This window comes from Monodelphis domestica, chromosome 6, assembly GCF_027887165.1.
Source record: "Monodelphis domestica isolate mMonDom1 chromosome 6, mMonDom1.pri, whole genome shotgun sequence".
NCBI classification, from domain to species: Eukaryota; Metazoa; Chordata; class Mammalia; order Didelphimorphia; family Didelphidae; genus Monodelphis; species Monodelphis domestica.
In genome coordinates, this window is record NC_077232.1 from 243,116,834 (window position 1) to 243,261,012 (window position 144,179).

Sequence of the window (144,179 nt, forward strand, 5' to 3'; positions counted from 1 at the left end):
TTATAACAAAAACCTCTGAGCTAAATCAATTGTAAAAAAAAAAATATCAATCCATTCCCCAATTGATAAATGGACAAGGGACATGAATAGGCAATCTTCACATAAAGAAATCAAAACTATTAATAAGCACATGAAAAAGTGTTCTAAATCTCTTATAACCAGAGAGATGCAAATCAAAACAACTCTGAGGTATCACCTCATGCCTAGCAGATTGGCTACCATGACAGCAAAGGAAAGTAATGAATGTTGGAGGGGATGTGGCAAAGTGGGGACATTTAATGCATTGCTCGTAGAGTTGTGAATTGATCCAACCATTCTGGATGGCAATTTAGAACTATGCCCAAAAGGCTATAAAAGATTGTCTGCCCTTTGATCCAGCCATAGCACTGCTGGGTTTGTACCCCAAAGAGATCATAAAGAAAGACTTGTACAAAAATATTTATAGTCACGCTCTTTGTGGTGGCCAAAAATTTGGAAAATGAAAGGATGGCCTTCAATTGGGGAATGGCTGAACACATTGTGGTTGTCTGTTGGTGATGGAATACTATTGTGCTCAAAGGAATAATAAACTGGAGGAATTCCATGGGGACTGAAACAACCTCCAGGAAGTGATGCAGAGCGAGAGGAGCAGAACTAGGAGAACATTATACATAGAGACTGATACACTGTGGTACAATCAAACATAATAGACTTCTCTACTAGCAGCAATGCAATGACCCAGGGCAATTCTGGGAGACTTTTGAGAAAGAACACTATCTACATTCAGAGGAAAAACTGTGGGAGTAGAAACACAGAAGAAAAACAACTGCTTTATCACATGGTTTGATGGGGATATGATTGGTGATATAGACTCTAAATGATCACCTCAGTGCAAATATTAATAATATGGAAATAGGTCTTGATCAATGTCACATATAAAACCCAGTGGAATTGTGCATCAGCCACAGGAGCGTGTTGAGGGGAGAAAAGGGAAAGAACATGAATCATGTGACCATGGAAAAATTGTCTTCATTAATCAATTAAATGAAATTTAAAAATATATATTGGCACTTCTGGCTCCACAAGTCACTTGATAACTATTTTGTCTTAATGAAAGGCAGCATAATTTGAATTTTTTTTAATGCTATGTGCCAAGTATTGGAGATATAAAATTAAATTAAAATAAAATCATTCTCTGACTTCTATAGACATGATGGGTGTGGGTGGAAGGAGGAAGAACAAAACATATAAGGGAGTAGTTGCCAAGAATGAGTAAAAAAGGTATGTTGCATAATTGCTTTGGACTCATAAAATTTATAAACTGTCTTTGACATAGACAGAATGTGTAGCCTTGAGTAAATCATGTAATATCTCAGTACCTCAGTTCAAAGGCTAAAAGTAGCAAAACACATGGTGTAGACTTACATTAGAAAAAGAAGTTCCTCATTCTAATTTTTTTTCATTTTCATTTTAAATTAAATGGATACTACTTGATTCATTAGCCAAGACCTAATATCTTCCTGCTTTTGATAACCAAAGGGAGCAAGCAAGTAGACACCCCTGACCAAGAACTCTCTCCCTATAAAATAAATAACCCCCATGAAAATTACCTTCAATTATGTTAAAGTAAATTTTTATTTGCCTTTTTATCCCAAGGTTCTTGGCATTTATAATAATTGATTAATAAATTACTTGTTGATTTGAATTAAATTAAAAGTCACTACTTGAGTATCTCTCAAATAGTGAGTGAATTACTAATGAATGAACTTCAAAATGGTCCAATGCTGCTACTGCCACCATTATATATCAGTAGGTCAATAAATTCTGGTTCTGACTTGATAATGAATATGGCTATTCATGAATCAGATACCTCCATATGAAAAATAGTGACATTTTATTTTATTTCATTTTATTGGATATGCTGCTTATTTAATTAATGCTATTACCTGAAGAATGTCTTTGATTTCAAGTCACCTATAAAATTTTAACATATAGAAGAATTCACATAGAACCCTTGCATTTAAAAATATTATATTTTTCCCTTTTTACATGTAAGGTAGTTTTTTAACATTCATTTTAATTTAAGTTATGAATTCCAAATGTTCATTTTTCTTCTGACACTTCCTCCTTGCCATACCCATTCCCTCAGGCAGTTAGTAAGCTGATAGATTTTACAAGTATAATCACGTAAAACATTTTTTCAATATTTGTCATTTTCTGAAAGAGAGCTCAAGTGAAAAAATAGATGGAAGAAAATGAAATATACTATGTTTCAGTCTGTATTCAGATTCCATCAGTTCTTTCTCAGAGGGCAGATGGCATTTTTCATCTTGAGTCTCTGGAATTGTTTTGGATTATTGCATTGTTGAGAATCACTAGATAATTCACAGTTGTTCATAAAAAAATGCTGCTGCCACTTTTTTCAATGTTTTTGTCTTTTGGTTCTGCTCACTTCACTTTGCATCAGTTAATGCAAATATTTTCAGATTTTTCTGAAATTATACAGTTTGCCACTTCTGATACCACAATATTATTATATAACTATAACACACCACAAATTGTTCAGTCATTCCAAAACTGATGGATAATCTCTCAATTTTCAATTCTTTGGTACCACAAAAAGAGTTGTGATTAATATTTTTGTACAAATATGTCCTTTGCCCTTTTTTGTTTCTCTTTGGGATACAGATCTAGTTATGGTAATGATGGATCAAAAGATATCCAATGTCTTCAAATTCTTTAAGTATAGTTCCAAATTATTCTCCAGAAATGTTGGGTCAGATTGCAATTCCAATCAACAATGTATTATTGTTCCAATTTTCCTGCATCCCCTCCAACATTTATCATTTTCCTTTTCTGTCATATTAGCCAATTTGATAGGCAGAACCTTTACTTCAACTCTCTCTCTCTCTCTCTCTCTCTCTCTCTCTCTCTCTCTCTCTCTCTCTCTCTCTCTCTCTCTCTCTCTCTCTCTCTCTTTTTATATATAACATATAATATATATATATATATATTCTTTTCTGACCTTGATTTTCAAGGAATATTTATACTACTTTGCATTTAGTTAAAGAATGTGAACAGACTCACAGACAAGCTAAAGAGAATTCCCAAAATAATTGAAGGGTGAAAAATCTACACTGATGATCAAACCTATAAAATATTCTGTAAATAAAATAAATCACAGGATTTCTTGGCTATTGTGGCCTCTTAAATTTAATAAAGAGAAAATTTGTGATGATCTCTATTAATTTGTTATTTTTTATGAGGCTTTATGAGAGACAGACATACAGAGTCCTGATTAGATAATGGAATGTTCTTAGATTCAGGAAATCCTGGAAAGAAGTGCATTACTGTGGTACTGACTTTAGTTACTGACATGGAAATTCATAACCTCTGTGCTCCAAGCAATTCTCTGAGACATAAATTCTGAAGTTGAGAGGTCGATGAACTTTAATATACACAAATGAATACCTTATACATTTGTGAATATGTATATATATATATCTATGTTATTTCAATATATTTTTACAAACCTACGTATTTTATTTCATGAATTTTAAATGTGATTCTTAGCAGGTGTTCATAGGCTTCCTCAGACTGTCAATGGGGCTCATGAATGAGGAAAAAAAGTTTTACGAACCCCCAGTAGAATATGGATCAGGTACTAATTTCCAGTGGTGCATAGTGTCCCAGCCAGAAGATATCCAGTCTAACAAAATCACAGATTTAAACACTTTTAAAAACAATTAAATACTTTAAAGGGTCTGATCTTCTACTAATAATAAAATGACCTGATTGATAGTAATTTTCCATTTGGAACTTTCTCAATGTACCTCCTAAAATGGCCAGTGGTCTCTTTTTCAACAAAGAGGCATTTCTTGCCTTTCTTTTATAATCGTTTTCTGATTACCTGTGAAAGAGTCACAACAAATTGTCAGTGTTTGAGATCATTATAATTAAATCACATTAACATCAATTCAGTTGGAATGCTGTCACTTGCTGTAAAGGAGTTTTAATCAGAACTTACACCAAGATATAAGTGAAGACAGATTCCGTTGCTTCTGCAGAGAGTGTCTATGGGGATTCTAGAATAGTAACTCCCTATACTTGAAGAGAGCTAGAGATACAAATCATAATTAACTAACACCTTTCAGGGGAAAGTCTTGCTCTCAATTGTTCAAGCTTCTAAAGCGATGGGACAAATCATCCTAATGGGTGAATGACTGCTTCTGTGAAAGCTATAGGGAATGATTTCTGCCTATACATAATACAAGAGACCTTTAAATTAGAGCTTTTATTTGGAAGATCAATTAAGAGATTAGACTTCTGAGGGAAGAAGGACTCTTGTCTGGTGCACTCACTGAACAAATTTGGGGTACAATAAAGTCTCTAATTGAATCTATTGGAGAGTAACAATCATTCTAAAAATTTTAACTCATGTATACATATTTTAAAAGCAGTTTAAGATAAAGTGCTGCCAAGTGTTTTTGCAAATCTTAATGAAGACATTTAAAATAGTTTCTGTTGTATCATAGACCCCTATCAGTAGTCTGGAAACAAATTACGGACTCTTCTCAGAAAAAAGGATTTTAACAATTTGAAATAAAATTCATGGTAGTGAAAGAAAACTAATAATATTTTAATACAGTTGGTCAAAATATTCAGTGTTCCTGAATAAAATAAACACACCCACTTTTTATCAATGGTCTCCAGGTAAGAATTTCTGAATTAAAGCTTATAAATGATAGTTGTTCAATTTTAATTAATGATTTAGTATATTCTGAACATTGTCATTAAAACCAATTGTTCTTTCTATAAAGTCAGAAACCTACAAGACTATAGCCATTGAGGGCTTTCTAATTATATAACTGCTGTTTTGACAACTTCCTGTTTACTTTTGTAATTCAGGTCTAGGATGACTGGCTATCAAGTTTTCATAATGTAAATTTTGATTCTTGTCTGCTGGTTCTGGCTTTAAACTTTGAGGTTTTTTTGATGATGCTGTGCAAAATCTCATGGTGGGGAAAGACATTTGTTAAATACTATCTGCCAAGTGTATTAAGTACCTTACATGGATTATTCCATTTGATCCTCAGAATACTCCTGATAATATTATTATTTTCCTTTTACAGATGAGGAAACTGAGACAGAGGGTAAGTGACTTGTCCAGATTCACACAACTAGGAAATCTGGCTGGATTTAAACACAAATCTTCTGGACTCTAGGCCTAGTGTTCCATCCACTGGACTATCTTGTTGTCTTAGCAAACTTGTCGATCCTTGGATGATTTACCTAAACAGTATGCTTTTCATATTTCTCATCTGTAAAATGAGGGGTTTGAACTAGATAACATCAAGTAACTCTTCAAACACCAAAGCTGGGATCTTCTGTTTCAGCTTTTCAATAAAATTAGACCTTATATCTCCCTAAGTCTCTGATTTTTCTTTTTTTTTCAGAGGTAAAAAGTTCCACTTTTTTTAACTCCCCATCATTTCAACTGAGCTGGTTCTGAAATTTAACTAACATAGTGTGATAAAAGTTAAGTAGTCTGACTTTTTGATTCTTTTTGAGAATCAAAGGGGGTTATATTTTCAAGTTGCCTCTCTTTTATACATTCCCCTCCCCCCCCAAATAACATTTAATACTTATGTTTCTTTTTTCATTTTGGGGATTTTCTTTGAGACTTTCATGACCCAGGTTTGTTTTTCCTGCTTAAATCACTAACCAAGACCTCATGTTTGTCTGTTGATGATATCCAATAGGAACAAGCAACTAGACACTGCTAACAAAGAACTCCCTTTCCCATCCCCACATAATCCAGACAACCCTCAAGAACTTTAATATGGAGGAGAAGATGAAGCCAAGTGACCTATGAATCAACTAGCAAGGGAGAGGTAGAGTTTGATTTAAAAAAGGGGGGAAGCCTTAGCAAAGTAAAGGGTTGCTTCTTTAAAGGACTATGAGTGACCTAAATCCCTTTTTCTACTACACAGCATTCCACTCAGATGACAATTATACCCTCTTCTTCCCCTATACTTCCCACATCCAATACATGGATATATCTTTTACCCTGAGTCCCTAATGCTTTTCCCCTTTTCTCCCTTGTTTTTTTATTGGAATATTTTAGTTAAGTCCACCAAAAATTATTAAGCATTTAGTATGAGTGTTTTTATATTGTGCATAACAAATTCCAGAGAAAAAAGGAAAACAACATCACATCTGGATACCCTAAAGGAGGTCACATTCTAATAGAAGAGACAACTAAACAACCAAGTATATATATACAGAAGAGATAGAAAGAAGAGATAGATACATACAGAAAAGATAGAAAGGGGGTAATTTCTCCGTCTGGGAAATACCTTTTATAAAAGGCAGAAGTTGATTTGAGCCTTGAAGGAAACCAGGGAAATTAAGAGGCAAAGATGTGGCAATAGAACACTCAAGGGATGATGGAGAACTGGTGCAAAGGAATGGAGCTGGCTGATGGAGTGTTGTATTCAAGTATGAAGAGCCAGTTTGAATTTATAAAATAGAGGCCTATTGCTTTGCATGCTATTTGTCTGTCTTTTTTGTGAAAATGTTTCTGAGTCTCTAAATTTCTGAAAAGGACTGAATCATGGCAATACATTGACAAGTCATCTTCTCTTCTCTATAACAGCAAATGGTATGTAATAAAGGTTTGTTGGGTTGAGTGATGGACAAGAGAAGTGGAAGGAAGAGTAAAAGACAGTTTTTAAGATTTTCAGTGGAAAGGACAAGAAGACTGGGGGTGACATGAACAGGAATGGGAATTCTGTAAAATACAGGGTTTCTAAGCAGCTGTTATACAGCTGTCATGATAACTTTAAGATTATAGGAAAAAGCAACTTTGTGAAATGTAGTACAGGAGTGAGAGATTGAAGAAAAACCAGAATGATGTGATTCTATAAGGAATGTTCAGGAAATGTAGGGCATGAGTTGAAGGAACATCAAGTCAGGACTGACCTTAGGTAGTATTATGCAAATGTGAGTTAAAAATGAATAGTTAAAATGGCTCTCCAGATTTTGGGGGACTGGTGTTCAGTGTGATGAATATAAGTAACTCCCAAGGATGATTGATATGATGGATGCCTTTGGACTGTGACAAGAATAACAGTGGAAGGAATTCGGACACTTCTGTGGAATCTTGGTGAAAAAGAGAGATTGTAAAGTATTCAAGAAAGAATTTGAGGAGTCTAGTGCAGCCATTCCAATTAACACATTAAATATATATGCCTACTACAGAGATTCTTCCCTTTTTCATATGTAAATCAAGGATGAAAATAAATACATGTAAGTTACACTGATATACTTATTTATAAAATATTATTTACATTGCCAATACTGTTTATAAATGAGGCATCTTCTATACTTATGTTAATTCCTGTAATAATTTTAGAACAAATAAAAATAATGCATATCATATTAAATATATATGTGATATATTTATAAAGAATCAATACAATTAGATTTATGCAATTTTCTAAAATTTGCACTTGGACATTCAAACATTTAATCCATCCTCTTTGCAAATTCACCAGCTCTTCAGCTATTTTATTAGAAATTAAATATCTCCTTTCTTCCCTTACAGATTTTGGATTACCTGATTTAAGAATGTATGGCCTGGTGAATATCCAAGAGGAGGTCCAGTATTGTTGAACTTTGAATTCAAAATTCTGACTTCACATGAAATTCTTCAAACTTTTTTCAACACTTCTAAAAAAATTCTGTTTACATTAAATCTAAGACAAAATGAACAAAAATGATAAAGATTTCAAATCCTGTATGAAGTTGCTTGCTAATGATAAAAGTTCATGTGCAGCTTTAGAAGAATTATTGGATTTTCAGAATAAAAATAATCATCATCACTATAAAATTTATGTTGCTATAAGGTTTTCACAATACTTTACAAATCTTATCACATTTTATCCAAACATGGAAGAAAGGTATTAGGATTAGCCCCATTTTACAGATCAGTAAAGAGAATCAAACTTAGCTTAAGTAGTATGTCTAGGGTCACATCACTGGTAAATGTCTGAAATGGGATTTGAAATCAAATCTTACTGCCTCCAGATCCAGTGTGCCACATAGTTGTCTAATAATATCATTATATTTTATAGTGTATTTATGAAACAAATAATTAATGCATTATTTCATCTGTTGACTGGATTGAATCGTCTTCCTTCCTAGGCTAACAGTGATCATGTCTCAAATATTTTGAAAATGGGCTATATTTTTCTCTTTAGGCATTGGTAAGGGCTGGCATATTTCTAATTTGTTCACATTGTAAAATGTAAAGATCTGGCCCATCGAGGTACTTAGCAATGCTGTAGGATAAAGTAAGGGATTAAGAGAAATAAAATCCATTCCTAATAAAAACAAACAAAACTAAATAATAATCAAAATAAAACAAACAAAAAACCTTAAGGTAAATAACGATACTTTGTATTTGTTAGTTAACAGTGTATAAAATGATCACTTCCTTCTCTCCTTGGAAATAGATGAGACTCAATGTTCCTAAAACTAGAATTATTAGGACTATTATAGTTAATATTTTATCCATTTTTTTCTAATTAGCTTAAGTTAGATGATCCATACCTTTCCTTTGTTTCAGCTATTCACTTTTAAATTGATAAGTTTTTTAGTTTTTTGTTGGGGTTTTTTTTTTTGGATTGTTTCTATTGGAGGTAAGTTATTTATTTTTTGTAGTGTTCTCCAAATGCTACATAAAGATTCTTAATCTTCTTTGCAAGATGTAAGGTTGAAACCACTTCTCAAAAAACGTTTAACATTTTAGCACCTTCTCCTTCAAATAAAGAGTGTGGAAAATTCTAAGTTTGTGCTTTATGAAAGGTCTTCTTCTAGGGGGAATACATAGAAGAAAAGGAGAAACGAATCAAGAGAATGAGAATTCACTTAAGTCCAACAGTCAGAAGAAGAACCAAAGTTTTAAAAATTCAACAATTTCCAAAGGCTGTGAAAAACTCAGAGAGAAAGACATAGGGAATAATGCAAATTAAGATAAAATGAACAAGTATAGCAACATGTGCAATAGCTACAATAATTTGAATTTCAACAGTGGATAGAATGTCTAGTTCTGATAGTTCATAGTTGCCCTCAGATACTTACAGGCTATATGACCTTGGGCAATTCCTTTAACTGTTTGCCTCAATTTCCTCATCTGTAAATCAGCTAGAGAAGGAAATAGGAAACCACTGCAGTATCTTTGTAGAGAAAACTCCAAATGGGGTCACAAAGACTCTCACAGGACTAATGTTAATGTTAATTTTAGGATTAAAGACTGAATATATTAATTAAAGGTCACCAAGGATTTTACTTATGAAAATCCTGAATGAAACACTCAAGTCAGAATGGAGTTTTATGGTAATTTAATTACAACAGGAGTAAGAAAATATTAGAGGGAGAGAGAAAGAGGGAGAGAAGGAAAGAGGTTAACTCAACCTTCTGGCTCAGGCTAGGCCAGAGGCAGTTTTAGGCCTTGGAGGGCCAAGGCAGAGAAGGGAGTCAGTCAGTCCTTATCACTCACGTGACCAATCTGAAGGAAAGCTGTCTGCGGGCCTCCTCTCAGCTCAAGCTCCAGGATCGAACTAGCATCTAGTCCCCTCCACAGGAAGTGAGTGAACTCCAGAGGCTGTTCGCTACCTCACTTCCTGCATCTCACATGTGCCAATGGTAGCTCAAGCTTGGCTTAGGACAGCCCAGGGGGGCAGTTAGTTGTTTTTGATTTGTCATTAGCTAGCACATGCCCGTGTAGTGTGGGTGTGCACATTCTTAGGTGCTAGACCAAGCAAGATGGAGGAAATTTAAAATTCACACTAAAAAAAACAACTGAACCCTACAGAAATCATCAGCATTACTCTATACTACTAACAAAGTCCCAAATCAAAAGATAGAAAGAGAAATCCCATTTAAAATAATGGTAAAGGGGGCAGCTAGATGGCTTAGTGGATAAAGTGCCAGGCCCAGAGACAGGAGGTCCTGAGGTCAAATCTAACCTCAGATAATTCCTGCCTGTAGGACACTGACCAAGTCACTTAATCCCCATTGCCTCCCTCTTACCATTCTTCTATCTTAGATCAAATGCAAAAATATTGATTTTTAAGACAAAAAGTGTTTAAAATATAAAAATAAACAAACAAATCAAATAACTGTGGATGATACAAAATACCTGGGAATTTATCTGACAAGACAAACCAAGGAACTATATGATCACAATGATGAAGTCATATCTAAACAACTAGAAAAACATTAATTGCTCATAGGTAGGCTGAGATAATATGTTAAAAATTAAACCCCTTACTAAATTAACTTATGTATTCAGCCCCATACCAATCAAACTATCCCAAAATTATCCCATGGAGTGAGACAAATACCATTTTTCCAGAAGAATAAAAAGACCTAGAATATTAAAGGAATTGATGAAAAAAATATGAAAGGTGGCTTAGCTATACCAGATCTCAAACTATATTATAAAGTAACAACTACCAAAATAATATGATACTGACTAAGAAATAGAGGGGAAAACCAAGGAAATAGAATTGACATTTCACACACAGTAATAAATGATAATAATAAGCTATTTGTTAGTAAAACAAAGATTTAGATTCAGGAAGAAGCACTCACTATTTGACAAACACTGCTGGGAAAACTGGATGACAGAGTGGCAGAAACTAAGCATAGACTAACACCTCATGCTATATACCAAGTTAAAGTCAGAATGATACATGATTTAGAAATAAAGGATGATAGCATAAACAAACTAGGGGAGCACAAAATAGTTTACCTGTCAGCTATAAATAAGGAAAGAATTTAGGTCAAAGCAAGAAGTAGAGAAATTAAATAGACTACATTAAAGTAAAATAGTTTCTGCACAAGCAAAAGCAATGCAACCTAGATTAAAAGGAAAACTATAAAATGGGGGGATCTTTATAATAAATCTCTCTGGCAAAGGCTCAAATGTATAAAAAAAACTCAACAAAATCTCTAAGAATACAAAGCATGAAGAGGAAATTCTCAGAAGAAGAAATTAAAACTATCTTTAGTCATATGAAAAAACGCTATAAATCACTTGATTAGAATAATGCAAATCAAAATATGTGAAATACTACTACTGGTTAACTGGTTAACATGACAAAAATAGAAAATGATAAATGCTGTGGGGATGTGGAAAGATTGGGACATAAGCACGTTTCTGGTGGAGTTGTGAAATGATACAACCATTTTAGAGAGACAACTGGTACCACGCTCAACAGATCATAAAAGTGTACATACCCCTTGACCCAGAATACCACCATTAGGTCTATATCCCAAAAAGATTAAAGATACTAGAAAACCTATCTGCACAGAAATATTTATAGTAGCTCTTTTTATGTTGACAAAGAATTAGAAACTAAAGAGATGCCCAACAAATGGGAAATTGTGGAACAAGTTTTGGTATATGCATGTAATGGAATATTATTGTGCCATGATATAATCATAAGATAAACTAAATGAAAATGTTCTATATATTATACATGAATGCTACTGATTTAGATAGCATATTTTCTTAAACAAATGATCACAAAAGAAAATGATCACAAAAAACTAGAAAATGTCTATGAAATAATACAAAGTGAAGTGAGCAAAACCAGAAAAACACTGTAAATAACAATCTGTATGATGATCAACTGTGAATGACAGCTATTATCTAGATAAATATTTAACAAGGTGAGGATCCAATATAACTCCAAGCAGCTCATAACATAAAAAGGGATATCCACTGCCATAGAAGAAACAGTTTAAATAAAAAATTAAAACAAACCATTCTTTATTTCCTTCATGAATTTTGCCTAATGTAAATCATCTGTTTCTTTCACAAAATGACAAGCATAGAAATATGTTTTATATGGCATATGTACAAACTATCATATTACCTGTCTTCTTGGGGAGGTGGGAAGGGTGGTAAGGAGAGAATGAACATGGATTTCAAAATATCAAAAAAGAAATATTAAGAAATTTTATTTATATATAATTTGGAAAAAGTAAAATTTACAAATAAAAAACAACTAACAACAACTGAATTAATATTATTGAATTATGAATATGAATTAATATACAACTTTAAGGTATTCTAAGCACTGTATTATTATCTTTTAATTTGATCCTCACCAAAAAAAAATGTGAGGTAGGTGCTATTATTGTCCCCATTTTATACAAGGGGAAATTTAGTAGAGATTAAGTGACTTGTCCATGTTAACACAGCGACTTAGTGTCTAAGACAGAACTTTAATCAAATCTTTCTGACTCTGGGTTCATTGCATTATTCCCTATATGACCTAGCTGCTAACAATATAATATTTAATGTAAAGAACAACTAAAAATATCAAAATTGAATGTTTTGTCATTATAATGACATTATAATAAAGTGTGGGAAGAACCATACTTCATATAATGTCAATCCCCAAGCAGCTTTGGCTAGTTTCTCATTAAAATATATTGAAATTCGGTTGGCTCAGAGAACTCAGTATTCAGGCTCCAAATATCAGTTCCTCGTCACTTAAGTACAAAATGTCCACAAGGAGCTCCACAAGTCATATGTCTCTGATGCTTCACTGGTAGATCATAATGGACAACTCATTCAGTGGAGAGTTTTTGGCTACATCAAATAAATGTCCTCAATGCATTTTCTTTTGAATCTTTTTCTATTATCACTACATAAATCCCCTTAGGTTAATTGTTCAATGACTTATGACTGTCTCATTCTTTATTTATTCCAATATTGAATATAAATTACTATGGAAATGATCAGAATCAGTACCAATTGAGAATAACAAACTTTAACAAAAAAAAAAAAATTAACTTCTTCCCTACACTGGAAAAGACTAAAGATATGGAACACTTAATGACTTGGACTTGATTAATGCATTGATTGTGTAAGCTAACCTACCATTTTCCTTTTTTGAAAGGGCTGACTCTCTAGGAAAGGGAAGGGAAAATTTTTTTGGAAAAAATGATAGTTATCAAAATATGACTGCAATATTTCATGTGAAATTTTTTTCTTTTTTTTTCATTTAATAGAAAGTTTCATTTCAATAATAGAGAAAAAAAGAGATCAAGTCAATTATACTTGATCCCATAATTGATTTCACACTTAATCTTGGAATTACTTTGCAGTGTCCTCCATGCAGCAAATGCTTAGTAAATGTTTGTTGAATGGAAAATAAGGAAAGCCATTTTGTATGGTTTTCTAAATGTATCAAATAACATTTCTAATGGAAAAAAAATATATGCATAAATTTTTTCAATCTCTTTCATTGGGGAAATAATACTTTTAGAAGGGACTTCATTATACGTAAGAAACTTATGGAACACCTTGGCTTGAAGTTAATTAAGAGCCATCTCTGGCCCATTTGCCACACAATGAACTTGAACAACTCCTGAATAACTGATGCCAAGCTTTAAGAAAATGTAATATTTATATTAGCAGCATTCATGGATAATATATGAAACATTTTCATTTAGTTTATCTGAAGCAATGATTACACATAGTCTTCTATTTTATATTTAGCAATTTTTCAACGTTTTTCCCTTCTGGGAAAAAAGAAATCTAGGATAACCTACATGTAACTTAATGAAGGATTTGTTATTTGATTGACTCACATATTTCTATCAATCACAAATTTCTAATACTGTCCTTCTGTAGGTGACTTGCTGATTGGAAGATGTGATCGTCTGCCTTCTTCCACTAAATCTTCCATATCTAAAAAGAAAACATGTATCATAATTGGCATGTTTTAATTTAATCAATACATGAAAGAAATCTTCCCTGGCTCCACAGGTACCATATAACTTGCTCAAACTTTACTTCCTTATTTGATAACAAATAATTTCCTTCTACCAAATGAGAATCCCTTGATTAGCCATATATACTTTACAAAGTCTTATTGATATGTAGTTAAGCTCCTTTTCTGCAGTTCTTCCAAGATCCAATTGTACAATGGTAGTCAGTTTTTTTTTTTGTCAAGATGACAGAACCAAATATTTTGGTAAGTTTTAAAATATTGGAGAAGAAAATTTGGTCATTGCTAAGATATTCAAATTGTTTTATATTTTTTTGCTCTCATTTTGTGATTAGAATTGATAGATAAGTCAAGCAAGCAATCAATAAACAAATATTTATTAAACATAGATACTATACCAAATTTGTCCTAAGTGGGGATGATATATAAATATCACTGGAAAAAGTTTCTACCCTAAAGGAATTTAATTTCTGATGAGATCTTTGGAGGTAATCCATCAGTTACCAAAATAGAAAAATATTTTCTAAGATCCAGATCAAATGCCACCTCTCTAAATCCCTCCAAATAGAAGTAATATTTTCCAAATCTTCCAAAAATCTATTCAATCTAACATTTTGCACATTTATATCAGTGTGTGTTGTCTTCCCAATAGACTACAGGCTTCCTGAGTTGAGGAACTGTTTTACTTTAGAGTTTGCATTATCAGATGCTGGTATACTGTTGGGTGCATAGTAGATGCTTAATAACTACTTGTTCCTCAATCTGATCTCAAAGCATATTCATTTCCCCTTATTTACTTATTGTATCTTGATTTGTATTATATTCATCCATGTATGTTCTCAGTTATATAATATTATAAATGATGTTCTCTATTATTAATAATTTAAATACCTAAAAAGAACACTTACATGCAAACAGAAATCCACATGTAAACATGAATTTCCTTTTCTTACTCTTTGCTTAAAAAATGTTATAAAATCTGCAGATAACTTTTAAAACTATCTTGCTTTTCTGTTTAGCTATACTTACTTCTGAACTTTGTTCCAAACATGTTTAAACATGTTACAAATGGAAAATATAAGAAGATGCATGTTTAAGTCTGCATTAGAACTCTTCCAAAAAACAACTAAGATGGAAAAATATTTTACATGATTACATATGAAAAAATCTATATAAGATTCCTTGATGTCTCAGGAATCAGAGTGGGAAGGGATGGAGGGTCAGAAGAAGGGAGAGAACTAAATTAAACTAAAAATTTTTAAAAACGAATGTTAAAAATTCTTTTTATATGTAATGCAGGAAAATACACATATATGCATATATATATATATAGTATTTTAAAATAACTTGTACACTTTACCTCTTTTGTGGGATAGTCTTGGGCACCTTATTATTGTTAGTTTCCCCTTCCAAGATATTCTTGTCCCCCAATTAAAAAAGAGAGAGAGAGAGAGAAGAGAGAGGGAAAAGAGAGAGAAAGAGAGAAAGAGAGAGAGAAAGAGAGAGAGAGAGATACTTTGTAACACATAAACATCTTCAAGGAAAATAAAATCATACATTTACCACATCCAAAACCATATTGCTCATTCTCCATTTCCCCCATCATTAGATCCTTGAGAGACATGTTTGATCATTGCATTAATCCAGGTTCTTATGTCTTTTAAAGTTATTTTTCCCTTTTTTAAAACAATGTGATGCTTATTTCAATTGTTCTCTTACTTGTCCTTTACTGTGCATTAATTCATACTATGCAAGATTCTCTGAAATCATTCCTTTCTTCAATTCTTAAAGTACAATAGTATTTTTTTACATTCCTCTGTCACAAGTGATTTAACAGTTCTCTAATAAACTGTCATTTCTTTTTAGTTTCTAGAATTTCCTTTACTTATTTCCTTTTAATCCTCCCTGCCCACCAGGAAGTTGTTTGTTTGTTTGCAACTATTCCTTTTCTGTTAGATTATCTTTCATCCTAACTCGCCAACCTCTGCTTGTTTCCATCTTGAACCATACATCAACCTGTGTGTGATTAACCTTTGTCTAGTTCAGGGAATAAGATCTGATGACTACTACCTCTTCTTCCATGTTTGTATATTCTTTGGAAAATTTAATTATGAAAAATAGAAAATTCTACAACCTAATTCCTCCTTGATATATTAGTGAATTCCTTCCCTTCTCTTTCCCCTCTTTAAATACTTGGATTGACTGGAGTTTCTATTTCATTAAATGTTGACTAACTTTACAATTTTGTTAGCCTTACATATTTTGTTCTATTTCTATCCTATTCACTCTGCCTTAAATCACACTATTCAAGATTTGCTGAAATAATCGCATATGGTACAATAATAATCTATTTTTCATATAGGATATTTTTTCTGACATTCCCCAATTGACTAAGAGGTAATCAATTAATTATTTTTACTGTATTTCTTAACTTGTCTTTACTTCTATGCTACTGAAGGACTATGTAGGTAAGCATCTTCTAAATTTTCTTCCCCTAAGGCATAATTTTATTACCCTACCATAGTTACTGTTCTTAATAACTTACTACAAGCATATGGAGGCATTTCTGTACATATGTATGTATATATGCATATATATATTTATATTTATGAGGGATAGCATGACTTAGTGGACTTAGACTTGGTTATCCCTATTTCTGAAAATCCTGACTGTGTTGCAGACCCTGCCAAATCATTTATCTTTCAGAGCCCCCAAGATAACTCTCCAAGACTCTAAATTTCAAAGAACCAATGGATCTACATTGATATAAGGTGTTTACCTTATACCAAAAGGTCCTCATTTAATTGATATGAGGAACTTCCATTTCATCACCAAGAGAGCAATTCATACTACATAGAGAATCTGTTTATAACAGTAAGAGGTTAAGTTATTGACTTCACAATTATTTAGATATATGTCAGAATCTGGTCTTAGTTTTAGGGATCCTAAAGTCAATACTTTATCCACTATTACCACACCAATTTCCATATGGAGATATAAAACAGACCTGTGATTTTTCTGGTATAAGAAACTCCCAGGTAAGGAAATTCCCTTTACCAGTGGAGGTCAACTTTGTTGTACTTTATAGTCTTAGAGAGTTGCATTGAGAGTTTAAGTGACTTGTTTAATGTCCGACAGGGAAAAAAAAAAACATATATGTCTAAAGATGTATATGAACAAATGGCTTCCTTGTTTTGAGGCCAACTCTGTATTCACATTGCCATGTGGAATCTCAGTTTTCATGTAAGGTCACTCTATAATTTTAATTTAGAATGGGTATAATATAATTGTCAGTGCAAAGTTACTATATACAATGTATTTTCCTTTTTTTTTAAAGGACAGCATGCTGGATTAGGGCCTCCAAGACCATCTGATACATAAATGATGTTAGAATTTAAAATGGGTTTAATCTGGAATAGTGAATATTTAAGAATATACTGCATGTCCATAGGAATAAAAAGATTATTTGAAATTGGTGAACTGTTAAGTTGTAGGGGAATAGAAAGAACTTTGTATTTGGATTATAGGATAATTTAGGATTCTGACTAGGACACCTTCTAGCTTTATGTACCTGGGGAATTCTCCTTATTTCTCTCAGCCTCTAATATTTTTTTCTATAAATAATAAGATCAACCTAGATGATATCTAAAGTTCCTTTTTATGCCTATGTATATAAGGAGTGAAAAAAAGTAGTCTGACAGATAATATTAGACAATATAATGATAGATTTTCCATTAGAAATAAATTAAAGTGATCTGGGTTCTTAATCCTTCACTATTTACCTTGCTTCTGATCTCTTTGTCTTTTGGGATTTACACAGTATTAAGATTTGGAGATAAAACAAAGCCAATAGTTTACAAGCTTTTTAAAATCTAAGTCTTAAAGTTGTTGTTCATCCATTCATTACTCTATTGATAAATAGAAGAGTTACAGTAGTTATTTCGTCATCCTAACATTTGCACATCACAAAACAGGCATCCTATTATAAATCATTAGTATTCAGAACAATACTCTGTGAGCATCCTTCAGTACAAATGAGGTCAGTTGCATCTGTGGGTTATTAAAAGAAACATCTTTGTGACTTTCATTTTTAGGAAACCTACTTGTTTTATGGTGCCAAAATTAAACTATGATGTGAATTATGCTGCAAACTGGACTCTGTCCTATTTAATCATCCAATAAAAGCCAAAGAGTCAGTAGTGATTGAGGTGAAAGCTTTGTATTGGGTAGCATGTTAAAATTTAATTAGGAGATAATGTCTTGAAGAACAATAAAGCAGTGATCTCATACTACACAAATTCTCACTCTATCCTCTTCACATATAGGTAACAGCTCATCTTCCACATATAAAATACCTTTGATGAAAAGTAGAAGAAATTTAAAAATAATATTAAACATGTAATCACCAACTGAAACCTAGTGGGAAAAATGAAGCAATCCACACCAGTATTCTATGATTCTGTGTGTATGTTGCATCAAATATAAAACTAGGTTAATTAACTGATTTTATAATGTTAAAATATTTACTATGCAAAAAGCTTTTGAATGCAAATGTGCAAGATGAAACATTTGAAAGATGCCAGGATATCATGGTTAAATGGTAATGAATATGACCAATTTACCATCTGTGTGATATAAATTTTCAAACATGTTTCTCAAGTAACTTTCTCCATCAAGCAGAGTAATTGAGGGTCATGATAAGGGTGATTAGGCACGTGTATGTTAAAAGGATATTACTTGGAAAACAAGATGATGAAAGTGCTATTGTTCATCAGATATTTACCCCAAAATATAATAGAATTGCATAATATTTTGGAACCTAATTAATTATTCCACACAAAATTAAGGTGTAAAGCTTTCATTATCCAGCTGTGTAACTGGGCATATCTGCCTGTTATTTACAGATAATCACATAGCCGAGTTGTAAAGAAGGCTATCAAAATATTACAAAAGCATTCCTAAATTCTTCATATCCCCAAGTTTTAAGTTCCATTTCAAAAACACCAGTTCTGTTTCGTTTGTTTGAGTGTTTTTAATAAATAGTATTGATCTGAAATAAAGTGACTAAAAACATCTAGTGTGAAAGTGGCACTTAATATCAGTTTTAATTCTAATAGTGAAAAAGAATAATAAAAACAAGAAGAAAATATTGTTTTGATAGTTCTTTGAATAGTGAACCTGTGTGACCCCTTAAATTGGTTGACTTTTCTTCCATTTTAAGTAAATATGCAGCATATTTGTTTTTGTTCTCAAAACTCAAAATGAACCATGTCATAATTCAGCTTTTTTAAAAAATTGAAATATATATACAATAGTTTCTATGTTATATTTCAGGAAGATGTTGCTATGCATGATGCTGTCTTTATTTTATAATTATTCTCCGTGTTCTAAAAGCCATTTCAATGCATAAAATATACATCTTCCATCTGTGCAGTGTGTTTTTAATAATGTCAATTTTTTTATATACATTGCAGTATATTAACACTATAAGAACTAATCATAGCTCCTTCTTGAATCACCTTATTTTACATCCAAAATTGTAGAAGCTTTTGTTATATGTAGAAACAAACTCATATTATCTTACTTTTAATTTTCATCCATGATTTATGGAAAGTTCTCTCTCTTTCTTTGTATTGCATCACATTCACACTTCCTATGATTGTTAGCTATGATCATCTATACACTTTAAACAGAAAGTATTTCAAAACAACTGTGATAACAACTAGCTAGGAGTAACATCCCCTTAATGCTCTCACAAGATAAAGTTTTTCATTTTCTCCTTATTTTTTGGTTGTTTGTTCATGACTGGGATTTAGCGACTTTTCTCTTTCAAAAACACCTTTCTCATTTTTCACTGCTTCTAAAAAGAAAACTCTGACTGCATGGATTTTATCTGTTGAGCAATGAAGAAGACTTAGTTAAGCATAGCATATGTTTTAGAGTAGAAAAAGCCCATTTGAATCTAATGGGCACAATTACTGAAATTTGCAGTTGGAGAAACTAAAATCCAAAAAAATGAAGTGATTTTACCTAAGCTTATTCAAGTAAAAATAGTTTTGGATTCTGAAATCAAATTCTCTGACATCAAATAAAATGATTTTCTCCAGTTAAACACAGTTAAATCAGGGTCTCATTGAGATCTAACCCTATTTTCACAATATGTATTCCCAGTCCTGGATGATTCAGTTGTCCTATCAGAAAAGTCTTCTGTTCTCTTGACATAACCCAATTATTTCCTAATTTGTTATCATTCCTAAAATCCATTAATCCCTTTCTACTCTCACAAATCCTTGGGTCTTTTCAGATTTGGCTTGCCTTATGGGTCCGTATAGACTTCAGGGCTAAGCATTTCATTTTAGCTATGCAAATATTTTTGATTTTCTGGTGGACTTGATTAAGGCAATGCTTATCTTTCCAAGATTCAGTCTTGGGTTATAGTATCAGAAGATCAGAGATCCAGCACCTAAAGAAGCCCCAGAGACCATCTAGTTCAACACCTCCAACTTTCAGATGAGACTCTAAGCCTAAGGGGGGAGTAAGTTTCCTAACTGAGAATGCACAAATAGTAACAATCAGGAGAGATGTGAAATTTAAAAGTAAATAATCATTTTTCTCTTCTCTCTCTTCCCCTTTGGTTACTAATTATCACTGGAGAAAAGCATAAAAATCTAATATTTTTCCCTATTAGATACATTTGTGCTATTGAATATAGATTGAGTGATGTCTGGCACATTTCCCCCATATTGTTTTTGGAATCTCCATTTTCTCTCTACTACGTATTCTCACCATCTACTTCCAAAAGGTCTTCTTCCACAATGTGGAGATGAAAATGTTAATATATATATATATATATATATATATACATCTAAACCCAGGTAAATAATCATATCTTTCTCTATTTAGGATTATATGCCTTTGTTCAAGATATTTAACTTTTAGGAGACTTGGTTCCTTCAACTGTAAAGGGAAATGATAACATAGAATGAACTACCTTACCTTAAAAGATTGTATTCAGGTTCAAAAGGACTGATGAATATAGGTAACAGTTTGTATATGACTTCACTTTTACCTTTTTCTGATGTTCAATGTAGACACATTTCCATGTTGTCTCCTTAACTCTCCCTTGCTTAGTTACTCTTAAATCAAGAGTCCTAAACTTAAGACTCATTAAATTGTTTATTCTGGAAGAAAATATTTTGAACACTTCAAAATAATTTGTTCCTTTGAAATCCTAAGTATATGTGTTTGTGCATTTGTAATTGTATGGATTTTAATTTGTGTATTTAAGATACGATTCTAAGAATAGGTCCATAGGATTCATCAGATTGCCAAAGGGTCGCATGCCACAAACAAGGTCAAGAACTTCTGATCTAAACTGTCCTCCAATACGTCTCCCACAGAGACCCATTAAGAAAAGGTTTTAAGATGAAGTTAAAACAGTGATTTGATAGTATATAAACCCTGTCTCTTTTTTCCTTTGCCATTCTGCTAAAGAGCTCTTAAATACCATCATATAATTGCTTCTCAGACATTATTTTCCATGTCCTCTCTTCAGCATTGAACATTGTTGATAATTCCCAATTCAAACCTCATCTTTCTCCTTTCTATTCTTGGATTTTCCTTCTCAGGGATTACTTCTTCTCCATCTCCTTTACTGGTTCTTTTTTGCCCCTGAAGTTTGAGGGAAAATATTTATATTCAATAAGAATAATATCATTCTTTGGATTGTTTTTGCTACACAGAATTAATAATGTGTTAGAGAATTGAAGTTTCTTTCAAATCATGTACAGTTCAATAATAAATGAATGAATGAGTAAATGTTTATTTAATACCGGCTATATGAAATCACTGTACTAAGGACCAAGAATATAAATAGAAAAGCAAAATATTAAAGTTCCTACTCTAAAGGAAGTCATATTCTAACAGAAGGAAAATAACATACAAAGGAAGGTTCATCTGTAGGGCAGGAAGGCTCCAAAATGCTTAGAGTGCAGCAGCAGTATCTTAACTAGATGATTTTCTTCAGTGTCATTTCCTTTGATTAATCTTTATAGAATATGTCCAATATTTTTGGAAAAGATGAATATTCTACTCTTGTTTTACTGTTGGAAGGGGAAGAGAAAAAAGTATAGCAAAAAACAGCTTGTATACATTATTGCATCATTGTTACTATATAGAAAATTCATTCCAAATATTCTTTGAATACCTGTACTCACAAAATTTCCTAGGTCATAATCTTCATTGGAATAGAATGGATTTTTCTTTTCCTGTTTTATTTTGCTGGATCCATTAATTCATCAGTACATAGATCACAAACATTCAATCTAGGCAACTAGTTGCCACAGTGGATGGAGCAAAGGGTACCGGAGCCAGGAAAATGTGAGTTCAAAGCCAGCCTCAGTCATTTATTAGATGTTTTGAGCCTAGGCAAGTCACTTACTCTCTGTTTGCCTCAGTTTATAGCATATATATATATATATATATATATATATATATATATATATGCCTTAGCTATAAAATAAGGATAACAGCATCTACTTCAGTTATTGTAACAATCAAATAAGATAATTATAAAATACTTAGCATAGTTCCTAGCACATAATAGATTCTAATAAATGTTTGTTCTCTAATCTCTACCTTCTCTTATCCTGAGAGATTTGTATCTGTGTTCTTCTATGAACCCTATGAAAGAGATATCAACACATGGAAATCACTCCTTTGGATCATGTACTTCATAGCTAGGACTCTAATAAATCATATATCTCCCACTATTTATATATGACTTATCCAGTTGTTTTTCCTGACCATACATATTATGGATGACAGCTTTAATCCCATCCTCCATGCTGATGTCATTGTTAGTAATATTCTTTAGTTTACTTACACTGGAATATGCATGAATAAATCACAACCTTATTTGTAAATTATTCTCTCCTTATTCACTAGTTCAGGATACATGACAAGTAATAGGATCTTTCAAATATTTCCTAAGTGGTGTCCTCCAATAATATCAGGGGAAGTATTAAAATAAATATTGTATACAAAAAATTCATGACACAAGTTTAACTTGACTATTACCTTCTTCACCACAAAGAAGAGTTTTATGGCATATAGTTTCTAAGTATTGGTCACTTATGGGTTCAGTGAAGTTATGAATAACAATAAGAATATGGCTGTTGTTCAATCAATTTATGACCTCTGTGAAGATTAAAATTAACTCTCTTCTGATTATAACAATGAAATTAATTAACTATCCCTGATTGTGAAGATTAAATTATAACCCCTGCCCATTTTTTAGATTTCATCACCAAAGGTGCAAACAACCCATTTCACACTTTAAGCGGGAGGTCTGTGACCCACATGTGAAATAGTGGGTGAGGAATCAAAATCAACTGACTGCCCCTGGGCAGCCCTAAAAGCAAAAGTGTCAACTGTGATTGGTAGATATAAAATTTAGGGGAAGTGATGCTAAAGAAAGTGCCTTTTAAAGGAAGTAACAACTGCCTGAGTGCACTTCAACTTGGAACTCTCACTTGGAATGGGACCTCCTGTGAGAGAGAGTTCTACTGGGAGCTCTAATGGGAGTTCGACTTGCAGTGGAGGCTGATAAAGAATCTGCTGTCTCGACTGACATGTGGTGAGTGAAAAGCTGACTCTTAACTGCTGGTTATTTTCTGAAAAGACCAGTCTCAGGAAAGACCTAAACTCTTGAGAGACTTCCCTTGGTCCTTGGCTTTACTGAGGCAGGCTGAAACTAATTCTCCCTATGGGGGGGAGGTAGGGGGAAGATGGCAAGAGCTTGGTGCTTAGGCTAGATATCTTACCCTATCCTCTCTCTGATTTCCTTCCTCGTTCTTCTCTATATTTTGTAAATAAATAAATTCCAAATCTTTGGAACTAATATAAATTCCTGGTGACCACTCTTAAATAATCAAGTCCAACCCTTTTAAAAATTAGCCCTCTTCCCCCCTTACACCTCATTTTGGGTTTTTTTATTGTTTTTTTTTTTTTGGCAATTATACTGGAGTGGTTGGCCATTTCCTTCTGCAGCTCAATTTAAAGATGAGGAAATGAGACAAACAGGGTTAAGTGAACTGTCCTTGGTCACACAATAAGTGTTTGAGTTCAAGTTTGAATGCAGGTCTTCCTGACTCCAGAGCTGGCACTATATCCACTGTACATTCTAGCAGCCCTTAAGAATAGGGTTAATGAGCACAATTTCCAGGAGGCAAGATGGTGGCTTAGAACCAAAAGTCAAGTCCTCTGCAAAAACCCTTCCACATCAATCAAAACCAAAGCACTTTGAGGGGGACAAAAAAACAAATTCAACATCAGGGCAGAGTCAGGGGACGCCCCTGCTTGATTCAACTTACAAGGTACTAGGAGAAAATTGAATTCTTGGGTTTAAGGAAAAAAAAGAAGGAAGGTCCCCAAACCCCTTCCCCACCTACTGTGTTGAGACTGGCAGTTGCTGGCAGTTAGTGGTGGTTGATGGAGGTTGCTCTTAGGGTGAGAGCTCCAGACTCTCTGGAGGGTGTACCTTGCTGCTGCTGCATTGGGGCACTTTGGCCACAGATGGCAGGGAAGCAGATGGAGGAGAGGGGAAGAGAGGAGACCAACTTGGTCAAGAGGGCTTGAGCGTCTACTCCTCTATCTTGGGCTTCTCCCTCTGGAGACTTTGGCCTCAAGCTCCACCAGAACAGCAAAGCCAGGCTTAATCCAATCTAGCAATAATGCAGATAAGAAGCCTTCAGAGGACAGTGAAGCCCAATCTCCAACACCTGTCCCCCTACCTACTGTGCTCACCCATGGTAAGAATCTCACTGACTGGGATCCCAGGGTGAGGCCTGCAACTGCAACAGACTATCTTAGTTCCAGGACCAGAGACTCAGGCTCTCCTGGGCAGCCTGCAGGAAGGTGGTGGGAAAGGAGGAGAGGAGGATGAATTTAACTGCCCTTCAACTTCTACACCTTCACATTCACCTTCAGCTTTTGCTGGTACCTGGGGAAGATGTGGCCTCAGGGTTCATCAATACAATAGGCCAGCTGTATACATCTAATCCAGTTAGTCAGAAGAACACAAAATAAACCATTTCAGGACAGAATAGTCCAAACCCACAGATCCAGCAAATAAGCAGAGGAGCAAGAATACAACCAATTACTGGGGTGAAAGAAAGGAAAAAAAAACTATGCACAAAGGACTTTAAAAGACTGTCTGCCCTTTGATCCAACTATACCACTGCTGGGTTTGTACCCCAAAAATATAATAAGGAAAAATACAAAAATATTCATAGCCACGTCTTTAGTGGTAGCAAAAAAAAAATTGGAAAATTAAGGGATGCCCTTCAATTAGAGAACAAGTTGTGGTACCTGTTGGTGATAGAATACTATTATGTTCAAAGGAATAATGAATTGGAGGAATTCCACGTGAAATGGTAAGACCTCCAGGAATTGATGCAGAGTGAGAGGAGCAGAACCAGGAGAACATTGTACACAGATACTGATACACTGTGGCACAATCAAATGTAATGAACTTCTTTACTAGCAGCAATACAATGATCCAGGACAATTCTTATTGTCTTATTGACTTATGAAAAAGAATGCTATCCACATTCAGAGAAAGAACTGTGGGAGTGGAAACAAAGAATAAAAACAACTGTTTGTTCACATGGGTCAATGGGGATATGATTGGGGATATATACTAAACAATCACTTTATTGAAAATATTAACAATATGGAAATAGGTCTTGATCAATGATACATGGAAAACCCAGTGGAATTGCTTATTGGCTATGGGATGTGGGAAAGAAGGGGAGGAAAAGAACATGAATCATGTAAGCATGGGAAATATTCTAAATCAATTAATTAAATAAATAAACTCAAAAAAAAGATTGGATTTAATGAGAGAAATAAGGAACAAAAGGCATGGGACTTCTGGTATAATTAGGAAAATTGGATAGTCAACATGGATTGAATAAGAGAAATGGAAGAAAGTAGGACAGATTTCTTAGACTATTTTATGTGATGTGAATTGAGTTATAAATCTGAAAAACAGCTAATATGACATCAAATGAATGTAAAAATAATTCATTTTAAATAATATGCAACAAAATGAGTATGCTTGTTGACTGACAAAAATAAAATTAAATAAAAAATTAAAAAAACTAAATTACATGCAAAATCCATGTGTTAAATAAAAACCTCTAAATGATCTGAAGTTTATCATCCATATCAAAGCTCATTTTTCTTGTCTACTCAAGTGTAAATATTTCTCTCCAGGTAACTCTTACCTGAAAAATTTAGAGAAGTAGGTACTTAGAGAATAATTACAAAATAATAATTTAATAAATAATATCACTTCATTATTCACAAAGACTATATATATTATTTCATTTACATCATGATATATTCTAAGTTTATAAATGGATAATCATTTAAGTAGAAAGATTATATATGCATAGAATTGAGTTTTTAGATCTGAAAAGGACCTTAGAAATCATCTAGTACCATCCTTTAATTTTATAGATAAGGAAACTAAGGTTCAGAGAAGTCAAGTGACTTTCCAAAGTCCATAAAGATAGAAAGACATATGTTACATATGCATTAATACATATATTTACAACACATACATCCCATATGCATGATTATATGTATACTATAAGTACATATTTCAAAAACATAATATACATACCCAAACATACATGATTATAAATAGTATATATGTATATTTATGTGTATATGTATTATGTATGTAGGTGTGTATATATTTCTTTTTTTATAACTTCAGCATTTTAGATAACTGGCAGCAACAACCTGGATAAGTACTTGCTTCTAGAAATTGGAATGGTAATTAAGATTATTGGTTAATTGCCTGTATTACATTTAATCTGGAGTCAAGAAAATTCAATTGCGTTAGAGATTATTAATTGGCACAGTAATAGCTGTAATTTTTTTTCCTTTGACAGAACTGATTCTAGGTAATAAGAAGTATATTTTTTCATTTGGCTGAACACATTGAATTAAGCCATTTGAGTCAAAATATATTGAAAATAGCAAAGAAAAAGAAAAATAACATAAATTGCAATTTGGAATCTTCAGTGATTTTTAAACCCAAAGATGAAAATTCTCTTTTGTTTGGGTATTATTCAACATTAGCCAGTAAAACTCAAATGAATACATTTTGTACCATAATTTTAAAGAAGTTAAGGATGCTAATAAAAAGAACATTGCCTGAGGTATGCTATCACCATATGAAAATGAATTCAGGATGCCTGTTATTTAAACTGTTTAACTGGTACATTAAAGACAAAATTGGCAAGGAGAAATTAAGATGTGAAGTGAAAAAAATGACTATCTCAGCTTTTAAAGCCAAAATAAGTGCTCAAAGCACTAAGTTATTTATGCAAAAAAGGAAATTGAACCCTTTTCCAGTATTACATCACCTCTCTTGTTTCCTTTAATGATGTTATTTATATGCTTTACAGCATTCCACAAAACATTAACCACTGAAGGCAATTCAGACTGAACAGTGGCTTAAGCAGAAAACATTAAGCAAATGATATATTTCTTCTCAACATCTACTCCAGTTTCTTTCAGTTCCATTCCATTCAATAAATATATTAGATACCTACAATGAGCAAAGCAACACATTATGGCCAGAGCATTTTTATTTAAATAAACAAAAATAAATATTTTTAATTCCAATTCTACTTCACAATAATTGGACTAAAAGATCTGTTTGTTTTTAAATTACTTAATTAATTTAGAATATTTTTCTTTGGTTACATGATTTATGTTCTTTCCCTTCCCCACCTCCCTCCCACATCCTGGAGCCAATTAGCAATTCCAATGGGTTGTATATATGTATCATTGTCCAAGACTTATTTTCAGATTATTAATATTTACAGTAATGTGATTCTTTAAAGTCAATATCCCCAATCATATCCCCATCAAATCATATGGTCAATCATATGTTTTTCTTCTGCATTTCTACTCCCTCAGTTCTTTCTCTGGATATGGATAATGTTCTTTCTCAAAAGTCCCTCAGAATTGTCCTGGATCATTGCATTGCTGCTATAGATAAGTCCATTATGTTTGATTGTGCCACAGTGTGTCAGTGTCTGTGTACAATGTCCTTCTGTTTTTGCTCCTTTCACTCTGCATCGATTCCTGGAGGTCTTTTCAGTTCATGTGGAATAGTTCCAGTTCATTATTCCTTTCAGCACAATAGTATTCCATTACCATCAGATGCCACAATTTATTCAGCAATTCCCCACTCAATGTACACCTCCTGATTTTCCAATTTTTTGGCATCACGAAGAGCAGGAAGATGAATATTTTTGTACAAGTATTTAAGAAATATTCTTGATAATGTTGTGCCTCATTTTTCTCAGTTGAAAATAAGAGACTTGAACTTGCTAACTTCGAAGGCCCTTTGAATCTGTAATAAATATATGGTTCCATTAACTATGAGCCTATTGTATGCAAGATTTAATATTAGATTCCAAGGACACAAAGACAAAAGAAAGAAATTGTACCTCCTCTCAAGGTATTCAGTAGAAATTGAAGGGGGAAAACAACATGTTTACAAAGAGCAAATAAAAGTTGCATTGAAATACTGGTTAACAGAGTAAAGTTTCATATAAGCCTATTAATAGAAGTGCTCCTAGCATTATTCAAAAAGAAAAAGAAATTGAAGTCCTAGGCCATGAAGAAATACAACTATCACTTTTGGCAGGTGATATGATGGTATTCTTAGAGAATCTCATAGAATCAATTAAAAATTCTTTGAAATAATTTTTAAAATTCAGCAAAGTTGCAGGATATAAAATAAACCCACATAAATCATCAACATTTCTCTATCTTAACAATAAAACCTAGCAGACATATGAAATTCCAAAAAGAAATTCCATTTAAATGAACTGTAGATATTATAAAATATTTGAGAGTCTATCTGCTACGACAAACTCAGGAACTATATGTACATAATTATAAAACATTTTTTCACAACAATAAATTTAGATCTAAGTAATTAGGAAACCATTAATTGCTCCTGGGTAGGTCTAGCCAATGTAATAAAAATGAAAATTCTACCTAAATTAATCTACTAATTCAATATCATACTAATAAGACGACCCCAAATTGCTTTATATAATTAGAAAAAAATAATATCAAAACCCATCTGGAAGAACAAATGGTCAAGATTATAAAGGGAATCAATGAAAAACTATAAAGAAAAGTAGCATAGCAGTACAAGATCTCAAAACTGATGTTACAAGTAGTAACATCAAAATGATATGCTACTAGCTAAGAAAAAGAATGGTTAATCAGTAGAATAAATTAGGGACATAATACCTAATAATAAATGTTATTTATTTATTTATTTAGTGTTTAAAAAGTCAAAAGATCAAAACTCTTTTTTGGGTATAAGAACTAGCTATTTGAGAAAAACTATTGGAAAAAACTAGAAAGTAATATGACAGGGAAGAGAGGAGAGTGGCCCACAAAGAAGCTATAGCAAGAGGGAATTGCAAGCCAAGAGAAAGCCACACCCCTTACCCCACATCTATTGACTGAGATTCTGGAAACTATACCAAGCCAACATCCCAATCCTGATACCCAGCCTGAGAAAATAGTGGTAAAAGCTAAACCATACCCCTTGAAATTTCAGACCTGTAGAGAAGTCCAGAACCCTAGCCCAGGAAACTCTAGTCTGGGTTTGGGACAAGGACTTAATTCACACCTTGAGGCAGATGATAGTATTAATTACTAAGTACTAATCTTTTTACCTAAAGCTCAGAAACACAGAAGAAAAACAAGAAAAATATATGATCAATTATGTGGTTTGACATATGATTAGGATTCTAATGTTAAAAGATCACTTTACTGTAACATAGAAGTAGGTTTTGAACAATGATACACGTATAACCCAGTGGAATTGTTTGTCAGTTCTGGGAGGTGGGGAAGAAAAAGGTGGGGAAAATCATGAATCATGTAATAATGGGAAAATATTCTAAATTTAAAAAAAAAAGAAAAGAAAAGAAAAAGAAAGTAGTATGGAAGTCTGGGGACAGACCAGCATCTCACACTATCTACCAAGGTCAGTTTAACATGGGTACATTATTTAGCTATAAAAGGTAATAATATAAGCAAATTATGGGATCATTGAATAACATGTCAGATTATGAATAAGGGAAGAATTTACTTCCATACAAAAGATAAAAAGCATTATAGGGAATACAATTATTTTTTGTTAAATTAAATTAATTTTTTGTATAAACAGAATGTACCCAAGATTAAAAAGAAAACAGAAAACTGAGGGAGGTATAATAAATATCTCTAATAAATGTCTCATTTTTCAAATATGTAAAGAACTAAGTCAAATTTATTCTTAAAATATTTCATAATTGGTAAATGGTCAAAAGATCTGAACAGGCAGTTTTCATATGAAAAAATCAGAGCTATCTAGAGATGTGAAAAAATGTTCTAAAATGCCTTTTGGTTAGAGAAATGAAAATTAAAACAACACTAAATTATTGTATCATACTTATGAGATTGACCAATATGACAGAGAAGAAAAATGATATAAATGTTGGAGGGGATGTGGGAAAATCCTGACACTACACAATGCACCATTCTTAGCCTCTAATCTGGTCCAACCATTTAATCAAACTATACTCGTTCTATCCCAAAGAGATAAAAAGGGGGGTGGCTATTTGTACAAAAATATGTAGAGTAGTTCTTTTTGTTGTTGCAAAGAATTAGAAATTAAGGGGATGTTGGTAGAACAAGTTACAGTATATAAATATAATGGAATACTACTATAATATAAAAAATGATGAGCAGGGTGATTTCAGAAAAACCTGGAATGACTTCTATGAACTGATGCAAAATGAGGTGAGCAGAACCAGAACATTTTATGTAATAATAGCACTATTGCCTTATGAACAAAGTGTGAATCACATAGTTATTACCAGTAATACAATGATCCAAGGCGATGCTAAAGACTCATGATAAAAAATGCCATCTACCCTAAAGAAATGAATGTGCCTGAATACAGAACAAAACAGACTATGTTTAACTTTCTTTCTCCTTGATCTTTGTTCTACATTTCTTCCACAAAATGAATAATATGGAATTTTTTACATAACTACACATGCAAAATCTATATGAGATTCCTTATTGTCTCATGGAAGAAGGAAGAGAAGAAATGTAGGAGAAAGGAAGATAATTTGAAATTAACAATTTTAAAGAATATTAAAATTTGATTTACATATAATTGAGGAAAAAATAAAATATTGTTTTAAAAAAATAAACCCGGAACACTGGTCTTGCTTTTCTCTTCTAAACCAGCAAATATACACCAAAAGATTATGAATTATTATAGGAATGATTATTGGGAAGAGAAAAAAGTACATCTAAGTCAATTTTATTTAGATTGCATTATTTCTATTATGTTCAGGGCACTATGCTAACTGAGAAGAATCATAAAAAGCAAGATTCCTGACTTCAAACAACTTATATTCAGAACATTTAAAATTATCATCATATCATTTATATTAAAAGTCCCCTTGAGATGTCAAGAAAATATTTCATTTCTCCTTTCTGCTGAGTTTCTATACCTAGTCTCTCAGGAAACCTCCTCCCCTCAAGTTTCTCTTTCTATTGTAATCTCTGCAATATGATCCCTTTTGATTTTTGTAAACCTCAAAATTTCTTAGACTTATAAATGTTGGAAATTTCACCATTGGGAAATTTCATACTTGAAAAATTTCCTATTGATAGTGGGTCTTGGCTATTGGAATGTGAACCCCATTGGCATGAGAGTTTCCCCCTCCTCCCTTCTTAAGATTACTTTAGGACAGAAACCTTTTGCTGAACAATGGAAAGGACTTTGACCTATGCTTAAGTATAGAACAGGAATTTCTTTTGAGTCATGATTGATTTTAGAATTGATACAATGGAGATACTTGGAATCAATCTGCACCCTACTCAGTCCTAACAGGATTGAGGAAGGGCTGCAGCATAGATCAAAATTTAATTATTCCAATCTCTACCCTACTCAGGTTAACAGGATTTAGGAAGGGCTGTAGCAAAGGATCAAAAGATTTAATTATTTGAAAATATGACCTTCAACAGACATGTGCAAAGCCAGAGACCTCTGGGTGGTCCTGGGTTAAGCTAGAGCCTCCATTGGCACAGGGAAATTGATGGGCAGTGATTGGTAGATGTGAGAACTGAGGCAACTTGGATGGTTTCCGGAAAGAGAGAGGGGTCTGAAGGAGAGAGGGTGGTGGTTGAGGAGTTGGTCTGAGTGGTTGGAGTGTGCTCTGAGAAGCTTGCTCTGAAGGAAGCTGGAGGTGGGGGCCTCTGAGACTGTTTCTCCATTTTGGTCACGTGAGTAATAGGGACCGATCTCTTTTCTTTGCCCCAGCTATCTAAGGGCTTGGGCCTTTTGGCCCAGCCTAAACAGAAGGGGTATTTTAGCCCTATTCCCTTCTTTCCCTTTTCTCTCTCTCTATCTATAATTCCTTTCTTCCTCCTGTTGTAATTAAACTCCATAAAAGATTGACTGCTGATTTGAGTTTTCATTTAGGAATTACATAGCTGAATTCCTTGGCGACCTTAAATTAATATATATCAGTCTTTTAAAATGATTTCCTTGTCACATTTTGCTACTGCCTCCTCATCAAATTATCAAGTTTGGCCATGCTCCATAACTAAAAACAGAGTTAGCTGTGTAAAAATAATAGATGACTGTAAAAATAATATAGCAATGGATTGATCATAAGTTATAAACTGATTTTAGATACTCTGCTTGCTGTGCTCACAAAGTATCCTCAGTTTATATCAGTGAAGTAAAGCTCATAAATGAACTTCTCTTCAAGGGCAGGTACAAGGATGCTAAAGAGACTCTTGTTATAAAAAATAAAATATGTATTGAAATATAAGGATAAAAAAGATTTCTAACTCTCAGGGATTCTAACTCCAAGCATATAAAATTCCTTGTTTCCACAAGGAATTGCTTCTTCTGTGTTCACAGGCTACACTAATCTTTCCTAATCTGACTAACCCAGATTTTCCCAATTCTACAATAAACTAACACTATTATCCTCATAATTATTAACTTTGCCTCAACATTATAAAAATGACGAAGGCTAACTGGTTGAGTCTAAAGAAGAATCAAGTTAGGACTCTGGACATTAGCAGACTCAGAGTCCAAACCAAAGACCAAATCTTTCTTTGGTCTTCTCAGAGTTAAACAATCTGTAAAACAGTAATAGATAGTTAATAGTGTTTCCCAAGTTGGAAAAAGAAAACACTAAGATACTTGAGGTCTTTCCCTCCTTTCCCTCTATCTCAGACAATGAGAGAGAGAGAGAGAGAGAGAGAGAGAGAGAGAGAGAGAGAGAGAGAGAGAGAGAGAGAGAGAGAGAGAGAGAGAGAGAGAGAGTGAGAGAGAGAGAGAGAGAGAGAGAGAGAGAGAGAGAGAGAGAGTTACTTCCTCCAACCTCTCAGAGAGTGAGTCTCTGTCAGTGACTGCCAACTGCCAGAGACCAACTGCCACAGGAAAAAAAAAATTAGACTTGAAACTGACAGTCACAGCTCTGTTTGAAACTCTAATTCTTTCTCGATCCAGCTTCTCTACTTCTTATCTCTAAACTAATGTAACAATTCTTAATTTCTAATGTCATCCTTATAACTGGTGCCTGAGACAGTTTTAAAATTATAATTAAACCAACAGATATGAATGTTGACTCAACTACATTACCCTACTTTGCTGTGTCCCATTCCTTACATGAGACACAATTTCCTCTCACACAACTAGTCAAAAGTATTTAATTCTCTGAGGATCAGATCAACCAATATAGTGCCAACCTCAGCCTAATCCAGAAGTATGTCCTCACAGTATAGAAAAAAGGTTTGGACCCAGAAAAATAGTTTGTTACTGGATATTTTTATAAATCAAACTGTGACAATGCTTGTTCTTTCATTTGTTAAAAATGGTAACAGAGATTGACAATTTCTAATGGCAGTAGTACTACTCATTCATTTCATGCTACCTCAGTCTCTTAGGTTGTCTGTCTGCCTACAGGTGAAAAAAGACAATCTCTTATTTTTGACATGGAGTTCCATATACAGGATATATGGTTCAGCTAAAAATAATTAATGAACTTCAATAAATTTAAAAAAAAACATTCATATATAGCTACTCTATGTCAGTGTTCATTTGTGAAAAAGTATTTCAAAATCTTTTTCAATTTTCCACTTATCCTATATTATTTCAAGTTGAAATTTGAATCAGAGAAAACTATTTAAAATCTAATTCTCTGAATTAATTATTCAATGCTTTAAAAACTAAAGGTCTTTCAAATGTCATGATTTCTTCACTTTCAGAAGTAGTTTTGATATATTCTAGATTATAATTGTTGGCTACAGATGTTATTCCTAAGACTTTATAATTCTAGGACCCACAGAATGTCATACAAAATGCTTCATAAATACACATGCATAGGCGCACACCCACACAGGTACAAACACAAAGAAATTGAATTGATTTGTAGCATCCAGAGTCATTGATATGTGAGCTATTACAATATCAATTGCATTGTCTCATGAATATAGCTTTTTGATGTTAGAGTAATTGCAATGTCTTACACACTTCAATGTCTTGACACTCATTATAGGCTCTTGATGCACTTCTATAATAATTCTATTAATTTCACTACCATATTATTACTACATACCATACTATTAATTTCAGTACCATAGTCATTCCACAGGCATTGAAATGACTCCAAAGGAACCTAACCGTGGTGTTAATTGCTTTATCTCAGACATAGACATTGTATTAATATCCAAAAAACTATTTCAGTGATACCAGTTATATGATATAAAAAGACAATTCATCACAAACAAAGTTAGGTAAAGCAGAGTGTAAAGAACACTTTATAGGTCAGCACTGAGACAAAAATCACATTAAATAAATAAATTACAGAATATCCCTTACTGATAGCACCTGGAATTAAAAAAAAAGACTTTATTAAATTTAATTTATTTGTGAAATTGTAGAGCTACACATTTCTATTATTGTATGTACTATTTTCTAAAGTAAATTTACTTATGATTTTCATGTGTTTTTCTAATAAAAGTATTGAAATGTTATATATGCTACAATTGCTTATGAATTTAAAAGTTTATATAAATATATCCACATCCCTATAAAATTAAATGTAATGCTGAAAATCACAATTAAAATTTATTAAAATTAATATATTTTATATAAGCATTAAAGTATAAATTGTATTGCCTATATCCATATCACCGGCTATTTTAAAAAATATAAGAAGATAAATTAGATATTATTTTCAAGGCACAATCGTATAAATGGCAATGAGTGAAACATGTAAAATGCAATTTTTATTTCATTTAATTAAATTCTTGATGGAAATTGTTATAAATGATGATTTTTATATTTATACATAACAAAAATGAGTAGTATATAAAAAAGGATAAAGGGACTTGAATTTTGAGGATGTATAGTGGAAAAAAATTGAGTGAAAAAGAGAGAGACAGAGACAAATACCAGATACACACACACACACACATTAACAAACAGATATATACAGAAAGAGATCAAAAGGGGAAGCTGGATGGCTCAATGGATTGAGAGACAGGTCTAGAGATTGGAGGTCCTAGGTTCAAATCTCACCTCAGACACTTCCCAGCTGTGTGACCCTGGGTAATTAACTTGACCCCCATTGCCTAGCCATTACCACTCTTCTACCTTGGAGCCAATACACAGTATTGACTCCAAGATGGAAGGTAAAGGTTAAAAAAAAAAGAAATAAAGAAAGAGATTTAAAAAAAAGCAAAGAGTAACAGAGAGACCAGAGAAAGTGGGGATGAGGATTCACCACTTCCCTTATACTCAACATAAATGATCTTGGGAATTAGAAATTAGGATTGCCAGAGGAGTACAAATCCATGGTTAACAACATTCAGTTGCCAACAGTCCCCAAAAAGATAGAGGAAAAATAAAACATAGCTATCATCTCTAGGTGCAATTTTAAGGATTATGTATATCACAAATTCTTTTAGGAGGTATTCCCAGTTCTCTTACTCATAAATTTTGTCCAACCTTTTAAAAATTGGATTTATATGTTCTTCATGTACCATCAGGACTGTTGTATTTAGGGGAAAATGAGGTTGAAAGTCAGACATTTGTGTAGAAAAAGAAGGGAGAACACAAAGTTGCCTATAGCTGTTAGTTTTGTCTGCAATTTAATGGGGTATTTAAGAGATGCCAAGAATAAACCTTTGGTGATCAAAGTTACTTAGGGTTAGAAGAATGAATTCTGGATATTTAAACTGAAATTGGGTAATAAATTGGAAAATATTTAACAGAATTTAGTAGCGCAAATAGTAGGTATACAAAAAAAGAGTTTGTGAGAGAAAAAGAATGTGTCTGAGTGAGTCCATGATAGGAATAACAAATTCTAAAAACTATTATTATCTATGTGAACTAAGGTAATATGGTATAGTGGATAGTGTATAATTAAAAATTTGTTATCCTAAAAAAGAACTATGTATCCCTAGAGCTCACTGACTTCCTGTCATTATGTACTTCCTGTAGACAGAGGATAAAGGGAGTGAGTGTTGAGGCTCCTCCTCTCTTTGGCATGATTGTAGCATCAGTGGTGATGGTGGTAAGGAAGGAAGGAAGGAAGGGAGGAGGGAGGGAGGGAGGGAGGGAGGAAGGAAGGAAGGAAGGAAGGAAGGAAGGAAGGAAGGAAGGAAGGAAGGAAGGAAGGAAGGAAGGAAGGAAGGAAGGAAGGAAGGAAGGAGGGAAGGAGGGAAGGAGGGAAGGAGGGAAGGAAGGAAGGAATTATTTTATTATTTTATTTTATTTTATTATTTTATTAAGCACCTATAATGTTCCTGTCATCTTGTTCAGAGTTTTACAAATATTATCTCATTTGATCTTTACAAGTTGCTCACGAGGTAGATGTTATTATAATCTCTATTTTATAGTAGAGGAAACTGATACAGTAGCCATTGTGGCTGCATCTGGATTTAATTAAATTTACTTTTACTCTAAACCAGGTGCTCCATCACTGTGCCACCTTGCTGCCTCTACTCATGGAGAAGATATTTCCAAAATAAGAGGGCTAAGAGGAGAAGTAGCAAAGTTCTAAGTACACATATTGAAGCACAGTGTTTAGAGAGTTTCCTCAATAAAAGTTTTTTACAATAATTCAAACATGGGACTAGATCAAATTTGAAATAATACTTGCTGCTTCATAGATTCTACCAGGTTAGTCCATAAAGAAGTCAAAGTCATGAATTTTTGGTTCTAGAATATATCCTGAAAGAGATCATATATCTATAATCTGTCAATTCTCAAACAGTAGAATATATACATATATATGTGTGTATGTGTCTGTGTGTGTTTGTTTGCACGCGTGTGTGTGTGGAAAGAGAGAGTACTCTGGTTTAACAAGTTAAATATTTTATCTCAAATTAGCAAATTTTATTCTTCAATTATTTCAAGGTTCTGTACTGAATGCTATCTAGTCCTAAACATTTAATCAGTATTTATTTGATTATATTGATTTAACTTTAGGAAAAGGAATTAACTTTTAGAAAAAGAATTTGGGGGTTGGGAGGGGGAGAAATAGCAAAATGAGTAGTCTAGTTTTGATTTTGCTTATGGTCTTATTTTAATTTTATTTTCAGAGTTTGAATGTGTGAATTCAAGATAATTTACAAGACTCCCAAATACCTTAAAATACTTTCCTAAAATAATTCTAAACTCATAGAATTTAAATTGTACTAGTTTGTAACAGAAATCCAATGACTAAGCACTTTTATTAATATGCTCTTCAGATCTTCATGGAGACCTATTTTGTCCTTCGATATATACTCCCAATATTTAAGATCTTTCTTCACCCAACCTCAAAAACAAACAAAAAACTTTGTCAGCATTTATATGACAGTAAGTATAAAAGCATCACTTGTCCTTTCATAAACAAATGCTGATATATTCTATTTTTAATTAACTATTCGGGGCCAACTCATTCGCTAAAGAAATATGTATTCTGTGCCTTCTCTATTAGGGTTCTCCAATCATTCCCAGGTTGAGATTTAACATTGCTTGAATAAAGCAAGAAGAATCATAAGTTGTTGGAAGATAACCCTTTTTAAAACCACTATAAGATTCTCCTTTTCTGCAAAGAAAAAAATAGTAGAAATTTATGTATGAAGCACAAGCAATTAAATATCATTGCCCCGGGTAGTTTTTATATTTCTAAACTAATTTTGAGTTATCAATTTGAGAATGCTGTCATATCTAACCATTTCAGTTTCAGTATGAAAAATAAAAGGATTTCCATGTCTTGGATAAGAAGATTTGCTTTTTAGTGAGAAGAATAACTCCCAAAGTTTCAAAAATACACATAACTTATCCCAAAATTTGCCTTTTTTTAGTTTAACCTCATATATGTCAATCTAATACTCATCATAGATACCATTAAAAATAAAATGTAAAACTGAAAAAAAAATTATGGCTAATGTACATTTACTGTTTGATGGTTTATCAGATGCTTTCCTCACCAAAAAAAAAATCAATGAGGATCTTGACCTACACATTATTAATTATATTTTATCTCAGGAAAACTTGAGGCCTCAAAAGGTTAAGTAATTTATTGAAGGACATGTAGCTACTAAGTGGTATATCTTTGACTCAAAGTCACAGCTCCAAATTCATTTATCTTTTCATTCCATTTAAACACTTCAAAGAAGTAATATAATTCATGCATATAAAAACATGTGAATAACCATATTCATGTGCACACTTGGTGCATGTGTGTTTGATAGATTACATGTCTATATGCGTATGTTGTATGTTATATATACAAATATATGTCCATGTGTATGTATATATGTATTTGATGCCCCAAGAATATATATGTATATATTTTTCTTAAGTTTTTTTTAATATATATATACATATAAAACATATTTATGGATGTGTATGTGCATTTGTATATACACATATATACTGCTTCGGCTGAATAGACGGAAGAAACCAATAAGAAGGTTCAACGGCTGAGATGGCGACGCAGCAAGGCACTGTAGAGTGCTTAGGGTGTGATGGAGCACAAAAGACAACACAGCCATCCAATGCAGCTGAGGAAGTCTCCAGGTGTAACAACTTTTTGTGCCACTGGACCTAGGCTTCAAATGCCGAGAGACTGTCTCTGTGCATCAACTTTTCCACTTAAATCTTCATGCACAAGTGTCTTTGTGCACAAAAACACAGAAAGACAATAGTCATCCTCAGTTACTGAGAGACTACTACTATTACTATATACTGCAATGGGACTTTTGGAACAACCCATAGCTCTAATATAAAACATACCTAAGTCAAGACTCTGAAGGATCTACAAATCCCTTTTGCTGTGCTTTTAATTCTGAGGTTTTAAAGAGGCAAAAAGAAAAAGTCAGAACCTTTAAAGAGCATGATTTTTTTTTTCATTTCCTGGAAAATTCACTACCTGTGTGTTTCAGGGAATAGTCAACCACAGTGAAATGGGATTATTTGCACTGTTGTGGGGAGCTTGAGATGAGCCCTGGGGTTCGGGATGGGTACCCTTTGCAAGAATACAAGACTATAACTTAGTTTAGAGATATAAAGAGAAATGTATTAATTTAGAAGGTAATGTTGAATTTGGCTGGGAGAACAACATTGATAGAAAACTGCCGCATTGGAGGATTCAATTCTGAGATTTTTATACTCTTTACAGCAGGGGATACATAACTTGAAGAGGGTATGAACTCAGGAACAAGTGATGGGAGGGTTGGTCTCCTGACCCAGATCAGAGTGGTGTCTTATGTTCAGCAGACAAGGGGTTTAGCTGGGCAGAGTTTAGGAGCTTAGATTACAACCAATGACATCAGGTGTATAAAAAACGGATTAAGTTGTGACCAAAGGGTAAAGACTTTTGTTATGGAGAGGGGGAAAGAGAGGAGACCCCCCTTCCACAAAGTGGGGTTCAGGGAAGACAGCAGATGTAATGAGTCAGCTCAGGGAGAGGAGAGGGGGTTTGAAGATTTTCCCCCTTCTGCCTTCCCTCCTTAGCTAAAGATGCTCTCCCCAATTCTCCCTTGTCCCTCTTATCCCCCCTCCATTACTCAAGACCCAAAGGTCTCCCCTTGATCCATTCACTCACACTCAGCTTGGGGAACAGATAACTTTTAATTTTAACTCAATCAGGTAATACAAAAGAAATAATGGGCAGGGAAGAATGGGAAAAGGAAAGTAGGAAAAGGGGGTCCCTGTCTCTATCTAAACCCTTTCCCCTCCCTCCTCGGGTTTGGGGGGGACTCAGGCCTTGGCAGCCTGAGCCCCCTGAGAGAAAGCCAGGTTGACTCAACCTGGGCAACAGGAGCTGAGGAAAAGTCTGCTCAGGTTTCTCTTCAGAATGTCCCTTCAATTGAAAAGTGTTAGGGGTGGGAGGGAAGATTTCCAGTCACCAGCAGGAAAAGTGGGTAACCCTCAGGAGAAAGTCTTTTCCAAACTTCCCCCAAATGAGAGACCAACTGCTCTCTCCCAGCCAAAGTTTTCTCCTCCTCCAAGATTCCAAACTCCTCGGGCCCCTCCCCCATTGAAGTGATCAGTTTCATACACTCTTTAGCCTGGTACTTTTTCTCTAGTGCCAGCCTCTGTCACACAGGATATAACCAAAATATGTATATCTGTTTCTATCTTGAAACCTAGGGGAGAATCCAAGGGGATGACTCTCTCAAGTGTCTTTCTTGTCATTACCCTTTGACAACCAGGGTCACCTCCTCAGCACTGACAAGGAATGCAAGGAAGCAAAGGAATTTTCCAGCTTATAGTTTGACCCAAAGCACTTTTATAAATTGGTAGTGCAAAGTAAACCTAGAGTTCCACATTAGTACTGTAGAATAAATTAAGATGTATTCAAAAATTTAAAAAAAGTGTACCCCTAAAGAAATTTGAAAGGTTGTTAGTGATTCCTTGAGAAAATCAGTTAAACAATCAGAATATATTCGTCATGTGCCAGGCAATATTAAAAACTGAAGTCCTGAGGATGCAATAAAACCTGTTTTTATTAAGGAAATTAATTTTTTCATTCAACACTATGACCAAACTATTGGCAGAATAAATAGTCCAGGTAATTTTCTAAATTCTGGGCATCTTAACAAACTGAAAAACACTCATCCATGATAAGTGTTTTAGGAGCTTTTTTCTTTATTTTTATGGTTAAAACCAACAGTAGGCTTATGATCTTGTCTCTGTTTAGCTTTATAAATGACATTTATTAAGTACCTGTTGTATGGCAGACACTGAGCTAAGCACTGAGGATACAGAAAGAAAGGCTGTTTGTCTTTAAGAAGCTTCCAATTTAAAACGGAAAGATCATACCCAAAAGGAAGACAATACAGAAACAGTGAACTGCCAAAGAGCAAGGACTAGGATGATGGGGAGAGGGAAGGTGAGGAATGCATCATGTCCATGGATTTTAAACCAAGCAAAGGTACTGATGAAACATTATCTAAAAAGTTCTGAGACATCTGTAGAGAAAGACTTTGGGCAGAGTTTATTGCTCTACTCTCCAGTCTACCAAAGGGGAGAAGAGAGCTGAAGGAGCTGAGGAAGTATTGAGTATCATAAGATAAGGCAATCTACTTAGAGATGAGCTCATACCAAAGGAGACATAATGTTCACAAAATCTAAATCATACCGACTCTAGTGAAAAATTAATATATAAATAATTTTATTTTTTAAAAGACGTTAAAAATACTAGGGGCAATTAGATAGCTCAATGAATAGAAAGGTCTAGAGATGGGAGATCCTGGGTCCAAATTTAGACTCAAACACTTCTTATATTCCCATTCCTTCCCTTCCCTTCCCTTCCCTTCCCTTCCCTTCCCTTCCCTTCCCTTCCCTTCCCTTCCCTTCCCTTCCCTTCCCTTCCCTTCCCTTCCCTTCCCTTCCCTTCCCTTCCCTTCCCTTTCCTTCATTTCCCTTTATTTCCCTTCCCTTCCTTTCACTTCTCTTCTCTTCCCTTCCCTTTCCCTCCTTTCCTTCCCTTCATTTCCTTTCCCTCCCCTCTTCTTCCTAATCATTTTCCTTCCTTCCATTCTTCCTTCCTTCCTTCCTTCCTTCCTTCCTTCCTTCCTTCCTTCCTTCCTTCCTTCCTTCCTTCCTTCCTTCCTTCCTTCCTTCTTTCCTTTCTTCCTCCCTCCCTCCTTTCTTCTCCCTCCCTCCCTCCCTCTCTCTTATATGAACTGGGCATATCATCTAACCTCATTTGCCTAGCCTTTACTACTCTTCTGCCTTAGAAGCAATATTAATTTTAAGATGGAAGGTAAGGGTTTAAAATACTAATGAAATCCAAATGCTTCTTCAGTGTTTTTGTTTTAATCTAATATAATTACAGAATATTTGAAATGTTTTTAAATATACCTATATGCTATGTGCAACCGAGGCGCAACTTATAAAATGAATCAGAGGTATATTTATATCCAGGGTGATTTGTGGTTTCATGGTAAAGAATTGAATACCATAGATTCAGATCTTGAGAATTCAATTCCAAATATCAAATAAACTATTTTAGCAAAAACATATATTGCATATTCAATATTTTAGAGATATAAAAATTTGAAGGGTGAACTGTATAAGTCAATACATTTAATTACTTTTCTTTGTCCCAAAATATTTGTCACAGCATTAAATCCTGGTATTATATGCCTTGACTCACTGATTATAATTACAAAATAGGGAAGGGGAAGAATAAAGTAAAAAGACAGGCTGCCCAGAAATAGTAGGCTCAAATATTAAATGGTCAATATAAACTTTCCTATGATCACTGAGTTCACTTACCAATTAGTAATAAAAGAGCACCTACTCTTACTCTCAAGAGATGACATCTCAGCTGTCCTATCCATCCAGTGCTGTTCTACTGGTACTTCACTGAGCTTGGCTATTGTTGCTAAAGTAATCTCTGCCATTTAAATTCTCCTGTCTCTTCTAACTTTAGAAACTCAAAAGATCCTTCCAAAATCAATACTTATTTACATAAGAACAGAAAATAAGATTTAAGTCAACAAATATTTATGTTCCAAGAACTCTGCATAATGCTTGGGCTACAACTAGAAATAAAAGGAAATATAGTATTTACCTTCCAAATGGAGCTTGTATACCAATTGGAGAGATAACTAAAATATAGATAAAAAGAAAGAAGGAGAGATATTTATGTGGGGGCATAGTGGAGAAAGAAATTCAGAAAGTTGTAATTGGAACCAAAAGAACAATGAGAATGTGAAAATGGCTAGTCTAAGATCCTTCCTTAAAATGGAGGTGTCAGGAAGAAACCAGCAATCAAAAGGAAGCATTGCAAGGGTAGAGATATTCCATTATGGGATGCTACAGGAACAAGGTGATATTCCAGGATGAGAAGGCTCCAGGAACTTAATTAAGAGACAAGTGGGTAAACTCAAGGGAAAGATACAGAGAAGAACGGAGAAAAGAGAGATAAATGTCATGATTTGAAAGGCTTATCATGACCAGGTTTGGAGTGGAGGATAAGAAAGAGGAGAAACTATGACAAAAAGATACAAAAAGAGACAGAGAGACAGAGAAGGGAGAGAATTTGCCTGGTTAAGTAAGACCTGTATGCACACTCAATTCTGGCTCATCAGTCAGTTAAAATGTTTTTCTTCAACACAATGTAAAGGAACAGGATACATTACCAAAATATCTAAGCATGCTCTTGATTAGTGGTCTGGGGCTTCTATTATGCATTACCCCATAATTCCAGGGGCATGGTTACTAAATATCCATCCACCAATGCCCAGTTATAAAATTATGAAGGGGAAAAACTAATGTTATTTGTGAACTGTTGATCAAAAGTTTTGATAGAATCTGTCCTCTGAAGGAGGCTTCTATACCTTATTGAATACTTTAATTATGTACATATGTTTATATGTATATATATTTGTTCGTTTGATATAGTGTTAAGTTGTTTCAGTTGTTTAATTCTTAACCACTTTTTAAACAAAGATACTAAAGTGTGCTGAATTTCCTTTTCCAGCTCTTTTGACAATAGAGGAAACTGAGGCAAACAGGATTAAGTGACTTGCCCAGGATCCCACAACTGGTATGTATCTGAGACTGGATTTAAATTCAGAAAAATGAATCTATGCCTTTGCACTTTGCCAGTACTTCACACTTGATATAGAGGTATATAAGTATGTGTATGTATGTATAAATATATATATATAGATATAGATATAGATATATATAAAATCATTGTAATATATACAAACATATGTATAAATAATATACAATGAATATGAGACATGTAATATCATGGACTCCATTTTAATCATAAGGAAGCTGGAGCCCAAAAAGCTTAATTAGTTTGTCCAATATCATATAGCTAGCAAATAAGGTGGCAGATGAACCCAAGTTTTATTCATTCCAAGTCTAATGTATTCACTAATCACTACAATATTTAGCTTTTGTGATTTTTAGAATGACAAATAGTTCCTCACAATATCAACATTTCAAATTGGTAGGAATGGACAAGGTCTGCATTCTGCCTTGTAGCCAACTTGTACTAGGTTCCAAGAGCCAATATTAAATTTTCAGTATGAGTCTTTAAACCTTGGAAATTAGCACAGGATACAGATCAATACCTGATTTATTGTTTTGTTTCTTGTCTAGACTTGAGAAAATGTTGGAGAAAATGTTAATAACGCATTAACCTTAAAAATATGTTTTGGTGCCGGTCTGCTATGGGAAGGAGTGAGGGGAGGGAAGGAAAAGAATAGGATTTTTTTAACCAAAGAACAATGTTCTAAATTGACTAATTAAATAAAATTTTCAAAAAATAAAATTAAAAAAATATGTTTTGGTTGCATTTTTCCTTCAGAAAATTTGTCATTAAACATTTACCAGAACAGCCTAAATCCAGATGAACTTTCATGAGATTCAGGAGTAGAATTTTAGGAGGTGAAGATAATATCTAAATAGGAAAAACAAAATTCTATAATTGGGCTTAATAAACTGAACAGTTTCAGAATTGAGGAATGTCAACATAAATATATGTGAAAAGAAGCTAATGATGAAATGTGGCATGTTGAAAGAGCAAAATGAATAAGAAGCACAAAATGGCAGCCAAAAAAGCCAGTGAAATTTTCAGCTGCAAGAATGTAGGCACAGTGAACAAAATGAACCCTGTTCTACTGTTGCTGCTGTTCTTTGTCCAGTCATAACACATCTATAATGAGATGCCCAGTTCTAAGAACTGTATTTTAAGGAACATGTCTTCAGGAAAATGACCAAGATAATGAAGATGTGGCAGGTTGTGACAGTATTCAATATGAAGAGAGATAGAAATAATTGAGAATATTTAGCCTAAACAAAAGACTTAGAAAATATGACTATCTTCAAATATGAGGACTATTTATGAAATAGTATTAAAATGTATTCTGCTTAGCCACACAAGTCCAAACTAAGATCAATGAACAGAAATGGCAAAGAAGATTTTAATTCTACATAAAAGAAAGAAAAATATTTCCTAAATGAATTAATTCCAAAGTTGATTTGTGTGATCCAGGAGGCAATGAGTTTCTCATTCCTGGAAGTTGTCAAGGTGAGAAATATTAGAAAAAAAATTCCTGCTTCAGGAATGAGTAGAGGGTAGATGCTCTTAGAAGTTTCTTATAAATCTGAAATTCCAAGAACGTATTCTTAAAAAATAGTTTAAATGGCATTTTGACCAGCTAATTAACCATCATTTCCTATGTACTTACTCATTTGACTCTGCAGCAAAGCTCAACCTTTTTTTCTTTATCATAGAAAGTGATTTCTAACTCATTGTGAAAAAGTATAATGACATAATTAAGAATGATATTCCTACTGGCATATCAACTTTCAAGTAGTTCTATTAAATTGAGGACATATAATCAATTTTTTAATTTGATAAATATAATCAAATCAAACATCAAAAAGTGCATAAATGCATTCTCTTCAAGCATAAAATCTTAAAGCTCATTTAATCTGGGCTTTCTGCCAACCAGAAATTTGTAAGACATGGGCTTAATTCCAATGAGCAAGCATTCTGTGTGTTTTTCTCTGTAATTACTTTTTTTTTAGAGAATTACCCTCACATTTTAGATTTGATTGTGCAATCCTTCAAGTGATAATAATTTATGCTAAGAGAAATGTTTTCATCTATGAAGTTTAGTCCACGTAGAGAAAACTGATTCTTTCTTACAGATACAGTAGCCAATATTCTGGAGATTATAGAGTGACAGCATTTCAACCTTGGAAGGGACCCATACTGAGACAGACACTGGATCTCTGTAAACTTCCAGTGAAGAGGAACCACTATCTCCCAAGGGAGCCACTTCCACTTTTAGAGTGCTCTCATTAGGAGGTTGTTTTCCATTATATCAATCCTTCTGCAAATTCTGTCCACTGTTCAATCCCCTGGTCTTCCTGATAAACTTCATCTATAGCTTCTTTGTATATTTCCTAAAACAAGTTACCAATAGCTGATTATACTACTTTTAACTTGTCTGACCACAGACCATATTACAGCTCTCTCTGACCCTCTCCCTCCTTTTTTCTATAATTGGAATGGTCTCTTTTATCTGCTACAATCACTTCTATTTCAAATTTCAGCAAAATTCCCCATTAGTCATAGCCTTTCAAGGTTATCTCCTTCAAGTCATCATTATCATCATCTTCTCTTCCTTGTCCTCTCCCTCATACTCCTCTTTCTCTACCACCATCTTGTTTTGGTTCTTCTCCTTTTCTTCTTTATCTCCTCCTTTTCTTCCTCCTCCTTTCTCCTTTCTTTTTCATCAAGTTAAGTATTTAGGTGACTAATAAATTGTTTCTATTTTTACAAAGTTTATACCAAATAGTAAATCTGTATGCAAGTAGCTGATGTTCTTGGTTGTTTTAAACTGAGACTCCTATATTTGTTTATCTCCAAGTCCTGCTTATTTGGTCTCCTCCAGTGACCAACTTCTAGTTTTACTCTGTCTTGAATGATGGTGATGACAGCTATGTCTTGTAGCTAGAATCTATAGAGTAAAGGTTTTAAAAACCCTTCACATGCACTATCCTTTTTGATTCTCAGAATAAACCTGCAAGACAGATGCTATTATCGCCATTTTACCTTTGTGAGAACTGAGGCTGAGAGAGGTTTAGTGACTTGACCAGTGGCAAACAGTATAAAAGGTTCTTATGTGAGTTATAAACTTAAATATTCTAGTCTTGAAGTTCAGCATTATGTCAGCCACACTGTCATAATTTTGTGATTAATGCTTATAATATAGTTTGATATCTAGAACTGTTTGCCTCCCTACCATTTCCAATTTTTTATGTCTTTCAAAATCCTACTGAATAGGATAATAATGCCCTTAATGAAGTTGCAACTTGAAAGACTTTGATAATTAAAATCTAGACCCAGAAGGAATCTTTTGGGTGTTGTTTTGCTTTGTTTCATTTGTGTTTGTTTGTTTCTCTATAGTATGTCAGATTAATTTTCATTAATCATTCTCTAACATTTTTGATCCATGTTCTCTTCTTCCCTCTCACTCCTTCATCTTCCCTATGATGGAAAATAATATGGAATAGATTGTATATGTTATTATATAATACATAATTCCATGTTCATCATGTTATAAAAGAACACATATTATTCATAAAAAATCATGGAGGAATTTTAAAAGTATGTCATGCTTTACTCTGTAATCAAACTTTGTCATTTTCTTCTATAGCAGTGGATAGCTTTATTTTCCTTTTTTAGAGTTATTTTCCTAATTAAAGTTTTGTATTTCCTTTAAAGGAATCTCTTTTCTTCAGTAAGTCTTTTGCTCTAAATGGTTGACTTTTCTATCATTTTCTTTTCTGCTTTTTTCTCCTTATTATTATTATTATTATTATTAAAATCGTTCTTAAAGCTCTTCCATGAGTTCATTTTGAGCCTGACATCATTTCACATCTGCCTTTGAAGTTTCGCACATTTCCATTTGACATTGCTGTACTGTTTGGAACTCAAATTCTGAACTTCCATTTTGAAATAGCATTCCAAAATTAAGCAGTTTTTTTCTTACATACTCATTGGGGGGTAGAGTTATGATTTTATCCATATTTTGAGGCACAGCACCATTTCTGGGTTGTACGTAGTACCATCCTTCAGTTCTTCCCGGTGTCTTTTAAACTGGGTTTAGCTGAATTCCACTCCTCAGCTGCCAGGAAATTGCTGCCTTCATGTATTGAGCACCAGGGTTGTTTCTTCCACTTAAGATTCCCCCTGGGGAGATTTTACAGGTCTGATTCTCAACCTCCTCAGCATGTGCTTTCAACAAGCTACTCCTCATGCTACTGATTCCACTGTTCTCATCTCTTACCCCAGTGAGAAGGGTCCTCCCTGTTGCCCCTCTATGTATTCTTGTACTCAATCTATGTTTCATTCTGCTTTTTGTTGATTCAGTAATCTCAAAATTTGTTTTGAGGCTTTTTTTTTTTTCTTTTGGTGCTTGGAGGTGGGTATGAGGAAGTTTGGAATGTTCCTTACTCTATCATCTTGTCAGAAGTAGAAGTCTTCAGCTGGAAGGACTCTTAAAGCTTATATATTATAATACATTTATTTTATAGATGACAAAATTGACTTGCTGAATGACGTAATAACTTCTTCAAGGCTACAAAGGCACTAGTTTTCAGCCTTAAGCCCCAGGTTCAGTTTTTATGGATCTAAGCTAATCATTCTACTATGACTACCCTATATGTCAAACATTTTTTTTATTTAAATGGACCAGAAGAGTGAGAGCCATTTCATAGAAATCATAGAAATACAGACTTGGGAGGTCTTCCTTAGCTATTAGCCCCAAACTTTGTCCAAAATAGTCTTTTAAAATGTATTTATTTATTTATTTAAATAGTTTTCCATGTTTACTTAATTAATTTTCTTTCCCTCTCCTATATCCTCCCCCTTCCCAAAACTGACAAGCAATTCCTCTGGGTTGTACAAATGTTATTACTTGATAACAATTTCCATATTATTCATTTTTGCTATAGAGCAATCTTTTAAAGCCAGAACCTCAATTCCTATACCCACATATACAAATAAGGGTTAAGTGATATATTTTTCTTTTGTGTTTCTACTCCCATAGTTCTTTCTGTCAATGTGGATACCATTTTTTTTTCATAAGTCCTTCAGGAGTGTCCTGGCTTGATACATTGCTACTAGTAGTAAAGATCATTACATTGACTACCTCCACAATGTTTTGTTTTCTGTGAGTAATATTTTCCTGGTTCTGCTTGTTTCACTCTGTGTCAGTTCACTGAGGTTCTTCCAGTACTTATAGAAATTCTCCAGTTCATCATTCCTTACAGCATAATAGTATTCCATCACCATCATATACTACAATTTGTTCAGTCATTCCCCAATTGAGGGACACCCCCACATTTTCCAATTTTTTTACCAACAAAAAGAGCACATCTATGAATATTTTGTACAAATATATATTTTTTAGTATCAGAATAGTCTTCTTTAAGGCAGGATGATGTGGAATAACTTTCTGTTTCCTTTTAATTTTCACATGTGAAATCCTGCAAAATATATTTCAATATTAGCCATATGCAGAGGTGGAGTCAAGATGGCCGTGTAGAAGCAGCAAAAGTTCAGACCTCTGAAAAACCTTCCTTACCAATCACAAACTGAATGCTCCTAGGGGACTGAAAATCAAAACAAACAACAAGACAGAGCCAAGGAACCCTCCTGCTGGACTCAATGAAAAAGGTATGCCCCTAAAAGCCAGAATTCAAGAACACTCAGGTTTAAAGGGAAGGCAGAAGGAAGGTACCAGAATTCCTCCCACCACCCAGAGTGCTAAGCCTCTAGGGGCAGCAGGAACCTCTGGGTGGGCAAAGGTGCTTGGTTGGAGAGTGTACCTTGTGGACCGGGCTGTGCCAGGCCCAGAGCATCGAATGCAGGCAGTGGTGGAGGAGCTGGAGAGGGAGGGAAGAGGGGTCAGACTGGTAACAAAGGCAGAAACCCTCCATATTGCTCCATCCTTCCAGGAGGTTTTGGCCTCAGGGCACATCCAGCCCAACCCAACTGAACTTAATCTCATCAAAAGCTGTCCAAGGTCAGGGAAACCCAAGTTCCAACACCCTTCCCCCACAGACTGCTGGACTTTAATCCAATCAAAAGCCTCCAGAAGACAGGAAAGCTCAAACTCCAACACCCCTCCCCCACAAACTGCACAAAGAGATCTTCTGTCAAAGCTCCAAGAGGGGAGACTGATAGAAAACCGCAAAACCAAAAAAATGATAGGAGCAAAGCACAGATAAATATGGAAAGTAAAGCAAACAACAGAAAAAGAAGAAAGAAATTACAATACACAGCTTCTATATGGGCAACGAACAAAGAGCAAATGGAACAGAAGAGGAGGGATCATCAAATGATAAATCAGAAATCCCAGTGAAATGGATACAGGCTTTGGAAGAACTCCAAATGCAATTCAAAACACAATTAAGAGAGGCTGAAGACAATTGGGAAAAGAACTTAAAAACTAAGATAAGTCACCTGGAAACAGAAAATAGTGTGATGAAAGCCAAAATCAACCAGCTTGAAAATGAGGCAAAGGAGATAAGAGATGAGGCAAAGAAGATGAAAGATGGGGCAAAGGAGATGAGAGATGAGGCAAAGAGGATGAAATATGATCTCCAAAGTTAATCAGACCAGAAGGAGAAGGATGACCAAAAACTCAGGGATGAAATCTAGTCTGTAAGAACCAGAATACAACAACTAGAAATAAGTGACCTCACAAGGCTGGAGGACACTATAAAACAAAACCAAAAAAATGAAAAAATTGAGGAAAATATGAAGAATATCATTCGCAAAACAGAAGATTTAGAAAATCATTTGAGGAGAGACAATTTAAGAATCATTGGTCTACTAGAAGACCATAACAAAAGAAAAAGCCTGGACATAATACTACAGGAAATTATTCAAGAAAACTGGCCCAATATTCCAAAACAAGAGGGAAAAGTGGAGATTGAAAGAATCCACAGATCACCTCCTGTACTTTATCCACAACTGACAACACCCAGGAATGCTATAGTCAAATTTAAGAAATATTAGTCCACAGAAAAAAATATTACAAGCTGCCAAGAAGAAGTCATTCAGATACCATGGAACCACAGTGAGGATAATACAGGATCTGGCTTCATCTACACTAAAAGCCTGAAATGCATGGAATATGATATTCTGGAAAACAAGGGAACTAGGTCTACAACCAAGAATCAACTACCCAACAAAACTGACTACATTCTTACAGAGGAAAGTATGGTCATTCAAGATAATAGAAGAATTACAAGAATTTGTAAAGAAAAGACCAGACCTGAACAGAAAATGTGATGTCCAAGCACAGAACTCAAGAGAATCATCAAAAGGTAATTTAAAAAGAGAGAAAAAATAAAAAAAAACAAACAAACAAAAAAATGTTGTTTTTTTAAAAGAGATTCAATAAATTAAAATGATATGTATCCGTATGAGAAAAGAGGTCATTGGTATCTATTAAAAACTGTTATCTCCTGGGCAGCTAGAAGAATTACACTTAGAGGGAACAGTGACAAACTGTATAAGATGAAATAACAAGATATAAATAAGAATATACATGTATGCATGCATAAATACATATATATATATATATATATATATATATATATACAACTAGAGCTAAAAAACAGGTTAATACAAAAAGAAATGGGAAAAGAAACAAAAGGGGGTAAATTTATATGTCACAAAGAAGCTCATGGTGGAGGGGGAGAACATCAATACACCAGAAGGGTAAAGAGGTTGGAGATAGGAAATACTCAACTCTTACGTGCATTGAAATTGACCCAAAGAGGGAAGAACAATCTAATCTATTGGGGCAGAGAATAGATTCTCACCCTATAGGGGAGGAGAAGAGTAACAAATGGACTGGTGGGGAGGGAAACAGTATAAGGGAGGGAGAGGGTGGGGGTAGTTTTAAAAAGACTGCAAAGAAAATAAGGGGGAAGTAAGAAGGGACGAGGGTAGAAAGGGAAGTAAAATAAGGGTGTAAACTAGGGGGACTGATTAAAACCAAACATTGGTGTAGAAGGAAATAGTGAAAGAAGAAAATACAGGACTAGGAGTAAAAATCACAATGCTGGGAAATGCACAGCTGGTAATCATAACTCTGAATGTGAATGGAATGAACTCACCCATAAAACACAAGCAAATAGCAGAGTGGATTAGAATCTAAATCCCTACCATATGCTGTCTACAAGAAACACACATGAGGAAGGTAGATACACATAGAGTGAAAGTAATAGGGGAGCCAAATCTATTGGACATCAACTGATAAAAAAGAAGGCAGGAGTCGCAATCATGATGTCTGACAAAGCCAAAGTAAAAATAAATCTAGTTAAAAGAGATAGGGAAGGTAATTACATCCTGATAAAAGGCATTATAGACAGTGAGGAAATATCAGTACTCAACATGTATGCACCAAATGACATAGCATCCAAATTTCTAAAGATGAAACTAGTGGAGCTCAAGGATGAAATAGATAGAAAAAATATAATATTGGGAGACCTGAACCTTCCTCTATCCAAACTAGATAAATCAAACCAAAAAGTAAATAAGAAAGAGGCAAAAGAAGTGAATGAAATCTTAGAAAAATTAGTTAGTAGACATGTGAAGAAAAATAAAAATAAATAAATAGGGACAAAAAGGAATACAGCTTCTCAGCAGCACATGGTACATTCACAAATATTGACCATTTTTTAGGAAGTAAAAACATTGTGCGTTGGTTGCAGAAAGGATGGGTGGAGGGAAGGGAGGGAAATAAAGTGATTATTGTAACCAAAAAATAAATTTAAAAAATATTAGCCATATGCAAGATAATAATAAAAGAAAATTATACTTCAATTTGTACTTATAATTTGTCAGCTGTATTTGGATACAGATAACTTTGTTTCATCAGGAGTCCTTTGATTTTATCTTGGATCATTGTTTTGATGAGAGTAACCAAGTCTTTACCAGTTGGTCATCCTGATAACTATCTTCTTGGTGTGCCAAATAACTTCCTGGTTCTTCTCATTTTCCAATTTACATTTTGCATTCATTCATACATTCACATTTCTTTTCCTTTGTTTCCTGAAGCCACCCCCTATCATTTCTTATAGTACAATAATGTTCCATCAGAATCATATGCCATGACTTGTTTAGCCATTCACAAAAGAAGAGTATCTCATTCAGTTTAATTATTTGCCACCACAAAAAGAACTGCTATAAATCTTTTCACACTTAAAGAGCTTTTTTCATTTTTATTGTCCGTTTTTGGAGTATACATCTAGTATTGATATTGTAAGTCAAATGGTATGCAGAATTTTAGAGCACTATTGTTTTCCTGAATGATTAGACCATTTCAAAACACAAACACTTCATTTATATACCTAGTTCCTCCATTCTCTACATCATTTGCGATTTCTGACAGGTGTGACTTAGTACTTCAGAGTTGTTTTAATTTGCAATTCTCTAATGATAATGATTGAAAACATATCTTCATATGACTAATGGTCCCTTTACTAGTTGTTGAATGGGTAATGGCTCTTATTTTTATAAATTTGACTCAGTTCCCTATATACTTGGGATCACCTCCAAGGCCGACCACTGGTGCTGTTGATATTGTACTCAGGGCCAACCCCAGCCCTGATATCAAAGAGTTCTCCTATTAATCGCCAAGTTGTCTTAGGTAAGGAAAATTGTTCACTCTGATCTTTGGTTGACTATGATTTAAATTTGATTTGAGGTGCTATTTCAAAGTTGTTTGGAAGGGAATGTTGCTAAAGTACAGCTGAAATGCTGTCTCTAACATCTTGGCTCTACCACAATAATGTTCTTTCTGTAGCTTCCATAAAGATGTCATGTTATAGCTGAATCACCTTGAAGATCCCCAGGGATCTTAACATTGACTATTCCTTTTGAAGTTAGATCAGATTTCTAGAATGCCATTCCTAGTATTAAGCTGCTTATTATCTTCCAACCTTATTTTGCCACTATTTAACATTTATGCACCAGTTTAGCTAATCATCACATTGGCTTAAGCATTATGAAAAATCTAACCACAGAAACTCTCAATGACTATAGAAGTCATATAGATGTTGTTATATGCATATAACATATAAAGATACTTTTACATTTGAAGTGTGTTCATTGCCTAGTGAGAATTTGATAAGTGATTCCTAAGTTTTTTTTTTAATTGAAATGAATAACAGAAACAAAACAAATTAACTTATTTGTTGTAGAAAGAATAAGGAAACAGGTATGAATAAACTGAGGTATCTATTTTCCTTTTATCCATATAGAATGGCAGAGTTGATAAAGAGCTGGATTTGGCATCAAGAATATTTTAATATGAGTCCTGCTTCATAAATATAAAGTTGTGTACTGCTTTGGCTGAACAGACGGAAGAAACCAGTAAGAAGGTTCAACGGCTGAGATGGCGACGCAGCAAGGCACTGTGGAGTGCTTAGGGCGTGTTGGAGCACAAAAGACAACACGGCCATCCAATGCAGCTGAGGAAGTCTCCAGATGTAACGATTTTTCGCGCCACTGTATCCAGGCTTCCAACGCCGAGAGAGTGGGACTGTCTCTGTGCATCGACTTTTCCACTTAAATCTTCATGCACAAGTGTCTTTGTGCACAAAAACACATAAAGACAATAGTCATCCTTGTTTACCGAGAGACTACTACTACTACTACTATTACTACTACTACTACTACTACTAATACTACTACTATCCTTGGATAAGGCATTTAGTCAGTCTTGGCATAGGTTGGCATAAGTTTCTTGATTATAATAAGGTTAAAGTATGAGGGGGTAAAACCAGATGACCAGCAATTTCTTTCTAGCTCTTGGTCTATGATCATTGCTTATTCCTTGTTTCTGAGATTTTTACATACATACATACATACATTCTGAAATAATTATATACATATATATATTGAGCTTACTATTTATAATATTATAAAATTTTTCTCATATTCTGATAATATTTGATGTCAGCATTATTTTAGCATTAATTTGTATTTGAATTTTACTTATAATAGCAAAACAATTAATTTCATAAATGAAATATATGCTCAGGGAGAAATATAGCACATACATTGTCTTGTGTAAATCCAAACTAATTAAAACTCATAAAAAGCAGAGCCAATAGTATAGTTTAAGGAGAGCTGTCTATGAAAAAGTATTCTATTATCTTCAAACCTTATAAAATAGTACTGGGAATAAATGAGATCCTCAATCAGCATACAGAAGAATCAATAGAGGCAGCAAAAAGGAGACGAAGGAGGGAAAACTGCATATGGCCCTAAAATAGAAATCAAGTATATCGACCAGTCCTGAGGCAGTGGGTCCAATGCATGAAGAACACCAAGAAAAAAGTGAATTTCGCTGTCTGCCAGAATTATGGGGGAAGTTCACTCAAAGTGACCTGGGGGAAATCAGCATTGGACTCTCCAATATACGTTTGGTTTGTGACCAGTACTGATGAATTTCCATTTGATCATGATGTGTTTAAAACCAGAATGAAATAGTATCTGTAATCCTCACCCAAGGTCTCCTAGGAAAACTAACATAATTGTGTGCTCAGTGGATCAGTTCCCTGGAAAGAACCTAGCTAATAAATTCAGTTTAATTCAGAAAGGTTTGAATTCTGAAGGAGTGATCAGTAATACAGATGTTGGTAATGAATTTGAACATCTTCAAGATGATTTTTTAAAATAAAAACTTGTTAAAAGCTTAACTGTTTATTTTGCTCTACTCGATTAAATGTAGTATTCATACTTTTATATTCCAAAATATATATGATCTTTTCAGTGTGGGTACTGCTTCCACAAGTACCAAATGAAATTTATCCATTCTTTTTCATATTGAGGATTTGATTTCTCATACAGATACTTTCAAAAATCATACATGGAAGAGCAATGTTAAGCACTCAAGTCATTACTCTGCCTTATTGTTTGCTTGCTTGTTTGTTTTGTTTTTTTGGATGACACTTCAGTAAATTCACTATCTCATCCTCTAGTTACATGGCAAACCAACCTGTATTTCTGGTGATAAACACCCTTGATAGTGTTTTAATGAGTAAGAATCATTGTTTACAATATTTTGGAGGATCCATGCACGTTCCATGTGTATTTCCATTCCCCTTAGGATCCTATGTGATTTGATGCAGTGTTAAATGATCCACTGATCATCACTGAATGAATGATCAAATCACAAAATGTACTCTGATCCATTATCTTTATTGTATAACCTATGTAATGAATTCTATTAAGCTTCATACCTCTGCATTCTATGACTCCTTTAATTATTTCCCCAACTCTACCCTAAAAAGCCTTCTCTAGCTAGAAATGTCTGTGAAGTTAGGATTAACTCTCTCCTTGCCTATTTTTAGCTAATCAAATCAAGAACTGAAAGTACCCTTACTTGACACTAAGTAAGAGAGTTCAGAATTCACTTGCTAGAATGGGTGACAACTCCAGAGGCCAGTGCCCTGTCCTTGGACAGCATTAGGCTCAGAAAGGGTAAATGAAATAATCCATACCACATAAATAGCAATGTGACAAGTTGAACTGAGGTCTCTGGATTCAAAATTCTTTTATATTTTCTGTTAGTATATTGATATCTACATTGTGAGTTTGTTCCAAAAGGGCAAAGAATTACTCTATATAATTTCCTATGTTCTTATCCAACATAATGCCTGAAAGGGAAATACTTAGGTTTAATGACATTTAAGACCTATCTCATTTAACAACCTTACTTTATTCAATAAAAATAAAATGTAAGTAAAACAATATTATAAGAAAAAAATTTAAAGTAACAATTTTATAAAGTGAAGTTTTGTTTAGTTAAAAGTTCAAGTTATGAAAGATGAAAATTAGCTATTAGAAAACCCTGAGATTAAATTAGAGATTATGGAGAATAGACTATGCTAGCCAAGTCAGTATGGAGCTTTAGCAACTCAAGACACCTGAGATGCCCCTGGTGTTTATTTGTTGTTGTTTACTGAATCTTTTTCAATCATGTCTGACTCTTTTTAACCCTATTTGGGTTTTTTTTTTTCTGGTAAAGATGCCAGAGTGGTTTATCATTTCTGTCTCCAGCTCTGTATAAGACAAGGAAACTGAAGAAAACAGAGTAAAATGACTAGCCCATGGCCATACAATGAGTAAGATTCTGAGACCATATTTGAATGCAGGAAAATGACTCTACCTGACATGAGGCCCAGCCCTCTATCCCCTATGTAACCTAACTGTCCCTTTTTTTTTTTAAACAAAAATCACTTAATTCCATACATTTACAACTGAAGCCAGAAATGTATATAAGGAAAAAGTCATTTCAGTATTCAGAACTTTGGGTTCTCCATATAAAAATAGGTTAACAGCCTTATGACATTATTGCAAGAAAAAAAAAACACTTTGTAAATATTAAAGTTACGTTTAATGGATACAAGCAAGTGGCAAAGTGCAGAGAATGTTGAACTTTAAGTTGAGACCTAACCTTTACCAGCCTCAAAAATATACAAGACATGCCACCCTATACAAGTCATTTAAATTCTCTCATCCTGTTTCACTGATTGTAAAATAAGGGTAATAATACTAGTTAATTCATATTTTTTATTGTACTGATGAGAACCTATGCATACCTTTTCATCCTAATATAATCCCTTATAAATCCAAAATTCCATAAATCATCCATATTAGTTTACCAAACATATTGAGATCTTTCCTTTAGATTTCATGACATTATGTATAAATACTACATTTCCCAAGTCACCAGCCTACTTAAGGTACTGTTCTTTTAAGAAGTTTAGTTGTTCAAATTGTGAGGAAATTATCTTTTGAGTAAAGAGAAAAGTATTCATTCAAAGATGGTAAGACAATGCTCTTTCATAGATAAATAGTTTAGTCACTGAATAGGAGCAATGAGATAACATTTATGATCAAAAAACATAAAATGCAGGTATAAGGAATCACAGGATTCAGAAACAAAAGAATTTGAGGATTGAGAAATGGATAAATCTGCAGGGAGCTGTCTTCTTTCAGTTCATGTGTGGAACTATATGTAAGGCTTAAGAGGTTAAGACCCCAAATGAAAAAGAACTGTTGAGACACCACAGGATAATTAAATAAGGAATATCTAATTCATAACTAATGGAAGGGGAAGTTCATGAGTTAGTTTTCTAAACTTCATAAAGAAAAAGTGAGTTGCTGAGTACCAGGAAGTTCTGTTTTAAATCATTCAACATTGTTGAAGAATCCAATAGGAAAAGAGTTAAGAAATCAGGAATTGTAAAGAAGATAGTGAGACAATTTACCACAGGTCAACAATCGTTGAATTGATGGGCTAGAGAAGCTCATTCATTGGAAGACAACTGAATTGCCTTCTAGAATCATCTATAGATTGGGAAAGTAGAAATCTCCCAGAAGTGCCTCAGTGCTCTTTTCAGCCCCCTCTGGTTTGAGGCAGAAACAGAGGAAAGCTATCTTTGCTACCACTGCATTTTAAGCTTAGGCAGACTGTTGGATGAATAACAAAAAAGTCAATTAAATAAAGAGCTGTGTGGGTTTCTTTGCCTTGCCTAGAGAACCAATTCAAAGAATTTTGTTATGATATAAGATATTCTTTGGAGAACATGAAATAACTGGTGATTTAAAAAGCGGTAGTTTTGTCTGCATCATCTAGAGAAGGAACCTGATAAACTTTATTGCCCTCTAACTTTCTGGGAATGGCGATTTTGTAAAATAACATAAGGTTTCCTCTGTATCATTTTAAAGGTGATGGTGAGCTAAGAATCTGTCCCTGTTGTATCTGCTTAAGAGTAGAATAGAAGAGCATCCTCCTGGTAGAAGAGCAGTGAGCACCAGAAGGGGAGTTAGTTACCTTAAAGCAGCCTTATGGGATACACATCTTGAATAAAACAATTCCATCAGCAGTTGCATTCCAGAATTGTGAATTAGCCCAAGTACATGGATTATCTTAACTCATTTGCTTACCTTTCAAGTTTCTATTAGTTTATCTATTTAATTTATTCTTCCTCATAGATACTGAATAACTTGATGATAGAGTAAGATCCAAGGTTAGGGTAGGGAGTGGGTTATATAAAGTATTATTGTATCTCCTTGTATTTAATATCTTGAGTAAAATTATTCTAATGTTGTCATTATTGTGAGTGTCTGGTTTTCTGTAAGTGGAATCATACTAGTGGTAGTTTAAGAACTATCCTGCTAAGAATAGCAGTAAAGCCCCTGAGAGAGTTTGAATCTAACCAAATAGTACCAGTCTTGGGAAAATACATAGAATTGAAAAATGTTAAAGAAACAAAGAAGAAGCTAAATTGAGGGAATAAAGATCAAGGTCTTCTTGAATCTATAAGGTTGAAAATGTGATATAGAGCACAATGACATCAAGAAAGATCTCTAATAATACATTAATGAGTCATATTTGTTCTCATGGACTTAAGTGGTTAGGCTTGGTGAGAACCAGAAGGAGAGTTAGCTAAAATAAAAAGCAGCTTTATGCTATGCAGATCTTCTTGAATGAATTGATTGCATTATGGCCTGCAACCCAGAAATGTGAATTATCTCAAATAGATGGATTATCCTAATTTATATACTTCCCCAACAAGTTTCTATAATTTTCTGGGTTTCCTTACAGAAACTAAATGCATTGATGGTAGAGCAAGACTCAGGATTATGGTAGGGAATGTTATAGATCAAATATCACTGAATATTTTGTATTGGATATATAGGATATATTTATTTTTTATTGCTTTTTGCTTTATTTCTAGAAAGTGAGTGGATACCCCATGGCCCATGTAAAGCTCTCATTTGAGGGACTCATGACAGGTATACCATATATGTATTTCATTTAGCTAGGCTTGTCCTTGGTGAGTAAATAGGCATATCCTCTGGCAACGACTTTGAAACCTTTCAAAATGATCAATTTTGCTATAACTTGTTTTGTAGTAGCATAAATAAACTCTGACAATGCAGGATGTTCAACAAATCATGATGAGATTTTGGAATTAACTTTATCAATTTTAAAGTTTATTCTGTTTATTCAATCATAGATAATAAACTGGGGCAGGGATAAGATCTGAGATAATAAAAAAGAGAAACCTCTACATTATTATTTGCAGGAATAGTCCAAGATATCATTTTATTAGCCTAGGATTTAGGACAGTGGGTAATGAATCATATAAGCAACAGGCAAAGTTCATAGCATAACCTGATTACACACAGAAAGGCCCATATACATTGGGTAAAATGCTCAGAGAATATTTATGGAAGTATATGGACAAGATTTGCAAAGAATGCTTTTAGGTATTGGGTTTGTTATTAGGACCCTCATCTTCTGAATCCAGAACCAATAGTCTTTCTGCATCCTAGAAGGCATCCCCAGATTCTCCCTCTCTCTTGACCCACCCTAACCAAACTGCTGCCAAGAACTTTAACTTTCACTTTTGAAATATATTGCTAATATGCCCTGTATTTTCTCTGATGCTACCACCAATCTAGGACTGGCCTTCATCACCTCATTTTGTAATATTCTACTCATGGGTCTACCTGCCTCAAATCTATTCCCACTCTAACCCATCCACCATTCAGCCACCAAAGTGGATCCATCTCACAACTCCAGTCATTTTCCTCCTTCCTTTAATGTTCTCTCTCCTCAGTTCAACTTAAAATAATATCTCTGGACTCCTCAAATCCCAACTAAAATGCTATCCTTTAAAGGAAAATTTTTCAATCCTCCTTAATTCTAGTGCCTTCCGTCTGCTTACTTTTGCCTATTTATCCAATATATAATGAGCTTTGTATACTGTTGCTTGCATATTGTCTCCCACATTACTTTGTAAATACCATTAGGGAAGGTGCTTTTTTTTGCCTCTTTTTGTTTCCCCATTGCTTAGTACAGTGCCTGGTACATAGTAGGCACTTAATAAATATCTATCAATTGACATAAAAGTGATTATGACTTATTATTATTATTATTATTGTAGTCTCTCAGTAACCGAGGATGACGATTGTCTTTGTGCGTTTTTGTGCACAAAGACACCTGTGCATGAAGATTTAAATGGAATAGTCGGTGCACACAGTCCCACTCTCTCGGCATTGGAAGCCTGCATCCATTGGCATGAAAAGTGATTACACCTGGAGACTTCCTCAGCTGCATTGGATGGCCATGTTGTCTTTTGTGCTCCATCACGCCCTAAGCACTCCACAGTGCTTTGCTGCGTTGCCATCTCAGTCGTTGAACCTTCTTGTTGGTTTCTTCCACCTGTTCCGCCGAAGCCGAAACAGTCTTCACATGCTGGGTGAGCAAAGCCCTAGTTCACCAGGGGTTGACGATGACCCGATGGCTACCCTCACAAGGTTTAGCCGGCCTGTCGAAGCTGTTGCCCAGGGTGTGGCCACTGCCTCATGCTAGCAGCTACTGGGAGCCACAAGTGAGAGCTGGGTGTCAGGTGAGGGTCAAAGGCTGGAGAGCTGCCCTAGGAGGGCACGACAAGCCCTCCATACCAAAGGTATTACTCCTCCCTGAGCACCCCATACAACCTGATTATGACTTATTGATATATTATTCATACTAAGATTTATTAAATCAAATTATTAAAATACATTTATTAAATTTATGTTAATATTATTTTATTATTATTATTTTTATATTATATATATAATATATATTATAATTATATAAAATTATTATTACTAATATATCCTTTTTTCTCTATATCACATTCTTCATTCCTCAATTTAACTTCTTTATTTTATTATTGCCTATCTCTTTTATGTATTTTTTCCTAAACTTTTAAAATTCAATTTCCCCCAATTCTATGTAAAAACAGTTTCCAACATTTTTCAAAGAATCTTGAGTCTTAAATTCTCTCTCTCTTCCCCCAAGCCTCAAAACTAATTGAGATAGTAAGAAATCTCAAATAAATTTTACATATGAAATAATGTAAAATGTTTTTCAATATTAATCCTTTTGTAGAAGGAAGTCAAAGAGAAAAAAATTAAATGTGAAAAATGTTTTCCTTGGTATGGATTCTTTTTCCCTGGATTAGATGGCAATTTTTTTTTATCAAGAGTCGTTCCAGATATTTTTGGATCATTGTTCTACCGAGAATAACTGTTATTTATGATTATTCATTTATTATTCAGTTGTTCATATTTCTGTCACTCTACAGTGTTCTCCTGGTTCTTCTTATTTCACTCTGTTTCAGTTCATATAAGTCTTTCTACATTTTTCTGAGCTCTTCCTGCTTATCATTTCTTATAGCACAATAGTATTCCAATACATTCATATACTATAACTTACACAACTATTCCCAACTTTATGGACACTTCCTAACTTTCCAAATATTTGCCCCTAAAAAGAGCCACTCTATTTTTGTACAGATGGATGCTACTCCCTTTTTTTATCTCTTTGGGATGTAATGGTATTGGCTAGGTCAAAGGATATGTACTGTTTTATAGCCCTTTGGGCATAGGTTCAAATTTTTCTCCCAAATGACTAAATTAGTTCACAATTCCCCCAACAATACATTCATGTCCCAGCTTTCCCATATCCCCTCCAAGCTTCGTAATTTTCCTTTTCTATCATAATAGTTAATCTGATAAATATGTGTGTGGGGTACCTTACAGTTATTTTAACTTGTATTTATCTAGTTAGGGTATTTTTGTCATAATTATAAAAAGCTTTAATTACTTTAAGAACTGCCTATTTTCCTCCTTTGACCATTTACCAATTACTGAGAGACCTGCAGTCTTATATATTTAATTCATTTCTTTAGGTATTTGAGACTCTATGTAATTAGAGATACTTGTAAAAAAATTGCACCATTATGGTTAATGTTTATTACTTTCCATCCTATTTATTACCCTTGTTTAGATTCTGACTTCCACCTTCCCAATTTGACATCTTTTCTATCAGCCTCAGCCTTCTCTCTTCCCTTCTCTCTTCTGTCTTTCCTGTAAGGTAGAATGCTTTCTATACCCAATTGACTGTGTATGTTCTTCCCTCATTGAGCCAATTTTGAGGAGAGTAAGGTTCACATGCTTTCCTTCCTACCTTTCTCATCTTCCCCTCCACTATAAAGTAATCTTTCATGATTTTTTTTGTGCAATAATTTGTCCCATTCTATTTTTTCTTTCCTCTCTTCCCAATTCATTCCTCTTTATCATGCCTTAGCTTTATTTTTATTTTTAGTAACTATCGCATCTTATTCAATTCAGATTCTTGTTCTCTTGTTCTCTACCTTTGAATACTCCTTCTATATTCCCTAATAATGACAAATTTTTGTTGTTACAAGAATCATCTCTCTATATATATAGATATACACAATTAAACCTCATTAAGTGCTTTTTGATTCTCTTTCCTGTTTACCTTTTTAAGATTATCTTGAATCCTTATTTGAGAGTCACATTTTCCATTAAGGTCTGGGCTTTTTATAAGGAATGTTTGAAAGTCCTCTATAGCTTTGAATACTCATTTTTCCCCTAAAGGATTATGCTCAGTTTTTCTGGGTCAGTCATACTTTTTTTGAAGTCCTAGCTCCTTTGCCCTCTGGAATATGATATTATGGGCCCTCTGATCCTTTAATGTAGAAGCATTTAAGTCATGTGTTATCTTGACTGTGGCTCCAAGATATTTGAATTTTTTTTTGGTTGCTTGCAATATTTTCTTCTTGACATAGAAGTTTTGGATTTTGGCTATAATTTTACTGGGAATTAATCTTTTGGGATTTCTTTCTAGAGATGATTAATTGATTCTTTAATTTTTATTTTGTCCTCTAGTTCTAGAATATCAGGAAAATTTTTCTAGGTGATTTATTGAAAGATAATGCCTATGTTCTTTATTTAATCATGGCTTTGAGTCCAATAATTCTTAGTCCAATAATTATTAAATTACCTCTCCAGGATTTATTTTCTAAGTCAATTGTTTTTCACATGAGATATTTCACATTTTCTTCTATTTAAAAAAATGTTGACTTTATATCTTTATGTCACATGGAATCATTAACTTCCACTTGTTTAATTCTAATTTTTAAGGCATGATTTTATTGAAAAAGCTCTTGTACCTATTTATCCATTTGGCCAATTCTTCTTTGTAAAGAGTTTTTTCTCACTGAATTTGTGTACTTTTTTTCCAAAAGGTCCAATTCTGCCTTTCAAGAAGTTTTTCACTTCAGTGAATTTTTGTGTGTATATATGTACATATATATGTATGTATATATGTATGCATATATATTTTTAAGGCATGCATAAGTTTTTTGGGGTTTTTCTCTTCTTTAGGATTTTCCGCTCCTTTTGTCAATTGGCTTCTGTTTGTTGTTGTTGTTGTTTTGTTTTTGGAATAGTCATTTCTTTAGTATCTTTGGGGCCTCCTTTGCCAAGCTGTTGATTCTTTTCTCATGATTTTCCTATTTTCACTCTTATTTCTTTTCCCAATTTTCCTAACTCAATTATTTGATTTTCAAAATCCTTTTTGAGTACCTCCATGAATTCTTTTGGGGCATAAGAGCTAATATTTTTCTTGGAGGCTTTGGATGACCTGTATTGATTTTGTTGTCTTCTGAGTTTGAGTCTACTTTATGACCAAAATAATGTTCTGTTGAGTTTCTTTTTTTTTTCTAGTTTGCTATTTTTGGGTTTTTTTTTGTTTGTTTTGTTTTGTTTTGTTTTTTAGTTTAAACAACTGTTAGAGTTGAGTTCTGTAACTGTGGTGAAGGGGGCACTCTCCCAAGATTCTTTTTTCAGATGCTTTTAGAGTTGGTACTGGAGATCAATCTGTTTTCAGTTCTTCCAATGCAGTGTGATGTAAGGATATATATATATATATATATATATATATATATATATATATATATATATATGTATATATATATATATATATATTTAATAGCTCTCAGCTTGTGCTTTGGTCTGTGAGTAACCCCAAACACTCTTTTACCCCTTAGAACTGTGACCAGGATTTCCTACTCCCCTGTGGCTACAAGGCTGGTGTGTGTTGATGCTCCTCCTCATCTTGTGTTTGGGGCCCAGGACTTTGACCTAGTTCTGTGTATGAGCAATACAAGAATCTTGCACTCAGAGCTAGCAAAGGAACTACTATCATTTCCTTCTGAACAGTTGTATGAGCTCCTTCCCATAGGCGACTGCTGCTTCAGTGGTAACCAAGGCCTGTTGGGGCCTGCACTGGCACAATGCATTTTAGTTCCAGCTTCACCTACACTTCCACTCCCACCCTGAAGTACTAGATTTCTCATGCCAGCCTTCTACATTGTTCTGTGCTGAAAAATTACTTTACTTTGTATTTTCTTGGACTATGCTATTTCATAATTCTTTTTGAGGAGTTAAATCATTGTTTTTTGAAGGGTAATTTGGTAGATATCAAATGGGTCCCAGTACCTTCTCTGCCATCTTGATTTCACTCCCTCCTATTCCTGCTAATGAAGATTTCATTTTTTTTTTACAATTTAGAAAGCAGAGACATTCTACCCATCCTCTTTACTATTTTATATAGAAGTGTATTATGTAAGCAGAGTCAAATGGAAGACATGGGAATATTGTGAACAGCCGAAATATGCCACCATTTGTCATCATAAAAGATTGTGTAAAGAAATCCATTGTCACACTGAACCTTTTCAACTAGAGTGAAAGCCACACATCAAAAAAATTAATTTTCTAAGTGTCAGAACCTCCTAAGAATATGGCAAATTTTGGCAATTATCCAGGGCTCTACATCTATCTTCCTGTATTTTCTATGTGTGTTAGTTTTTAATTATTAAGTATGAAAAGGGTAAAAGGAGCAGTGGTTAGGAGTTGCAAAGTCAGAATTCAGTTTAACATAAGGAAATAGTCTATGATAATACAAGACCTGCTGACTCACCCTAAATCACAGCATAATCCCACACCAGATTAAGGGTGCAATTTCCTAAAAATTACCAGGGAGAGATTGAATTGTCAATTGAATATATTGTAGAGGGTATTTCTTCTCAAGTATGGATTTGAACTGAGTGATATCTCAGATCCTTTATATATCTGTGATTTTATAAGTCTGAATGGAATTGATATTAATTTAATTTTGCCTATTAGTTGAAAATATCTTCTGAGAAGACAATAGGAGAATAGAGAGGTCCTAGTGACAGGGGAGAGGAGTTGGGAGAAGGAGAAGGAGAGGGAGAGGAGGTAGAGAAAAGGAAGTAAGTGAAGGGGGAATTTTTGAGGATAAAAACCAGAAATGAATGATGCTTTTCTGGAGGCAAGAGAAGCCATTTGTAGTTACTAAAATGAAGACCTAAAGGAGCATTCCAGAAGAAGAAGGAAGCATTTAGCATTTTTTTACCTCAGGAAAACCCTAACCACTGATATAAGATATAAATAGATATGATATGTTTAGAAATTATTTCTTAAAATAATCCATTACCCACATCTGGGGATGTTTTAATCCATTTCTCTAGAGTAATTGGGCAATGGAAAATGCTGAGCTCCAGTGTATGTCACACATAGAAAGGGAATGAGAATTGATTGGAGCTGGAGCCTGGGGGTTGAGCAGTCCAATACATAAACTGCCTTCCTTCTTAAAAAAATACAGCAACTAATGCAGTAGTGATTTTGACCTTGCAGAAGCCAGGCTAAAAGCAAAATGAAAGAACAAAGAAATAAGATCAACAAATAAAAACAATTTTGATTGTCTTTTCTCCTATTCTTGGTGTTCCAGAAGCATCTAGATAAGCAACTGATATTTTTTTTTTCTTCTTTAAAAAAAAAAGAATCAGAATTATCAATGATCTATCTATTTAAAATGAGCTGAGTAAACTACAAATGTGGAGCCAGGCTTTCAGGCTGAATGATTCACAGGGACTCAGCATTATAATGGGAACTTCTAACTTTAGCATGGGAATTGGTTAATTAGAGGATATTCACAGGAATAACCTAGTAATTTCCTCTGAATCACTCCTATAGTTCTCCTTAAGGAGGTGTGAAAGCCCCTTGACCCAGCTGACTCTCTACTAATAGATTAATTCAATGCCAACTCTAATCCCTACCTAAACATAGTATGATGCTGATTTTTATTTCATGGTTCAAATTCCAGATGTGAATTGGGCTCCATAATTTATTGGATTAGAGATTAGCCTGGTTTACTGAGAATGTAAGTGACTTGTTCAGAATCACACAGCCAACATATGGTACAGGCAAGACTTGAAACTAGATTCTTTCCAACTCCAAGTTGAGACCTCCATCCAATAATTGGGGAGGGGAATGAAATTGGGAAGAAGTAAGCATTTATTAAATGTGACAAGTACTATGCCAAGTGCTTTATAAATATCACTTCATTAGTTCCTCACAACAACCCTGTGAGGTAAGTATTATTACTATTCTGATTTTTCAATTGAGGAAATTGATACAGAAAGAGGTTAAGTAACTTCTCCAGAGTCACAAAACTAGTAAACATTTGAAGCTGGATTTGAACTTAACTATCATTGACTCTCTTCCAGGGATTTTACATACTATGGTACTTCCTTGCAGGGCTAAGAAGTGGCTTCTTATTTCCCATGAAATGACAAATTTCCTGTTCAGATATGCCTTACTGCAATGATTGATAGCTTCTCCTGGGTTTGAAGTCTCCTCCATTCTTATCTCTCTACATACTCTCATTCTTTTCTATTCCAGCCTGACTCTGAATTTCCTTCCTACCTATTGAACCTCCTGTGAAGACTTCTCTTCATGAATCTCCATTTTCCATCAATTTTTCCCACTTTCTCCCAGTCTCTTATCCCCAAGGATGACCTGCTTGCTTTGTGGCATTCCTGCTCCCTCCCGGATTTCTCCATTTCATCTGCTCCCCTGATTCCTTTTTTTATTATTTGTTTGACTTTATAAAATCATTTTTTCCATAGAAGGAGGAGTCTGTCAGCTCTGTAGCTCATACCTAGCCTGCTATATCTACAAGGATAACTAGGAAAAAATGTAGAATTTTAAAATCTATATTTTGAACTGACTCTCTTGCCAAATATCTTGCATTAACCTATTTATATATTTTATGAACCTACTTGAATGTTGAACCACTGATTTTATCCTCACGAAAGTCATAATCTCCTTCCTTGTCTCTATTTTCTGACTTGCCAAGGTTCCTTCCAGCCTCAGATACAATATCCTACCTTTCAAATGAATCCTTTTAAAAGTCCCCTTTATGTTTCCTGAGATTAACTCCAAATTTACTGTAAATCTTGCCTGTCCATAGCCATTTGCCTACTGTCTCTATTGGATTTTGAACTCCTTGAAGGGGTGCTTTTTAACATTTTTACTTCTTATTCACAGAACAGTGCATAGCACATAAAAGGCACTTAGTAAATGTCTATTGTCTTTACAACTTGACTCCTAGGCAAACTATTTTGTTTTGTCTTCATATCCCCAAGACCCAGTAGAGTGCTTTAACATATTATGTGATTAATATATATTTGTAAAATGGAATGGTATTCACTAATTCTTTTAATATAAAAGTAGTTCATAACTGAACAGTTCAGTGAACACCTTGATGTCTTTTCACATTTAAGATAAAATGTAGCAATTGCTCATTTCAAGGTTTCTGAAATACAGATAGGGAGAGGACAAGAAAAACAAAACAAAAAAGTTTAGACATTTAATGTAATTACAGTTAACATTAAGTTAACTGAAAGTTTAAAAATCATTCTTTCATCTTTGCCTTTAGTCTTCTAATCTCTTTAATTGTTATTCAGTATTTTAAATGTCCACTATTTGCATTGAGTGATAGCAGAAATGAAATAATCATTATCAAGTTGATTAACAAGATGGCTAGCTATATACTTACTCTATGTGTTTTAGCCTTTAACACAGGAGTATTTTGTTGTTGTTATTGTTTGTTTGTTTGTTTTTAACCTGGAGTCTGTGCGCTTATTTTTGGTTTTCATTTATATTTTAAAATTTGACAAATGCATTTCACTAAAACTGAACAACTGTTTTCCTTTTGATGTCATAGATTTAAAAGTATTATTCTGAGAAAGAATATGTAGGAGTCATCAAATTGCCAAAGTGATCTATGACACAAAGGAAAAAGGTTAAAATATATACTGCTTTAAAAGAAGGGTTACATAGACAGAGAGAATAAGAACAAGAGAAAGGGATTTGCTAAGATTAAGAGGTGAAAAGCTAGTCAGACAGATTCTATCTTGGTTCTTTAGAGGGAATCCTGGATGGCCACTGGATATCTAGTCACCCCCAAGGAACCATTCATCCCCAGGTATGATATGTGATAGAGACAGAACTGGAGCTTCTTGGATATCCTGGCCCAAGCTAGATACCAGAAGAATTGTGAAAAATAGGAAAATTGCCAGATTTTCCTGGCATCTAACATATGGCTAAAAAAACCCCAGAGAAACAACAAGAGAGAATCATGTTATGAGGCTCATACTGGTCAGTGGGCTGTTCAGGTCCAGGAAGAGGAATAATGATTCTTTAGATTGCTCTCAAGTACTTTTCCCCTTTGGAAGGAGGGGACTCAACTCAAAGTAATGTTGAAAGTTTGAAGGATTTTATTCTAGTAACTCACTTTTTTTTAAAGCAACTCTGATAGGTATTCCTTTTTTGTTGTTGTTGGTATGGCAAATTCAGGATAATAACATAAATCTGAAGCACTCTAATTATCCCTGGGAGACAGAGGTTCACTGGAGAGAGAAAAAATGTTTTGTCTGTTTTGAAGAAGATTATTTGTCTGGCCAATAGTCAATGAATTAAAGTCTAACAGTTTGCATGGGAGATGATGACATCTTTTCCTTTTGTTGTAGAAGCCTAAGCATGAATACAATTTAGATATTACTGGGAAAAATACTAGGTGGGGAAAAACATATGAAAAAAGCATATGGTTACTGAGAAATTCATAGAATTAGATAAGTATAGGAGAAAAACAAGATTTTAGATCTGGACCACATGGTTACATTTAAAATGCATCAAATATGTATGATAAGCATGTATGTATGTACACAAATATAGAATTCAATAGAAACTGTGTAATTGTATAAATGACATTACTTAGAACAATTTATAAGGAGTTTAGTTGTTTGTAGATATCAGCATTGGAACTCTCAGTCATTATCTTTCCTTTAAAGTCTCTCTCAATATCACCATTAAAGAATCACTTCTTTGAGTGAATACACTAAACTTTCCAGGTGCCATTTGTCAGTTGTTGCTTTACAAGAGAATAACAAATTAAGCCTCATCAGATATATCACATGATAATCATAAAGAAAAGTTCCTAATTTTCTATATCGTAAGGGTAGATGAGTTTCTATCTGAGCAAGTATTATTTGGAGGATAATACATTTAGAGAGAACTCATATAAATTGGGTTTAGAATCAACCAGTCAGCACATTTATTTAGCACTAAGTATGTGCCAAGCACTGATAATAGATAATATGAACATTATTATTTGACATATAATTGTTATATTATTATTGGATTTGTATGATTGTACTATTATTTCATTTGTTGGCTATATAAGGAACTTATAAAGCACTTTCAAAACTGTTACCTCACATAGACAAATTTTAGATGACAAAGTAAATATTTTCATAGATTTTATTAGAAAAATCAGAGGCTTTAAAAAGTTAAATGTCTTGAGAAATCTAACAATATATTGCAAGTTGTCTTGCACTTATTTCTAATATATTGCACTATTTCTATGGGATCAGAAAAGGGAATGCATGTGTGTATGTATATATATCTCTATCTATCTATCTCTATCTATCTCTATCTATCTCTATCTATCTCTATCTATCTATCTATCTATCTCTCTCTCTCTCTCTCTCTCTCTCTCTCTCTCTCTCTCTAGAGAGAGAGAGAGAGAGAGAGAGAACAGAAAGTTAAGACAGGTTAAGAGAGATGTCCAAGGTTACGAAAGTAAAGGGAAAAACTAAGATAATTTGATAGTAATCTAGACAGATATCACTATAATGTGTCCTATACTCATAAAGGGCAATAAAATGTATTTCCCCCACTTCATAGTGAATATTGGAAATGAAAGAGCAAAGATCACATTGTTATATGAAGTTATGTGATGCATACACATCTGAAATGATGAATACTCATTCATTTGTGCATAATTCTGGTTGTAGAATCTGTCTAGGAAGAGATTATAGAACTGGATAACTAAATAAATATTTTTAATAAAAATGACAAAAAAATCATCATTCTGGCAAGCTAAATATATAAATGAACATAATAAAAACCCATGAAATTTAAAAAAAGATAAAGGGAAAGAAAATTTACTTCTTTAGTTTCTGCCTAGGGAGGAGGAGTCTCTAGAAGATTTTTCAAGGTTCCTTTAAAGTCCCTGGTCTCAATGAAACCCCTTCAACAATTTATAGTTGTTCTATCTGGTTAGATACAGAGTACTCTATGGTTTTGATACAGGGAAGAATTAAGGATGAAGTGAACTATTTTCTGAAATTATTAGAATTCTTATTCAGTTGGACAGTAAAAAACATTTAAAATAATTTAAAATTATGTTATCCATAAAAAATTTAACACATCTTTTCAAATATTCTGACTTTTATATGAATTATATTTCTTTGTTACTACTATTGTTGGCTGGTCTTATGCAAATTTAAGGAAATCTAGAATAAGCTTATATTCTATGACTTTCCATTGCCTAGATCCAAACGACTTTCCTTCAGGACATTTTCATAAACTCTTCATACATAAAGACTACTCTGAAGTATTTGTTGTTTAAAAACATTCTATATGGTATTTTCTTCTGTATATAAATTCATGGGAATAAATCATAAATTAATAATATTAAAATTAGGAATATGTCTCTGTCTTCAAATGCTAGAATATTGTTTTTATACCTTGTACTTAAATTTTAAAAAGATGCGAAGATACTTGTGAAAACTTGATTTCTTATTGATACTCAAAGATAAGTAACATGAATTATAACATCTATGGGTGTATATACATTTACACACATATATATTTTATATACATACATATAGGTGTATATATGTATGTATTCATATATTTCAACTCTACCTTCTGAGTAATAGAGAAATCATATCAGACTTCTTCCTTCATACCTTCTAAGTTTGAAACATTTTTGTGTTTTTATTTTGCCCTTTTTTTTGCCAATTTGCATTTGTCAAAAATTCCTTACTTAAATATGCCAAAGAACTATTTAGGGGCAGTGGACACCTGATATTAAGAGTTAACTAGAATAAAGGAAGAAGTTATAAGGGTTCTTAATTCTGAAGAACTTTACTATCTAAAGTGAGTTGGTATATATTAAGAAGTGAGCATTCAATTTTCATAAAGATATTGCAATGTGCTAGTTATACTTAGCCCTTGGTACAACTGACAACTATTTGAAAAGTAACAATCTCTACCCTCTACCTTCACTTCTCCCTCTCTACCTTCTCCTTCTTTCCAGTTTTAGAAAAGAAAAAAAAAAGAAGGATTTGATGAGGGAACATAGCTCTGGAGTCAGAAAAAATTACTTCTGATAGTCTTAAGTGACCTCCATTAAGCATTTGAAAGCTGCAGTCTTATTTATAAAATGGAAGATTTGGGCAAAATTATCACCAAGGACATTCTAACTCCAGATTGATGTCCCAATATATTATTCCTAGTGTTTATTTTTCCATAATGAAGCTAATTTACTTAGAGTTTATCCTATTTTATACATATTGGACTTACATTTAGATCATTTGATATAATTCATATTGAAATATATTTTAGAGGTTTAATTCAATTATTTTTCCTTCTGGAAATTATGAAAAACCCATTATACTTCAATAATGAGATAATAGCTATGTTGTCCTGAAATTCATAATATGTTTCTGCCCTCCCTGAAAGGTGACTTAAAGACTAAAAGAGGAATTTAAAAATTATGAGATGTCTTATCTTAAGAGAGAAGAAAGAAAAAAGGATAAGAACTTTGAAGATTATCTTTCGGAAGCTAGAAAGATCTGGGTACATTAACTCAAATTTTGTGTAGTTTTAATTACCATGTTTCAAATGGCACTGACACATTAGCTTGAATAAAACATTCTAGTTATGTGCCAATTTTTTTTTTACAATATACCACAATTTCCTTACATCCTGCTGTTTAGCTTATATTAAATTTTCATTTGCTAGCCACTAATGCCACAATAATCACTTGCTATCTTTGAAATTTTCCCTTAAGAATTATCTATTTGAGGCTATTAGCATTACTGCATAGCACTCTAATAATAGTTTTGTGTCTTTAATTTCACTTCCTAGTCAAAGGAAGGTATTTGAAAGTGTAGACATTTTCAATAAATTTTGAGGATTGGAAGTTTAGTATTACAGGCCTCCAACATGTCATGTTTCAGAAAGCATTCAGTAAGAGTTATTTGCTTACTCACCAGCAGGTCCATATTTTAGCAGTGGCAGCTTGCAAAAAGCAAAAATTGCATTTTATAAATCTGCTGGTGTCCAACAAACAAGTCTATGACTGTATTATGTGTTTTAAAGGACCTTCAAGTCCAACAGAAATAGGACAAATGAGTTTTTGAACTGAGTGTTCAAAATATATTTTTCCTTAATTTTTGATATTTTCATCGTGTATGAGGGTGATAGATATTGATAATAAAAGTTAAAAAATAGTAAACATATCCTTTGCAGGCTATAATGTAGCAAGAGTTGTCATCATTTTAGGAAACATAAAGGAAGACATAACAATAAAGGCTTAATTATTGATATAAAATAAAAATTGTAGAAAATGATAATAAAAAATAACAGCAAAATTTCTGTAATGTAGCTAATGAAGTCTGTAGAGGAATACTCACATCACAAAAAAATGCATTTTTATAGAATAGTAAAGGAAAAGATTAACAACCTGAATATTTTTTTTTAGTCAGAAAGCCAACAATAAAGCCAAAGCAATCACAAAAGAAAAGATATAATAAAAAAGAGAATCAAAACTGGAAAACAAAAAGACAGTAGGATTTTAAGCAAAATTAAAAAAAAATCTGGTCCTTTAAGGCAAACTAATGTAAATTAAAAACCATTAGCCATCTTGATTAAAAGGAAAAAGATAGGAACCAAATATACAAAATAAAAAATGAACAAGATTAAATCACAACAAAACTAGAAGAATTAAAAATAATTGTAAGAGCACATAATACATAGTGATATGCAAACCAAATTAAGAGCACAAAATAAATATAGGAATACCTCAAAAATATAAAATACTCAACCTAACAAAAACTAAATAGTTATCTTAAAAATTTATTCTCAAAAAAGTTAATGGAAATTAGCTGTAAATGAACTAACATATAAAGTGCTCCTAGTCCTAATGGAGAACTCTCCAAAGAGAATTTTATCAAACTGCTATAAATAAAATTACCAATGCTACATGAGTTGTGCTCAAAAAAATGGAAAAATGATCTATCAGATTCCTTTAAAAAAAAAAGTTATCATTCCTTAATCAGAGTAAGATAAGGCACAGAAAGAAAACTATAGTTCCATAATAAAAATGGATACCAATTTTGAAATTTAAATAAAATCCTGTCTGATAAAGGAAATTATTTGTTCTCTTTGCCTAATTTGAGTTAACTCTTTGTTAGCCATCAAGCAAGAGAATTCACAAGTCACTTACTTGAAGAAGTAAGAGAATTTAAGAGTCAACTCCAGAACTCAAAGAACCCCTACTTAACACTAAGTAAGAGTATTTGTAAGTCATTTGGTAAAGTGGGTGATAACTCAATCACTCAGAAATTTGTGAATCCTATGATAAAATGTTGATACCTTCAGGGGTGAGAAGAAGATCCCACAGACACTGGCCCCCATAGGCAGTACTAGACAATTTGGAAACTTTGATTGGTCCCTATGAAGAGGGGAAGGGACAAGAAGTCACCACAAAAGCCCTGAACTTCTTCAGCTGGAGAGTCTTCTGAAAATAGTCTTCTGGAGATAGTCTTTGGGAGGTCGTTGTCTTCCATAGTAGTCTTCAACTGGTGACCTGCCTTTGGTGGTAACTTTTGGACTTGGACTTGCTCTTGGGTGAGTGAGTAGCTGACCTTCCTTTCCTGGTTTCTGGAAATATTAGTTTCAGAGAGTCTTTCCCCTCTTGGAGAAGGCTGCATAGGTGGAACTCCAGGTCCTCCAGTTGAGGGTTAACAAACCCTGCCAAACTGAGCTGAGCACTGGAGAAATATTTAGTGTGATAGGCTAGACATCTTTTTTTTTTTTCATTTTTCTACTTTCACTCTTCCCACCTCTTTTGAAATAAAGCTACTAAAAAATCATTTTGGCTTGAGCTATGTAATCTTTTTAAATCAGTGACTACCATATTATTTTAGAATCCTCATATATTTAGTCAGACCCCCTAATTTAATTCCTTACATGTCAGAATACAGCATTTCAACATTTTTTTTAATCACATGAGGTATGCAAGCATGGCTTAACATTAGGAAAAAAAATCTAGATAATTAATTAAATTCATATGAAAAACCCCAAATGATATAATTATTAATTAGATACAAAACAAACTTTTGAAGAAGTACAGCACTAATTTATACTAAAAATCCCAGCAAAGTATAGGCATTGAAAGAACACCCACCCACATATACAAACATACCTGAGCATCTAACATAAGAGAGATATACTAGAAGCTTTTCAAACATATATATGAATAATTCAAGGACACATTTCCTGTGTGGTCTTGTTTAGTCACTTAACCTAAATTCTCTTGATACAAATTTCATCTTATGGTATATATAATGGAGAAATTAAGGTAAATGTTTTCATGTAATCTCTTCCACCTTTTAAAAACCTATGAAATTATAAGAACATTATACTAATGCAATCAGCTTCATCAGTTCATTCAACATAGTGAATGTTTAGATTTTTTTACCACATCATCAAACATGGCAAATATCTTATAGACTAATCAATTTTATCAATAAAATGTATGCTATAGTTTGTATGGGGTGACCAGATGAGCAAAGTATGATTAAATAAGTGGCAATCTATGAAACTGGGATGTAAACATAAGAATTATCCGATAATGGAAAGAACTCTGCACTAGAGACCAGAATATCTGCAGTGCTACTCCTAACCCTTCCATTATATCGTTGGGTGGCTGTAATCAAGCCATTTAATAGTCTAGACATTATTTCCTCATTTTCTAAATGGAAAATTGGGTTAAATTATTTCCATGGTCTCTTCCAGAATTGCCTTTACTCAATGAGGGACTTATTTTGTCATTTTAATTAATTCAGAAACATAAACATATGTTTCTATGTATTTATGTAGATAGATGATATAGTCGTAAAGAATATGAAAGATAATGATAGAAATGGGACTGAATATATTTCATTAGTATAGGGAATCTTGAAAAGTTCCTTTATATATATGCATTTATGTGTTTGTTATATAATATTATATGTAATGATATAGGAGAAATAAAAAGAGATTAAACCAGTCATTGTCTCTATGAAAATCCCATTTATTCACATATATGTATGAATATATGTATGTGTATAAGTACATCAATATGTACATATTTATATGCATGATTATATAATGTATAATCATTTGAAATTTTACTTAAAGTCATTGATTTTGTGTAATTAATTTAGAAGGCATTCAGTGACCAGAAAACATATAAAAGATCTCATAGAATTGCTAATTATCTTTAATAGTAGAATTAGCTCTCAATGATCAATTTATGAATAATAGTCATAGGATGACAGATTTAGGAAATGATCTTAAAGATCCTTGAATCCAAATAAATCATTTTATAGATGAATAATCAATCTTAAAAGAGGAAAGTGAAAAGCTGTAGGTAACATGTCTGAGGCAAGATTCAATCACAGCTCTTCCTAACTCTAAACCCAGTGTTCTTTTACTCTGTGACAAAGCGACCTATCTCCCTGGCTTGGAAACTCTTTGACATTTAACATATTCATAATGCAAATTCTACACTATCCAGAGGTATTTATCCAAATTAAAAAACAAACAAACAACTAAGTCAATTTTAATAGGCAGAACAAGAAAAAGAAGTAGATAGAGGATTAGAAAGAATATGTAAACATCTGCATCTATTTTATCTATTTATCTCCTATCTTCCTATCTATATAATAGTTGATATTTTATTATTTAAAGTTTATTTATTTAATTAGTTGATTTAGAATATTTTTTCCATGGTTACATGAATTATATTCTTTCCCTCTCCTCCTCCAACTCCTCTCCTGTAGCCAATGAGCAATTCCACTTGGTTTTACATGTGTCATTTATCAAGACCTTTTTCCATATTATTAATATTTGCACTAGGGTGATTGTTGAGAATCTATATCCCCAATCATATCCCCATCGAACCATATGATCAAGCAATTGTTTTTCTTCTATGTTTGTACTCCCACAGTTTTTCCTCTGAATGTAGATAGCGTTCTTTCTCACAAGGCCCTCAGAATTGTCCTGGATCATTGCATTGCTGCTAGTAGAAAAGTCCATTACATTCGATTATACCACAGTGTATCTGTCTCTGTGTATAATGGCTCTGCTACTTTCACTCTGCATCAATTCCTGGAGGTTTTTCCAGTTTACATGGAATTCCACCAATTCATTATTCCCTTTAGTACAATAGTATTCCATCACCAACAGATGTCACAATTTGTTCAGTTATTCCCTAGTCAAAGGACATCCCCTCATTTTCCAATTTTTTGGTATAAACCGAGCAGTGCTATAGCTGGATCAAAGGGCAGGCAGTCTTTTAACACCCTTTGGGCATAGTTCCAAAATGCCCTCCAGAATGGTTGGATCAATTCACAACTCCACCAGCAGTGCATTAATGTACCAATTTTTCCACAATCTCCCAATTTTGTCACATCTCCTCCAACATTTATTATTTTCTTTTGTTGCCATATTAGCCAGTCTGTTAGGTATAAGGTCATACTGCAGAGTTGTTTAGATTTGCATTTCTCTAATTATAAGAGATTTAGAACACTTTTTCACATGCTTATTGATAGTTTTGATTTCTTTACCTGAATATTGCCTATTAATATCCATTGCCCATTAATCAATTAGGGAATGGCTTGATGTTTTGTACAATTGATTAAGCTTCCTATAAATTTGAGTAATTAGACTTTTGTCAGAGGTTTTTGTTAAAAACTAATTTTTTCCCAATTTGTTGCTTCCCTTCTAATTTTGGTTGTATTGGCTTTGTTTGAACAAAACTTTTTAATTTAATGTAATTGAAATGATTCCTCTTGCATTTTGGATTATTCTCTATCTCTTGCTTGGTCTTAAATTCTTTCTTTTCCCATATATCTGACAGGAAAACTATTCTATGTTCACCTAATTTACTTATTGTTTCCTTCTTTATATTTAAGTCTTTCACCCATTCTGAATTTATCTTGGTGTGGGATGTGAGATGTTCATCTAAACCTTATATCTCCCATACTATTTTCCAATTTTCCCAGCAGTTTATGTCAAATAGTGTATTTTTGTCCCAAAAGCTCAGAATTTTGGGTTCATTGTATATTAGCTTGTTGAGATCATTTACCCCAAGTCTATTCTGCTTTTCTCCTCCCTTCTGTCTCTTAGCCAGTACCATATTTTTTTGATGACCACTGATTTATAATACAGTTTAAGATCTGGTACTACAAGGCCTCCATCCTTAACATTTTTTTTTCCATTATTTCCTTTGATATTCTTGATCTTTTGTTCTTCCAAATAAAATTTGTTAAATTTTTTCTTATTCAATAAAAAAAGTTTCTGGGTAGTTTGATAGGTATGGCACTGAATAAATAAATTAATTTTGGGTAGGATTGACATTTTTATTATTTTAGCTCATCCTACCCATGACCAATTAATGTTTTTCCAATTGTTTAAATCTGATTTTAATTGTGTAGTTTTATTTGTGTGTTTTAATTATGTAGTTATGATCATATGATCATAGAGTTGCTATTTTTGTTTTGGCAAATAGATTCCTAAATATTTTATATTATCTAGGGTGACTTTAAATGGAATTTCTCTTTCTAACTCTTGCTGCTGAAATGTGTTGGAAATATATAGAAATGCTGATGATTTATAATAGTTGATATTTTCAAAGAACAATTGGAAAAAAGAAAAAAGATCAACAGTGGAATGTCTATACAGAATGTGACATCAAGATAGATGTCATGATAGGTGCCTATGTACATGTTACCTCTATCTATGATATCTGTATATAGATATAGAGACATTTCTCTCAGTGTTCATGTGTATTTATATATACACATGTCATATGTAGCTCCAGAAAATAACAATTTTTATATATGAAATATCTATAGTGCCATCAAAATAAGAATCTCAAGATTCTGGTTCATAATTAAATATTCATAATTAAATTATTACCTTAAATGATTATGGTAATTAATTAAGATTAATTAAAAGATGAAATGATGCCCACTTTTCTACTAATAATAAAGACCAACAATAAGAGATAAAAAGATGTAAAAATAAGATGCTGAGAGATAATTTGATATCTATCCTCAATCCCTTGAAAAAAAAGGTCTCCAAAAGTTGTCAGAGACCACCAGATATCCTGGTCTCTGTGATCATTAAGTCAATTCTGTTCTCTGTAACATCCTACATTTACTAGTTTGCCTAGAGTACATTATAAAATGAATTAACAAGCTTCTGATTAACATAGTAACTTATTTATGTTAAATATGATAACATGCTTAAAATGACTATATTGATACATACATTTTAAATTATAACTGAGATATTGCTCTGGGATTACATTCTTAATTTGATTATATATATATATATATATATATAAGCTCTTGTCTGGAGCTATATTCTTACTACAATTCACATTGTTACAAAGTATCAAACTAAAGGGATTCTTTACCTAATAAAAATGAGGAGCTGCTTAAATATACTTCTTGCAAAGAAAAATCACATGTAATATATCTGAAGACAATATAAAATACCAAGGAATCTACTTGCTGGAGAAACCCAGTGACTAGATGAGCATAACTACAAAACACTTTTCACATGAATAAGATCAGATCTAAACAATAGGAAAACATTAATTATTCACGGGTAGGCTAAAACAATATAAATAAAAATATCAATTTTTCTTTTTAAATATTCTACAAGAATATTCACTTATTTAATGCCAAAGCAACTAAACTACTCAAAAATATCTCATAGAAATAGAAAAAGAATAGCATAATTCACGTGGAAGAAAAAAAAAACTTTAGAATACTAAAGGGATTAATGGAAATATATATATGGAGGAAAACAACTTAGATATACCAGACCTCAAGCTAGAATGTGATGCAGCAACCATCAGAACAATCTGGTACTGGCCAAGAAATAGGGTCATATTAAAAAAATTAAAAAGAGGGAAGTTTGTGCCCCAAGGGAAGTTTGGACTTTTGGTATGGAGAGGGGGAGAGGGAACCCCCCTTCTCAAACTAGGGTTAGGGGGAGACAGCAAATGTTTAGGGTTGGCTCAGAGAGAGGAGAGGGGGTTTGAAGATTTTCCCCCTTCTGCCTTCCCTCCTTAGCTAAAACTGCTCTCCCCAATTTGCTCTTGTCCCTCTTGTCCCCCCTCCAATACTCGAGACCAAAAGGTCTCCCCTTGATCCATTCACTCACACTCAGCTTGGGGAACAGATAACTTTTAATGTTAACTCAATCAGATAATACAAAAGGAATAATGGGCAGGGAATAATGAGAAAAGGAAAATGGGGAGAAGGGATCCCTGTCTCTATCTAAACCTTTTCCCCTCCCTCCTCGAGTTTTGGGGGAAACTCAGGCCTTGGCAACCTGAGGCCCCTGAGAGAAAGTCAGGTTGGCTCACCCCAGGGCAATAGGAGCTGAGGTAAAATCTGCTCAGGTTTCTCTTCAGAAGTCCCTTCAATTGGAAAGTGTTGGGGGGAGGAGATTTCCAGTCACCAGCAGGAAAAGGGGGTAACCCTCAGAAGAAAGTCTTTTTCCCAACTTCTCTCTTCTGCATCTGAAGACAGAGAGCCCCTCACTCTACCAGCCATAGTCTACTACTCCTCCAGATTCCAAAACTCCCAGGGCCACTCCCCCATTGAGGTGATCAATTACATACTATATTCAGCTTGGCATTTTTCCTCTAGTACCAGTCTCTGTCACATATAGAGGACCAGATGAATAAATTGGGCTATCAACATATGGTAAATAACTACAATCACCTATTATTTGATAAACCCAAAGATCCAAGCTCCTGGAAGAAAAACTTAGTTTGACCAAAAAAAAAAAACTGCTGGGAAACTGGAAAACAGAATAGGAGAAATTTGATAATGACTAACACTTTGTTCCATATATCAAGGTAAAGTCAAAATGGATACATGGTTTAGAAATAAAAGATTATTCTAGAAACAAATTAAGAAGTTAAAAAGTAGCTTACCTGCCACACCTGAATAAGGGAAGAATTTCAGTTAAAAAAACCACATAGATAATTTTGACTACATTAAATTAAAACATTTATGCATAAACAAAATCAATGCAAAAAAAGATTAAAAGGCTAACAAGAAACTGGGAGAACAATCTTCATAGCAAGACTCCCTGTCAAAGGCTTATTTCTCAGATATATAGAGGATTTATTCACATCCATAAGAATATAATTATTTCCCAATTGACAAATGTTTAAATAATATGAAAAGGCAATCCTCAGATGAAGAAATTAAAACTTTCCTTAACTATATTCTCCAAATCAATATTGATTAGAGAAATGCAAATTAAAAACAGCTCTGAAGTACCATCTCACCCATTAGACTGTCTAACAAGTCAAAACAGAAAAATAATAAAAACTGGAGGTGATATGGTAGAATTGAGATATTAATACCCTATTAGTAGAAATGAAAATTGAGGCAACCATTCTAGAGGGCCATCTGGAACAATATCTAAAGTTGATCAAACTGTACATATGCTTTTGTATTTTAACTTAAAATCCAAGATTTTTGATTTTTTTGTTTGAGATTGTATTTTAATATAAAATGCAAGATTTTTATTTTGTTCAAGAAAGATCTTCAAGGAAGAAGCTTGCTAACTCCTAAATCCAGAGAAGGAACTATTGCAGAAAGATGTCAGAAAACCTACACTACAGCAAGAAGATCAAGAATGAACTTCAGGTGTAGTTGATTGAACTGAAGTTTGATTAAACATTTATTGTAAATGTACACATTTTTGCCAAAAGGGACTGCCCCTAATTTGGTTTTCTGTCAATGCACCTAGCAAAACATTGGTTTTGCTTTCTTTCTTTTCTATTCCTCCCTAACTACTCCAATTTCCTCTTAAGAAAATTGAATATTGTATAAATCTGTAGTTAGAAGTGCTTTAGGACTCCAAGATGATTATGTACAATGATCAATGTGGAGACTAGTCTCCCAATGATTATCAGAGGGAATTGTGAATCTTAAAACTTCTCAGTCTACCTTGGAACATTTGGTTAAGGCTATTTTCCATTTTAAACAATGAACGTACTTGGTCAGGAATGTATTGGGAATTCTAACATTACTCCAAACACACTTAGGCATACTTTAGGGGAAGATAAAGTTGTAAACTCCAGATGGAACAATGAAAAAGTCCCTAACTCATACTTATAGTAAAGCTAGAACCTTAAGCTGGGTCTATTTTTAGATCTAATACAAAAGGGTGCTAAGTACCTCTGAAGGTAAAATTAATCACTAAAAGGTCAAGCAACTTACAAATGGCAAGCTTAACAAAAGAGGTATGAAGTTTTAGTCTACCTAAAAGAAGATGTGAACTAAGAATGGTCAGTACTGGGGAAAACATCTACTGTGATTGGTAGATGTGAAAATTTAGAGTAGGTGACATAAGAGAAATTTCTCTTTAAGAGGAGCTGGTCTCTCTCTGAATGGTTGTTGGGAATTTGGAGTTAGTTTGGAGGAGTTATCTCTGGAGGTGGAGGAGCTTGGAGCTGGGTCTCTGAACTCAGTTCAGGAGTTGAGGATTTCAGTGAAGGACTGGAGTTTTGCTTGGGACAAATCTTGTGGTGAGTTGATAAAAGATGACTAGTCTCTCTTAAGGCCTAGGCCAATTGGCCTAGGCCCTTTCTACTATAAACTAATCTTTCTAATCTTTTTCTTCCCTTAATTCTTTCATTTATGTTAATTAAAAATTTCCATAAAACCCAGCTGACTTGGGTATTTTTCATATTTGGGAATTTTTCCCATGGCGACCACTTATTTTTTATTTAAATCAAGACACTAAAAATTATCTTTACCAGTGTGGCCAAAACCTTAGAGTTTGGCCATTTACACATTTTCGCAGTCACACTTTTACCCAGAAATACTAGTCTGTATACTAAAAAGGTTAAAGATAGAGGAAAAGAAATTACCTGCATAAAATATTTATAGTAGCTCTTTTTTTATGGTGGCAAAGAACTGGAAATTGAAGTGATGTCCATCAATTTGGGAATGGTTGAACAAGTTGTAGCATATACTTCTATTGGAACACAGTTGTACCATAAGAAATGACAAACAAGATGATCACAAAATATTCAAAATAATTATATGAAGTGAGCAAAGCCAGGAGATCATTTTACACAGCAAAAAACTATAATGTATGATGATTATCTATGAATGAGTTAATTATCAATGAAGCACTATCCAGGACAACTACAAAAGACTTGCCAAAAAAAAAAAAGATACCCATTGCCATAGAAGGAAGAGAGTCTGAATGCCAATTGAAGCATACCTTTCTTTACTTTATTTCCTCCATACATTTTTCTCTAGTGTAAGCAATAAACTTATTTTATGACATGGAAAACATACAGATATATATGATATGATAATATATGTACAATCTCTATTATATTACCTGGTTTCTTAGGGAGATAGTGGGATAAGAGGTGAAGAAAGAACAAAATTAATTGCAAAATATGAGAAAGTAAATATTAATAAATTGTATTGACATGTAATCTGGAAAAATACAAATTTATAAAATAAAATAAATTTTAAAAGGCAAAAAGAAAATAATTTTCAATATGAAGACCCTATGGATGCCTGTTAGGAATAAATACGAATTGACAAAAAGGATATGGGTTGTTTATTTGAACATTAACAGAAAGTCGTTTAGCAATATGAATACCGTTATTTTTTCCCATTAAGATGTAGAAACAACATTCTAGCTGAAGTGGTCATGCTCATATTCATATTAAATGATAACTTGGTTTCCTTGAATACCATCTTGATTCTTTCCTTAATATAGATTAGGTAGCCCAAGGAGAAATCATTTCTACCTCCATTTAGCTTCCTGGGGATTTGTAAGTTCCAGACAGCTGCTGCCTTAGAAGTCTCCAGAGTAGTTCTGAGCTCTCTACAGGATAGTATAATGCTTTCTCATTTTGTTGTTTCTTTCTGTAAGCCATATCAGGAAAGAGGCAGAGGACAAGTCAATGGCTGAAACAAAATAATCAGGAAAATGGCAGGGATTTTACAGAATATAAAAGACAGAAAAGAGTTTATAAAGCACTTAGTCCAATCTTAAATTTGCAGATTAAAATGTTAAGATTTGGAAAAATTCAAAAGTTTGACCAAGGCCACTAGTAACTGGTAATCTGCTGATTATGGAGATTTGTTTTGTTGTTGTTGTTGTTGTTGGTGGTGGTGGTGGTGGTGGTGGTGGTGGTGGTGGTGTGTGTGTGTGTGTGTGTGTGTGTGTGTGTGTGTGTAATTTTATGTAGTTCTTTGTATGTTGGATCCTCTATGAGACTATGGATTCTATGGAAGAAGGACTGTGATTATTTTTTTGATCTTGCCTTTCTTTGAATCCTAGTGCCTAGCATACAGTAATCATTGAATATTTACTTCTTACCTTGACTTGATATATCTTAGTAGAAGATTTAGGTTAAGATCTCCAATCTTCTTGCCAGGGAGTATTTTCCTCATGTGTCACATCATGACCCATTAGATCATTGGTTGTTGCTATTTAGTTATTTTTTAGAAGTGTCAAACTCTTCATGACTCCATCTTGTTTTTCCTTGACTGAAAGAGTATAGTGTTTTGCTATTGCCTCTTCCAGCTCGTTTTGCAGATGAGGAAACTGAGACAAACAAGGCTTAAGTGTGACAGAGGCTGGCACTGGAGAAAAAGTGTGAGGCTGAAAAGTATGTGAAATTGATCACCTCAATGGGGGAGGGGTCAAAGGAGTGGAATCCAGAGGAGGAGAAGACTCTGGTTGGGAGAGCAGTGAGCTCTCTTGGTCTTGAGAAGCCAAATAGAGAAGTCGGGAAAAAGACTTTCTCCTAAGGGATACCCATTTTTCCTGCTGGTGGCTGTAAATCTTTCCCCCCAACACTTCCCAATTGAAGGGACTTCTGAAGAGAAACCTGAGCAGACTTTACCTCAGCTCCTGTTCTCTATTTAAACCCATTCCCCTCCCTCCTCGAATTTGGGGGGGAACTCAGGCCTTGGCAGCTTGAACTCCCTGAGAGAAAGTCAGGTTGACTCATTCCTGGGCAACAGGAGTTATTAATTAATGCTAATACAAGTCATAAAATAGACAATTGGAAAACAATCAAATTGTATTGTCTAAAATACAGTCTGATTTATAAAAAAAAAAAGGTAAACCTATTCCTTCCTCTATGTGGGACTATTCTTCCAAAAAGGCATTTATTGGCTTCAGAGATATTAAAATTAATCTTATCTGAGTATATACACAGTGTAAGTCTTCCAAGGTGACTTAAAGAGCATTACCCTACCCAGGAGTATGCAGTCGACTTGCCATGCAAATTTGAATTCCTGTGGGTTAGACAGCTACAGAAGGAAGATATTGAGCCCAGAATGGCAGACTTAATGCAAAATTGAAGACCGTGAAGGCTGGCCTCTTTCCATATTCATTCATCTATTCATTTATTCCTTTATTTATTAAATATTATATACTATCTGCTGAACTAGATACTAGAATATAAAACCAAGGATAAAGTAGTCACTTTTATTCTATTGGTGGGAAAACAACATAAATACATATAAGCAAAAATATAAAATATTCAAGGCTAACGGAAAATCATATAACATATTGGAAATAAGCTAACCATGGAACTGTGGACATTGGGGTTCAGTTCCACTTCTAATAGATTGGGCAAGTTATTTAACTATTCTATAATAAGCAACTCTCTAAGACTAAGTCCCAGAGAATGTATCTATCAACTTTAGTAAAGGTAATTTTCTTTACCAGTAAGTTCTCAATAACAATTAATTCTAGGTCTAGGGAAGATATTTATAAAGTATCTTTTTTACAAAGATATTAAGAAGTCAAAATAAAGTAGGGTTAGATTAGGGCTTGCATGGGAGGTGCCACTTGAGCTGAATATTAAAAGAAGCTAGCATTTCTACAATGTGTTTCAAAGGATTATAATTTTCTTGCTGCTGAGGATCTAGAGGTCATTGTTGCAAATCCCTTGTTATTATCGCTATGTAAGTAGAATGCATTTTAGACTTATCAAATAAGTTTGACTTGAACATAGAATATGTAAAGGAGAGAAATATTTGGAAAGCCAGAAAGATAGTCTAGGGCAAGACTGTAAATGGCCTTCAGTGCTAAATAGAAGATTAGCTTAGATGTCAGGAGCTACTGGAAGCTTTGGAAAAGTATACTATGGGGTTAGAATGACCTGTGCTATGAACACATCAAATATAAAATATTTCTAGAATTACTAATAGGAAAAATATAGGAAGTCTGACTTGCAGTAAGGATGACTTCGGTACAAGGAAAGTCTCTGAAATACACAATTTCTAAGAAGAAACTAAGTCACTTTATATTCTGAACTTAAGAAAATCTCTTAATTATGGAGAAGTAGATATTAACATTAGTAGATAGAGTTTCAAACCTGTGTGTTTATACACTGATAAAATCAGAAATCCAGACCAAAAGTAAATGGACCTTCACCTTCCTCATCCTTTCCTTCCATCTATCTTTCCTTCCTCCCTTCCTCCCTTCCTCCCTTCTTCTCTCCTTTACTCTCTCCCTTCCCTCCTTTACTCTCTCCCTTCCCTCCTTCCTTCCTTCCCTCCTTCCTTCCTTCCCTCCTTCCTTCCTTCCTTCCTTCCTTCCTTCCTTCCTTCCTTCCCTCCTTCCCTCCTTCCTTCCTTCCTTCCCTCCTTCCTTCCTTCCTTCCTTCCTTCCCTCCTTCCCTCCTTCCTTCCTTCCTTCCCTCCTTCCTTCCTTCCTTCCTTCCTTCCTTCCTTCCTTCCTTCCTTCCTTCCTTCCTTCCTTCCTTCCTTCCTTCCTTCCTTCCTTCCTTCCTTCCTTCTTCCCTTCCTTGTCCGTTCATGGGAGTTACTGCTCTCAGTTCTCTCCCAATGCTTCTTCGTTACCTTACTTCCATGCTCTGAGCCTAGCTTGGCACTCTCTGCAAGGTATCTCAGAGCCTTTGTGGGCCAAAAGGGCCTTCACTCTGAGGGGGGAGGGGCTGAGGCTTCCTGGAGCTCCGAGGGCTCCTGATAGGATTAACTTCAGCTGGGTTGGACTGAGTGTGTCTTAAAGCAGGGACCTTCCATGAGACGCGGTTGGAAGGATTTAGCCAGGGGGCTACAGGCTCCCTTCTGTCTCTCTCTGTTTCCCTGCTGTCTGGGTGCCCCCGTGACTGGCTCAGGTTGTTTTCAGGATGCAGCCTTCAGAATAGCTGGCCCTGAGGTCCTTTTGCTGGCTCTTAGGTTCCCGCTGCTGCCTCGGACTCAGCACTCTGGGTTGGGGGGATGGGTCCTGGGACCTTCCTTCTGCCTACCCCTTAGATCCGAGTGATCTCGGGTTCTGGCTTTTGGGGGGCCTTACCTTTTGATCCAGGTCCAGTAGGAGGTTCCTGGGATCTATCCTGTTGTTTGTTTTGAATTTCGGTGTCCTAGGAGCATACAGTTTAAGATCGGTTAGGTAGGGTTTCTGGAGAAATGAACTTTAGCTCTCTCTAAGCTGCCATATTGACTGGAAGTCCCCCCCCCCCTCCACTACTTAAGACCAAATGTTCTCCCCTTGATCTATTCACTCACACTCAGCTTGAGGAACAGATAACTTTTAATGTTAACTCAATCAGATAATACAAAAAGAATAATGGGTAGGGAATAATGAGAAAAGGAAAGTGGGGAAAGAGGGTTCCTGTCTCTATCTAAACTCTTTCTCCTCCCTCTTCGAGTTTGTGGGGGGACCTCAGAACTTGGCAGCCTGAGCCCTCCTGAAAGAAAGTCAGGTTGACTCACCCCTGGGCACCCTTGAGGTAAAGTCTGCTCAGGTTTCTCTTCAGAAGTACCTTCAATTGGGAAGTTTTTGGGGAGGTGGAAGATTTCCAGTCACCAGCAGGAAAAATGGGTAACCCTCAGGAGAAAGTCTTTTCCCCAACTTTTCTCTTTGGCTTCTCAAGACTGAGAGAGCTCACTGCTCTCCTAGCCAGAGTCTCCTCCTCCTCCAGATTGCACTCCTGGGGCCTCTCCCCCATTGAGGTGATCAATTTTACATACTCTTCAGTTTGGCACTTTCTCCAGTGCCAGCCTCTGCCACAGACTATTTATTAAAAATGTTATTTATTCTCACAGGCATTTACAAGGCAAATCTATAAAAATGAATAAAGTCCTATCATCAGTCAATCAATCAAGAAGCATTTATTTGGTACTCAACATGTGCCTGACATTGCATTTTCATGAGAGACAGTACATTTTACAAAACTATACATATAATGCATTCTAACCACTTAAATTTCCCTATTTGTTTGAAATTCAGTTTTTGAAAAGGCAGCAAAGTATACTTCTCTTATGAATGACAACAGAAAAGCTTTGTGCTATCCATACTTGAGAAGTACATGTCTTATAGAGTACATGAGTTAGTGAATTTGGAGTATCAGTAAATAGAAAATGCATATTAGAAAATGTAGACATTAATATGATAACATGGAAATTGACTCAAAATATATGAGTGCTATGGAAGAAGCAGCTTCTGATAACCACTGGTAACCCCAAGTTACAGGATAAAATGATAAAATTATTAGATAACTTTTAGGAACCATTTTGTTCTTTTGGGATCAGAGGATCTTATTCTGAATCCATCTGTTATTTCACAGTCATCTGACCTCAGGTTATTTGATCTCTGTTTCTCAGTGTTCTCATTTGCAAAATTATGTGCTTAGACTATTATTTAAGATCACTTAAAGCTCTGAATGTATGATTCTTTCATCTCTGATCATACATAACTAAACGACAAAAATCTATAACCCTTTTTTATCCACAGGATCAAGTATATATAAAATTAAATATATTGGATTGGCTCCCATAGGACAAGAACAAAGAATAGAGTTCATATCCCTAAATTGTGGTAGAATTAATATCCTAACCCCTTCTCCTGAAAGTTATTTGGGTTTCCTTAAAAGCTATTGAGATGGAAAGGTTTATATGAACTGATGCAAAGTGAAGTGAGCAGAACCAGGAGAAAAATGTAAACATTTCTAGAAATATACATTAATCATATGTGAAGGACTAAACCATTTTCAGCAAAGCAATTCTCTGAGATAACCATGAAGGGTTCAAGATAAAAATGTTATCCACAGCCAAAGAAGGTACTGTTGGAATCCAAGAACATATCAAAGCATGCTATATTTCACTGTATATTATTCATAATATTTTTATTATATATATGATATATACCTCTATCATGACATGAGCAATGTATAAATATGAATTACATAAAAGTACAGGTAATAACTAGATCAGACTATTCAATAGCTCAGGAAAGGAGGGAGAAAATCTGAATTTTATTTTTCAAAAACAATTGTCAAAAAGTGTTTGTATATGTAACTAAAATGTTAAAACTTTTAAATTTAAAAAGCTGTTGAAACTACAAAGTATTGAAATAAATCTCAAAACTTAGTTAACGCAGAAAATAAAAAATCCAGGCTGTTGACAGTGCATCTTCATTGCCAGAGTACAAAGCAACAATAAGGAATTCCAGACAACCTCTCTTAGACTTGGCTGGTGTATCACAATGGGTAACTGGGGCAAGAGAACTCACTAGTAGAATATCATTCTAATACAGAACTGTGGGAGTAGAAACACAGAAGAAAAAACATGATTCATCACTTTTATATGGGTGGGTTTTTTTAAAAAACATTATTTTATTTGGTCATTTCCAAACATTATTCACTGGAAACAAAGATCATTTTATTTTTCTCCCCGCCCCCCCCCTCCCACCACCTTTCCCTCTCCCATAGCCGACACACAATTCCACTGGTTATCACATGTGTTCTTGACTCGAACCCATTTCCCTGTTGTTGGTATTTGCATTATAGTGTTCATTTAGAGTCTCTCCTCATCCTATCACCTCCACCCCTGTTGTCAGGCAGTTGCTTTTCATCGGTGTTTTTACTCCCACGGTTTATCCTCTGCTTGTGGATGGTGTTTTTTAGATCCCTGCAGATTGTTCAGGGACACTGCATTGCCACTAATGGAGTCCATTACCTTCGATTGTACCACAGTGTATCAGTCTCTGTGTATAATGATTTCCTGGTAGTTTTGGTTTTAAAAGATTATTTTATTACAAAAATGAATAGTATTGAAATAGGTATTGAGTGATAATACATATATGAACCAGTGCAATTGCTTGTCATCTCCTGGAAGGGGGAGGAAAGAGGGGAGTGAGAGAAAGTGAAAAATGTAACCATGGAAAAAGCTTTAAAAATAAATAAATAATTTTAAGTATCTTTCTAATAAAGATAAAGAAACCCCTTTTGATAACTGTTCAGTGAAGTATAAGGAGGTCATTTTTTTCTATTTTTTTAAATCCTTACCTTCCATCTTAGAATCAATACTGTTATTGGTTCCAAAGCAACCCATGGTCACCCAGCTAGGAAGTGTCTTAGGGCATATTTGAACCCCAAATGGTTAATCTCTTGGCCTCTCTTTCTCAATCCATATAAAGAGGTTGTTTTTTTAATCAGTTTTTTAAACCTTTTCCTTTTATCTTAGAATAAATACTACATATTAGTTCCAAAACAGAAGAGCCAATAAGGACTAATAATTGGAGTTAAGTGACTTTCCCAGAGTCACTTAGCTAAGTATCTGAAATAAGATTTGAACCCAGATACTCCCTTCTCCAGGTCTGGCATTCTATCTATTGTGCTACCTAACTGTCCCTCATTCTTTTCTCATAGTAAGTCTAAACTCCCAGAACACTGGCCTGAGTCATTGAGTCTAAACCACCAGCAGAGTGACTTGATATGGTCCAGCTATAGCAAAGAAGTCTGGATAGTCAAAGCTGAGTAAAAGCTAAAAGGTCCAAATATTTTTTGAAGGAAAACCACAATTGAAGATGAATGTGGGTGTATATATTTTATTTCTTAACTGCTGTTAATAGAAAAATGATATTGTAGGGGGAAATGATATATATATGTGCATATATATGTATACATATAAATTTATTAAAGAAATCATGTTACCATAACAAGGATCCTAAACTTCAAAACAGAAGACATAGATTAGAACCCTTGTATGTGACCATAAGAAAGTCATGTAAGCTACCAAAATCTGTTTGACTCTTGGATGTAAATGATACTTAAACTATGAACTATGAATACAGGTGCTATAAAAATATATTTTAGAGCACTAAAATACATAAATATTTGTAGAAGATATACACTAGACCTATGATTTCATAAATAAAGTTAGGTCTTCCTTAGTACAAATAGTGAATTTCCTAATCAAATTCAATTCATATCCTAAAATGATAATTATATAAAATATGGTCATTCAGTTTAACTCCATGAAAATATGCAATATGAATCCAATAATTTGATCATTTCATCAGGGTTCATTATTCTCACTAATTAGGATCTATTTAGATAGGAAACTTTTAGGTGAAGACCTTCCCTTCCACAGTATAGGCTATGACCTTCTATATTACTTATCTTTTGGCATCAAAACACAAGGAAACTGTGCCAGGGTCAAACAGTCAGTATGTGTCAGAGGTGATATTTGGACCATGTCTTTCTGGCCTTGACATTAGCTCTCCATCAGCATAAATATGGATGAGCACCAACATCTCTACAAGCAGAGTACTGAAAAAAGGAATGGACTACAGACCTGAATTTGTGGTCAGTCAACCTAACTTGTGTTTTATCTCTTTTTCTTATCACTTTCATAATCTCAGGCAAATAAATTACCTCCTCTAAACCTCTGTTTCTTCCACTATAAAATGTGAGGATTGGGGCTATTATAATCTTCCTAAATCACAAGTCTAACCATGTTATCCACCTACTCCACTTATTCAATAAACCGGTGGTTCTTTCTCATCTCCAGGATCAAATACAAAATTCTATATTTGACACCCAAATTTCATTAAAACCTGCTTATATCATGTTTGCAATTTTCTTACATTTTACAACACACCCCCTAGGTATGTAGAGATGAAGTGACAGTGACTCTCTTGCTGTTCTTACACAAGACACTCCATTTGAATACTAAGGACATTTTCACTAGCTTCCCATCATCCCTCCTCATCCCTACCTTCTTCCTTTCCACTCCTTCCCTTCCTTTAATTTCCCAGTTAAAATTTCATCTTAAGAAACTTCTCTGAGTCCCCCTTAATACTGGTGACTTCCCTTTCTCAGTTATCTCTAATTGATGCTATGTATAGTTTGAACATTGTTGTTTGTACATTGTGTCCTTTAAAGTACTCATAACCTCTGCATTTAACACAATTCTTGGGAGGTGGTAGGCACTTAATAAATAGTTATTGATTGACTGATCCCTCTATCCGAAATCCTGTTATAATCCACTGTGTTATAGTTCTGAAAGTACCAATTACTGTAAATAGAATACTATTTAAATTTATAGCTTATAATAATGTTGTCCTCTTATTTTATTTTTAAGGGCATGGAAGATTTTTTTCTTTTTCTTTTTTTTTTAATTCAGCTCATCCCTTCTCACATCTGGCAAAATACATAACATTTATATGTTTCCATTTTCTCACCATTCTCTGAAATGCTTATGAGGAAGACTTCTACCATATCTCTCTTATAAATAATACTTGTTGATGGTTTTAAGTTGATACTTTATATCATTTTAAGATAAATTCATAATTGTTTTCTAGTGATTTTAATAGAAATGAGCATTAGATTATATCAGAGACTTTTTCTTCATCTATTGATATAATCATATGATTTTTATTGCTTTTTTATTAATGTGATCTATTATATTGTTAGTTTTCCTTTTATTAAATCATCTCTTCAAAACTTCTAGACATCTTGATGGGTCACAATGTATATTCTTTATGATGTATTTTTGTGATCACCTAACTAGTACTATAAGACTTTTGCAGCAATATTACTAAAGGAAATTGATCTATACTGTTCTCTGTTTTTTCTCCTCTTGATTTAGGTATCAGTACCAATCCTTTTTTATATTATTCCAGAGAGCGAAGGAATTAGTTAATCTTTAAATGTTTGGTAGAATTCACTTTAATCTGCCTGGCCCTGATTCTTTTTTTTTAATTAAGGAAGTTCATTTATGACCTGTTCTATTTCTTTTCTAATATGTTTATTTAGATATTCTATTTCCTCCTCTGATAGTCTATTGAGTATTTTTTCCTTCCCTTTCACTTACATTGTTAAATTTGTTGGCATGAATTGAGCAAAATGACTCCTAATAATTGTTTTAATTTTTTCATAGGTAGTAATAGTCACTCTTTTCACCTTTAATGCTAGCAGTTTGGTTTATTGATCAAGAATTTATCCATTTTGTTCATTTTTCACATAATTAATTCCTAGATTTATTTATTAATTCAATGCCTTTCTTAAAATCAATACTATTGATCTTACATTTAAAAGATAGGTTATTTGGTTTGATGTCTGGTAGAGGATTTTTAATTTATGTTTTTAATTACTTTCCCTACTTATTGATCTGTTCTTTCTCTATTTTATTAAAATAAGCATTTAGATATTTACATTTTCTTCTCATTACTACTTTTGCTATATCTCACAGGTTTTGATATATTGTATCATCATTTTCATTGGTGAAATAAATTATTTCTTTGACTTGTTCTTTAACTAACTCATTCTTTATTTACATTTTCATTGTATTATAATTTGAAAAAGATGAATTTAATATTTCTGCTTTAATACATTCAACTATAATGCTTTTATTCTCTAACATGTAGTAATTTTCTTGTAAAATTTTCCTTTACTGCTGAGAAGGTATATTTCTTTCTTTCTCCATTAAATTCTCTCCAGATATCCCCAGAAAACAATTTTTTTCACTTCTCTTTAATTTTTTTTTTTGTTATATTCATCTAGTTCTGAGAAAATAAAAGGAAGTTCCCTTTTACTATTGTTTTGTTACCTATTTCCATCTGTAACTCCTTTAGCTTTTCCTTTAAAAAAATTGGTGCTACAATATTTGGCACATTTAGGTTTGATATTGATAAATGCCTCATTATCTATGATTCCTTTAAAATAATATAGTTTTCCTGTTTATTTCTTTTGAATATATCAGTATTAGTTTTAACTTTGTCAGATATCGTGATTGCTATTCATAATTGTTTTAGTATCAGCTAAGGCATAATATGTTATTTTCCATTCCTTTAATTTTACTATGTTTTTGTCTCTCATTTTGATGTGTATTTCTTGTAAATAACACAGAAAGTTTTGAGTTTTGATCCATTCTTTTGCTTCCATTTTATTAGTGAAATCATCCCATACAATTCAAAATTATTATTACTACTAGTATTTTCCCTCCATTCTACTTTACCTCACTATTTGTCTTTCTCTTCCTTATCTTTTGCTATATCCCTCCCTCAGATGTCTAATTTTTCTGTCTACTACCTCTCCATTTCACAATCCTTCACAGAGCCTTTCCTTTATCCTCTGCCTTTGCCCTTCTAGTTCTAAACAAACTTACTCTCTGATGCTCCCTCCTTTATCCTTTCCCCTTTACTTTCTAGTTCTTATTCTATCCCCCTTCCAAAAGTCTCTCCCTTTATTCCCCACCCTAAACTCTCTTCTAAGAATCCCTGCCTTATTCTATCATGAGAGGTCCTCCCTAATCCCTTCCCCTTGCCCTCCTTTTTCTTGGTATATACTCCCTTCTAGAAATCTTTCCTTTTTTCATATCCCCTTTCCTGCTTTTCTCTTAATCTACCCTACTTTCTCTTAGTCCCTTAGTCTCTTAAAGGGACTTGCTCCTCTCCATAACCTATCTCCTCACCCACCTGTTTTTCTCATTATTAAGAAGACTTTTGCATTACTCAATTAAATATTTCATCCTTAAGGGGTATAGATAGTATTTTCCCTCATAAGTAAATAATTTGACCTTTTTTGAACCTCTTATAATTGCTATTTCATGTTTACCGTCTTATGTTTTCTATATATAGAATTTTCAACTGAGTTGGGTTATTTTTTTCCCCGTAAGATTTATTGAAACTCCTTTCATTAGTTAGATCTCCATCTTTTCCCTTGCATTAAAACATTCAGCTTTTCTGAGTATGTTATTTTTGGTTGTAAACCTAACTCCTTTGTTCTTTGAAAAAACATGTTCCATGCTCATTTTTCTTTTAATGTTAAAGCTGTTAAGTCTTCTGTTATTCTGATTGTAGCTCCACATTAATTAAATTTTCATCTTGGGGTCTTTTTGTGGTGGCAATTAGTGAATTCTTTTAATTTCTATTTTATTATCTAATTCTAGAACTTCTGACAATTTTCATTAATGATTTCTTGTGTTTAAGCTCTTTTTTTTTGAACATAGCTTTCCAGAAACCAGAATTTTTATATTGTGTTTCCTAGACTTATATTTTGGGTTAGATGTATTTTAATTAGATATTTTATATTCTCTTCTTATAATTTATTTTTTGTACTGTGTTGTTTAACTTCCCTTTGGTTATTTCTAATTCTTAATTAATTGTTTTCTTCCATGTGTTTTGCGGGTCTTTTTTCTAATTATGTGATTTTTCTTTCATAATTTTCTTGATTTGGAGGAGTTTTGCTATTATTTTTTCATAGCTTTTCTTCAACCTCTCTCATTTGATTTTTGAAAAAAATTTAGCTCTTCCAAAAACTATTTTTTGGCTATTCATTGTTTTTTACCTACATACATATTTTAATTTCATTGTCCTCCAAATTTGAACCCAGATCTTCTCTGTTCCTACACTACTTGTCTATAATTGTGCTATTTCTCTTTGGCTTACTCATTCCTCCCCACCCCCAATTTTAGCTGCCAAACCAATAGGTTTAGATTTTAGTTTGTTGTTGTTGTTGTTGTTGTTGTTGTTGTTGTTTGAGTTGGCCTCTCTTGCCAATGTGGAGAAGTTTCAGGATTTTTTTGTGTTAGTAAATTCTTGGAACCTATTTATCTCTTCCATTTTCTATAATCCAGAGCCAGGTAAATTCCTGCTCCCACCTCCACCCCCACCTCAAATCTCAGTCTGTGATTGTTCTAAAGTACTCCAACTTGAGCCATGCTTTCATCCTTCCCTAGTTTGTCACTGCAAAAAGTCAGCTTGCCTTTCACCTGGAATGGCAGCTAGCAAATCCATTCTCTTATGAGTGAACAGAGCCAGCAGAATCTCATCCATTCAGCAACTACTCTCTAGTGCATCTTCCCTCCTTCTTTGTTCCTTCTCTCCGCAGGCTGGAATAAAGTCAGGATCTAGTCAATGTTCCTGGACCCCTTAATTCCCTCTCTGTTCAGTGGTTCACTCCTACCTTTGGGGAAATGGGTTAACTTGGAGCTGAGGCCAGTGTCCACCCAGAAGAAACAAAGGCTCACAGACTGTGCACTCTACTTGTATCGGGCACTGGGATACAGACTCAAACATCATCAGAATAGCCGAGGCTGTTCACCCTGGCTGAAGGGCTTACTTATTGGTCCCTCCTTGCTCTCTCCATAGTGCCTGTACCATCAGGTGAGAGACCTGTCTTCCAAGTTATTCCTGGTTCTTCTGTTTAACTCATGATTCTTTTCTCACTTTTGCTGCTTTTAGCATACATTCCACAGACTTATTTCTGATTCTTTGTGGAGCAGTTTGAAGGGCATCACAGTCTCGTGCCCTACTTTACCATCTTCCAAGATGATTTAAGGATATTATTTTCTTCAAACCTGAGGTGGCAGGATGGTACAGGTATAGGTGCTGGGTTCAAATACCTGAGTTCAAATCTGGCCTCAAACACTTCCTAGAAGCTTGACTTTAGACACGTCTTTTAATTTTTGTGTCAGTTTAGGGTTAATAATAGAAACTACTTTCCAGGGTTGCTATGAGGATAAAACGAGAATATTTATAATATACTTTTAGCGTAGTGCCTGGTACAAAGGCTTCATAAATACTCACATAGAAGGGTTGTATGGGTGAGTAGTTTTGTGTTGGCCATGTACCTATTATAGCTGAACCTATTATATGCGACCCCATGGATAGGTCTAGTTGTGGCTCAAAGAGAAACAAGAATGATTATACATAGAATCTCCTCCCCCATCCTCTCCAAGAGAGATTTTGATTCTTACTCAGAGAAAAAGAAGGAGATTGGGGCCAGAAGTTGGCCTATTCTATTCTCCTAAGGGAGAGAAGATCCTGGGCTAGAACTATCAATATTGGCGTTCTTAAATATTGTTAGTAAAATAAATTTTAGGTTAAATTTTATTTGTGATCACTGCCCCTTAATGGGAAAGAAGGACTTCAAGTTTTACATTCAGGACTTGACCCCCTTCCCACTAAAGGTCAGTATTTTTCAAACAATAATAAATAAACTAAGGAGTGAGGCAGGGTAAGAGAGATAAAGACAGATAGAAAGAGAGACAGAGACAGGGATTCTCAGATATTTTCCAATGAGAAATTCCCCAAAGCCTATAAAGTATATAGATCATTGTAAGCTGTAAGTAGGGACATGAGAGAGATAGTTAGGAATTTAACATGTGTCAGCTTCCTCCTAGAATAATCCTTTCCCTTTAAGCACCTAAGGAGAACTTGGAATCGTCTATCTTCTCTCTGGACTCTGGAAGCCAAAAGAGTGGATTTCTTTTCTTTCCAGCTGTCACAAATCTCCCACCCCTCACATTAGAGTGGATGTATGAATAATCAAATTTCACCAATAAAGGAGTGATCTGACACAATTGACTCTTTGAGGTATGGATTATATGTATTCCCTCACTCTCTTAAACAAAATGTTTTCTTTCTTTTGTACCTTATTATCATTGTTACCATTTCTACCCTTCCCTAAACTTGCTTTCAGTTTACAACATATCCAATAAATAGCACCAGAATTTAAAATAATGTTTTGGAAGAATAATTTTTAATTCAATACTTATCAAGCAAACTCTGTAAGGAATTACTAAAATGAAGCTGAGAAGGAAAGCATTTAATCTAACAAAAATCAAGTCATTTGACACAGAAAAATCTAATGATAGACCTTAAAATTGTCTCATAATCTTCTTTCAGGTTTAGAGAATTAATTTAATCTACGTAGAATATTTTAGCCTAGTTTTAGGAAAGGATGAGTAGAAATTGTGATGTTATGATCTACAATAACTCATAATTCAATCTCCTCTCCCCATTAAAAATAAAACACAACTTCCAAATTCTATTGTTTATCATATTGTTTATAGTCACCTAGTTTACAATCTCAGTGCCATCCCTGACTCCTATGTCCCTATCTCTTGACTAAGACATATCCAAAATATGATCAATTTTTATTTGAAATATGTTGATGTGTTGATGAGTTTGACTATTTTACTCACTTAGTCCTCAACGTATCTCACAACTCTTACAATATATGTCCTTGCTCATCATGTTCAGAATCTCTCATCTAAATTATCATAATAGGTTCCTAAGTTTTCAAGCCTTAAATCTCTCCCACTCCAATTCATCCTCCACTAGACTGTCAAAGTGATTTTCATCAAGCATGTCACCAATCATGGTTGATTTGTCATTCTCCTGCTTAATAAGCTCCAGGGGCTCCCTTTTGACTCTAAGATAAAACTTTAGCTTCTCTTGTTGAAATTTAAAGCTTTCTGTAATCTTTTCCCAACCTACCTCTCCAACCATAGCATTTCATATTACCCTCCCTGAATCAAGCCAAACTGGACTTCTTTGTTATTTTTCCATGGCATATCATTTGATCTCTGAGTCTTGGTCTGCTTCTCTCCCTGTAGGTGAAATACTTATTTTTCAAATCCCTCCATAAATACACACACACACACACACACACACATACATATTTATAGATATTTTGTCTCCCCCGAAAGAATTAAATATTTGTAAAGGCAGGTCCTTTCATTTTACTCTTTATATCCATAGCATTAGCACAATGTCTGGCATTTAATATGATCTTAATAAATTCTTATTCATTGACTGATTGATCATTTGAAGAAAAGTCAAATGAATGAAGTTGTGTTTTCAATTGAGGATTTGAGATTTTCCTGTTTGGTTTTATAACCTACAAAATTAACTATCACTAAATTCATGAAAATCACAAGAATCAAAATGTATGCATTTGGAAGGACATTTCAGAGAGGATATATTGTTATATTACAAATAAGAAAACGTAAAAAAACCTTTTTAGAATTCTAGACATATCATATAACAGTGGAGAGGGAAAAATGTTCTACCATTAAATTATATATCTAGTAATGTGATTTCTGGGTCAAATAATCTTAACATTTTCATTATTGTCCTTGCAGAACTTTGTTTGGCTTAGCATAATAGTTGGATCAAATCGCAACTCTGTAAACAGTTTGTTTCTATATTTCTCTGTTCCCTAAAAATTTGATTTTTTCTTCTTTTTGTAGTATTTTAGAAATCTTATATGTGGTCATTGAAATAATTTGTAATTTTTTCTTTTAAAATTATCCATACACTTTGTCATTTGTTTCTTGGACAATCACATTTGTTTTTTTATATTTGTGTTACCCACCTAAGGATTTTTTTTATAACAAACAAAAGCAATGTTTTAATGAAAAAAAACCTCATGCTTATTTCTTATAATATAGGTTTGTAATTGTCTAAATGTTTGTAATTTTTTCACTTTAAATTATCATACTTATACATTTTAAGCCCTGAATAATATGCTTCATTTGTTTGCAACTGAAGAATTTCAATTGGTTTTGAATTCATTTGTAAAAATTATAAAATTATAAAAATGCAACACCATTTGATTACTTCACAAGAATAATTGACATTGGGAAAGATGGAAATTGACTATTTTAATTTCAATATGAACCTTTTCATAATTGATAGAAAGGTCTAAAAAATGAATACCATGATTTAGTTAGCACAAACAATGATGAATTTTTTTCCCATTTAGAGCTATCTACTCTGGTTATATATATACCATTAAACTTAATTACCATTAAATTACATTAATAACCACTAAAATTAAGAATAGAAATAAAATAAACAGAACTTTGTATATGTATAGAATTTTAAAACACCAATATATATATATATATATATATATATAAGTTTAGAAATGCATGATCTAATTTGGTTCTTCCTTTTTAACTCAAATTTATTTTATTTACAACAATAACAAAACTTGTAAATTTAAGCTAGGAAAATTCTCATATGGTCTTCTGTATGCCTGTCTATACACATATGAATAAGCATATTAATATATACATGCATTTGCAGACATATACATTTTATATATATATATATATATACACACACATATTTATAGACTCATGCATATACCTTAATCTCCATTGTGATCCCATCAGTTCTCTATCTAGAGCTGAATATGGAAACATACTATAGCTATTTTAACAATTTGGTTGTACTATCAAACATTTTTGAAAGTCCCTGTCCTCAATAATAATGAATGGTCTTCAGAAAATTTTGTCTGTGAGGAGAAATTTATATTGCTGTACTATGACTTACAATACATAATGACCTTTTGGCCAAAAAATAGAGAGCTCCAAACAAATAGAAAAATGAATCTAATACCCAGAAGAATTCCCACTAGAATCAGAATATCTTCACATTAAAAAGGGAGAAGAGAACCCAGCCTATATCTGCCACCAAGCTATAATGTAAGAAGAACAATAGCAGTGGAGACACCTAGAATTGCAGAGAAAATGATAAGATTCCCTGTGGAGTCCTATACATGAATGCGCAAAGTATAAGAAACAATCTGGATTAACTAGAAAGCATAATAAAAGCAAGGGAACCAGTTCAACCCCAAAGGTCAGGTTAAAAGTCAAGATCGAATCAGCAATTTATAACCAAATGAGAAATAGAAAACATTATAATAAATGAAGTGGATAATTTTAATTATATTGAATTATAAAGATTTTATACTAAGAAAGCCAATGAAACCAAGATTAGAAAGGAAACAAGAAATTTCGGGGGAAATTATAGCAAATGTCCGACAAAGGCTTCATTTCTCAAATATATAGAGAACAGAATCAAATTTATGATAATACAAAGCATTCTCTAACTGAAAAATATTCAAAGAATATGAACAGGCAGTTTTTAAAGGAAGTAATGAATCTATAATCAAATGAAAAATGCTCCCAGTCACTATTGATTAGAAAAATGCAAATTAAAGCAACTCTGAAATACCAGTTTCACCTATCAGACTGCCTAATATGACTTACCAGGAAAGTGAAAAACGTTGAAGATGAGGTGAGAAAATCTGGACACTAATACACTGTTGAAAAACAATATATAACCATGCACAAAAGGACATAAAACTGCATATTCTTGTACCCATCAATATAACTATTGGGTCTGTATCCAAAAGAGATCAGGGATAAAGGAAAAGGACCTAACTGTACCAAAATATTTGTAGCAGATCTTTTGGTAATGGTAAAGAATTGGAAACTGAAGTGTTTTCCATTACTTGGGGAATGGATGAACAAGCTGTGGTAAATGGTTGTAATGGCATACTATTGTGCCATAAGAGAACGGATTCAGAAAAACCTGGAGACTTATATGAAGTGATAAAAAATGAAGTAAGAGGAATAGGAGAACAATGTATAGAGTTACAGAAACATTGTATGATGGTCTACTGTGAAGGATTGAACCATTCTCAGCAAAGCAAGTTTAAAGATAACCATGATGGACCCATGATGAAAAATGCTTTCTAAGTCCAAAGAAGGAACTGTTGGAGTTTTACTACAGATAAAAGAAATGCCATGTTCCACTTCATTTTCTTCATTAGTTTTTTTTAATTGAAAGTATGATATGTTTTTTATCATGACATGAGCAATATATAAATATATATTACATGAAAACACTGGTATAACCTATAGCAAAGTATTTATCACTTCAAGGATTTGCACAAATAGAGGAAGGAGAAAAATCTGAATTAAAATAATAAAAAACAATTGTCAAAAATTGTTTCCATAAGTCTCTGGGAAAACAATTAAATAATTTTTAAAAATCTTATCAGGTATATTTTAGAGGTGATCTTTGATCCCCAATGAGTTAGACAGGGTGGCCTTTGGATCCTTTTAAGATAGACTTTCAGTTTTCTGTTAGTTTTATATAATATATATATACATATATGGATATGTTGATATGAATTTCTTACATATAATATATGTATACATATATGGAATAAACAAATAAATAAAGGGAGAACCAATGTATTCCTTGGAGGTAGAATAGAAAGTTAATTGTCTTTTTCTTATGAATTTTATAAAATAATTTGAATTAATTTTCAAATACATTAGTCATTTAATCCTAGTTGGGGAAAAGTATTTTGTATGATGATTAAAAAAGAAATGAATATATATGTAATTCACATATATCTATATTCATATATATATATATATATATATATATATATATATATATGTAATTTTTAGGCCTATGCATTGAACATTACCACAGGAAAACAGAAATGTATTGTTTTTTTTAGCACTATTTTCAAATCATATTAAAATATATTGTATATAAAATTATAACAAAAGAAAGTAGAATAAGGGATAGATAACTGTAGGATAAAATATCAAAAGACATCAGTCCTATCAACTTTAAATATGTGGGTGCTAACTTATAGACATTCATTCAGCAAACATAAAAGATTAGTTGAAGATTTAGTTTAAATGCTAAGTTTTTATTCTAAGCAGATAGCTTAAACCCCAAGGCAATGGGCACATTCAAAATGAATCAAATAAAATAAAATATAGAAACCCATTAGATACTTGGGTCTTGAGTAGAGTATTTTATTAAAAGTTACTGTAGAATGGTAATGATTTCTGTCTGCAGTCCAGCTTATAACAAGTGCACAGCATGTTAATATTTTATATGCTTTGAAGACATAAGCAGGAAAGAAATTGACCTGACCCTTTGGTGGAATGTTTAGTTGAGACTAGTAAAAAAAAAATAGAAGCAAAGTTTGAATATAATGCTATATTCTTTCTTTCCTCTATCTTACTTAATGTCAATAAGACATTTCTCTTTCCATTTTTCTCTTCTTTTAAAATTTGATACATAATGATCTAAATAATGATATAAATAAAATGTGAAAAGTATAAAAATTAAGTAGAATTGAAAAAAGTGTGTCCAAATAAAGACTATTTTAAGAAGAAACTTTGAAAATAAACTGGACTGATTACTAAGACTTAACCCCTCACAAAAGTCCTTTTTCTGATCATCCCAGAAAGGGTGAAAGGAAAGCACTCAGGTTAAAGAATCAGACATTCAATCCTTCTACCTCTACTAAGGAAGTAAAGAGTTTAGTAATGATGAAGTACAGACAGTCCTGGGTTGATACCTCCTCCCCTTGAGCAACAAGGTCTAATAATAAGGGATTCCAAGAGAGTCTTTTATGATCTAGAAACTCCTTCCACCTATGGAAGGCTTCTACCGTAAAAAAGAGTCTTCTATAATTCTTTTGAGCACAGACTGATAAAATGTCTTGCATGTGGTCATGCTGTGAATATATAATAACTTGAATCCAATTCTTTCTGAGTCCAAGACCAACCCTGATTCCGTACAGACCCCTGATCATTTTTCTCAAAAGCAATTAATATGCTAAATACAAGTCATTAAGCTACTCATTAAAAGCCAGCAGCCTAAATACCTCTACCCAGCAACTTAGCTCAGGTTATTGAATATATTTCGAACTAATGAATCTGAATTTCTCTAATTTTAACAGATTCTATATGTTAAAATCAGTAACTCTGAAAGAACTCTCCCTCCCCCCTATTTTGCTCATCACACTCACACAGGCACACATGCTTGGTCTGTGTTAATGAGGTTTTTATTAACTGTCTGGAGCTCATTAGAATTGGAGATGGACAGATCCCTAAAGTTCACCCAGTTACTTCCCTTCACTTTCACAAATGAAGAAATCCAGGGATTGACTTGCTCAAGATCATTCCTGTGGTCTCATGTTGGGAAACGAGCTTTTTTTTTTTTATTTTCATTCCCCCATTCTGCTTCTGAAGGTCTGACTCCAATATATACTGACACTACGCTTGTACGCTAACAAATGGGATCATAAAATAGTCTCCTCACACAGGCTCTTATTTTGTTAGGTTGGGTTTCTGAGTAGAATATATAGGCCTGTAAATAGATATCTAATGATATAATCTAATGCTATAAAAATCAATAATGTTCTAATTGACTTCTTTTTTTTTTTGGTGATATTCGGGTTGCAAGTATCGGCATATCTATTGCATTCTTTATGTGCTCACTAGATTTTTAATTTCTCAGAGTATTTCAGCCTATCATTCCAAAGACACAATGTCTGAAAGTATTTATCAAGAACCTTCAACCTTGCAATTACTTTCCCAAAGACTGTAGATTAATCAGCCATGAAATATTTCCTTTAATGTGCATTGCTTTAGGTTGTACATAAATCTTGAAACAAAGTAAATCCCTATAATTCAAAGAACTACTTTGACTTCAGCATGCTGTTTTCCCCTCCAGGCCTGTTGTTCATGATCTCTCTTTTAGCTTAAATCAAAGATGATATCGAAATATGCTTCCCAAGTTCAAAGTTAGTGCTAGTGAGTTGAGTTCTGATTTTACTTTTGAAACTTAAATCGTTAGATTCTAAAACCTTTTTCACTGGATACAACAATAGTAAGCTAATAGCCTCTCACTTAATATGTAAAAAAAAAGGTGTTTAAAAATGATGCTATAATTTAAGGACTCTTCCCCCTACATTAGACATTAATAGTATTTTCTCTTTATCATCCTAGTCTGTGTAGGACATAATAATTGGATTTGTAGTTTCACAGTGATAGAAATATCTCAGTTAAAGAAACTTTATTAATACAGGTAAACTACTTTGTCAATAATGTTCTAAGAGTTACCAGAGCAATGATGTCAAACCCAGATAGAAATAGGGTCACTAAAACAAAACAAAACAAAAAAAAAGGATCCTAAAGTGCAAAGTAACTTAGAAAACTATGTTATGTTGTTGCATTTTATTTATTTTATTAAATGATTCCATTTAATTTTTAATCTAGTTCCACAGCACTAAGGTTGAGTATTAAGTATTATAGGGTGGATGGCAAGGGGTCACATATTTAATACCTCTGACCTAGAGTGATGAACCAGGGTCCCCAAACCAGTATTTCTCAGAGTTGGAACTTGAACCTAGATTCTCCTGGCTTCAAGGCTCATAGTCTGTTTCATATCCCAAATTGCCCTCTAGACTGAGGAAAGATATTAGAAAGGGAAATGGAACTGATCCTTGTCAGAATTTCCAAGTATGTGAAACTTGTCTGTGGCATTTTCAGACATTTGTTTTAAGGTGAATGAACAAAGGAACATAAAATAAACATTTAATGTATGTCAACTATTTTGACAGTCTTGGAAGAAACAAATGCAAAAGCAAAGAACAATCTTTACCTCAAAGAACTTACATGTTAATAGGAAGAACAATAACCATAGCTAAATGGTGGCCAGAAAGGGACACTTTGAACAAGAAAATCAAAGGAATGGTGAGTGGGACTACTGCAGAGTGGTATTGAGTCATGACATCCAGTAGCAATGGCAGAGTTGATTTAATCCTTATTCTATGACTAGATAGGAAAGTAAGAAAAGGGCCCATTAAAGAGAAGATTATAGATAAGGTTTCTTGGAGAATCAGAAACTTAATCTAGGACTTTCTTAAAATGGCGTTGATAGTGGCAGTCAGAAATCCAGAGAAGATTGCTTTTTGTTTGTTTGTCTTTTTCCCCCAGAATACAGTCTTTGGCAGGCCTGGAGAGAGGTTCTTCAGGAAATTGTGGAGGACATGGTAGAAAATGATGTCTGGCTAAATGGCCTCTGAGGGCTCTTGGATTTCTGGACAGCCTGTGATTCTATGTAAATCTCTGCTTTTTTTTTTTTGCTTTTCATCTTTTTTTTCTCAATTCCCTATTCCTTCTATCACCTTCAACTGCTTTTCTAATGTCAATAAATTAAACCTCAATATAAATTTAAGTTAATATTTTCATCAAAGGTTCTTCTTGAGAGTATATGCATTTTAAAAGTCATTTCTATAAGCAGTGCGTGGCACATAGTAGATACTTAGTGAAGGTTTATTGGTTGATTTATTAATTACATTTTGGAATAAAATATATTGCTTCCAATCAAGGCAGCATGATCATCTATTCCAAGAAGTAGAAACTTGTCTTGAAATTATACCACATGGGTAGAAGGATAGAAATCACACTAGCCCAGCATAGGTTTTATTAGCTATCTAATAAGAAGAGCTGGTCTCTGGTAGCCATTCTATACCCTATCCTGCCCTTTGCATTTAGGACTATTACTTGAAGAATTCCTGATATCTAAAGCATGAAGCCAAAGTGATAGAAATCCAGGTATATAGTAGAACTATGATGCCATCTAATTCAAGCATTTTCTCTTGACAGAGAATAAAATAGTTTCAGAGAAGTTAAATAGCCTTTGCAAGGCCATATGATGGTATAAAGTTATTTAATGGCCAGGCAAGAGAATCAGTCTAACACCCTATGTAAGAGAATCATGGAAGCCACTAGAGCAAAAGATAAGACCAGAAGCTGAAGAATATCCTCTAGTCTGTCCTTGTGGCATACAGAGAACCAAACTCAATTAGATGTCAGCATGTGTGTGTACATATACATACCCATATTTCACATTCATACATGTTTATTGTATATATGTATATATATACATATTTTAGAATATATACATATTTTAGATATATACATACATTTTAGAATATTTATATATGTATATGTATGCATATATACATATATACATATGTATATATATATGTATGTATAAATAAAAACATACATTTATTTATTTGTTGATAATAATTGGAGACACATTCTGTTACAAATATGACAACTGGTGTGTGGTCTTCCCCAACAGCAACAGTATTATACTGAGATATTGAAAAATCAGAATTCTGAGGGCCAATATCGAGAGATACATATATCCCTACATCTCAGATACCCTAAGATAATCTCTGAATCATCACTCCCAAGCAATAGAGGTAGGCTGTATAATAGATGGGACTGGGTTCAGGAAGACCAGATTCCAGTTCCAATCTCAGACACTTCCTAACTATATTACTCTGGACAAGTCACTTAAATCTCTATTCAACTCAGCTTCCTCAGCTGCAAAATGGGGATAATAACATCTATCTCCCAGTGTAGAAACAGCTAGCTGACTTAGTAGATCTAGTCTGGAGCCAGAAAGACAAGTTTAAATCCAGCCTCCAACACTTACTAGCTGTGTGGCCCTGAGCAAGTAACTTAATCTCTGTTTGCCTTAATCCACTGGAGAAGGACATGAAAAACCTGTCTAATATCTGCCAAGAAATCCCCATTAATTGTATGGGCATGCTATGTTCTATGGGTTCACAAACTGAGCAAGAACACTTTCCAAAGAGGTTAGTACCTGGCACACAGTAGCCATTTAACAAATATTTATTCCATTATTGACCCTATTATTATCATGGGACCTGATCATGGATCACACAATATCCACAGGGAAGCCTAAGAATACCAACTGGCTTTCTGATTACCCTTACCAGAAATACTATGTCATTTGAGGGGAACTACATTGCAGAAAATGGTTGAAGATGGAAGGGGTGGGAAAGAGAAATATTTAGGATGAAGAGAAATTTGTTATTCATGAAACAGCAATACTAGAGGGGACAGTAGAGGAAGTGAGTGGTGTATGTTTGGAATTTTGTGATGAAAAAGGTGAAGGAGATGGAAATAAGGAATGAAGTATTATGGAATATCTAATGAGACTTGGATGATGAACTACATGAGTTATGAATCACTTGAAAGTATAAAGTAGGGTCATATGTAAGGATGTTTATCATTGAGTAGAAGGTGCTAGTCCTCCTTCCATAGAAAGCTAGAAATCAGATTGGAGGCAAGTATAGCAGGAGATGGAAGGGACTTGGTTAGGTGGTCATATGGGAGTATCTATTTCACAAGTTCACTTTCTTCTGAATATCAGAAAATACAGGAAACTTTACAGCAGAAGGTAGAAGTCTTATTCCCCAACAACTTTCCTCTTCCTCATTTGAGGAAAGGGCACAACAGGACATAGAAAGCTTGAGATAAAAAGGAAGGTTGCCCCTTTTTGGAAGGCAAGTCCTCCACACCATATTTTGAAGATCACGTTGGAAGGATGCAGAAGTTGTCTTAAGCTGTCATAAAATGGAAGTCATTCCATCAGTCACTTGCAACCTTCCCTTAGGGGTCACAATCAGCAGGAGGTGGAAGATATAAGATCAAAGGAATCTCTCAGTTCTGTAATTATTTTGTTTATATTTTGCTTTTACTTAACTAAGAATATTTTATTTCCTCCAAGTAGAATGTATGCTTTGAAGTCCCCCTTTCTTTCTTCTTCCCTCTTCCTTCTCTACTTTTTCCTCCAGTTCTTTCTCTCAACCTACTCTTCCTCTCTCCTCCTTTTTCCTTTTCCATTCTTTTCTTCTTCTTTTTCCCATCCTCCCTACATACAAAATGCCTAGAATATAGTATTATCTTAAGCTGAATTTAATTATTAAAATTTCCTTATAAAGTGTAAAACAAAGAAATCTGTTCAACTCTTTCTAATACCCTCTTACCCTTTCCATATGCAAAGCTGTTACTTTTTATTGGAGGAGTTAAAAAATTAAAAAAAAAAAAACCTTAGCTGACCCATGTCATATTATTTCATTTTTTCTTTTATACTCTTCTCAAAATAATCCAATTTCTAATGTTCATCTTCTGATTTTTCAATCCATGTTCTCTCTCCTCCTTCCCCCAAAAAACAAGTAATATAATATGATATAGTCTGTACCCATGTTATCGGAGAATATATATTTCTGTTAATCATGTTGTGAAAGAAGACACATATTGCTTACACTAGTCAAAAATTCATGGAGAAAATAAAGAATGGTATGTTTCAATTTGCATTAGGATTCTGTTCCTTCTTTGGCAGTGGGTTTCCTTTTTTGTGTTGAGTCTCTTGGAATTGCCCTACATCCTTGTCTTGTGGAAAATATTCGTTCACAAGTGATCATTATGCATTATTGTTGTTTCTGTGCACAACATTCTCCTTGTTCTACTTACTTCACTTTCCATTTTTTATGTATCTTTCCAAGTTTTTTTGTGATGAGCTTCTTTGTCATTCTTATGTCACAGTATTATTCATTAAAAGAATATGAACATCTTGTTCAACCATTCCCCAATTGATGGACACATTCCTCTAGGTTCCAGTTCTTTGTTACCACAAAAAGAAGTGCTATATTTTTTCCCTTACAGGTAAGTTATTTTCTCCTATTTTACATATCTTTTGGATTCATACCTACTAGTGGTATTTCTGGGTCAAAGAGTATACAGAGTTTGATGGCCCATTGAACATTCTAGAAGGCTCTCCAGAATGTTTGTATGAGTTCACAGCTCCACCAATAATGTATGTGTCCTGATTTTTCCATATCCCTGCCAACATTTATCAATTTTCTTTTTTATCACACTGGCCACTTTGGTGGGCGTAAGGTAGTACCTCATAATTGTTTTAACTTGCATTTCTCTAATCAGTAGTGATTTGAAGCATTTTTCTATATGATTAAAGATAGCCTTAATTTCTTCATCAAATTTGCCTGTTCATATTCTTTGCCCATTTGTAAATTAGGAAATATTTTGCATTCTTATAAATTTTACTTGGATCTCTATATATTTAAGAAATGAAGCCTTTTTCAGGAGGCTTTCCATAAAGATGTTTTCCCCATTTGTTATTAGCCTTTTAGTCTTGGTTACATTCTTTTTTTGTGCAGAAACTTTTTAATGTAAGCAGTCATCAATTTTACATCTCTTAATGTTCTTGATATCTTGTTTCCAACTAAATTCTTTCCTTTTCCATAGGTCTGACAATTAAATTACTTTGTGCTCTGCAAATTTAATTTTTATGGATCACCCTTTATTTCTCAATTATATATCCATTTTGACTTTACCTTGGCATATGTTGTGAGGGGTTGATTTATGTCAAATTTCTGCCATACCATTTTCCAGTTTTCTCAGCAGTTTTTGTCAAATAATCAGTTCTTCTTCCAGAACCTCAGATTTTTCAGTTTGTCAAACACTATGTTACTATAGTCATTTAGTATTACATGTTGAGTGCCCAAACTATTCTATTGATCTTTGACTCTATTTCTTCTTAACCAGCACCAGTTTTTTTTTATAGTTGCCATTTAATAATATAGTTTGAGATCCAGTAGAGCTAAGCCACTTTCCTTCATATTTTTTCTTTAATTCCCTTCATATTCTAAATCTTCCCTTTCATATGAATTTCATAATTATTTTTTCTAGATCTATGAGATAATTTTTGAGAAATGTGATTAGTATGGCATTGAATAAGAAAATTAACTTAGGAAGAACTATTTTTATTTTTTATTATATTGGTTCATTCTACTCTGAGCAATGAGTTTTTCCAATTGTTTATATCTGATTTTGTGTTTTGTTTTGTAGTTAAGTTCATATCATATTATTTCAAAAATTTCCTTGATTTTCAATGACCTGAAAAATGAATCCTCAGTCTTTAGTCATTCCTTTTGCTAGCTGTTGTGTATAATGTTCATGTCACCAGATACGCTGCAAAGTGAGGCTTTAATAATAGTAAACATCTCTTTTACCTCACTTTTCTTTCTGTCTCTAGGAATCTAGCTTTCTCAGCTGCCTTTGATTGTAATTAGAGGATTCCTATGTGACTCTCATGAATGAAACTGTCATCTGCTAGAAGGTCTCAAGTAAAAGCTTAATTAAATAGCTAAGTTCCATTTTTTTCTATCTGATTACTGGGCAATTACCTCCTTTACCCACTGATAAGGTTTACTTATTCTCTCCCTGTTTTCTTGGTCTGAGGTGCCCTGCTCCATACTTAGCCTCTGGTTATTACTTTATTTACTTATGGCTTTCCCTCTTTTCTCACCAGTTGACACTAGTTTGTTCAGCTACTATTGATTGGCAATTAGCATATTCCTGCTATGAACTAAAAAAAATCTTCTCTTAACTGAAGCCTGTGAGAAGGTCTGAAGTAGAAATCTAATTACTATCAAGCTTTTATTGATTTAAACTTAATTACCTTTCTTTCCTCTTCTGCCTGATAAACTTCAGCCACCTTACTACTATTTCTCTAGCTCCAGGATTCACATTCCCTATAGGCCCCCAAAAAGATTTACTATGTTTCAACTTTCTGGGAAATGTTGTTTCTAATATCATATTCTTCTCATTTGGGGGATTCAAAAGTTGAAGGAAAAAATACAAAGTATAACAAATTAGAATAAATATCAGTTTATTTCAATAACTTCATTTCCAATGTTACTACCAAATTCCTTTCATTTTTATCACATTATGATCAAACACTGAAATTTTTCACCTCGAAAAGTGTTAAATTGACTTGTTGCAATGGCATCTGCCTAGATAATGAAAAATGTTCTCAAGTCCAAATCTGCCTGAGTGTGTTCAGGAACAGCTTAATACTATGGCAAAATGGCAGTGGGTTACAAATGATGGTTCTCTTATAAACATTCATTTGTCTTGTAAGATACCTGTAAAATAATCTTCTGAGGGTAGGTAAAAGAAAATGGCATAAGGCAAATTAATCCCAAAATAGCAAACTCTTTGAGATAATAAACAAGTTTTATTTTGTGATATATATATACATATATATATATACATAAAGATATCTATCTCTATTTCTCTCTCTAGCTCTATACCCATTTAACCTCTTCATGCTCTAGGTGATTTTGAACACTTTATATGGCTGTAGATATTATCCTTCCCTGGGAAAAAAATTATTACATAGAAATTCCTTATGCTAATGAAATCGCCAGTCTAGTCCTTATCATAGGTTGGAGAGTTGAATGGACAACCCATCAAATAAAACTATTATATGTGATATATGTTTATACATAGCTACATATATATAAATATGTCTTTGATATAGATTATATACTCTGTATACTTATACAGAGCATAGTATTCTATACCTATATATTCTATACCTATGTATATCTCATATATATATATATGTATTTATATATAAATATGTATGGAGAGAGAGGAAGACAGAAAGACTGAGAGGAAGTGAGAGCCAGAGAGATGGAGAGAGGGAGAAAGTCAGAGAGAGAAATAGAGGGACATGGAGAAATGCACATACATAGAATACAGCAAAATTCACTGTGCAATTTTAAGCTTACCTAGATATTTGGAGCCATGTAGTACAGTAGAGAGAAATCTGGCCTCAGACAAATATTAGTTGTGTGATCCTGGACAATCACATAAACCTACTTGTCCCAATTCCTCATATGTAACATAATCTAGAGAAGAAAATGATAAACCACTCCAGTATCTTCGCTAAGAAAGCTCCAAATAGAATTATAAGGATTTGATGATAACTTTAAAAACAACTCTGAAAAACAATGGGAAAAAAAACCTTTTGGAACATATTGCATATGTGTTTGTATATATGCTAGATTTTGTTTATAGGATGCATTTAAAATCTACTGGAGAAAATGAGATGGCTGGTTTGCCTTGTAGAACTTATACAATTTATTTTTTTTTGTTTTTGTTGTTTTTAAATTCTATCTTAGAATTGATATTATATACTGTTTCTAAGGCAAAAGAGCAATAAGAGATAGGCAATGGAGGCTAAGGGACTTGCTCAGGGTCACCCAACTAGATAGTGTCTGAGGCCATATTTGAACCCAGGACCTCCCATCTCTGGTCTTGACTCTCAATCCACTGGGTCCCCTATTTACTCCAATTGTCATCATTTACAATGATACTGAGTTTCTCCCAGAAAAAGAAGCCTAACTTTTAAAATAACATTTTATTAGTCATTTTATAGGATATCACAGACTCTGATTAAAGCTAAAGACAGCCCTAAGGGCAGTGGAGAGGCATGATGATTTTGAATAGAACCACTCAAAATGGTAACTAAGAAATGGGGTAAGGAATGGAACCGGTCATCTATATAGCTGACAGATGGGGAACAGAGCAGGGAGTTGGTAATTCACTGAGAGTAAATGATGATTGATGGAATGTCCATGCATACCTATGCCATATCCTCAGTGCCAAGAATAGTTGAGAAAGACCCATACCCTTTATCTTGCATGGATGCCTTGTAGGAGATTTGTATATTCTTCCTTTACCTCCTTTTACTCTGCTACTTACACCCTCACACCCTTATTATTTCAATAGCTAGCTGATTATTTTCCCTTCCACAGGTCCCCTCTTTCTTCCAGTCCATCTGGAATTGAGCTGTCACTGTGATCTTCCTAAAGCATAATTCTGATCATGCCACTGTCCTCCTTAATAAGTTACAGTGGCTACTAATCAACTCCAGGATCATATACAAAATCCTCTGGCATCCAAAGTCCTTCACACATGCATCCCTCTTGTCTGTCCAGTCTTTTTACAATTTTCATTGCTCTACTAAGATACATCCATATGTACACTGGCAGTCCCTTGAAGTTCCTTGAAGAAGATGCTCTCTGGAAACTGCCATATTTAATGGTTATCCCCAATCTTTGGAATAATCTTCTTCCTATTTCTACCTCCTAGCCTCCCTGGCTTTCTTCAAGTCCCAGCTAAACTTCCATCTTCTCCAAGAAGCTCTTCTAAATTTCCAAGCAAGCTAGTGTCTTGCTCCATTGATTATCTAAAATTTATCCTCCATGTAGATTATTTGTTGGGATGTTTAGGTATTGTCTCTTTTAGTAAACTGTGAGTTCCTTGAAAAGAGGAACTATCTTTTGCTTTTCCTTGTATCCCCCAGGATTTATGTGAAAGAGAGGAATGGGGAAAGCATGCAAAAGGAAGAAGCAGTGGCTGAGTGGTGACCTGTCAATCAAACCAAAATTCCATTTGGAATGATACCTGGAAACAGTTGAAGGCAAAAACCAACCGTGGCTGAACTCTGGAACTGTCTTCTGTTGGTTGTCATATACCAGGGAAGGAGGAGCTGATTTATCTCTTGGACTTGGATAATCTTGCTTGCTCTCTTTATAATAGTGACTGAACTGTCAGACCTATCAATCATTCCTCTCAAGTTGATCTCTATCTCAATATCCTCCAACTGGAGGCCAACCTGTAGTCTAGGGAAATCCTTAACCCACTTACCTCCCCAAATAAACCCTTACTTAAGATAAAAGAAGAAAAAGCATTTTCATTTGAGACACCACAAACTTACCTTGAGTGATTTAGTAGGAAGAAGACAAGGGGAGGGAAGCTGAAGAGGCTGAAGAGAGAGGCTGGTACAGAGGGAGGAAGCAGGAGGAAGGGAGGTTTAGTGGGAGGAGGGAATACAGAGAAGAAAGAGATAACTGCCTGATCTGTTAGTTATCAATTACCCACCAAATATACCCCCTCATTATTATCTATTACACTTAGCAGACTGTCTGGCACATATTAGAAGTTTAAGCAATAATTATTGATTGACTGATTGACATAAGTTTTTTTTTTTTTTTTATATGAGAAGACATGGATAGGTTCTGCCTCTTGGAGGGAGCTCATGTTCAGTTGGTTTTCACTTGTTCCGATCCCCTTTGGGGTTTTCCTGGCTGAGGGAAATACTGTAGTGGTTTTCCATTTTCTTCTACAACTCATTTTACAAGTGAGGAAACTAAGACAAAACAGAGTTAAGTGAGACTTGCCCAGGGTCTCAGAGTTAATAAGTGTCTGAGGCCAGATTTTAACTCAGGAAAATTAGTTTTCCTGACTCTAAGCCCAGCACTCTATCCGCTGTGCCACTGAATTGTCCCCTAAAAAGGGAAAACATATTTAAATAAGACTTATTGGTATATTTCAAATGATTTTGACTCTCAAATTCAAAAATTTCTTACATTTGACAAAGTATCACTGTAAAGTCAAATGCTAAGTGATATTTTACTTAATTTTTAATTTTTTTCTGTTGATATTGCAACACATTATTATTAAGAACAATTCACAGCAGTCTTTGTTATATGGAATGGGCTCTTGGGGAAGGTTTGGGAATGGATCCAGGGAAAATATAGGTGTTATAAAAAGAAAAGATATCAATAATATTTAAAACAAAATTTCCTGAATTTTTATCCTGTTTTCATATCTTGACATAGTCATAATCTTGGAGTCTCAAAGAATATGCCAGTTGAATTTAAGCTCTAAAAGATTCCACAGAACTGGAAAACATGAATTTGGCTTTTTTGTGCCTTCTATCTAAAAACTAGTATATCTAAGTTCATTCATAAAGGCTCATCAAGATAAGTTGAAGGAACATTTAAGGAAAAGGGACTCATAAACACTCTCTAATAGGGTAGAGTTGACTTGAAATTATACTCATTATAGGGGTTGCCTACTTCTGATAAAAGCATGGATTCATAAAATATCCAGTTTGCATTAAAAAATAGTTGAAAAGTATGGCCAAGTATCTGAAGAGTCAGCAAGGAACACATAGATTTGGGAAGATGCTCCATCTGATACTTCATAGCTATCAGACTATGGGTAATTTCACTTGCCCTTTTCCTGCCTCTAGGCAATCTTCAAGGATTAATAAGATAATAGTTGCTAATCCATAATAAATGGTGTGCTTTCACTTACCCTTTCCTGCAACAATGAAATCATAGGAGGAGCCCCCAAAATAAAACTAACAATATAAAGGTTGTTTCTGAAAAGTCAAAGTCAAGTGCAATGAGACACATAAATGTCACAGAGAATTTTCCTTAATATCACAGATGAAAATAAATTTTCATAAAATTGGGCAATAATTTCAGCATTATTTCAATATCTCATAGTATTTCCTACTTTGCAGAATAATCCATTAGAAAATGTACAATGACTCCAGTATGGTCTGTAGGCAGTACAAGGGTATAGTGATGCATGAGATAAACTTTAATGGAGCATATTGTCAAGATTATACATAAACCATTAATTTTGCCTCTGTTAGCATATTGCTTAGCATAGAGCAATGATTGTATTAGTTTACTGACTGATTAATTCCATGTAACCACCAGAGACTTTATGTTCAGCAGGTCCCACATATTTTGGATTGGTTTTTAGAAGGTTAGTGAATTGTGAATAATTAGATAGTGAAATCTATGTTTCTAGAAGTGCCCCCAAGAAGAATACACTAATTCTAGTTTATTTCTTCCTCAAGATTCTCATGAATGAGTGAAATTAAAATGCCCACTAATTAACATATTTAACATGTCAAAAAGAATCTGGTATGAAGATTGGATTTAGCTATCTCCTGATTGTAACAATGAAGATATTTAGCTCTTCCTTTATTGGGAAGATTGAATTGTAATCCACAATCTATTTTTAGATTTCAATCTACAAAAAGGTGATAACTCAGTATTTTAAGTAGATCTACCCATTTTAACTAAAAAAAAGATGTTAAGTAACTACAAAAGGTGAACTAACCAAAAAAGGTGTTAAGTAACCAAAAAAGGTATAATCTACCCAAAGAAGGTGTGAACTACAGAGTGGGTAGTCCTGGAGAGGAGTGTCTACAGTGATTGATAGATGTGAAATTTAGGGGAGGTGACACAAGAGAAAAAAATCTTTAAAAGAGGACCAGAGGCCAAAAGAAGCAATTCAATATTTGAATCAAGATTCGAGTTAGATGGAAGAACTCCAACTCAGAGTTGAACTGGAGGACAGAATTGAGGAGTGACCAGAAAACAGACACCCAGTCTTCTTTCCATTTAGACAGTCACCATTGGTGAGTGAAAGGCTGATTTAGTGACCCTGAGTTTCTCAGAGGTTACAAGGGCCATCATCTTGAGACTCCTTTCCCTGATTAAGGCCTTAGTATTTCTACCTGGCTCAGAGGAAGCTGGAGTTTCCTCTCTCTCTCTCTCTCATTCCTTAATATCTTCCCTCTATGGTAAATAAACTACCATAAATTCCATTTACTTTAGTAATTCATTTTGGGATTTAGAAATTAAATACCTGGTGACCACCTAATTAATATATTTCAGTCTCAACCACAATTAAATTTAACATTGGGAAAGGGTGAAGTTCCAGCAAATTACTTGAGTATGAATTTGTGATAAGGCCAATTTCCCTTCATCACCTCAACTCAGTTAGAGACATGACATATGAATTAATACATTAATTAAAATTAGAGGAAAGAAAATCAATCTTCATGGTAAGTAAGATACAAAGAAGAGAGAAAGGAATACCATTCAGGATAATAATAAAGAAAACTACAAATATAATAAAGAAATAGTCCTTGGAAAGACAATGCTAAGAGGTGATAAAGTACTGTAGATAGAAATATAACTTTAGAGTCAAGAAATCTTATGTTTATGATCCATTCCTCTCACAGACTACTTATGTGAACTAAAATAAGTCACTTTATCTTTCAATGCAGTAAGCACACACACACACACAGACACATACATATATATATATATAAAATTATATTTTAAAGATGAGTTAGCAATCTGCATCCTTAGAGAGTTCCCTAACAACTAAGTTTTTACACCATGAAATCTTAGTACCATACTCAAACTAAATAACAACAACAAAAAATGACAAAATGAACTTCAAGGAAAGGAAATACTTTTAGAAATGTTATTTTTAAGGTCCAGAACTCCAAGGTAAAAAAATATTGAAATGGGCCAGTAAGAAACTGGTAATATAGAAAAAATATTTATAATATGTCAGAATATTCAATAGCAATGAGAAAATGAAGACAAGATTGGTATATGATCAACTTAAAGATACAGAAATATGGTTTCACCTTAGAATAATTAATAAAAAGGATTTAGCATAATACTAGAAATAGTGTGTGATTTTTCTTTCTGACTCCAATAAAGAAAAAGGAATAGCAATCATGATCACAGATGAGTTAACAGTGCATATAGGTAAGAGAGACAAAGCACAAAGATGGATATTATATCATAGATGATGGAATGTTAGTAATATATATTCCCAAATGTTTTTAAGAAAAAATAAATTGAAAAATTAACTGAATTGAAAGAAGAGCTTGATAGTAAGATAATAATTCTACATGGCTCCATTAAACTGTAACAAATCTAAAAGAAAAATTAAAAATGAATTTAGAATTTAAACAGATATTAAGAAACTTTGTTGTCATAGAACTTTGGTGATTACAGAAAAGCAGTCTTTCTAAACTACACATGCTTTTGAGCATTGAAAAGAAATTAAAAAAAACTATATTTTGTTGAATAAAACAATGCATAAATACTAAAATCAGAGATATAAAATGCATTCTTCACACAGAAGTGTACAATAAAAATTTTATTCAAAGCAAGTATGAACTAAATACCAAAACCAAAAAAGAGATTAATGATGTTATCCTTTTAAAATGAAGTCAAAGAAGAAATCATAGAAACAATTTGTTAAACATAAGGAAATTGTACATATTTTAGACATAGTTCCAACATACTTTCCAGAATGATAGAACAGTGCACAATTACAAAAAAAATTATATGTGTACTTGTTTTCCTACAGTCCTTCCAACATTTGTCATTTCACTCTCCTGTTGTATTTGCCAATCTGATAGGCATGAAGTGAACATCAAAGCTGCTGTAATTTGTATTTCACTATTAGTAATTTAGACTATTTTTACATGGCTATTGATCTTAGGTTTCTTCCTTTAAAAGCTGCTTGTTAATATCCTTGACCACTTATATATTAAAGAATGTTTCTTAATTTTATGAATTTCAATAAGTTCCTTATATAGTATGGAAATGAGATCATTAACAAAGGAATTCATTTCAATGATTTTTCCCTAAGTTACATATTTCAATTATATCTTTTTATTACATTCCATTTTTAGTGCAAAATATTTTAAATTTATAAATCAAATTGTCTATTTTGTTTTATGAGAGCCTCTATTTTTGGTTTAGTAATGAAGAGTTCCATTATCCAAAATCTGAAATATAATTTCCTTCTAGTCCCTGTATTTTTTTTCTCTAATGTGACTTTTTTTCTATGTCTATGTCATATAGCCATTTGGAACTTATGTGGTGTAAGGTGTTCCAAAATTTACTTATGAAAAAGTCCTATGCAGTTTTCCCAGCAGTTTTTGTCTTTCCCCCAATAACTGCAATCTTTGGAATATTGGGGTTTAACAAACATTGTACTTGGCTTCTCTGTTCTCTATATCTAATCTGTTCTTCTGATGATCTCTCTCTCTCTCTCTCTCTCTCTCTCTCTCTCTCTCTATCTATCTATCTATCTCTATTTCACTCATGTTGTCTCCTCCCAACATGCACCAAATTTTCTAATGATTATTGCTTTGTAGTCTATTTTGAAAACTGGTGCTGATATTCCACCTCCCCAGCTTTTCTGCTTGTTTTTACTTTCTTTGATATTCTTGGTTTCTGTTCTTCCATATGAATTTTGTTATTAGTTTATCTATAAAATAATAATAATAATAATAAAACTTTTATATAGCATTTTAAGATTTGCAAATATTATTTTATTTGATTTTTACCATAACCCTGTGAGGTAGGTGTTTTTATTAACCTTGTTTTACACAAAAAAGTGAGACTGAGGCAGGAAAAGTTTAAATTATTTTTCAAGGGTACATATTTCATTAATTTCTGAGGTTTGATTTACAATCAGGCCTTCCTTCCTCTGGGGTAGTAGGTAATGAGTAGAGAGAGTGCTGTGACTGGAGTCAAGGACTTATCTTCCTGAGTTCAAATCTGGTCTCAGATAATTAATAGCTAGGCTCATCACTTAACCCTGTTTGCCTCAGTTTCCTCATCTGTAAAATAAAGTGGAGAAAGATATAGCAAACTACTCCCCTATATTTGTCAAGGAAACCTCAATGGGGTAACAAAGAGTTGACTGAATAACAATTTCCTTTCTTTAGACCCAGCAATATATAAAGTGCATTACTAGCTAAGTGCCCCCAAATATTCCTTTAGGATTGTGATTCAGAATTCTTTAACTAAATTCATTCAATTAGCACCAACATTTTTGCGATATTTGGTTAATATATCCAAAAATATTTAAATTTCCTCAGTTACCTAAATCTGTGCATTTTGGTTATTAGTGGATATAATATGAAATATTTTACTATTTCTAAATACAGTTGCTTTTAATAGAATTTGTTTTTGCAACTCTTCCTGAAATGTTTTGTTGGTTATATATCTGAATGTCATTTATTTGCATGTATTTATTTTATATCCTGTAACTTTGCAGAAGTTATTAATTTTTTTAGTTACTCTCTAGGATTCTCTAAATGCACCATCATATCATCTGAAATGGATTTTATTTACATGGAGAACACCTAATCAACAAAACTCCCTCTGCTAATGTAAGTTAATACCTTATCTGGTATTTTCAGACTTATAGAGTTGTTCAGAAAACTGAGGAGGTGAATCAAGTGCCCCAAAATGTGCAATCAACATAGGTCAGATGCAATATTTGAGCTTAGGTCCTACTGGCTTTGAAACTGATTTTCTATGCACCACATAATGTTTCCTCTCAGAAAAAATGTAAAAATAATAAATAATATTCACCACAAATTTTAAAATCACTTTGTATCAAGAGCTACAAAAATTAATCAACAAAATATTGCACTAATAAGTATATGGTAAAATACATATGTATAGTATGCTTATTTATATCAGAACATTTGAAAACATAAGAATGAAGGGACTTTTCTTTAATATACACATGTTTGCGTATGCATGTACATTTGTGTACCTATATGTAAATATATATACATTTAAGGCAATATTATTCATAAAGCAGAAAAGTTGAATATTTTTATTAATAATAAGAAGAAACAGGAATATCCAGTTGTATTCACCATCATTCATTATTGCTAAAAATGCCAGTTATAGATGTGAAACAAGAAAAAGGAGTAAGTAACAAGAGACAATGAAAAGGTAAGAGATTTGCATTTGTATGTGATATGATGGGGTTTTTTTAGAGAACACCAGAAAATCAATAATTAAAAAAAACATCAGTAGTTTCAGAAAATAAGTGCACAAAAATATATCAACTTATGGTTATTTTACCAATACCTCAAGATGAAAAGAGAAAAAATTATATTAAATATTTGGAAAGCAACTTACAAAGTTATGAAAAACATAAAACAAGTTTATAAAAACAGTTTTTTTTTTACAGAAATAAGATGACACAATTTGGAAAGAGATTTAATATTTATAACTGATCCATACCAATACAATAAAATAATAATATTAGTCCAATTGCTTTTTTGATTTAGTAGAGAATTATATGGGGTGCTCAGGTAGAATTATCACCTTTGGTATGAGGGCTTACCTAGTCCTTTTTAAGGCTGTTCATCTATCTTTGGTGTCTAGCTATTACTCACTCTCATCTGTGGCTCTAAGAAATTTTAGTATGTTCAGTGGCCACACTGGTGATCTGTCTTGTTACAACGGAAATTTAGGGGAAAAGGGAAAGGTTTGTAGGAAGGGAGAACACAGAAATAAATAAGTTTATCAACAAGGAGGGAATGATGGAGAAGGAAAGGGGATAATGGACTGGCTTACTATTAGCCCCAGGTACTTAACCCACTATAGTTATTTTCTAAGCTTAATCTTGTCTAAAGTAAAGTAAACTAAACTAATGTTAACTAAGGATAAATCCCAACAGGGAGCCCAGATTCTCACACAGAGTCCTTGGTGAGTCAGGCAGCAGAAATCCAGTTGTAGAGTCCTTAGAAGTTTCAGGGAAGGGAGAAATTATTTTCCAAAATCACTCTGTCCACCATAATGAATGGGGAACTTCTCAACCTTGTCTTGATGTTATTCTAAAGCAGGCAGCTTGAAAGATGGGTTTGTCCAGGGAGAGTCCTAGAGTCACACCTTCAGTTTTGATCTCCAGCTTCAGACTCACAGTTGAAAAAATGTTCTTCCAACAGCTTAGAATTCTGACCCAGCCAGCTCTTTACAGAATCCAGGCTTGTCAATCATTCCTTGGTATCCAATTTGCAGCTTCCCTTGCTACATGTGCTAAATCAGGTTAGGATAACTGACAAGCCTTGGACCCTTCTGTAACATCAGGAGAATGTCTGCCCCAAGTAGAATGGGCAGATGAGAATAATTTGTTCCAACAGCCAATGAAGGTTGCTGAATCATCCATTACATCCTAGGTCATCACCAGTAATCCTGACTTTTGTTATTCCTGAAAAAGAAGTAAGGCTGAAGACTTTGTTAAACTCCACCTCACATAAATCCAATTCATATGGACGTCATAAAATCATCACCCTATGAAGTCACTGGTTCTCTTTGAAATGAAGGACAAATAACTGTATCAATCAAATTACCTAAAGAATACCATACAGAATTAGATAAAATAATACAAAATTAATTTGTAGAATACAAAGTCAAGAATATTAAGGGAAGGAATAAGAAAAAAGTCAGAAGGATGGGGCTTGATGTTATCAAATATATATATATATATATATATATATATATACATTCATGTATGTATTTTTCTTTTATGATTTTAAATGTATTTTTTGTTTGTTTTTTGACAAGTCTGAAATTTCTCCTAATAGACTTATCACAATAGTTTAGTGTTACATAAAATCAAACTGAACAACAGTATAGTTTAGGGAAATGACATTTGAATGCAGAAGACCTGTATTAAAGTTTCTGCTTCAACATAAAATAGAATTATAATTCTCCGCAAAACAAATCAATTCTCAGTGCTTTCTGGAGAAAGTCCTTAAAATTCTAAGTGCAGAGCCAGTGGTGATATGCAATGGTAGGACTTTTACCATGAGGGGAACTTCTGTACTTTAATGAATGTCTTACCACTCTTTAAATTTAAGTATTTAAAAAAATTCACATGTGAATTTTAATTAAGCCCACTTGAACCTTTTTGTTTTACAATGTGTATTTTGTTATTCTGTTACATGTATTAAAATCAAAAGTTCGTTAATAAAGAATTTGTTGCATATATTTTTTGAAACTTTTTAAGCAAAGCAAAGGTAGTTTTTACTCCATGGAATTTCCAAAGACATCAGAAAGTGTATCTCAATATAAGTAAACGCACATGCTTGAGCCAGTAATTTCATTGTGAAACTTAACTGGAGAAGACTAAGATGTCTTATATTTATGTGATTTAGATACTAACTTAATTATAGATTTGACCCTATAGCAAGATATAGTAATGGAAATAATATCTTGAAGAAAAAGAATTAATTACCTTTTCCTGTCCTAGAAGAAATGAGTTCCTTGTTTTACCTTGTATTCTGAAAGCATTAAATAGGTAAATCACTTATTCCTCAAGATTATTTCCTTTACCCTGGCTTAAAAGGTGTTCAGACCTTTAATTATATGTCTACACTAAACATCAATTATGCTTTTAAAGATGATTTGCCTGTGAACATGTAATTATGATTCAATTCCCTTCCCTTAGTAATATATATTTTAATATGACTATTATTAAATATTTTCACAATTATGAAATGTAATGCATAAATAATATATTAAAAGTTCTTAAAATTAATAAAATAATATTGGGAATTGGAGGAGATCTTATGGATCCTATAGCCTCACTTTTTTCTTTGTCCAGTTTGTAGCCACCAGCATCTACACATAACATTTCATTGAATATTCATTTCCATTATCACCATTATCCTCACTATCATCACCATAACACATTATCTTTATCCATTGACAAAATAGGCTGCTGAACAATGACTATTAAAAAATACTACCAAGAGTAATTTCTCTGATGATCACTTCAATCTAAACTATAATGAACAAAATGAGAACAAGATAATGACAATACTTCATATTTACATGTTGTTTTAAGATTTAAAATATGGTTTTTCCACAACAACCCTCAGAAGCAAGTGGTTCAAATATTATTATTCAGATTTATATACAGCTATATCTGTATGTATTATGGCTCATGCAAAATTTGGTAGAATTACAAGAAGACCATTAATCAATTAGTAAATGACCAGATTTCTATGAAGTTATTATCAAGATGTTGCCAACTAAAGAGAAAATACTGATTCTAAGTTTGTTTGTTTGTTTGTTTTTTTCATGAAGCTAACAAATGAATAAGAGATTTATTTTGGGACACTTCCTAATCAACATTTTCCTTATAGAGTAAAAAAAATTTAATCCATGAACAACAAAAAGAATAATATCATATTTCCCCTTATCCCTTTGAGTTAGTTGTCTGACTGAAGATTTGAAATCATGTGGGAAATTATTTTCAAAAGCTTACCTCTTTTTCATATTTTCATAAAGATCAATGCATACTCACACAATGTTTAATGAAAAGATATTAGACATATGGGTTAATAGTTGCTAATAAATAATTCTCTGTCATTTTTATAGGAAGCATTATAGACTTCCGGTCAAGATGGCGGCTTAGAGAAAGCTAAAGTTCAGATCTCCTGAAACCCTTCCTTACAGATCTCAAACAGAATGCTCGTAGGGCACTTAAATTCAAAATGATCAACAGCATAGACCCCAGGAGTCCTCCTCCTGGATCTGGACCTGGATCAAAAGGTAAGGCCCCCACCAAAAGCCAGAACCCGAGACCACTCGGACCTAAGGGGTAGGCAGAAGGAAGGTCCTAGGACCCATCCCCCCCAACCAGAGCACCGAGTCCGAGTCCGAGGCAGCAGAGGGAACCTCAGAGCCCCACGGCCTGCTATTCTGAAGGCCACATCCTGAAAACAACCTAACCCAGTCGAGGGGCCACCCAGACAGCAGAGAAACAGAGAGGGACAGGGGAGCTCTTAATACCCTGGGAGGAGCCCTCAGAGCTCCGGGAAGCCACGGCCCCTCCCCCTCAGAGAGCAGGGTCTTCTGAAACAACAGCAACCCTCAGGGCTGGCAAAAGGGCCTCAGAAGCCAGCTATTCTGAAGGCCACATCCAGAAAAAAACCTGACCCAGTCGAGGGGGCACCCAGACAGCAAGGAAACAGAGAGAGCTGGGAGAGGTTGTAACCCCCTGGCTGGATCCTTCCATCGGAGTCTCACGAGAAAAGTCCCTGCCTCAAGGCATAATAAATTCAACCCAAGTAAAGCTAATCTTATTAGGAGCCCTCCCCCTGCAGAGTGCAGGCACTGGCTGGCTAAGGCACAGGAACAAGGGCCAAGCTAGGCTTAGAGCGTGGAAGTAAGGCAACAGAGACCATGGAAAAGCATCAGGAGGGTGCCGAGGAGAGGAGGGCAGTAACAGGAACACATCAGCAACTCCTGGCTTCCCAGGAAGAAAGAACAACAACTGCATAGAATGGACAATCTGCCTAGGGCTAAAACCTCTGAACTCCAGACAGAGATAAGAAAAGCTAGTCCACCCCACTCAGAAAGAGATGGCAAAAACCACAGAAGCACAAAAGTCCCAAAATTCAGAAAAAAAAAAAAAACCAGAAGAAGGGGGTGACTTTGGACACATTTTATGGGGGAAAAATACAAAACACAGAGGAGATAGAAGAGGAAACACAAGCAAATGCTCCAAAACCTTCCAAAGGAAATGGAAACTCTCCACAAACCCATGAACAATTTGAATCTGAAATGATCAAAAAGATGGAAGCCTTCTGGGAGGAAAAGTGGGAAATAATGCAAAAGAAATTTATGCATCTACAAAACCAGTTTGACCAAAGTGAAAAGGAAAACCAGGCTTTAAAGCAAGAACTAATAAAGCAAAGCCAAAAGACCAAGAAATTAGAAGAGAACATAAAATATCTCACTGATAAAGTGACAAATTTGGAAAATTGAGGGAGAAGAGATAATTTAAGAATAATTAGACTTCCAGAAAAGCCAGAAATAAACAGCAAACTTGACATCGTAATACAAGAGATAATCAAAGAAAATTGCCCAGAGATTCTAGAACAAGGGGGCAATACAGCCGCTGACAGAGCGCACAGAACACCCTCTACACTAAACCCCCAAAAGACAACTCTCAAGAATGTAATTGCCAAATTCCAACACTCTCAAACTAAAGAAAAAATACTACAAGAAGCCAGAAAAAGACAATTTAGTTATAAAGGAATGCCAATCGGGGTCACACAAGACCTTGCAAGTTCTACTCCAAATGATCATAAGGCATGGAACATGATCTTCAGAAAGGCAAGAGAGCTGAGTCTTCAATCAAGAATCTGCTATCCAGCAAAACTGACTATATACTTCCAAGGGAAAGTATGGGCATTCAACAAAATAGAAGATTTCCAAGTTTTTGCAAAGAAAAGACAAGAGCTCTGTGGAAAGTCCGATATCAAAAATCAAAGAGCATGGAATACCTGAAAAGGTAAATATGAAGGAAAGGGAAAGGGAGAAAAATGTTATCTTCTTTTACTCAAACTCTCTTCTATAAGGACTACATTTATATCAATCTATGTATACTAACATGTGGGGAAAATGTAATGTGTAAATAGGGGGAAAAGAAAGACCAAAGAGAATAATCGTTCTCACACAAAGGATCACATGGGAAGGGGAGGGGAAGAAAACTCCTATAAGAAGGAGAGGAAGAGAGTTTTTACTTAAACCTTACACTCAGGGAAATCAACTCTGAGAGGGAAAAATATCCATATCTATTGGGATCTTGAATTCTATCTTACCCAACAAGGGTAGGGAGAAGGGAAAACCAAGGGGGTGGGGGGGAAGGCGGAGAGGGAAAAAAAGTGGAGGGAAAGAGAGGGGGGGAATGGGAGGGAACAAAAAAGGAGGGATTAAAAAGGGAAACATCAAGGGAGGGGACAAGGGGGACCAACTTAAAGAAAATCTCTGGACTAAAAGGTAGAGCCGAAGAAGAAAAGGTTAGAACCAGGGAAGGATATCAAAATGCCAGGGAGTCCACAAATGACAGTCATAAATTTGAACGTGAATAGGATGAACTCACCCATAAAACATAGATGAATAGCAGAATGGATTAGAATCCCAAACCCTACCATATGTTGTCTTCAAGAAACACACATGAGGTGGGTTGACACCCACAAGGTCAGAATTAAAGGATGGAGTAAGACCTTCTGGACCTCAACTGACAGAAAGAAGGCAGGAGTGGTAATCATGATACCTGATAAAGCCAAAGCAAAAATAGTCCTGATCAAAAAGGGTAGAGAAGGTAATTATATTTTGTTAAAAGGGACTTTAGACAATGAGGAAATATCACTAATCAACATGTATGCACCAAATAATATAGCACCCAAATTTCTAATGGAGAAACTAGGAGAATTGAAGGAAGAAATAGACAGTAAAACCATATTAGTGGGAGACTTAAACCAACCATTATCAAATTTAGATAAATCAAAACAAAAAATAAATAAGAAAGAGGTAAAAGAGGTGAATGAAATCTTAGAAAAATTAGAATTAATAGACATATGGAGAAAAATAAACAGGGATAAAAAAGAATATCCCTTCTTCTCAGCACCACATGGCACATTCACAAAAAATTGACCATACATTAGGTCACAGAAACATAGCACACAAATGCAGAAAAGCAGAAATAATAAATGCAACATTTTCAGATCACAAGGCAATAAAAATAATGATCAGTAAAGATACATGGAAAACCAAATCAAAAACTAATTGGAAATTAAACAATATGATACTCCAAAATCGTTTAGTTAGAGAAGAAATCATAGCAACAATTAATAATTTTATAGAGAAAAATGACAATGGCGAGACATCCTTTCAAACCTTTTGGGATGCAGCCAAGGCAGCACTTAGAGGAAAATTCATATCCCTGAGTGCATATATCAAGAAACTAGGGAGAGCAGAGATCAATCAATTGGAAATGCAAATAAAAAAACTCGAAAGCGATCAAATTAAAAACCCCCAGCAGAAAACAAAACTAGAAATCATAAAAATTAAGGGAGAAATTAATAAAATCAAAAGTGATAGAACTATTGAGTTAATAAACAAGACTAGACGATGATACTTTGAAGAAACAGACAAAATGGACAAAGTACTGGTCAATCTAATTAAAAAAAGAAAGAAGAAAGGCAAATTAACAGCATCAAGGATGAAAAGGGGGACATCACCTCCGATGAAGAGGAAATTAAGGCAATCATTAGAAATTACTTTGCCCAATTATATGGCAATAAATACACCAATTTAGATGACATGGATGAATATATACAAAAATACAAACTGCCTAGACCAACAGAATAGGAAATAGAATTCTTATATAATCCCATATCAGAAAATGAAATCCAACAAGCCATCAAAGAACTTCCTAAGAAAAAATCCCCAGGGCCTGTTGGATTCACCAGTGAATTCTATCAAACATTCAAAGATCAGCTAACTCCAATTTTATACAAACTATTTGACATAACAAGCAAAGAGGGAGTTCTACCAAACTCCTTTTATGACACAAGCATGGTACTGATTCCAAAACCAGGCAGGTAAAACACAGAGAAAGAAAACTATAGACCAATCTCTCTAATGAACATAGATGCAAAAATCTTAAATAGGATACTAGCAAAAAGACTCCAGAAAGTGATCAGAAGGGTCATCCACCATGATCAAGTAGGATTTATACCAGGGATGCAAGGCTGGTTCAATATTAGGAAAACCATCCACATAATTGACCACATCAACAAACAAACCAACAAGAAACACATGATTATCTCAATAGATGCAGAAAAAGACTTTGATAAAATACAACACCCATTCCTATTAAAAACACCAGAAAGCATAGGAATAGAAGGGTCATTTCTAAAATAATAAACAGTATATATCTAAAACCATCAGCTAATATCATCTGCAATGGGGATAAACTAAATCCATTCCCATTAAGATCAGGAATGAAACAAGGATTCCCATAATTACCTGTATTATTTGACATTGTATTAGAAACACTAGCAGTAGCAATTAGAGAAGAAAAAGAAATTGAAGGCATTAAAATAGGCAAGGAGGAGACCAAATTATCACTCTTTGCAGATGACATGATGGTCTACTTAAAGAATCCTAGAGACTCAACCAAAAAGCTAATTGAAATAATCAACAACTTTAGCAAAGTTGCAGGATACAAAATAAACCCACATAAGTCATCAGCATTTCTATATAATTCCAACACAGCTCAGCAGCAAGAACTAGAAAGGGAAATCCCATTCAAAATTACCCAAGACAAAATAAAATACTTAGGAATCTATCTCCCGAGACAAACACAGGATCTATATGAACACAACTACAAAACACTTTCCACACAACTAAAACTAGATTTGAACAATTGGAAGAACATTAACTGCTCATGGGTAGGACGAGCCAATATAATAAAAATGACCATCCTACCCAAACTCATCTATCTATTTAGTGCCATACCCATGGAACTTCCAAAAATTTTTTTTACTGATTTAGAAAAAAACATAACAAAGTTCATTTGGAAGAACAAAAGATCAAGGATATCCAGGGAATTAATGAAAAAAAAAATACAAAGGAAGGGGGTCTTGCAGTCCCAGATCTCAGACTATATTATAAAGCAGCGGTCATCAAAACAATTTGGTACTGGCTAAGAGACAGAAAGGAGGATCAGTGGAATAGACTGGGGGCAAGCAACCTCAGCAAGACAGTATATGACAAACCCAAAGATCCCAGCTTTTGGGACAAAAACCCACTATTTCATAAAAACTGTTGGGAAAATTGGAGGACAGTATGGGAAAGATTAGGCTTAGATCAACACCTCACACCCTACACCAAGATATATTCAAAATGGGTGAATGACTTGAACATAAAGAAGGAAACTATAAGAAAATTAGGCGAACACAGAATAGTATACATGTCAGACCTTTGGGAAGGGAAATACTTCAAAACCAAGCAAGAATTAGAAAGAATTACAAAATGCAAAATAAATAATCTGGATTACATCAAATTAAAAAGTTTTTGTACAAACAAAACCAATGTAACCAAAATCAGAAGGGTAGCAACAAATTGGGAAACAATCTTCATAAAAACCTCCGACAAGGGTTTAATTACTCAAATTTATAAAGAACTAAATCAATTGTACAAAAAATCAAGCCATTCTCCAATTGACAAATGGGCAAGGGACATGAACAGGCAATTCTCAGCCAAAGAAATCAAAACTATTAATAAGCACATGAAAAAGTGCTCTACATCTCTTATAATCAGAGAGATGCAAATCAAAGCAACTCTGAGGTATCATCTCACACCTAGCAGATTGGCTAACATGACAGCTATGGAAAGTAATGAATGCTGGAGGGGATGTGGCAAAGTGGGGACATTAATTCATTGCTGGTGGAGTTGTGAATTGATCCAACCATTCTGGAGGGCAATTTGGAACTATGTCCAAAGGGCGATAAAAGACTGTCTGCCCTTTGATCCAGCCATAGCACTGCTGGGTTGTACCCCAAAGAGATAATGGACAAAAAGACTTATACAAAAATATTCATAGCTGCGCTCTTTGTGGTGGCCAAAAATTGGAAAATGAGGGGATGCCCTTCAATTGGGGAATGGCTGAACAAATTGTGGTATATGTTGGTGATGGAATACTATTGTGCTCAAAGGAATAATAAAGTGGAGGAATTCCATGGAGACTGGAACAACCTCCAGGAAGTGATGCAGAGCGAAAGGAGCAGAACCAGGAAAACATTATACACAGAGACTGATACATTGTGGTACAATCGAAGGTGATGGACTTCTCCATTAGTATCAATGCAATTTCCCTGAACAATCTGCAGGGATCTAAAAAAAAATACTACCCACAAGCAGAGGATAAACTGTGGGAGTAAAAACACCGCTGAAAAGCAACTGCTTGACCACAGGGTTGGAGGAGATAAGACTGAGGAGAGACTCTAAATGAACACTATAATGCAAACTCCAACAACAGGGAAATGGGTTCGAGTCAAGAACACATGTGATAACCAGTGGAATCATGCGTCGGCTATGGGAGAGGGAAAGGGGGGGGGGGAGGGGAGGGGAGGAAAGGAAAACGATCTTTGTTTCCAGTGAATAATGTATGAAAACGACCAAATAAAATAATATTAAAAAAAAAAAGAATCCTAGAGATTCAACCAAAAAGCTAATTGAAATAATCAACAATTTTAGCAAAGTTGCAGGATACAACATAAACCCACATAAGTCATCAGCATTTCTATATAATTCCAACACAGCTCAGCAGCAAGAACTAGAAAGAGAAATCCCATTCAAAATTACCTTACACAAAATAAAATACCTAGGAATCTCTCTCCTGAGACAAACACAGGAACTATATGAACACAACTACAAAACACTTTCCACACAACTAAAACTAGACTTGAACAATTGGAAGAACATTAACTGCTCATGGGTAGGATGAGGCAATATAATAAAAATGACCATCCTACCCAAACTCATCTATTTATTTAGTGCCATACCCATGGAACTTCCAAAAAATTTTTTTACTGATTTAGAAAAAAACATAACAAAGTTCATTTGGAAGAACAAAAGATCAAGGATATCCAGGGAAATAATGAAAAAAAATACAAAGGAAGGGGACCTTGTAGTCCCAGATCTCAGACTATATTATAAAGCAGTAATCACCAAAACAATCTGGTACTGGCTAAGAGACAGAAAGGAGGATCAGTGGAATAGACTGGGGGCAAGCGACCTCAACAAGACAATATATGATAAAGCCAAAGATCCCAGCTTTTGGGACAAAAATCCACTATTTCAATAAAACTGTTGGGAAAATTGGAGGAGAGTGTGGGAAAGATTAGGTTTAAATCAACACCTCACACCCTACACCAAGATAAATTCAAAATGGGTGAATGACTTGAACATAAAGAAGGAAACTATAAGAAAATTAGGTGAACACAGAATAGCATACATGTCAGACCTTTGAGAAGGGAAAGACTTCAAAACCAAGCAAGAATTAGAAAGAGTTACAAAATGCAAAATAAATATTCTGGAATACATCAAAATAAAAAGTTTTTGTACAAACAAAACCAATGTAACCAAAATCAGAAGGGTAGCAATAAATTGGGAAACAATCTTCATAAAAACCTCTGACAAAGGTTTAATTACTGAAATTTACAAAGAACTAAATCAATTGTACAAAAAATCAAGCCATTGTCCAATTGATAAATGGGCAAGGGACATGAACAGGCAGTTCTGAGCCAAAGAAATCAAAACTATTAATAAGCACATGAAAAACTGTTCTACGTCTTTTATAATCAGAGAGATGCAAATCAAAGCAACTCTGAGGTATCACCTCACACCTAGCAAAATGTCTAACATGACAGCTATGGAAAGTAATGAATGCTGGAGGGGATGTGGCAAAGTGGGGACACTAATTCATTGCTGGTGGAGTTGTGAATTGATCCAGCCATTCTGGAGGGCAATTTGGAACTATGCCCAAAGGGTGATAAAAGACTTTCTGCCCTTTGATCCAGCTATAGCACTGCTGGGTTTGTACCCCAAAGAGATAATAAAGAAAAAGACTTGTACAAGAATCTTCATAGCTGCACTCTTTGTGGTGGCCAAAAATTGTAAAACGAGGGGATGCCCGTCAATTGTGGAATGGCTGAACCAATTGTTGTATATGTTGGTGATGGAATACTATTGTGCTAAAAGGAATAATAAAGTAGAGGAATTCCATGGAGACTGGAACAACCTCCAGGAAGTGATGCAGACCGAAAGGAGCAGAACTAGGAAAACATTGTACACAGAGACTGATACACTGTGGTACAATCGAAGGTAATGGTCTTTTCCATTAGTGTCAATGCAATGTCCCTGAACAATCTGAAGGGATCTAAAAAAATACTATCCACAAGCAGAGGATAAACTGTGGGAATAAAAACACCGATGAAAACCAACTGCTTGACTACAGGGGTTGAGGGGATATGACTGAGGAGAGACTCGAAATGAACACTATAATGCAAATTCCAACAACAGGGAAATGGGTTCGAGTCAAGAACACATGTGATAACCAGTGGAATCGTGTGTCGGCTATGGGAGAGGGAAAGGGCGGGGAGGAAAAGAAAATGATCTTTGTTTCCAGTGAATAGTGTTTGGAAATGAACAAATAAAATAATGTTTAAAATTAAAAAAAAATTGATAATAATAAATAAACAAATTGTTTTTTATTATAGATACAAGCCATGAGACTATACTTTACAAGGAACTGATAATAAATATCAGAAAAATAGTTATAGAAAAGTGTTTGATGTTAATGAACATTCTACCATGAAACACAAATAAGGTTTTATTAAGAAAACTCTAAAAAAATTAAAGAAATACAGGAATGAAGAAAGATAGACTGTTCACAAGGGGAGTGTGAGGAATAATATAGATAGCCAATGCACTGTAGTGTTTTCTTATAACACAAATAGGCACAAGGCTTCCAACATGGTGGATGAACACCCTGTGATCAATTTACTAGGAGAGATAAATAAGATCCATTTAAGCTGTTGGGAGTGAAGATAAATTAAAGACAACATAAAATTCAAATTCAAAAATATTAAAGAGAAGACAATAAAGCTGCTTTCAATAAGTTATTTATATGAACTAATCAAGGTATTATCCCAGAGTACTGAAAGATATAATTCATGAGTCAATGAGAAAATTTTTTGGACTTAAAGAAAGGCATATTTCGTTCCAATTTTTCACAGAAAAATAGCTGGAAAGTATTTATCATTGAAATGAATTGTAGAAAGTCTAATGACTATATTGATTGAGTCTACAACAAATTTATGCTACTGAATTTCCTTTGGAAACTCATTGTTGTTAGTCATTCAGTTGCCAAACATGGATTAAATCCTTACTATGTGTCATGTTCTGTGCTAAGCTCTGGGAATATGAAGAAAGGCTGAAATATAGCTCAACTCCCAAGGAGCTCATATTTTTGTAGGACCAGATAATGATAACATATGAACTACTATTAAATTCAAAATTTATAAAGATTAGATAGATTGTTGCTTATCCTTTGTTTTCATAGAGGTCTAATGACATTCATTTGGTGATGCCTTGACTTGTAATTGAATTGGATTTAAGCCAGGAAGAGTTGCATGAAATCATCAGTTTCATTTTCTCTTCCAGAATCATTAAAGGCAAGTGACAAGATAAAAGTCAGTTGCCCAGGATGCAGTGGATGGTCTTCATGTCTTCAACATTAAACCAAGCTCTAAAGAGTTCACAGCATCTCCTTTATTGGCATTCATGGCAAGTGGAAAAAAAAATGTTCTCAACCACCAAATTCTGCTGAGGAAGTCTTCATGTGCCTGAGGCATACCTCTCTCCAATTCATTAACTTCTCTGAGACCTATTACTTATCATTAACCTGGTTTAGCCTACCTGCTGATCTGTTTTACCAATGTGTAGCTGCTGAGCATGCTACAATTTCTTCGAGCCACACGTTAGAGTTTAGTGACAGGTAGCTCCAAAAGGTGGATGAGCAGCATCCCAGTCCTCCCCAACACCCCATTCACCATACATGTTGACAGATGGATTGTAATCTTGGGAAGAAGGTACTAGTAGTTGGGTTTGGGGGAACTACAAAGGCCATCTGCAGAAGAGAGGATTTGGAGTGAGTTTTGTTGGAATTAGAAGTGAAGGGAAAGTATTCCAAACATTGAACATATGGCATAGAAGTACAGAGCTGAGAGATGTAGTGCCATGGATAAGGAACCACAAGAAGGCAGATGTTACAGAATCATATAGTACATGGAAGAAGTATATGAGGACTTGAAAATAATAAGAAAGGGGCAAGGTGCTAAAGAAGTTTGGAAACGTAGGTGAGATTTTATATTTAATTTTAGGGGTAATACAGAGTCAGTGAAGTTTTCTGAGGTGCGAGGAGAGGGCCTGCTCTGTTCATATCTGTGCTTTAAGAAGATAAATTTGACAGCTGAGAAGTAGATGGAATGTAGGAAAGTGAAGCGTGAAAAAGGTCTATCCCTCAGAAGCATGTTGCATTGGTTAAAATCTGAGGTGTTGAGGGCTTGAACAAGGATGGTAGCTGTGGTAATGGAAAGAAGGCAACTTATTCAAGAATCATACTAAAGCAATAAATTAGGGGAAATGTGAGGATGTTACCAAGGCTGTGAGCCTGGGTGGATAGTGGTTTTATTTTTATCCTTGACCAAATGCATTCCACTGGGATTTTATTCTTGGAATCTTAATACCATAGAGCTAAATCTGCAAGAACTATGATATACCTTCCAAACTACCACCTACCACTGTTACAGAAGAAGAAAATGAGGTATAAAACTATTAAGTGTCCTAAGTAGGATTTAAATTCAGGTCTTAACTATTTACAGGTCCTATTTCCTCGTCATTGTATTATAGTCCCTTTAAGCTTGTATTTTGCTGAAATATCTATATCTATATGTGTATATCTCTTTTTACAAATATAGGGATAGCTATTTTCCTATTTTGAACTTATTTTCTCTTTTTATCTAAGGTATAGCCTCCCCAGGCTATATTCAATTCATAAGTCCTATCATAACTCCTGAATTATTATTTCAGGTTTATCCTGGAAATTGATGGTAAGCTCTTTAAATGCCTTGGGCTTCCCTTTTCCAGTTTCTACTAGCACTCATTCCTTCCCCTCTAAAGTGAAGGTTTTGAGTTAGATGGCCCCTGAAATATTGTTCACCTCTAGCTCCATGATTTTATGAACTGTTTGTTGTCATGTCATATAGTTAGTTAACATAAGAGGTGGGACATGAACATGTCACCCTGACTGGAGGTTTAGCTCTCTTTCTATTACATTACACTGCACTTCATTTCAAATTAACCCAAACCATATATTAGAGGCAGTTCTCAGGTGCATTGAATTAATCATCTACAGAGAATATGTGGAAAGAAATGGAAAAGCATCACATAATAAATATAAGAAACATGAAGAAGTTCCAATGAGCAATGGTGGGCAGAATATCACACCATTGAGATCAAATATCCATCTAAGGATTTAAATAAATATCACCTATTTTCAGCCTGAATCTTGTTCCATGTTTCTCTTGGTGACTATCACGCTGTGATTTTTATGTGTGAAAGTTAATTATTTTGTATTGCCTATTTTTCCTTAATTTCATGCTTCCATTCCTACTTATACTGAAGCTTCCATTTCATTTCCAACACTGAAATCTCTACCTCACTGGTAGTTAAAGGGAAAGCATTTTTTATATCTGAAACTGCCATATAAATGTGAATCATCATTATTATTACCCTAGCTCGCTATTTCTTTTATTTTCCTCCACATTCCCTTTATGTGAATCAAATTTATATGCAAAGACTAAATTTTATAAGAAACATCTCAATCTTGGGAGAAAAATAAAACAACACTCAAAATGCCTATTTGTGTATGTGTATGCAGATGGGGAGGGGAGAGAGAATTTTTATAGCACAAGGGAAAAGCTTTGAGAGAAAATTTGTCAGAATATGAACCCCTTTCATATTTAACACACTCACAGAGCTTAGCAAAGTAAAGTGTTCCTGAAGTTTGTACAATTTTATCCAGCCCTGGTATTATTGAAATTTATATTTCCTGTTCTCTGATCTTATTCCTCCTCTTCTGTCCTTCTTTAGCCAATATACAAAAATCCTCAGTGGCTACTTATTTTTATAAGATATAATCTATTTTCCTAAAATTCATATTCAAAGCCTTCCACAATCTGAATCTAATCTACATTTGCAAGTTTATTTGGTATCTTTCCATCCATGTTTCAGTCAAATTGAGCTATTGGTTGTTCCCTGAATGTATCTTCGATTCCTCCATCTCTTTGCATATTGATAGGATAATCCCCAAGCTCATAATATATTCTGGCTTTACTTCTGCCTATTAAAAATCCTTCTTTATAAAGACTCAGTACAAGTGACAAAATCTCCATGAAACTTCCCTCAACTATTAATCTCAAAGTCATTTATCTTGCCTTAATTTTTTATAGGACATTTTATTGGGAACTTTCCTTTGACAAGATTACATCTTACCTTGTATAATATATGTCAATATGCTCCTTCTAGGTTATAGGTATTTCAATACAATTCAATTCAATAGGCTTTTATTGTGAAACTACTATACTGTCTATTTGCCTGGTACTATATAAGGCACTGAAAACATGAAGGAAAGTATAAAACAATTTTTGTCCTCAAGGAGATAACTTTCTCCTGGGAGGAAGAGGGCATGTACATATATAAGTAAATGACCATCTTGGCAGAGAGGTTAAACCAGGTTGAGGATGATATGATCTACTGGGAGTGAATTAGAGGACTATCTACCCCAGGTATTTGAGGTCTTCTCCCCTGTGGAAAGGATAGATGAGAACAGTTTGTCCCAATGACCAAGAAGACAATGGAAGCAGGTGCTATGGAACACTTAGAGCTTGGATAGATATCATTTAAGTCAGCATCATATACTTCATTCTGAGCCATCACCAGCCATCTTGCTTTTGGTCCTACCACTGACCTTGGATGAACCTGAAAAGGAAAGTAAGGCTGAAGACATGTCTGCCTCACTTAAATGTGATGCATGTGAAAGTCAAAAGATATCGCCATTAGTAATTCCATTTTGATCCTTTTTGGGTATGAAGGACAACCACCATGAAAAAATCAAAGCAATTAGAGGACCATAACATCGAAAGAAACACCTTATTAGGATAGGGTCACTTAAGCTGAGACTTGAAGACTTTCCAAAATATGGGATTAAAGGAGAGAATTAATCAGGACAGTCTATTATAGTCTATTATAATAGACTATCAGCATAGTCTATTAAAGACTCTAAGACAGAGATATAGAATGCTTATAAAGAGAACAGCAAATAAATCAATTTTGTTGAAATATAAAATAAAGGGGAATAGTGTAAAATCTCTTGACATAGTCTGTGACTATATTAAGAAATATCAAAAAGGGGAATTTGAATTTGATTCTACTATCAATCAGGTTCTATTGAGGCTTTGGGGGATGTTAAGTGACATGGTCAGATCTGTCAATAGATGAGTCAAGAGAGGAAAAGAACTTATAGGAAGTTTTTGGAGGTGATAAAATATGATGATGATTGACTGAAGATGGAGGGAGGGAGATAAAAGGAAGAGTTGAGACTGAGGCTTATTTCATGAACTTAAGTGACTAAAAGGATAATCTTGCTGAACATAGGTTGAGTTGGAAAAAGCTGGTAGGTTTAGGTTTGTATTCTAATGAGTTCAATATTTAATATATTAGCTCCAAGATACCTATGAAACAACATCAGGTAATTCTCAGGATCTAAGAGCTGACTGAAGATGTAAATTTATGAGTTATCTTCATTGAAATGATAATCAAACCTCTGGGAATTGATGAGATTTGCCATTGTTATGAGGGTATTAAGCTTGTTCAAAGTAGAAAAGTAATTTACTATAAACAGAAAAGTTTTCCACATTTACATCATTATAGATAACACTAATTACATCAAATCTCTGATTACCTAGGCTCTGATTTGCTGACATTCAAATTAGTTCAACCTACTAATAATTCATGTTAAAAAAAAAAAACAACTTAAGGGGTAAAAAGATGACTATTTTCTAAACTATAGTATGTACAGTCCCAAATGAGCTGGTAGTAAATATAACAACAAAGTCAGATTCTATAGAAAGACTTTGAGCTAAGCCAAAATTGAATGGAAAGAACCAGGTAGGCTGGATTTCATTTGAGAAATTATCTAGAACTTTCAATACATATGATTTTTTTCCTTGAAACAAAAAATATTTTGATTTAACATTAGTTTTTTTGTCCCAGTGATTCCCAAATCATGGAATACTGTAATCTGCAAAGAATTAAAAAGATCATGCAATAGGCAATAGAGAGACCATGGAGGCTTTAATTCTGTTGTGGCATATTATGAACAATAACTTTCCCCAAAAGAAATTGTGTAAGAGAAATTGTTCTATGTTCTGTGTTGAACACCGAAGGATGTGGTCCAGTTACGTAGTAAGAAAAAGAGATAAGTCAGTTATTTTATACCCATAGTGTGGTAAACCACCTAGTCAAGGGGTTTTGGCTTGATTAATGAGCTTACTGGTGGTGCTGGAAATTTATGAAAAGGCATGGACAAACGTCCTACAAAATGAGAATATATGAATGAGTTGAGGCTTGTATGCCTGGAGGGAATAGCCAGAATAATAAAATTATAAATCAAACTATTAAAGGGTATAACCAGCTTTTAGGTCTATACTGTATATATGGTATAAGTAAATATAGAGATGAAAACTTTATCTTTCTACACCTATGCCTTTTTAAACTTCCAATTCTCTAAAAGCATAAATGATGGGTTCTTTACCCCTTTGTTTCTGGTTCCATGCTATTATACAAAGAAATATTGTAAATACTTTTCTTACCCTAAGAAGAGTGTCTTTTCTTCTTCTAGAATAATTTAGAGATTGATTGAGATCGGTTTCCTGAATTCAGTTCTTTTTCTGAAGAACTCAAGTTCAAGTACTCTTATCAGGCCATCCTTCAGACAATTAAAAATTATTTCCATCATTTTTTTTTATCTTGTATGTTCCCCCACATATTCATGTTTAATTATAGTCAAAGTAATTGCCATACTTCTCAAATCAAGGGAAATAAAAGAAGTCATGATGGTCATTATAAATAAAACATGTAATAGTTCTATACCTTCAAAATCACAATAAAACACCATCACTTTTATAGAAAACCTTATTACTGAAAGTAATTGAGATAAAACTATTTTTCCAATATAATAAAAAAGTATAATTATTGTATAAATTTAAAGATGCATTGTTGAATAATGGATTGTTAGCTATCCCCAAACTCAAGAAGATATATGTTCAAGACTAGCCTCTGGCATTTTAATTGTGTGACCCTAGACAAATCATTTAACATCTAAATGTTATAGAAAATTATCTAAGACTTAAAGTTGCAGAGAAAGCCCTGAACTATAATGGAAGAAGGATTTTACCTCTACCAATGAAATTAGTGCAATACTTACCTTTTGGGACTACAGAGGACATGGAAAAGAATGAGAAAAGATTTTAGGGAAAAGCCAACATGTCACCTATTACTAAAATGTTTTAGTAGTTGGGAGAAGGATATTCAAGAAAAAAGGAGTGTTTATAGGGAAAGGTAAGGAACAAGGAGAATGCTGGGATACTGGAACTATCAATTATTTAAAGAATAAGAAATCTGACTTTTGACTAGTGCCTTGAGGTTTACAAAGGATTTCAGATACATTATTTCATTTGATCCTCATAACAACCATGTAGATACTATAAATACTGAATGCATTAAAATCCCCATTTTAAAGTAATGAAATTGAGGTCCCAAAAGGTTAAATGATTTGCCCGTGATCACACAGTGACTATAAAAACTGGTATTTTAATATAAATTTCCCTTGATTTCTAGTCCAATATACTTTCTATTGTACTTTGTAAGGAATTAAATTAGGGGTTTGACTAAATATGTGAGAATTCTAAAATAATCTTGTGGCTCTCGATTTAAAGTATTATAGCTCAAGTCAAAATGACTTTTAATAGATTTTATTTACAAAAGGGTACAAAGAGTGAAAGTAGAGAAATACAAAAAGAGGGGGGAGAAGATGTCTACCCTATCACACTAAATATTGTTCCAGTGCTCAGCTCAGCCTGGCAGGGCTTGTTAACCCTTGATTGGAGGATTAGTAGTTCCATCCATATGGGCTCCCCCAAGAAGGGAAAGCCTCTCCAAAACTAATCTCTATCCAGACACCAGGAAAGGAAGGTCAGCTACTCACTCACCCAAGAAGAAGTCCAAGTCCCAAATTTACCTTGAAGAGGCAGGTCACCAGTTGAAGGAAATTCCAGAAGACAACAACCTCCCAAAGACTATCTCCAGAAGATCGCTTGCAGAAGACTCTCCAGCTGAAGAAGTTCAGGGTTTGTATAGTGTCTTCTTGTCACTTTCTCTCTTCACAGGGGCCAATCACAGCTACCAAATTGCCTAGCACTGCCCAAAGGGGGCAGTGTCTGTGGGATCCACCTCTTATCCTCTGAAGGTGTTAACTCTTTATCATAGGTCTCTGGAGGTGTCAGCCTTTTATCATAGGCTTCTGAAGGTATCAGCTTTTATCATAGGATTCACAAGTTTCTGACTGATTGAGTTATCACCCACTTTAGCAAATGGCTTGGAAACACTCTAACAGTGTTAAGTAGGGGTGCTTTGAGTTCTGGATTTATCATTCATTTTCTCTTACTTCTTCAAGTAAATGACTTGTGAATTCTCTTACTTGATGGCTAACAAAGTGTTAACTCAAAATGAACAAAGATAACAAAGAATTGCCTTTCATAACTTCCATGTTGGCTTCTGTTCATTAATCTTAAGAGATAAGTCTAAAGGGCAGGTTGAGAGCATTTATTGTGAATGAAAGCTCAGCAGATGCAGCTCCACAATTAAAAGTGGTGGAAATGTAGATATAGATTTGGTGTGATATTTCAGAGCCATTAACAAAAGCAAGGACTTTTTTCACTAAAAAAAATTCATGAAAGCAATCTTTAATAGCAAAATTTTGTTACTACAAAAACATTTGAAATGATACAAAATTGAAGAACAGAGTACACCATTAACTCTTTGTTTACAATGCTAAATATGAACCAAAAAATTATGTTTTGCATCATATGATCACTGTTTGTATTGTTTGAAATTGACTATTAAACACTAAAGGTATAAGTAAGAAAATTAAGTATTTATTTAATGAAATTAATATTAGTTGAGTTGCTGTGAAGCAAACCTAAAATTTTTTAACCTAGTAAAGAAAAACATGAAAAGAAAAACATGAAATGTCAATATGGAAAGTTTTTCAAAAACTGATATGCATTAGTTTTTACTCTTTTAAACTAGATCAAAACAATTGAAACCAAATAGAACTGGTTGGAACTTTTTTCTTGGTTAAACTGGTTTCAATATCCTTGAACCTATTTCAACCTGTTAATCTGCTTCAAACAGTAATCAAAGGAAACATTTAAATAAAAAATGAAGTAAATATAAGAAAAAGAGGCTGTATGAAGCATTGAAAAGTAATGATTAAATTCAAAGACAAATATGTAATACATGGCTATGAGAAAAGCACAAAGTGACAAAACCTCATTATGGCATGATTTATTTAATTTGTAAAGTTATAAGGCCCATCAAATCATCTACTGGGTAACTTCTTGATTTAAATGCAATTGCATCAACATTGGGAATACAGAATCCCAGAGTATATGGCATTAACAGTATAGAATAAAATTCATTCCAAAAAGATATAAGAATCATATACAGTGAATCAAATATGATCTTGCTGGTATTGGATCAAAAGTATCCCAACAAAAAAGATAAGGAATGATCTTACTGATTCCACAATAATGGAAAGATTTGAATGAATTAGTTAGAAAATCAATTTGAACTACCAGATGACAAAGAACAGATTACATTATTTGACCTATCTAGTAAAGAGCACAAAGGGAACTAATTGGGTTTATTTAGGTGAAGTGAAACAAGATAGTATAAGAACAAAATTGAAGAAATAAACACTACTTTATCTGAAAGTAAGTCTTCATTTTGTCCTTGTTAAGAGGAGAATCTATAGACCACTTAAGGGAAAAAATCCATCTGAATTATATTAAATATTAAAACTCTGGAATGATTTCTTTCTTTTTTTTATTTAAAATCCTTACCTTCTGAGTTGGAGTCAATACTGCGTATTAGTTCCAAGGCAGAAGAGTGGTAAGAGCTAGGCAATGGGAGTCAAGTGACTTGCCCAGGGTCACACAGCTGGGAAGTGTCTGAGGCCATATTTGAACCTAGGACCTCCCATCTCTAGGCCTGGATCTCAATCCACTGAGCCACCCAGCTTCCCCTGAGGAATGATTTCTATGGTGCTTCTGAATTTGACTAAACATTTTCTGTGATGTTACTCCTTTGGTCTATGAGAAAAATTCCATAGAGCAATTCTCTACCCAGTTTGATATCAATATCTGAAGGATAATAGTTGTAGTTTTCTTGCAACCTAAATCATATTAACTTCTGTTTTAGGGAAGGAGGGAGGATTGGCAGGAAGAGAGAGAAAAGATGGATTAAAAAATTAAAAAATAATTATTGAAAATTGTACCAAAACATTATCTAAGATAAAATAAAAATAAAATAATTTATAAATTTTTAAAAAGAAAAGTGTGAAGGGTATGACCCATTAATATTACAGATTATTAGACCAAAATAACTTTACTGTTATCCCATCATAAAAGTTCATCTAAACATTTATAATGTGTTGCCAAAGGAATTTAATGCTTTCCCAATCCTATTAGTCCATGAATAAAAAATTAATCCTTATTTTGTTCAGTTTTAGAATAAGAAAGTTTTGTTTAATGAAAATCTATTAATATAATTGGCTGGAAGGTGGCAACTGAATTTACACTTTGAGGGAAGTCAGGGTATCTATGAGTTGAAGTGAGGAAGAAAATACTTTTCAAACATCGGGAAGATCCTATTCAAAGACACAGAGATGAGGCATAGGAAGATTTTCACCTCCCCAAATAGATTATTTTTTTAAGTTTATTCCAGACTTGTGATTATTATTTTTTTATTTAGGATATTTTTTAAAAATATCGTTAGGACATTGACTCTAAATCATTTGGGGAATCAAAAGAAATGGTTAATCACTTTAGAAGTAGAGGAAGTTGCATATAAGGTGGGCATTAAGGAGGAAGTTTCAACAGATGCATATGGAGTGAAAGAAAAATACTGTTTCCAGAAGGAGAAATGGAATAATCATAATAAAAGAAACAGAGATGGGAATACTGAAGAAATAATTGATATGTCTGAAAATCAGAGATATGCAATAATTAAAGGCAGAAAAGGTAGCCTTTACAATGGGAATTCTTGAAGTAATTTAATTTGGATTATTGTGGTACAAATATGCATGTTCTTTAAAACTAATATGCAAGT